The sequence below is a fragment of the Schistocerca piceifrons genome, chromosome 6 (genome assembly GCF_021461385.2).
Source record: "Schistocerca piceifrons isolate TAMUIC-IGC-003096 chromosome 6, iqSchPice1.1, whole genome shotgun sequence".
NCBI lineage: Eukaryota > Metazoa > Arthropoda > Insecta > Orthoptera > Acrididae > Schistocerca > Schistocerca piceifrons.
Window position 1 is genome coordinate 122,617,817 of NC_060143.1, and position 121,896 is coordinate 122,739,712.

General features: G+C 40.2%; 1 protein-coding gene across 1 annotated transcript; it reads right to left on the reverse strand.

The window, feature by feature from the left end:
* Nucleotides 1-11,791: 11,791 nt before the first annotated feature.
* On the reverse strand, nucleotides 11,792-120,121 carry LOC124802495 (WD40 repeat-containing protein SMU1). Its single transcript, XM_047263312.1, has 11 exons — nucleotides 120,032-120,121; nucleotides 119,885-119,951; nucleotides 102,738-102,881; nucleotides 91,210-91,324; nucleotides 69,261-69,449; nucleotides 62,517-62,746; nucleotides 49,225-49,448; nucleotides 39,161-39,262; nucleotides 26,881-27,064; nucleotides 23,682-23,834; nucleotides 11,792-12,956 (listed from the first exon to the last, which is right to left on the reverse strand). The coding sequence occupies exons 1-11, from the start codon at nucleotides 120,055-120,057 to the stop codon at nucleotides 12,858-12,860; spliced, it is 1,533 nt and encodes a 510-aa protein (XP_047119268.1). The 5' UTR covers nucleotides 120,058-120,121; the 3' UTR covers nucleotides 11,792-12,857.
* Nucleotides 120,122-121,896: the final 1,775 nt, after the last annotated feature.

Here is a 121,896-nt window from a genome sequence, read left to right on the forward strand (position 1 = left end):
TTTGGGCAATTCCCCATGCAGTACACGTTTGCACACCACCACTCATCTCCTCCTGCATTGCTGTGGCCACTGCTTCCACTGACATCGAATCAATTCGTTTCCTCCCTCTACTAGGATGCACACCAAAAGAACTCATCTTTTCGAATTTCCGAAACATTTTCTCCAGACCCACGGCAGTCATTGGACCATCGCCTTTTTTCAAACCCTTCAGTGTCCGGAACTTCCGCTGAGCGATGTGTGCACAGTCATCTTTCTTGTAATACAGCTTTAGAAGCAGAGCGCGATCCTGCATTGGGACAGTCATGGCGAACATCGCAGGCGCGAGAGGAGGAAAAGCCAAGTACCCGGCATGTGTACACCAACTTCAAAGAGTCGTGCGCATGACAGGTGTTTTCATTTGCATATTCTGACACATACAGCGACATCTATTGATCAATTCCCACACTATTTTTTTCTTCTGCCATACGTTTTGCCCCTTTTCCAATGATATTCTGTTGCAATTTGACGTCGTTCTGACCAGTGGTGTTATTTCTACAGCGTTTTGAAAGTTTGATTTAATTATAATCACCCTGTATATCTTGACCATGATGTGTATCAGTGGTTAAGATTAGGAATTGCCAGTAAGCCGTTTGCTGCGATGGTAGTGTAGACTGTAGATGATTAAGAAATGTGTAGGGTCTTTCATTAAGAGCAATACTTTTTAATATTATGATTTTCAGTATGTAATACTTTTTGTGTGCCTCCTGGTGCGCAAATATCTAGTACAATTTACAGTTTCATCATGCTGCGACTGACCTTTCCTGAACGTTTAAAAATCATTAAAAAATTTTACCAATGTGGCTGCTCAGTTGTCAGTGCTATCGTTTGTTCAGTAGGGAAATGGGTCGCCATCACTGTTTCACTGTTCACGCTATGCGGCACATTACAGCCAAGTACGAGTGTGATTTAGCTCTACACGACCGTAAGCCATCAAAAAGACAACATAAACCACGAAGCGAGGATAATATTGTACCAGCAGCGGCGAATACTGACAATACATTCAAGACGATCAATACAATTGCAACTCTCTGAGATATCCACTTGACAAATATTGAGACGGGATCTGGGCCTACAGCCACATAATGTTGTGGTGACTCAAGAATTGAAGCCAGGCGATCACACAATGCGTCGTGACTTTGCTGATCGGGCCATATAGCTGTTTGAAGCAGAAAGATCATCTTCTCACACAAGGCGCATTTTTGTCTCACTGGCTTCGTCAATACGCAGAACTGTTGTTATTAGAGTGAAAATAAGCCATAAGTGGTCCATGAAGTGCCACTTCATTGAGAAAAAGCTCACTATGTTTTACGGTTTACGGTGTGACAGCATCATTGGACCTCATTTGTTTCGAGATAATGAGAGATGAAACATTACCATCAATGGTAACCACTATAGATCCATGTTACGTGAATTTCTGTGCCTGTAAGCTGAGTCCACAGATACTTAAAACATGTGGTACCAGCAGGACGACGCTACATGCCACACAGCTGATGCTACGCTCGATTTGCTGAGGGGAATTTTGGCGACCGGATCATCACAAGACGTGGATCTGTGAAGTGGTTGCCACAGCCTTGTGATGTAACACCCATGGATTTTTTCTTTGGAGAATTTAGCACAAAAAACACTCAATGCCATGAGTGTACTGTCTCTTCGGATAGCCCACCGAGAACTTCAGCTCAAAAACGAAATGCTTTTCAGTAACAGGACACTTATTGCATGTCAGAAGGTATTTTTTATCTTTAAAAGACAGGAGGAAAGCTTTAAGACAGTATCATCTTGCTACATACAAGTGTAGCAAGTACAGGGTGACAATTATTGAGCTATATGAGATAAAATCGTCATAACTTCTGAACGGTCCGCGTTAGGACGTTCAAACTGCACGGTTGGCTATGGGGCATGACGGGAATTAGTGTGCACACACGCACACTACTTGTTGTTGTTGGCCATTTTCACATGAAAATGTCACGGTACAGCGTGCCTGAGCTTATGGCGCTTGTGAAGGCTACTATGCGAACAGTAACAGCCCAGTTGTGGCTCAAAGGAAGTTTGCGACCGAGTTCAAGCTGAATTTGATTCGCAAGTATTAGAGAACAGATAGCGTTTATGATGACACTGTTAGCAATGTCGGTCGTCCAAAGAGGATGAAAACGCTTGAAAACATCAAGAAGACACGTGTACTGTGTTTCAAACCAGCCCCAGGAAATCTATCAGAGGAGCTATACAACAGATGGGAATCAACCGGGAGACACTGCGGCAAACTGAAGACCTGCATCTCTTCCCATATAAAATTCAAACCCATCAGCCATTAAGACACAGGGCCATGGAACAGCAGTAGTGTTTCGCCAACACTATTTCCCACGGAATTGATGAAGTGGACTTTGATGTGAATATGGTTTGGTTTAGCGACAAAGCCCACTTTCATATGGATGGTTTCGTCAATAAGCAAAACTGGCGCATGTGGGGGACTGGGAATCCGCATTTTGCAATTGAGAAGTATCTTCCCCATCAACGGATCACTGTGTGGTGTGCAGGGCCTGTCACAGAACAATTGGTGCAATATTCCTTGATGACATGGTGACTTCCAAACAGTACGGGAAGGCTTTGGAAGGTTATTTCATCCCCATTATCCAGAGTGACTCTGATTTCGACAAGGTGTGGTTCATGCAAGACAGAGCTCGATCCCTTCGAAGCAGGACGTGTTTCATGTCCTGGAAGAGCATTTTGTGGACTGCATTCTGGCTCTGGTGTACCCAGAGGCCACTGGCAAGGGCCTCAATTGGCCGCCATATTCTCCGGATCTGAAAACGTGCAATTCCTTTTTGAGGGGCTATATTAAAGACAAGGTGTACAGCAATAACCCCAAAATCAACGCTGATCTGAAAACAACCATTCAGGAAGTCATCGACAACATCGATGTTCCAACACTTCAGCAGGTCATGCATAATTTCGCTATTCGTCTGCACCACATCATTGCCAATGATGATAGACAGGCATGTCGAACATGTCATAACCTAGATAAGAATATCTGTAGTGCCATTTACATGTTGAATGGAGCGTGTGACCGCCATAGTTTGTAAATAATTTGTGATTTTTTCATACAGTTCAGTAACTGTCAACCTGTATATCAGAATCTGTTAAGCATTTGAGGATTGGCACACTACTACTGTGAACTGCTACTACAATCTGAATAATTACAAAAAGCAGAGGCTTTGGGAAATTCGCTATTGTTTCTGAATTATACAACACCAGCAATTCTTCAAAAGGTTTGCAACATGCAACGACCTACTGAATTTAGATGCAGAGGGACTGAAGGAAATGTCGGTAGATGTTGGTGCGACAAATGTCAAAATTAAATGAAGCGAGTGAACGGTGAATTAGAAAAGATGGCTACATTTAAACTGACCTTCAGTCCTCCATTGTTGTGTATGTTCTGTGAATGAGTGATTCTTGGTCAGCTGAAGTTCCTACCCTCCCAGCAGCTGGTGCCAGCTATGGTGTTGCATTCCTGCCAGAGGAAAATGCGCCCATTAGTGCAAAACTGAAGAGCACAGAGCCATTCTGACGCTAGGAATGGCGTGAGGTGACAGCACAGAGAGAGTAGGTGTTGGAACAGGGAAGCTGCGTCAACTTGAGTCAGTTCTGGGGGCTGTGGGCAGCTGGACGGTAAGACTTTAGATATGGTGCTGGGCCACAGTTGACACGCCATCCGGTGTTGTTTGCATCTCAGCATGGCTAATGAGCAGTGGTAACTGGGAGGCACTTCGCTGCTGGCAGCCAGTGATAATGGCCCCTGTGTTTGGAGGATGGGGCGGCAATTGTCATCAAGATGACAGGAAGAGCATCAATAGAGACGCAACAGTATGAACGGGGTCAGCACTACAGGAAGCATGTATCTGAGAAAGCACCTATCTGGGCATGGCAGAGCAAGAAGACTGCATAACAAAGCAGTGGAGGCAACCTGGTTGGATTCTTGGGTGTGGGCTTTGGTGACTTCTCGTCAACACAGAGCATCAAATTTTGTTCGGACGAAAGGATGCTGCTCGAGTCTGGGGTCCAGCAGAGGCAGTGCTGACAAGAGACAAGATGATTTTAGCCAATGTTTGTGCTTGGTAGTGACAGTGTTAAATGAGATTTTGCTGGTTGTGTTCAGCGCAAAACTTTGGTTGTGCGGACATCTGCGTCTGGCTGGGTTCCAGTTTAAGTTGTGCAAGTTATCACATTGTCATAATGGCGAGGTCATTGCATGGTCCTAGTGTGTTAAGCACTACTGAATCTGTATTTTACTTTTAACTGGACTCAAAGAATTTTTTGTTCTAGTTTTTATTGCTGGGGTTGGTTGAATTATTGATCCCATTTACTGTAGTCAGCAATGGGTAGCCTGGTTCTGCATATTTTTAGGGTCTGTTTACTATTTTTCTTGTTAATTACTTGAATTACTATTAGTTTGAATACAATATTGACGTGGCTGTGTTGTTCAGAAGTACGATGGAATGTTTGAAGGAACAGGCACTGCAGCAACTAGTCATTATGAAATATATGAAAGGTATTTGCAGTTGTGAATAAGGACAGCCATCAGCTGTATATTGGAATGATAATGAGAGTTTTTGCAGGCTGGGACTTGAACCTGGATTTCCTGCTTTACACAACTGCTTGCCTTAACTGCTTTGGCTATCAGTGCACGATTCATGGCTGGGCTCTAATTTCCTTGTCACCAACCCTACATCACATCCTGTACTCCTACACACATACAAGGGCTGGAACGTAAATAGTGGCAACTACCTATTCACAACCGATACAAAAGAGTTACATGTTTGCACCTGTTCCTGTCCTTCAAAGTAGTCACCAGTATTGTGTAGAACCCATTGCCAGCGATGTGAAAGGCGTAGTATGTCGTTAGCAGAGCCTGCTCTGTTGATGGTGAGAATGGAGCGGTCTAAAGTTATGGTGATTGTTGTGTATGACTGTGATGTGTGTTATTCTAAAACATTAAGTTCTTCCATGGCATACCGTCAATGCACAGTATTAATGTTCATTTTTGGAATAACACCAGCAATCAGTATTGTGAAAGAAGTGGTGACACTTTCTGCACAACCCACCCGTCATTTTACACGACAATGCGCAGGCGCATACAGTGCAAGCTGTGGCTGCTCTATTCAGTCGATGGGACTGGGAAGTACTGTACCATCCACCATACTCCCCGCACTTATGTCCTTGTGACTGATTTGATTCCGAAGATGAAGGAACCACTTCGTGGTATTTGCTTCAGAACTGTTCCAGAGATTCGACAGGCAGAAGACCCCTCCATTCGCACCATCAACAGAACAGGCACTGCTAACAGTATACTATGCCTTCCACATTGCTCACAACAGGTTCTACACAACGTTGGTGACTACTTTGAAGGACAGTAACAGGTGCAAACATGGAACTCTTGTGTGTTGTGAATAGATAACTGCCACTATTTAAGTTCCAACCCTCGTATTATGTAATTCCTGTACAGGGGATGACATTTAATGTATTTGTTAACAGCAGCAGTCGCTGCAGTGCCTGTTCCTTTGAACATGCATACATGTCTGAAGGAACATTTCATCATTCTTCTGAACAACACAGGCACCGCAATATCATATTTACCTGCTGACACCGGACAAGCGACTTTCAAATAAAATGTCTCCCCTGTATGGAAACATACATAATGGATGTATGAGTACAGGTTAAGGAAGTTTGGGTCTGGCCATGAGTCATGGCTCAGAGTGCCTAATGGTAAGGTGAATGGTAACAATAAGTAGGATATCTGGGTTCGAGTTCCAGTCTGGCACAAATTTTCATTGTTACTCCATTATATAGCTGATTGTTGTCCACATTCGCAACTTTGAATGCATTTCACTTATTAGTTTGGGGCTTTGGTGGTCAGCTTCTGTTGGGGTGTTCTTTGGATATTATGTCCTGAGCGGACATGTCCAAAAGAACAGACACCATGCGTTCATATAATTAATTCACCTAGATGGGCAATAGATCCACCTTCTTCAGTTTGGATGCACAGGTACATCCTACCTACTGCAGGAATCTCAGAGTTGCGAGCATGGAGGAAATGTACAGGGGCTGTGGAATAGGTGGCACTCGGTGGTTGTGTGGATTGGCCATGAGGCATGCTGAGATAGTCTGCACAGTTGCGATAACAATGTGTCCTGGATGGAGCAGTGGTTAACGCACCTAGCTGGTTAGCAGATCCCGAGTTCAAATCCCAGTCCAGTACGCAGTTTCACTCGTCGCCCCTGATTCTGTGTAATGTTCCAATGCAGCTGACATCAGTTATCCCTTCCCTTCCCTTTCCTTCCCTTCCCTTCCCTTTCCTTTCCCCCCACTCTATCTTCAACTCATATATATTTTATAATATTGTTGTACATTATTTCATAAACACTTATTATTGTGAAGCTAAAGGTATTTTAAGGAGCAAAGGACTTTACTGTTTGTTATGTTGCACTAGATATTACATTTTGCAATTTGTGAATTGAGGGCATACTGTTTTACTTGTGTTTGATATTATTTATGAGTTCTGTTTTGTTGAATTTTATTGTCGATAATTCTATTTAAAACTTGTTAATTATTTACACCCACACAACCCCAGTCACCTTCCACTCTGATAGTTCCCTGCACCATAATTGGTAGCTGAGCATGTTCGCGCATTTTGCTGGCACGCTGTTAGTACATAAGGTATTGGTGATATTTCCTGTATGCTTGCACTGTTTTGCAATCATATTGCAAAAACAGTAATTAGAGTGTTCCCTGGATTGAATTGGCTCAACAAGGATGAGTTAGCCCCTAAATCTGCTATTCGCACAGAGGTCCCTCGAAGGTAGTGTGTCCAAGTTGACATAGAAGCTTCATCCGGTAGTGAGGGAGCAGAGGTGGTTAGCATCAGGAAAGCAGCTGTGCGTAAATAGTGTAAGTTCTACAATACAGTTAACCCCAACTGAAATTGTATTGTTAATCAAGTTTTCAGAAGGTGAAATGTGCTCCCAGTCACAATTAAAGAGTTATAGGCCTGGGTAACACAATATTTGGTTCGACTGAATGAATTAACAATTTTCACTAAAGATGGTGTAAACATTGATGCACTAGAGGGACTGCACACAAAGGGTGCGCACATAAAATTGACATTAAAATGTAGGCTGGCACTACTTTTGTGCAAGGTAGTATGGTTAATTTAAATGTGGTGCAGGAAGATGACAGTTGTCAAGTGCAGGAGTTAGCAGCTCCAGGTGTGGAAGTGGTGCACTGAAATAAACAGTTCTCTAGCTTATACCACGCTCTCATAGGGAAGTTGAAAGAACAAGTATTTTTAGTGGATTCTAGCCAGGGTATTGTACTATTTATTGTCACCTGATGAGGAGAAAGAAGTGTTTGGTTTAAGGGATATTGAAATTTTACACATGTTGAATTCAAAACATCCACATTCTAAGTGAAGTTTTCTCAGTGGGTGACTAGGGCAATAATATCATGACAATCGGTAAGAAATGACTTTTCAGGCTTTCCCAGTGGATCTGTTGCAAATACACTTCCCAGGTTTGCTGCCAGATGGTATTGTGTGAATCCCGCAATATTTCACTGATGCAACTGCTTGACATCTTCAGGTGGTGGTCTTCAGATAGTGCCGTTGTCACTACTGCAAGACATGACTGACGATAATCACGTGACAGAATCTAAATTTATCATGCCAGTAACAGGCAATACACGTGTGCACGAAGACGCTTACAGTTGGAGGAAAGTGGCATGTGTGTGTGTGTGTGTGTGTGTGTGTGTGTGTGTGTGTGTGTGTGTGGGCGCGCGCACGCAGGTGTGTGTGTGTGTGTGTGTGTGTGTGTGTGTGTGTGTGTGTGTGTGTGTGTGTGGGCGTGCGCGCAGGTGTGCATGTGCGTGTGCGCAGGTGCGGGTGTGTGTGCGCACGGGTGCATGTGGGTGCGCGCGCGCACGCTTGTGCACTCAATGCAAAGTTACCAGTGCCCTTACAAAAATTGGTAGAAATGAATGAGGATAAAAAGTCTAAAATATTATAGAACAAATAAAGAGTCATTCTCTCACAAAATTATGCTCACTCTCTCCAAATCTCTCACAGTCCCCTATGATAACAGTATCTTATATCGTTTAAGACAATGTAAATTTGATTAAACACTAAAAATGTCAATTAAAACACAAGTAATACAAGAGAAAAGCTAAAATAATTACACAGTGATATATGGCTGGCTACTCACTTACAAAAAACATCGATGATCCAGCTAACATAATGAAAACAAGTTGGGTATTTCACAGAACCCTAAGAATTGTACCACATACATATAACTGACTTTTAAAACAGGTGACAAAACTGTAGGTAAATTAGCTGTTGTTCTCTTGTACAAATTAACACAAAGTCAACAAAAATGCAGCACACACTTATCTGTGTGCCACAAGCGCCACACACTGAAGGGTCATTTGCCTGGAGCTAGAAGCCATATCACCACAAGGCTGTTCCTATGTGGAAACAACTGAGAAAAAACACATTCTGTCTGGCTGGCTGGAAGGATGTATGCCACAGCCGAGCTGTCCAGTTTACTAGGTGCAGTTTAATGTCTGTCACTTCCAGACACTCTTCTTCTAGTCTTGCAAGGGCTCATTTATATTTTAAGTTAGCTTGTTGTGGTGTACAGCTCGGAGTAGTCTTCAAACTCCCAACTTGTTAAATATTCTTCTTGTTTGTAGAATAATTTAATTTTTACTAAAAACCAGGATTTTGCACAATTCTGATCTTTTAAGGCGTTTACAGCACTTTTATATACAACACGTATTAGATGGTAAGTATCTTGTTACAAGAGACCTTCTGAGTAGTGAACAAGTGGTTTTTCAATACACAGATATATAAATTATTGATATAAACTTCTGGCCATTGGTAACCTTTGACAGTGTGACTGGCACAGAAGGCTTTTTACCACCTTTAACTACTTTGCCTATCAAGACTCCAAGTACGTCTCCAATTCTATTGGAAAGGACCAGCTACCAGGTGGAATACCTCATGCAAATAATAAAATACACAAAACAGGACTTGTCCCCTAATAAATCTTCTTACATGATAATTAAAACTTTTTATTCTGAACAATTATTCTCGATAATAAAAATGCATATAATTCTAATAATAAAGCTTGTTAATTTATATTCAAAATTACTATGAGATTTCACTTTCAATCAACGAAGCAGCAGAATGCGGATCCTGGCGGACAGTGGCAGCAGTCATTGCAAAATGGAACAACTGATGCTGGTATAGGTAAACAACTGCATTTACCAGAAATCATCCTGCTGGCTTCCCACACTTTTGTTGAAAAAGTGCAGTGGTCGATAGAGTCCAGAAACACTTGCCATGAACCTTTCTTGTTCCCATTGATTATTCGTCGAGCTTTAGCTATTGCTACTTGACAAGCTGTTTGGTTTCCTGCTGTTGGTAAACCCTTAAACCGTTGCACAAATGCACACCTCACATGAATTGCTGAGGGGCACTCTATGTCTACCAAGGTACAGGCTGCCTTCTAAGACGAACTGAGGACTCTGGCATACATAAGTTTCTTTTTGAGAAACACTATTGAGAAAATTTAGTGAACTGGCATTTGAAGCTGACTGCCGAACAATTTTACTACCACCAACATACATCGCGTGTAAGGAACACGTAGATAAGATACAAAAAAATAGGGCTCATACGGAGGCGTACAGACATTCGCTTTTCTCTCACTCCATTTGCGAGTGGAACAGGAGGGGAAATGACAAGTAGTGGTATAGGGTACCTTCCACCACGCACCTTTCGGTGCCCTGCGGATTGTCTAGGTAGATTTAGATGTAGATGGTGGATTACATGTGATCCATCCATTACTGGACGCTGCCTTGGTGTTCAAACACAGCCAGCTGGCTGAACAGCATCCATCTTGGCAGCTTCCTTTCAAGGACTGCTCCATCTGGTAGTGGGCCCACAGTTGGAAGTTGGAAGTGGTCATTGGAATGAAGGTCATCAGCAAGTCCCCACTGAGCAGAATCCGCAAAGGCTGGAGAGCAGAAACAGAGGTCTATGGCTGAGGATGACCCACCGGCAGCAACGAAATGAGTGGGATGGCCCATGATGAGGCCAACACAGCTGCTGAGACATCATAAAACTCTCTAAAACTCAACGTGTGAGGTAGGTAGGGCATGAGTCTCTTAATACATTACGGTTATTCATACCTCCCACTGGAAAGAATGATCAAGGACTTGTTCTGTAAGATCTGTGAGAGCCTTAGAATATTATCATATTACTGAAAAAATTAGAGACAATTCTTCATCAATACTAAATACTTTGAACAATATTATGAAAAGGGAAAGTTGCTACTCACTATATTATGGAGATGCTGAGTCGCAGATAGGCACAAATAAAGCTTTCGGCCATGAAGGCCTTTGTCAACAATAGAACACACACACACACACACACACACACACACACACGACTGCAGTTTCAGGCATCTGAAAACACATTGCAAGCAGCAGGACCAGTGCATGATGGGAGTGTTGACTGGTTGGGGGTAAGGGCGGTGAGGGAGAGGGATAGTATGGTGGGGATGGCAGACAGTGAAGTACTGCAGGTTAGATGGAGGGCAGGGGAGAGGTGGGTAGGTGGGGGGGGGGGGGGGGGGGCGAAGTAGTGGAAAAGGAGAAAATAAAAAGACTGGGCGTGATGGTGGAATGATGGCTGTGGAGTGCTGGAATGGGAACAGGGAAGGGGCTGGAAGGACGAGGACAGTGCCTAATGAAGATTGAGGCCAGGAGGGTTGCAGGGAAAGTTCCCACCTGTGCAGTTCAGAAAAGCTGGTGTTGGTGGGGAGGATTCATATGGCACAGCCCACCCAGTCGCCACTCCCATCATGCACTGGTGCTGCTGCTCGCAGTGTGGTTTCAGCTGCCTGGGACTGCAGTCGCGCGTGTGTGTGTGTATTGTTGACAAAGGCCTTAATGGCCGAAAGCTTTATTTGTGACAGTCTTTTTATGTGTCCATCTGCGACTCAGCATCTCCGCTATATGGTAAGTAGCAACTTTCCTTTTCATAATATTGTTTCATTCCATCCTGGATTTTCCATTCCTAGATACTTCGAAATCGCATCCATTACTGTACAACCAAGAAACTCATCAGTCATATCATTCTATACATTCTCAACAAAATCAATTACAGCCTCACAAATTTCCTTGAAGAAACTGAGTGCCTCAAAGACAACAACACAGATGTTCTCAAGCAAAATGAATCACAAAGATCATTGAATCCCTCTTATGTTAACACAAAAAAGTTGCTAAAACCTTCATCTTCATTTGGAGAAAAAAAGAGAGAAGAAAATTACCACAATTAAATAATGACTGCCGCATTACATCAAACTCTTTCAAAATAATTAGAGCAATTTGGCACCAAATGGATTACATACGTCCTGAAATGTGCACTACTTAAGTCATTTCTAAAAAAACAGATGCGATACCAAAGCTGCTATAATCATTCTGTGAATAAACATATTCTGAAAATAGGCATCAGATAGCAGTGTACAAGTGAAGTGTAATCTGTAGCCATTTCTTATACAGATAAGGAAACATTTAAAGTGTCAAACAATGTCTCCATATGAAAAACTATTTAAGCAATTATACTTCAACTACAATGGAACTTAAATTTTGTTTTCAAAATAAGATAAAAAAATTTGAAGTGAATACAAAAGTAATTTACACCAAATATCTTAAAACATTTTTATTATATACATATCACACATCATCTTCAAATTACTGGCATTTTCTTAAAAATACCCACATCGACAAATGATAATGTTTGTTTTTACTCCACCACTGGTCACCATCGTCAAAGTACAAGACGTCAAACAAAGAATCCAGTAACAGTAGCAGATCTCCAGAAACATTAAAATCTGTCAATTATGTAAGCCAACAGTATGTCAATTTGATGTTCAGATAGACACTGGTGTCACAATCATAATCACAAACACATTCACAAGAGGCACTTGTTGTATTGCCCTAGTATAACATGTTCATCATACAAACATAAATCAAAATGAAAACAGAATGTAAGAGTGGAATTTATTGTTGCTAAACATTATTTCAAATTTTCTGAACAAATATGCCTCATGTTCCACAGTAACCTCTTGCGATTACGAAAAATAAAGAACATCTTTTCAAGGAACCAAAAATGTTACAAAACCGAGGCAATTTCAATGCAAACTGCAGAAAACATTTGTGTATCAATAATTTTTATGGATAATTACTACTAAGCAATTTGAGAAGAAAGGAAAACCACATGTACAAAAATCCTGATACATACGCAATTTGTCCACAGATCGAATAAATCACAGAAACAAAATATTAACATATATTGACATAGACAACCACTTCAGGACTGATGAGTGTCTCACCAACATCAGTTTATTTCAAACAAACACAAATTCATATTCATTAATAAAATAATTCTGAAATAATTAAATTATAACTTGAAACATTCGGCAATTGTGACGACCTTCAAGGAAATCACAGTATGTATGATAACTGAGTCTTAGTTGCTGTGATCAGGCACTGCTGGAATGATCCAAAGAAGCAAACTTTCCTCAACAGACATGCAGAAAAAAAAAGTTATTAAGACACCAAGACACCTCATTTTAGATGCCACAAACAATGTGCTGTATAACTAACTTCTCACTTTTATCAAAGTGTCCACGACACTTCCAGGTCTATTTATTACACTGCATGTTTCCGTATCATTTTTAGAGGCATCTTCTAAACTGATATATGAGGCCTTAAGGCTTCCACAGCCTCAGAAGTCCATCTTCACTGTATGTGCACAGTAGGTTTTGATGGGGATGATGGGCAATTCCAATGACATCTTTCTCATGTACCTGGACAAAATAATTACAGAAAAATTATTTTCATTTCTCCAACAAAATATGACAGAAAAACAGCATGAACACTAAGTAAAATAAAATACATGGCTGCAGTTGAAATATTAAGATGTAATTTCACAGACAAACTACAAATGTATTTACCAGAAAAACCACAACAAAAATCTTTTTTTGAACCAATAAGAGAGCATGTATATATCTAACTAGAAAGTCAGAGGTTTCTTGAATGACTTAGGATTCCTCCTATTCATCACATTAATAAACACACACAAGTGTTATGCTGCCAGAGAAGGTCTGGTAAGGCAACAGGAACATTAAGGAAATTCTATTTACTTATCAATTCCTCTACCTCACACTTATTCCAGTGAATACACAAAGACTGGATCGTTAATTCACATACTATTTGAGTATAATTTTGTGAAATTTTTTAATTTATATCTTTGGCTCCAGCTTTACTACCTAGGTCAGTTGGTCCCAATATTTATGAGTCAACTAAGACCATGCGCACATCTATCTGTGTCATATTAAAAGTTTGAAACCAATATCTGAGTCATGTGACAGAAGGTAAAAAGTTGAGTTCCCATCATTACACATTATGCGAACTGTAGCCTATATTTACAGTTTTTCTCATTTATCGCTGAAATCAAGAACGGATTTTTACAACTGATCAACTTCTTGTATTAGTGTTACATATTTAGTGGAACACTTAATCTAATTTTTTGGAAATTCTCCATCTTAATGCACTGGTTATAATTTCTTTACTTTGCTGGGTGAAAGGGTTAAAAACAGTATGAAGCATTCTCATGTTTGTTGCACTGAGAATCAGTTCGTTCACCACTTTCACAGGAGTATAAGACAAAATACTGGTCTGGCAGGAAGAATTTAGTTTTCTCAACAATAAGTGAGAAATATTTTATTGTTTTTTTTTTTTTTTTAAATTGCACTGTTCATATCCAACTAACTAGATAATGTCCAGCTTTTACAACAAATAAATGTTTATGTTTTATGGCTTTTGCTTCATCCAGTACAGATACTGAAACAATATCAAATATGAAACGAAATGCTATCACATCAAAACAACAATCACATCCACATCTGAAGGCACAGTCGTCAATGTAGTACAACACTTAGACCTGCAAGCACATTTATTACCAACACCAAAGTACAGCCAAAACAAAACTAACCTCCTTGATGAAGAGTGCTCCTATCAATAGAAACACTGAATATTCCAGATCGTTGGTATTTATGCAAACATCACATATTTAAGAATGTATATTTCAAAAACCTTCCAGAAATGATAAATTCTAAACTACAAACACTTGTCAGTGGTGGATTTGAACTCGTGACCCACAGCGCACCAGCCAGAATGCTTACCACTATGCCACACTACACGCACCACAGCTCACAGCAGCATATTAGAAAACATTGATTTAGAGACACCTTTGTAGTGAGTTAGATATTAATATTCTATCTTATCACAATCTAAATCATTCATTGTGTTTCAGATCTGACAACCAACATATTTTTACAAGATAGATATACAATGACTCTTATTAATAAACTCATATTATTTAGACACAAATAGATAATCTCAAACAGAAGACTCTCTCATCTGCTTGGTAAAGAAATCACTCCTTAGCTTCACCCAGTAAGTCACTGACTTAATCTGGGAAAATATGTTCACAATACTTTTTATGTGTTTGTAAGACACCATTACCTGTAGAATGAAATAGTACTTCATTTCACAAATCCTTCACCACACTTAAATGCTGCAAGAGATTTCACTTTTGTAACAAAGAAATCTTTACTGAAAATACTTCAAGTATGTTAAACTGAAGAGTATTCCAGATATTGCTTGCAAATGGATGCCACCAATAGTTGTTTCAACATAATGTTGTAATGGTCTGACTACATCAGCCATACACTCCTCCCCCCCCCCCCCCCCCCCCCCCCCCCCCCACCTAGGTAAATGCCATAAGATGTTTGCTGAGTGATGGAATTAGGGCTGCAAATTGGGGGTAACCATTGTATTAACAGTTTTGGAAAACTGTTTTATGCTGAGTAACGAGCCACCACAAAGTATCTCAACCTGCCAGGAGATAGAGGATTCAGTTGAAGGAGGCACGAGTGGCGACAGCAATACAACAACAACAACTTGGGCAACACAGAACTTGCAGATGCTGTCAAGGAGAATAATGAATACTCTGTAATAATTTTGTCAATGCCAGTCACGCTAGTTATCACCTTATATTTGTATCAGATACACATAATACTTTTAGGTGCACCATGCAAGAATAATTGACTGAATCAATCTTAACCAACTTTGATTCTGTAAGGAAATGCTGTGCACAGCGACCATACACTACAAGGAAGGAGAGGCACATAGCAATCAAGTCATCATCCCACTAGTTTATTACTCTTGCATATCTAGATTTCAGTTATTAATTGCCATTTTCAGTGCATTTGAATTCCAGTCCAAGAAACTCGTGGCAGTGCATGTCACTTCTTACTGGTGAATAGACGTAAGGTATCTTCTGCCTACAAGTAAGATTGCTTGGTGACATGTACTACCATGAGTTTGTTGGATTGCAAGTGAAATGCAACGAAGATTGCTATTTATAAACAAAACCTAGATATGCGAGAGTAATAAAAACAAGTGGATTGCAACTGATTGGTGAGTGCCTCTCTTCCTGTATTCAATCTTGATCAAATCTCTTAATGAAAGTATGGTAAGCTATTACAAGGCATACTGAGTGCAGTTTGTGGTTTCAGAATACACTGGAAAGCTTAGTGTTCAGCAATCTACTGTTTTTCTTTTACAAGTCAAGAGAACTGAGAGAATAAATGGTGATTTAATTTTGAATTTGTTACATCACAGTTCAAAATACTTTTCATTTAAGCATGAAATGTGTTATAGTGAGAGATAAATTATTCTTTAAATGTGCTGTTTATTCCTTGAAATAAATATTCACGTAGAACACCAGAATTTTTTCTATTGTAGGAATTGTGTTACCTTATGCAATCAGATGCAAATTTAGGCACCCAAGAAGATAATCAGTTGTGCATAATCAGAAATTTTTATGTTATGCTCTTTTTCAATGGGCAGCTCACCCAAGCCAAAACTGTAAGATTTATATTGCTACAGAACTTTAGTCCTCAGGGATGAGAGGCTGGGAAAGTTATTAGTTAAAACAAACTTTTCAGGCCATTAAATAAGAGAACTGTGACACTGTCACATGCAGTCTATATCAGCTTCCAACTGCATCAAGAGGTTTAAAATACATAAGCTATTGACCGAGTACTCCTGGGTCATTGTCAAGTGGGGAGTGACCTTCAGTTGCTGCTGCCATCCTTGTAAACCAGTGCATCCTTGTAAACCAGTGCTATCACCTGTGACATCACTGATACCCATTCCAGGACCAAATAAGGTAACATTTTAGTCATGCGCATCAACCTTCCAATGGCCAAGTCTCATCTTGTGCTTAACTGCAACCTGCTGTCTTTATTAAGGGTGGTTTCAGAAATTTTTATCTTGCTCGCTTTTTTTATGACACTATCCCAGAAACCATCTATCTTTTTAATAACAAATGCTACATCAAGTGCAATTTGGTGTCCTTTTCCACACCAAGTTGTGCTCCTACTAGTTTCTTAGGATATCACAACACAGGCACAAACATCTCTCATGCTGTATATTGTGCTGTTCAATAATGCACATAGTCTGCCCAACATACAACTGTCCACAACCACATGGTATTCTGTATATTCCACGCATTCTGAGTCTTACATCATCTTTCACAGGTCTAAAGAGTTGTCGAATTCATCTGGAGGCATGGAGACTGAATCAATTCTGTGCCTCTTTAGGACCCAGATAATCATTCCTGTTACTGAATCACAGAATGGCAAAAACATAAGCACCTTCATGTCATCCTGAGAAGGTTTCTGATTACGGGTCTTCAGCAAAATGGATTCTGAAATTTATTGGTTGCTGTAGCCATCTTTAAAAAAAAGTTCTGCAAGTTGCTTGGTCCTTTCGGTAGGTTTTCAGCATCTCAAACGCCTTCTCCTCAATGTACCAAGACTCTCCGAATAAGTAAATCTCAGGTATTTTTGGGAGCATTTTATAATACCTAGAGACAGTAAGCCATTAGACTGGTGGTACTGCTCTTTTCTAATATCCCCCCCTCTCTCTATCTATCTACTTATCCACCTATATTTGTTCAACGTACATTGTAAGTAATGCTTTAAGTTCATTTCATGTCTCATTTTCGTTTTCATGACTACTACATTGTACAGTCCAATTTAACATCTGCTTCATGCTTTTTCTGATAATAATGGATGCTCACCACCAACCTTTCACTAAAACGTTACTGTTTCTGTGCTATGAAAGCCTATTTTCAGTGTGGTGTCCTCGCGGGACCTAAGAAATCTTGCTTTGTATCGAATTTCGCTTTCTGAAAATATTCATTCACTCATTTATTCTTAGACAATGGGCCTAGTATACATGCATTTATTCTAGAGTTTCCAAATCAGGAAAACAGATGCTAATACAAAGCAGTACAAATGACAAGTACAGGCTACGAGGACTGGATGCACAGCAAATGAAATAAATGTAAGAGTAAACCTGGTGAGGTGTGGTTCTGGCATACTACATAAAAAAAGATTCCATTTTGTCTGAAACAGTAAATATATAAACAGTATGCATTACCAGTTCTGAATTATGGTAGTGGGACTTTGAATATTAATGTGAAAAGCAGCAAGCATTTGAGAGATGTAAGTTGGCAGGAAAAAAAAAATAAAAAAGAAAAGAAAAGAATAAAATGGGGGATCAAGGAACACAATGGAGTGAAAGATGTAATTATGACCAATGAAAATAAAGTGCCGGTATGTGGTACGTGTGAGAATGGATGGCAGATAAATGATATAAGGTCTTTGCTGAATTGCAGAAAGATGTGAAAAGACAGAGATTTACCTAATCTGCGGCACAGGGGCTGACAGATAACAGAAATATATGTAGAAGTAGCTAGGCCATGTATACATTAAGACTTCAGCCTGTGGAAAGGTGTGGTGGGAGCCTTTACCCAGCAGTGGATGGCCAATGAGCTAATAAATATTAGAGCCATATGAATGAGTGTTTATGGATGTTACTTTTAAGGAAGAAGCAACTGAAATCACTTAATAAAAGCAAATCTTTCAGTCTAGAATACACAACAGCCGGGTTCCTTGTAGAGTATACATTTTTAGCAATCATAAACAACTGCTTGCTTGAAAAAAGATCCATACCTAAAGACTGCAAAATTACACAGCTGTCACCAGCACACAATAATGTAATCTGTTGACTAGTAAATGTATATCACTGACATCCATCTGCCATAGGATTTTGTAACATGCACTGTAATCAAACACTGTGAAATAATTTGGAGCAAATGATCTACTGACAGTGACAGCATGGTTTCAAAAAATCTCATTCTTGAGAAACATGCATGGCTCTTCATTCACACAAAGTAATGAGTTCTATTGACAGAAGATATCAAATTAATTCCATGTATCTGGAGTTCCATGTTCTGGACACCGTTTTCATGCCTATGGAGTACTATTGCAGTTGTCCAACTGGATTCAAGATTTTCTGTCAAAAAAGTCACAGATCATACCAAATGACATAAACTGAAATGTAACTGATATCTGGAATTCCCCAAGGAAGTGCTATAGGCCCTCTGCTGCTCCAAAATCCAAGCAGCTCTCTCAGATTGTTTATAGATGATGCTGTTGTTTATCATTAAGTAAACATATGATAAGATCAAAACAAATTGCAAAATTATCTAAATAAGACATCTATATGGTGCAAAAAATGGCAATTAAATCTAAACAATAAAACATGTGAGGTTCTCCATATGACTGCTAAAAAATTGTGTTAAATTTTGGTTGAATAATAAATAACACAAATTTAAGCATTGTAAATCCAACGAAACACCTAGTAATTAAAATAACAAATTTTTAGAAGATACAGGAAAAACCTACTGAAGTGGCAGCATATACTACACTTGTCCAACCCCTTCTGGCACATTACTGTGTGGTACGGAATTCTTACCAGAGATAGCATTGATGTAAGACTTCAAAAAAGTTCAAAAAGCGGACAGCTCATTTTTGTTATTGCAAAGTAGGGGAGAGTGTACCACAGATATGATAAGTGAGTTGGGATAGCAGTCACTAAAGCAAAGGGGTTTTACATTGTGGTGAAATCTTTACACGAAATTTCAATCACAAACTTTCTTCTTTGAATGCCAAAATATTTTGTCAACTCCCACCTACCTAGGAAGAAATGACCGTCATCAAAAATAAGATAAATGAGAGCTCACAAAGAAAGATTTGGGAATTCATTTTCCTCGTGTGCTATTCGAGACTGGAATGGTAGAGATATAGTCTAAGAGTGGTTCTACAAACACTCAAGTGTTAATGACAGAGTAATCATGTTACGCAAATGTACAATAAATCACAATTACATCCCTTCTGTTTTTACCTCTTCGAAAATAATACCACTGCCACCTTGCCACTGTCCGCTCCTCTGGGGGAGCTTCTGCTGGAGATGAATTTTGTGAAGGTCGACCCCAATCAGTTGCGCCAAGAAAACATTGATGCTATGTGCAACACGACTGAAGAGAGTCAGCATACAACTTACCATTATAGAGAGCGGCATCCTTACGCATACTGAAGACTGCAGTACATTCGTTTCTGTGTCAACAATTAGCTGTGCTAAAAATGTGTACCCAATGGATTCTGCACAATTTAATCAAAATTCAGAAACATGCTTGTGCCAAAAGATATAACAAAATGCTAAAAAAAATTAACACTGTAATAGGAAATGAAACTTTAACAGATTTGTATGATCTTGCATTACAAAACAAACCAAAACCAACGCAAATGGTTTGCAGGCAGAGCACTTCCAAGAGAATGATCTCTCATTACTGTGGTTACACTGGCCATGTCATAACCATTACTTTAGTGGATCAAAAAACAGTTAATACATGTATTTGATTGCTATAGGTCATTGAGAAAAATTAAGAAAAACAAACAAAATTAATATATTACAATTTGGTAATTTACTTTTACTCTGTCCATCTCAGTTGCATTAACATAAAATTCAGCCCAGAAATGAACAGCTGTGAACCAATCATCCCATGGCAGCACGTCTCAAATAAGCAAATAAATGAAAAGCTCAATACTGTGTATGTTCTATAGAATCCTGTAGGACACACACACTATTGTGTTTTTCATTTATTGTTCATTCCCTTATGGGAAATTTTTTTTTAATGTAGACACTGATTTTCACATCAAGAAGCTGCCAAATCTTTTCAAAAGGTTGTCTTTAAGGTACAAATATCAGACTGGAAAAAATGATATCTGAACTGTGTAAATTTTAAAGATGAGTATTTCGAGGAACAATAAGATAATTTCTACCAAAATACATTCTTTTTTAATTGATTCTGTAAAAATGTAAAAGGCAGCCCTTATATCTTATTTCAACCAACTTTGTTCCTACTCTGCTTACATCTCCCTATAAATTTTTTATCACAGTCTTCTATTTTGCTCTTTCCTCAGTCAACATTCATTTCTATTATTTTCTGAGTCAGGTCTTATACTGGTATAAGATGTCCCTGAATATAAGACGATCCCCCATTTTTTAAGGGGGTCCTTGAGAAAAATAGATTTTTAATGTGTTCTAACTAATCAAAACTGATTCACTGTCTTAAAGTATCTACCAAAAAGTTAACATTATGCCTATTATAAACTAATGCCATTGTCTACATTTTGATAATACTAGGAGAAATAAAATAAACAAAAAGAAATGCTTTACATTAATCTTTGGACCATTTTCTTTTCTATCTTTCTTGCTTAGTAACCCTGTAGTCCGTGATGTTACTATTTTTAATCATAATCATCATCATCATGATCATCACCATCCTAACAGCAAAGCGCAGATTTCGCTTCTTTACTGACATGAAAATGTTACAACAATTCCAAACAAATCGCCACCCACTGCTCTCTCATTGGCTGTGTACAAACAGCTGAAATGCCCCCTTTCATTCCCGTCATGTCACGGCAAGCATCAACAACACTGTAGCAAGAAATGCTTCAGTATGCCACCGGCCCCATCTAGACTTTTACCATCTCCTGCAGAAATGAATACTATTGTTGAGTATTTGTCCAATTTTTAAGTCAGTTTGATTCTGACTACAAGTGGATTCAGGCAAACTGCAGTTTAAACATGGTCGATGTTCATAAAAAGCCAAAGTATGTAGTACATATGCCCATGGTTGGCAACACAACGACATTTGCTGCTCGCTCACTGCTCAGCTCCCCGCAATCGTGCTTGCTCTCAGCCAAGCTCATGTGTCCGTTCCACTTCCAACCCTTTCTTATTGCTGAGCCTGAATAACTGTGAAAAACAGACTGCAACTGTGAAAAACAGACTGCAATATCTTCTAGTGTGCAGGTCATATGTAACAACACCAACTAATGCATATGTAAAAGATCGCAAGTATGATTCCGTCCCATTCTTGAGCTTTCCCTTGTCCCACAATCTAGTGACATTTGTTGGTACTATCTCCACAACAGGTCTAGCCACTGCAATTTATTCTTGCGAAAACAATTACAGTCAGTTTACTATGATCTACTTACTTTGTTAGACATTTCATTCTGGATTAATTTTCCTTCTTATTCGAGACTACATGTCACCATCATGTTTAACGCTGATTAAAAGCTGGTAACATTTTTACCTTGTGTTCTAATTCATGAACAGCGACCGAATTTCTCATCTGCCATCCACTTTGTAAATCATTACAGCCTCTCATAACCAAATAAAATATAGGCCTGGGTTATGAATCAACTAATGGAGGACAACATTTATGTTTTTGAATGCTACCTTTACTTAAAAAGCTGCATTAATGTTTGTATACAGTATCCATAGATGTACGAGAATGTTTATCACAAACTTGTTTTGTAAGATGATAAAATTTAATGCTATTTCCTCCCGTGTTTCACAAAATTGTCAAATTTTAACCACTGCTATAAGACTGTTGTAGTGGTTAGTTCATTGTGAGTATCATTTGCCAAGCCCTTCCCTTCCGAATTCTTCAAATACATCTGCACGATCTCAATAGCCAAAGCTTCATCTCTAAATGTAAGATGACCCCTATAAATGTAAGACTACTTCATTACTAAACAATGTAAAAATGTTGACATCACTACCATTAGTTTAATCCGCGTTAAGACAATCCTAGAGTTCTCAAATTATGACTTTGGAAAAAAACCTTATAATCGGTACTTTCACCCATCTGATTTTGATTCCTATTTCATTTTTTCTTTTTTGATCTCCATGTCTCCAATAGCTTTCCTTCCAAAATCCTCTGTCGGTTGATCCTGGTTTTTGTTTGTAATTTTTGAGGCACTCTATTTAGCAGTGTTGTTCTTACTGCAGGGTCCTACCCAAGTATCCACCTGGCCTTAAAACATTTGTCACACACGCCCTTTCTTTCATCATATTTAAAGACCAAGAGAGCTCATATAAATGTTCTAGAGTTGTTCTCGATTTATATATCACGACTAGATCTTAATTCAGTTTAAGATATAAAACTGCTAATATTTTTGATAATGTTTTTTTGCTGTCCAATTAATATAAAAAATCTAAATGTCTGCTACATTTATGCTACAGTTTCCCAGTTGTGAATATTTCTCATTTTCCCTGTTATTTTATTGTATGCCTTTTTTCTATTTTTTTTTTTTATTTGCTTCTTATCGCAAAATTGGTTGTGTTTGAGTCACAATTCATTTCTACTGCCTTTCTAAACACTAAGTTTTCATGCAGTAAGTGCAAACCTTTATCATCACTATCTAATCAAAGTTTAAATCAAACATAGGAAACTCCGGGCTGGAATATAAACAACATTAGGAAATGGATAGAATTCTACTCACCATGAAGATGACATATTGAGCTGCAGACAGGTGCAACAAAACACAGTTACATATTTAACTTTCAGCCAAAGCCTTCATTAGAATAGAAAACACACACACATCCACACAAGCAAGTAAATCACACACATGACCACCGTTTCCAGCAGCTCTGACCAGAATGCAACTGTCATGCTGAATGAAGCAAGCAATCTGGAGAGGGGCTGGGAAGAGTATCAGTTACTTCTCCGTCCCACTCCAAATTGCTGCTTTCATTCACCATGACAGTTGCACTCCGATCTGAGCTGCCAGAGATGGCAATCATGTGTGTGTAAGGTGTGATTGTTTGTGTTAGAGAGAGAGAGAGAGAGAGAGAGAGAGAGAGAGAGAGAGAGAGAGAGAGAGAGAGAGAGAAGGCCTTTGTCGAAAACTAAATGTGTAACAGTGTTTTCATTTTGCCTGTCTGTAACTCAACGAGTGACAATCTATCCTTTTCCAAATACTGTTAATCAAAATTTAATCCATGTGTGTCACATTTCAGTGGACAAAATAAGAACAAGGCAACCACTCAACTATAGCAGAGTATGGGTGTGGACCATAGCAAGACATAACGGAAAATATTATTCACACTGGCTTTGAAGTCTCTGCTCTTTTTTTCTGGTAAACGTACACACATTCACATATGCAACCACACAGAAATCATATTTTGGTGCATAGTTTAAGACAGAACACCATATTACTAAACAAATAAGTGATCCAAACAGGAGACGTAACACTCACATTTAGAGTTCTTTCCAGTTTACCAGAGGCTGTTGAGAAACAATAAAGCACAAGATCTTCACCAACACAATATATCCATTCACCACGTGGCGAGAGAGTAGCACACACAAAATCACCACCTTCACGCTTACCGCTGGAGAATGAACGTACAATCTGAAATAAAATTAACAACATGAACAGAGTATACCCATTAGGAAGGCTATACATACAAAGTAACCAATAAGACTCACTTAATACAGGGTAAGCAAAAATAAAAAGAAGTAAAATACACATTGAAATCACAATACAGCAACTGCATGCATGGGTAAGGTGAGTAGATCTCAGCCTGGTAGTGAAAAACTGATTAAAATGATTCATTCTTTTGCACAATTATATGAAATTTCAAATGGAATCTGGTTTCTGCAATCATCCACAGTCTTCAGCTCATTTAACTGACAGTCTAGTTTTTGGAAAGTGCTTGTGAATGAGCTCCTACTTCCTCTTATGATCTGAAGGTGGTGAGAAATTGTCAAACTGGTAATTTCCATGTGGAATTTTATACAATTGTGCCTAACAAACTATTTTAAAAAGAATTTTATCAAACACAGCTGTCTACAACATGACAGAAATGTGATTTTTCCCCATAAACACAAAGACTGAGTCATTTAGGTAACAAATGCATCTATTTTTTTTATGTTGTCACCTGTTAGGTCAATCCACTTTTGAGCAGATTCCATTCTGAATGTAGGTCACGAAGTTCTGCAACATACGCACTTCCAGCTATCATAACCCATCATTGGACTCAAAAATTTGTGTAAATCACAAATTCTTTTAGCCCATTTAGGGAGAAAAGGTAACAACTCATTGAATAGTTGAGGTGATGAGTCATCAATACTACATCGTGCCAGCAGTGCACTTTACTGGTGAGAGGGGTTGAGTCACTCCACTTCCAATTACCAAATTTCTTTGGTTGTGAGAGGTGGAAGTCACTGTTTGTATTTTCCCAACAACTGATACTGCAAATTCCTTAGTTTTGTTATAATTCTATCTTTCTACACAATAAGACAGATCCCTTTTGCATGTCAGAAAAAATTGACTATAATCTTTACAGCACTTAAAACACATTCCATTTTAGTGTAAGACCATCAACCTCCAATCCACATGTTTGTTGTTTTGTTTCTGGCATGAAGCAACAGAAACACACCATTCACAATGACAAATCAATGCATCACGCCATTTAATACTTTTTAATGGTCCAAACATGCTTATAAATTGTTTTCACACTTGTTTTTGTTCAGCACTAAATAAATATGGCATTCTTATTTCACCTATCTTTCCGATTGGTAATCATTCCATTTAAAATATACTGTGCTTTTCTTCTGACGTGTCTCTGATGTAAGCTATTCCATAAACTTTAATAGCCAATTTTCCAGTGCCATAGTATGGACTTCCTTTTTTTCATTTTTTTACCTGCTGTTGCAATTTTGGGATATCATTCATACAGATAACCTTCAAAATAATTACCACATTTATGTTTAAAAACAACTATCCATGTTCTAAGTGTTAAAAAATCAATGTGAAGAACATTTACAATATTCTTTAGCTGTGGACAATTTTCCACTGTCCTAAATACGAAAATTTATGAATGCACAGTACTACAGTATATTTAGACAAAACATAAAAAACTAATTTTAACAAGCACATAAAAACTATATATTTGGAGATCAAGTTGAAACTTCGCTTAAATTATTGTGCAACATTTACCAACATTTACCAACAAAAATACAACAAATTTTCATTGATATCAATGCCACCTCTGTACCATGTCAAGTACCTTACACCTCACCCTTTTATTCATAGCTGCTCATAATCTTAAATGTATTTGTGCTACATATTTTTCTTTCACCTGCTTTCTTCAGTTTTAACAGGTGAGTTAACAATGACAATTTACAACACGATTTAATGGCCTTCTCAATTTGTTCTGGAAATGGTCCCCTTAAGTACATGACTTATATCAACAACATACAAGGAGCTGTGGGTCCAAGACCTACATGTAATATATTAATCCGGTCAATTTAAAAAAGGAAGGGAACTAAAGGTTCAATGTCACACTGTTGACAGACATTACAGACAATATGTGCTGAACTGAGAAAGGAAATTGGTCACATCCTTTTCAAACATACATTTTTGGGATTCTACTAAAGAGATTTAGGGAAACCGCATAAAATCTAATATATACAACTGAACAAGGATTTGAACCATTATGTGAGGTATTGGTGAGAGTGGAATAAATACTGAACAGTGTTGTACTTGTACTGAGGCAATCTATATGTTGATCTTTCAGAAAGAAAAATAACCATTCACATGCCACAGTTACACTAAAAATTATTATCTTGAAACTGGTTCTTTATCACAAAATGAATACAAGCACATAAACGTTTTCCTACTGCACTAAACCTAACAATCATTTCAACTTCTGACAACAATAGCATTTGCTATGACCGTTAGTCATGAGAATAATGTGCCAACTACATGTGCTCCACACCTCAAAAAACTGAAGAGCAATTAAGGCACAGATACCTTACATATGAGGGTCCAGCGTTTTGTCAGCATAACACACTACTAAAATGTCACTGATAATTATGTTGAAGGATCTAAGATATACTAAAAAGAAGTTGGTTATTCACCATACAGTTCTGCACATTTAATGAATCATAAAACATAACATTTGATACATTTACATAAAGTAAAAAAGTCATAATAATGTATGTAGAAATTAAAAGTTATCGGCTCACTGGCTACCTTTTCAAAGAAATAGCACCTTCAAGACATTACAATAACTGTAAAAAGAGCTTATGTTTGCCTTAAAACATAGCAATCATAACACATACATCCTTAAAAGTGGTTGTTCACCAGTAAACTGCCTAGACTTCACAAAAATCAGTCCCTATTTAAAATATATACATTCTGAATAATTAGCAACAATGAAGTGTCATGCCTTTTCATAAACATACCATCAAGTGGGAATAAAAGGATTATAAGCTATTATGTCTAATTAATCTGGCTAAGTGTTCCAACAGCAATTTGTACATTCATCTGCAGTAGCCTAGGTCATTATATCAATACAGCCATTTCTGTGATTGTTACTATTAAGAGTCAGACTGTAGTTTCAGCAAACAAAAGAGCAACCTATGATAGAGGAAATCTTATAACTTCATACCTGTCCTTGCATGTTCATGATGACAACAGTATTTGATCGATTACATACAACAAAATGTTCAGGGTTTTTGGGTAAAAGGTGTATGCTGTTAACTGTTATGTCAGCTGCTCCCAGTGATTTAAAGGTTGCTGTGCACTCAGTTGATTTTGTGCTCCATACCTTCACTGTACCATCAGATGATGCACTATAATATATAAACAAAACAACTGTTTAAGAAACACTGCAGCATTTTTTTAAAGTCTGTAACAAGCAATCCATATTAATGCAGAAATATACACTTCATGAGTAATTCATACATTGTGAAAACAACACTGAGAATAATACATAGAATTTTCACAAAAACTGCTAATTATTTTTCTGCAAAGGCAGTACCACTTAATATAGAGAAAATGAGTAAATAAAACACTACGTGATACAGGACATAACATTAAAGAATGGTTAAGGTGAATCAGTTAGTTCAAATTCTCTATTATATATGGCAATAACAGCTAGAAACATTTTAGATTGCTTTCAATTCTCAATTTCAAAAACTCTCACTCTGTACATTATTGAAAATGAAACTGCCTGAAAACTTACTCTGTGTATTTCCATTCATCAGTATCATAGAAGATAAAATTTTGTGGAAGTTCTTCACTTACACACTAAGTAACTGGAAACAAATGTTCTACAATAATGTTGGTAACAACTACAACTGAACAGCAACATGCATAAATATACAAAGTCAGACAAATCAAAATGAAAATCAAGTGCCAATAACAGGTACATTCTACCAGGGGAGCAAGCTGACCGCTGACACCACTAAAGGAATGACAATGGCATAGGCTACTTGACCCACATGTGTACGAAGGGACCTACTTCCCAAAACAGGCATGAAAAGCTACTACAGTGGGACAAAGAAGCCATAAGAGTAGATAAATATATTAAAAATAACACTACAGAAGTTTAAAAGTTGTAAAACACTGTTAGTAACATGGTAAGCCAAATTTTACACAAATAGGCCAGTCCATTTTCTGTGTCTAAGTAACTGGCAATAAAGTGCAAATTAAATAAAATTTGCATGCATAAGGGAACACACAAGAGAGAAAAACAAAGATTACACACACAGCGAAAGGTGTAATCAAGAATCCTGAATATAACAAATTGCAATTTATAACTGATGAAGGTGTTCCACAGAGCGACAATCAGAATAGGACAACAACAAGTCATATACGTAACAGTATGTATGAACAAAGCAATACTAACATGGGCAACAATAACTGGATGCTGAACAGCCTCTATTGCCAGTGAAGAAAATCTTTCAGCACATAATCTCATCCACATCTTAATACACATACAGCTGATGACATACCTCAGAACTCCAATATAAGTCACGGATCAGTATATATGTTACAATCCTCAACCAGTTGCAGTACTGTAAAGTGCGCAAAGTCGGAGACAAAATACTTCAAACAAGAGCAGAAATAGAGATTCTGTTCATATTGCAAATATTTTCTTATATAGTAGAATGTCAATGGGTGAAACGTGATACAAGCCCAATGAACCATATGATCAAAAAATGGAAAATCCAGAATGAAATAACAGGATGAATATTAAGATAGACTACTACTATTAAACATGTCTTTCTGCTATCCAATGCCTCCTCTAATGGTGACTAGCAATCTATCCTGGTTTCATACAGAACCATATAATCAGTAAAAAAATGTATTACTTTTATAAACTAAATGATATACTCCACATTATTGCAATATATTGTGAACATGATCTATAGAACACCCTAAAAACAGTCACTCAAGTCACAGCAGACTTCTTGTTATGTCTCAAACACAATGGTCTTCATTCACTCCCCCTGAGTCATCAATATCATAATTCAGTGTAGTCATAACAAAATACCTATCACTTCTTGTTATATAAGGCTGTACTAAAAAGATGCACTTAGCAAAACAATGCTACACTTACTGATGTAGCATCTAACACCTGAAAATTAACTTCGATATTACATACAGACAAGAAAACAAAATTTATGACAGCCAACAGTATACCTACATTTGTTTACATCCTCTACTAGAAATCGGGTATGGGATGTATAGCAAATACAAACTGCAGATGTTTACAGACAAGCAACGAAACAAGATCAAAAAGAAACAAGATGGAAAAATCCAATTTATTAAAAAAGTAGATGACATATGATTGCAAGGTGGTGGTGTTGGTGGTGGTGGTGGTGGTGGTGGTGGTGGTGGTGGTGGTGGGAGAGGGGAGCAGGCAATGCTTGCCACATCTGTGGCTAACCACATGTGCCACTTTGATTATGTCAAATATCAAGCTCCACAGAAATCTCTGTCTCCATTGTCCCAGTACAGATTTCACGATTCTATGTTTTCCAATCTGGGGTTGGCGAGTACTGCCAATACTCTGTAACTGCAGGTTATGTGCAAACTTCAGCAATTATAGTGTGGCACGGTAGTGGAATGTTGTGTGTCATACTGCCTGAGTACCATGATGGTACAAACTTCTGTTAGACTAAACACTACACATCATGGTATGCAATGTGGTGATGGGGTGGCTGGCTGCTGAGACAGAATGGAAGTTAGCAGGCAACCTCTGGGGAACCTGTCCCATGCCATTTGTATAACGCTTACCCAGCCAATGAAGGCTCTGTCTGGGTGGACACTGGAGGCTCTGTCTGGATGTATTCCTTGTTCTCATACCTGCTCACGGGATGTTCATGGATCCCATTACACACAATAAAAACACTTCCTGCCGCTTGAGTGGACCGTTAGGTACTACTTAATACCCAATTCGTTAAGAGAAGTCATGAGTTTAGCCCACCTGAAAACACACTGTGTAAGATGTAAGATGATGATAAAGGGACAACTCAACTGCTATGATGTGTTTTGCTAATTATAAAGTGAAGAGGGTACACTGGAAAGCTTGACATCTTTCTACATTTAGAAGCCTTTATATTCCTTATCAGGAAACCTCAAGGAAGTGAAATGCCTCTAAAGTGGGATACTGATAGTAGAGACTACTACTTAACATCAAGCAACACTGCTGCAAACTGCAAAACAACTTGATGAGTACCAAGTCATGAAGGGGCTAAGTAACACCTTACATTTTAGCACAGATTCCCTGACTTGTAGCAGTATAATAGACTTATGACACTAATAAATTAAAAGAAAAATGGGAGATCGAGGCAGTGAAATGTGTACATGTCATCATGGGAAAAAAAATCAATGGTGTAACTGCAGAGAACAGATACATTTGTTATTTTGACTTTAAATATGTCTTTTCTTTCTGAAGGGTTTATCTGCTTCAGAGTCCAGCCCTAGACAGCAAACACATTATGAAGTTAAAAGACATTTTGAAGTTTTCCTCCTAAGCTATTGTTGACAGGTATTCACTTTATTACACCTTGCACGACTGGCTAATTCTGGCCTTACAGGTCATTACCACGAGCAGTGGATGTCAATGTATTATTTAATTACCTGTTATTGTTCAACATATTGAAATCTACTGTACTTGAAAATGCCCTTTAAGACTAAATTTGGCCAATCATGTAAACTGTAATAAAGTAAACACTTGTCAACAACAGCCTATGAGGAAAATTTCAAAATATCTTCTAACAAAGATACGGCTGTGGTACACCCCATGAGGAAATGATCATTTCAGGTGTTCAATATACCAACATTTTGGATTCACTACGCCATTATGTAAAGATTGGGCAACTTGCAAAACATGGACCAAAGCTGCCCATGACCTTGGCATCACATGCATGTCTCTGCTGTCATGTGTTATAATTTTGACAGAAGCCTTGCTCTTTGAAGGTGAGATTGTCCTATTTACTTTGGAAAGAAATCTCAGCACATCAATGTAAACAAACTAATGATGTACAGCAAAGTAAAAAAGATGTTTAAGGCAACAGCCACCTATTTTTAATTCCCAGTACATAAATTTAATGTGTGTGTCTGCCTGTGGCATCGTAGCTCCCAAATGAAAGGTCCGATTGTAATCCAGTTTTTTTATTTTTTATTTTTTTTTTTTTTTTTAAGCTGGTTCAATCACGATGGTTCTTAGCTATGTTCCATGAAAGTTTGTACAGTCAATCAAACTTCATAAGCTGAATTAAGTACAAATGTTTTCCACCAGCGAGCCCTTTTAATATATGCTACATTAACACATAAGAGCAACATCATCAAGTTATGTAGTACCAGATTATAGAGTTCAGAAAGATCTAAAGAAAAGTCCATGGGAACATATGTTCATCTTCATGACTGATCATCAATGATGATTTTTGCCTTTTGAAATTGCCCACTTCAGCAGCTACAAAGCAGAAAAAGGTAGGTTGTAACTCAAAATAAAATATAAACATATGCTCTTGCAGATGTTTCTGTAATTTTTTTTAAGGTCTACAATTCAGTACTATGTCAAATGATTTTGCCCTAATAGTTAAGGCAGCCTATTGCACGAGATCGCATGGCAGCTGACTTTCTTCCAACTTGATTTAGAATAATCACCATTGCTTATTGCTTACGTTATTTAAATTAGCTAAATATATACTAAATTAATATCTGTGTGAATTAATAAAACAAACATCACATAAGTTACAATGGTAAAATATAATTATAATTTTATGTTTAATGTGTTTTAATTATTAATAGTAGCTGCAAATGAGAATTGCAAAAGTATTCTAAATATAAAAATATTTTTAAATAATGAAGTACGGTACTCAGTACAAAATTAGAGTACTAAAGAACTGTTTCTCAGTCTTTGCAACTCTGCTAAAACCAATCTGTTAGATGGATTATTAAACAGTTTCCTTTGATTGAATTTACAAATAGCAACACCCTACAAGCTTTGTAAACAACTAAAGGTCACATAATTTTGCCCTTCTACAAAAGTACTTTTGCTTAAATAAATGACAGCTTTTTCCACAGTGGTCCCTTGCAACTTAAGGACAGTAACAGACCCAACTTACAATTATCAGAAACATTATTTGTTTTATGTTGCCATACTCTCTAAGACCTTGAAATGTCAGACTTCGGTGCCTTTCTGGAATCTATCCATTTTTGTCTTTAAAGTTCTCCCTAATCAATTTGTCATTGAATTCCATAAATATCTTTTTCACAAATTCCTCTTGTTCTAATTGATCTCTGTGAAGTCCATTCCAATCCAGTTAAATAAAAAGTTCAAAAAGCATAAAATAAAACTTAAATTAAAAATTTAAAAAAGGACAAGAAACCCTAGAATTAAAAAATAATATGTGTTGCAACTATATGTTTAATGTAAGTAGTAATATTTTCATGCAGGTGGGACCACTTCAGTAGACTGATAAGTAAATAAAATAATAACAGAATACATCTAAAAATAATAAAATATGAAATTTAAATACCAGTAAGCTACTTAGGCAATGCAGGTAAACATCAAAACAACATCAAAATGTTACTCTGAGAAATTTGCAATATAGACACAATCATTAACAAAGCCTGTGCTCATAAGACAGCCCATTTGGGGCACAGCACATGGCCAAACCCCAGGTGCCACATACCACGCACTGCACAACTTGTGCTCGCGATTTAATTAAGTGTGATTTATATGCTATCATCAAACCACTGCAAGGCATAGGCCTCGTAAGCTAATGTGTGAAACTAATCTCACTTGTGTAACTAGGTAAAAATATGGTATAAAATAAATAGGTTACTCTATTCTTTAACAATGTTAGGCTACTAAGAGATGGATTGGTTTTGATATTTTATATAACAAGTAATTATAACTTCACTCTCTATTTTGAGGTGTGGATGTGTGACATATAGGACCAGTAGAGACGACGTCAAACAGAAGAGGCTTATACCAAGCAATAATGAAAGAATGCATTCTAGAAAGCATAGCTGCTGTTAACTTCTTTTTTTATTTACAGGTTTTTGTGTTTTTTGTTTAAGTTTTCAACATTATCATTTGTATCTGCTGCAAAAAAGATGATGCCAAATTACAGATATCAGTGATGAGAAAGAAAACATGGGTCTGCCAACACACTTGCAGTGGCACAATAGCTACAAAGCAGCCTAACTCCTCTAAGCAGCTAAAAAAAGACCACAGCTACAAAATAACACACAGCAAACCACAACAACCTGACCACCCTGTTGCTGAGCATGCCACCCATCATGACATTCTCCATTTCAACGACTGCTTCAAAGCCTGTGCCATCTGGATCCTCCCCACCAACACCAGCTTTTCCAAATTGCACAGGTGGGAACTCTCCCCGCAATGTATCCTACGTACCCATAACCCTCCTGGCCTCAACCTACATTAGTCATTGTCCTTGCCCACCTGGTCCCTTTCCTGTTCCCATTCCAGCACAACACAGCCCTCTATTCCACCAACACACCCAGTCTTTTTACTTCTCTCCTTTTCCGCTACCCCTCGTCCTCTCTCTGTTGCCTTTCATCTAACCTTCTGACCACCTAGCTGCCCTACCCTCCACTTCATCCCTGCATGCTCCCAGCAGCACTTTACTGTCCCCCACCCCTAACCTGATATCACTATATCACTATCCTTCCCCCTCCTCACCCCAGCCTCCTCCTTACCCCCACCCGGTTGCCTCTCCCATAATGCGCTGCTGCTCACAGTCTAGCTCCAGCTGCCAGGGACTGTGGTCATGTGTGTGTGTGTGTGTGTGTGTGTGTGTGTGTGTGTGTGTGTGTGTGTGTGTGTGTGTTTGTTTGTTTGTGTGTGTGTGTGTGTGTGTGTGCGCGCGCGTGGTGTCAATTTTTGACAAAGGCCCTGTTGGCTGAAAGCTATCTTTCCAACAGTCTTTTTTGTGTCTTTCTGCGACTCAGCATCTCTGCTATATGGTGAGTAGCAACTATCCTTTTCATAATATTGTTACATTCCATCCTGGATTTTCCTTTGTTTGTAACTATCAATGACTTACACACTATGTTGTATGAGGGACAACTGCAGCCACAAGTAGACATGTAGAATAATAACTGCTTGGCTGCTCTTGTAAATAATTTCTTAACAACCAGTTTTGTAACCTAACAGCCACATCATCAGGTTCGATGTGTTAAATCAGAAAAAGTGTTACCTACAATTGTTGTGAAATTATAATTACAGTCAACAGTGTGATACAGGGCAAGTAATTAACATGTTGAATTTTAACACGAAAGTTGCAATATGGATGTTCTAGCCCATTATTAGTCTTTTTTTCGCATTAGAATGGGAGGTGACGTCTTGACAGTTCTGCGGTTCTGATGGCAAAAAAAGGAGAGGGAGAGGGGGGGGGGGGGGGGGAGAGAGAGAGAGAGAGAGAGAGAGAGAGAGAGAGAGAGAGGGAGGGAGAGAGAGAGAGAGAGAGAGAGGGAGAGAGGGAGGGACGGAGAGAGAGAGAGAGAGAGAGAGAGAGAGAGAGAGAGAGAGAGAGAGAGAGAGAGAGGGAGAGGGAGAGAGAGAGAGAGAGAGAGAGAGAAGAGAAAAAGGCACATTTCAGGAACTGTGGATCTATACTTTCTGCTTACATGATGACCCACTAACTGTACCGAGCGGGGTGGCATAGTGGTTAGCACACTGGACTCGCATTCGGGAGGATGACGGTTCAATCCAACGTGCGGCCATCCTGATTTAGGTTTTCCGTGATTTCCCTAAATCGCTCCAGGCAAATGCTGGGATGGTTCCTTTGAAAGGGCATGGCCGACTTCCTTCCCTGTCCTTCCCTAATCCGATGAGACCGATGACCTCGCTGTCTGGTCTCCTCCCCCACAACAACCCAACCCCACTAACTGCATTATTTATTCATAGACAAGGAAAGTTCAGTTCTGTCCATGTTGCAACTTTAATGTCATGATTCACCATGTAAGTAGTTTTCTCTATTCCTCACTATTGATTGCAGGTATAATTCGACCACAATTGTAGTGAACACTCTTTGGTTGGTTGGTTTTGCAGAAGGAGACCAGACAGCGTGGTCATCGGTCTCATCGGATTATGAAAGGATGGGGAAGGAAGTCGGCCGTGCCCTTTCAGAGGAACCATCCCGGCATTTGCCTGGAGTGATTTAGGGAAATCACAGAAAACCTAAATTAGGATGGCCGGACGCGGGATTGAACCGTCGTCCTCCCGAACACTCTTTGTATTTAGCATATCTAACCTTATGATGTGCCTTCTACACTACAAAGCTGGCCATTAACTAAATTATTTACAAGAGCAGCCACGCCGTTTTATTCCACGTGTGTATGAATTCTTTTATACCATTTATCAAATACTATAAAAACATTCAACTCTCAACTAGGAAGAATTATGGCTGTTATCAGATATGTTTATCATTACACCACCTAAAATACCAATTGTTTTAGCACAGTAATGTAGTGAAAACAAACAGTTTTCCTTTTGACAAGTTAACAATTATGAAAGCACCAAATTTACGTCTAATATTAAATTTTGCAGTAAGAGAGTTAGAGTTTAAGTTTCTTAGCCAAACTTAAAATTTCAACATTTAAAACTCCAGCTTCTTACTTTGCCTTTTCTTTAATTATCCTTTTTTATCTTGGAGCTCTTATTTCTTGGACTGTTCTCTCTTTAAGACTGATCATGTTGTTTTCATTTTCACCCGATTTCTTCTTTTTTAAGGCTTGTATTCTTTTTGATGAAGCATTCTTCACAGCTAGTATCAATGATTTTCTAATGTCTACATTCAGCTGTTTCTCATTATTAAATAAACTGCTTAATTGCAAACATTTCTTGTAATGTCCACATTCAGCTGTTTCTCATTATTAAATAAACTGCTTAATTGCAAACATTTCTTTCTGCAACAATTGTTCTACTTCTCTGATTTCAACAACATATCTTTGTCAACAGAAAAGCCTTTTCAACTGCAGCATTTCCACGAAACATGCATAACACCATCTGTACGAACCTGATGTCATCGTTTGCACTTTACAGTAAATTCACCAGACAGTGATTAAGTTCGCCCTTCTTAGGACTGTACTGTTTCATTTGTATTTCAGAGTATCCAAAAAATTTAAAATATTTGCTCTTCACTGCCCCTGTTTCTTGACACACATTCTTCCAATGCAACTGTCACTCGAAAATTTCTTTAAATGAAAATCCTCATAACTTCAGGAATAAACACGAGCCACCTTTGACAAACTTTAATTTCAAAGGACTCTCCTCAGCAATTTTTAGATACACACTTTGCAAAACATCTGTGCAGTCATTTCTGAAAATTTTCAATGTAGCTCTTGCTAGCAGCAATAGCACCAAATCCAATACCTACATTATGACTTGTTTTATGACTATGTGCTTTGGTAAAATCAACAAGTAACATGCTAGAACTTCTTGTCATTTCCTTAACAGTTTTCTTTATGAACTGAGAAACAACACTTTACATTAGCTGAACAAATCTGAGGGAGGGAGGGAGCGAGTCATTTCACTGACACTTAGTTACAAACTCCTATAGTTTAACTGATAATGATATAAGAAACTCAAGTTTTGGACAAAGGACTGTCTTCTAAATGACATTACAATACTTTTACGTGAGTTGTTAAAAAAGCCTTTCTGACAAAGATGCAAATTAAAGAAATGTAAGTAGAAGAGGAAGCAAACAGACCTAAAGAAACAGCTCCACTAACTGATATGCCTCCAGCAACAGAGCAAAGCTACAGTTTACACATCATTTCACTAGTTGTATATACCTCATATACTCATAGATATGTGTTAACAATGCTAGACTTCCAAATTTCTCCTCTGCACCTGCCCCTTAAGGTTCGAAACTCCTGGAGGCAGAGGTAATGTTAACATGGCTTACACAGATGGATGGACATATGAGGTCCCTCCAGATAGCAAAGACTTTATAAGAGTTCTGACAAATCTTTATAAAATATATATTATTGTTTATTAAATGGGCTGCTGGATACAACATTTTTGGTGGTACTGTTACTTTGCTATTCCCTAGGAACTGCACCTCAATGACACACAAAACAAATTTCATGACCGCTCAATTAATTTCATTACTTTCAAAATCATGTTATCATTTTCATTACTTTTTCACAATGTTGACAACCAGTAGAAACCCTGACCCCAGATTTCTCTGACCACCTTAGGAAGCAGTCAGCACATTAGTAGAGTGACAAGTGCCACTCAGCAGACAAGGTCAGGCATGTAGCTCTACAACCATTTATATACCAACCAATGACAAAAACTTCACAGCCATTCGATAAGTTAGGACTAAATCTTGACAAATAATATAAGAGAGCAAAGAAAAGATTCAGGGTCAATGGTCCTTTGATTTCCATCAAATACAGCCAGCCAAATAGCAGTGCTGCTGAGGCAGGAGTGTCTCAAAACAATGGCACAATCCTGCAACTGCAACTATGGAGAGGAGTGGAAGACATAACTATCCCTTCTCCTGATGGGTGCTGGAACTAACACTGCCTGAGGCTCATGATACTGCACCCAGTCGCAAATAATTCCAATACAGTATACCGCAACGCTTGCAAAAGGTGCAAAAGCAATCAATGGAAATCCTGCTTCAAACTATGAATGGACCAAATGTGTCCCAGTTGTTACAGACACATCACCTTAATGAGCTGTGTATGAAAGATCCTGAAGCAACTGTCATTTGGTTTGAACATAAAAGAACAAGCAACTTCTTAGCTAGTCTCAGTGCATATTCAGAAAGTGTCAAATAAAGTTGTTAACCTGATACAGATGGCTGCAACTATACAGCAGGTTTTTTTTATGTAAACATCATCGTACAGCAAAATTTTTTGACATAAGTAAGGCATAAGACACTAGTTGGAGACGGAAAGTTTTAGGATAATTTCACCAACAGGGCTTTTGTGGCCACCTGCGCATATTCACGTAGTGCTTCCAATCACAATGCTTTTTTACATACTGAGTTGTCAAAGCACTGACCAACAGTTTTGAACAAAAGAATGGTGCCCCTGAAGGGGAGAAACAGGAAACATCTGCTTTTGTGAGGCATCAACTAGATTATGGGACTTAAGATCACTGCCACTATACACCATGAGGTAATTAGGCTGGCCACAGGTGGTTACAGTGACATACCCATACCCATTCTCTGTACTGATGCTGCAGATCTGCCATGTACCATCTGGTGGCAACTGTTGTTCATCCTTTTACAGAACAAATTTCCTTATATTGGCTGTGAACTATGACAGTGAACTCAAAGTGTGGGGAAACTATCAATCCAAACACAGAGCTGGAAGACAGTGTCGTCCTTGTTACAGAAGAGGGCAAGAGCAAGTGAAATACAGGAGAAACTGCTCTTCTGCCTATGTTTATAATCCAATGTTTTATTAAATTTTTAATTCACAGCTGGGTCTAAGCAGTCCGCTTAACTGCTTTGTGGTTTGCACTGATTATGATGCAGAAAACTCGATGCCTTGGAAGAGAGGATGGGTGTTTGGAGTGTAAAATTCGTCATCTACTCAGTCTCCCTGCATATCCTTCGCCCTATAAATTCTTTTACTTGGCAGATAAAGTAGTCCAGAATACCCTTCTCTGCCTACAAAGCCTGGGAAAGGACATGTCGTTCCACTGGGTACCAGGCTATATGGGAGTTCAGAGAAATGTATTAACAGATGTAGCAACCAATGAGGCATACAGTGCTAATCAGATAGTTCAGTGAACCACTCCCCTGGATACTACCATCTCACCATTGAGGTATGGAGTCATGGTATGAAAAACAGCTGAAAATGATTATAAGCCATAGCTAGTAAAGTCAACAATGCAGCCAAGACAAGGTCCTCCTCACTACTCTACACAGAGGACACAGTGCCCTGCCCCCCCCCCCCCCCCCCCCCGCCACACACACAGCATATGGGTTCATACACACAGAACACTATTAAGATCTATTTCGCAGGTTTCGTGCTATAATGATCTATTTAGCTGTATCAACATTTCACGTGCAAAATTTCTTTCCCTTGTTTATATTAGGCAACCTATAAGAAAACACTACCATAATTTTCTCATCGACATAGATTAATACTAATGTAGGGGAATTTACTGGAGTAACAGTGTTAACTGTCATAGATAAAAAATTTGTCAAATTCTAAAAAGCTCTAATTTATTATGAAGGATTAATATCTCCACAAAATAAATAGCATTACTTCAATTTAAAGAGTTTAGTTGAATAAATCATTAAAGGTCAAAATGCAGCAAGAATCATTTAAACAAACACTATGACTCTACAGCTTCTTAAACAAGCAAATATTTTTAAGGCCTATCTGCAGATAAAAATGCTGTGGCATTAAGAATCAAAATAAAAACAAACCTCAAAACATTATGTCCATCTAGTGTAAAGGCTACTTCATTCACAAAGGAGCTGTGGCCCCGGAATTCCTTGAGTGTCTTACCAGATTTCAAACCATGAATCCTGAAACATAGGAAGTTAACATCACAACAATATCTAAATATCACAAATGTGCAGTGACAATTACAACCTTAACAATACAAAGGCTAATTTACAGAAAAAATATTTAAAATTTATTTACATGAGCTACAAATATTTTTGAATACAAATTTAGGATAAACTGATAGGTCGAGAATCTCTAACTGTTTCCAGATCATACTATTTCCAAATGAGACTTTCAAAGTTTTTTACATCCTTCAAAGCCAATGCCATAAACTTTATCACTCCCTGTGATTAACATGTCATCACATTATTATGCATTTAATATAATAACTCACTCCACAATACCTACAAGTAAAACACAAATTGCAATCTCTTGTGTGTGTGTGTGTGTGTGTGTGTGTGTGTGTGTGTGTGTGAGTGAGAGAGAGAGAGAGAGAGAGAGAGAGAGAGAGAGAGCCCTTTTTCTTTCTGTTTACTTCTTTACCAAGCTCCTGAAGGTGGATTATGTAATAGCTTTCATAGAGGCCACACATTTTTCACTGTAGTTAACTAACCAGATCGCCTAATCTGCATCTGGAACTATCTATGCCGTTTGCAAATCTGTTGATTTTAGAAGGAAATGAAATTGAGATAAAATTCATTGAAGATAATCGTGATGATAAATAAAACAGACCAATCTCAAGACTAAACTGCAGACTGACTTCATGGTATTGAGGTCCTATCATAGCACAGGTGGGAAATGAAGGAGAGATATTATTTGATGACAGTAAAAGAAAGGCTATGAAACTGTGAAAAAGACAGGCAAATAAGAATTTTTTTACCAGACCCTGAGCTTCATAACTTGTACCCATAAATGTCACAGGAGGATTACTTTCTAACTGTAACTAGTAATGGTGAAACTGTCAGTATCTGAAACAGATAAGCATCTAATTTGTAAACGTAGGAACCAGAACATTTGATGCGAGGATTCTGAATAAAAGAAAAGGCATACACTGCCTCTTTAATAATACAATGTTTGAAACAGTTCCTCCTTTAGAAGAAAGGGAAAACCATAAAACACAGTACCAAAAAAAAAAAAAAAAAAAAAAAAAAAAAATGGTACGATACAGGGTAGACTCAAATTACAAGAAAAACAATGTTTACTTTCAACAGATGATAGCTTACATAAATTACAATGTAACAGTGACAAGCACCCACTCATCCACAAAAATATAAGTTCTTCACTCAAAAACAAATTACCATGTACAAATGGATATGACACTGCCAAATGGGCATGAAAAGGAAAAGAATGGGACCAAGTGAAGAAAATGTATCAAAAAGAAAATGTAATTGAAAGGAAACAGATATTAATATACTTAGAGAACATAGAATGTACACTGAATAGAATACAAAGAAAGGATGTGAAGTGAATGAAGAAGAGGAAAGAAAGAAAGATTTTGTAGAAATAACATTAAACTGTTGGTGAGAGCCAAGATTATCCATTCATCAGGTTCTCCATATCCCATCAAGAGTTTATCTTTCAGTGTCAGTTCCCACCTCCTTCATTTGGCACGCTGGTGCAAATTATCCTAACCATGAAACCAGAACACAGCTTTCTGCTGCTGCTGCTGCTGCCGCCGCCGTCGTCGTCGTAGTATCAGTCCAGACACTGGTTTGATGCAGCTCTCCACACTCCTCTATCCTGTGCAAGGCTCTTCATCTTTGTCCAACTACTGCAAATAATATACATTTGAAAATACTTACTGCATTCATCCCATGGTCTCCCTCTACAAGTTTTTCCCTCCACATTTCTATCAGTTACCAAACTGATGATTCTTTGCTGCCTCAGAATATCCTACCAACAAATCCCTTCTTTTAGCCAAATTCTGTCATAAGTACCTTTCCCCCCATACACAATTAAGTACGTCTTCATTTGTTATATTGTCTACCCATCTAAATTTCAGTATTCTTCTGCAGCACTACATTTCAGAACTTTCTATTCTCTGCTTATCTGAACTGTTTATGGCCCACATTTCACTTTCATACAAAGCTGCATGCAAGACTAATACCTTCAGAACAGTCTTCCTAACACTTAATTTATATTCACTGTTAATAAATTCCTCTTTTTTGGAAAACACTTTTCTTGTTATAGCCAGTGTGCATCTTATATCTTCTCTACTTGACCCATAATCGGTTTTTTGCTGTCCAAATAGGAAATCTCATCTACTACTTTTAAGTGTCTCATTTTCTAATCTAATTCCTTCCTCATCACCTGATTTAATTTAAGCGCATACCATTACTCATTTTACTTTTGTTTATTCTCATCTTATAGTCTCTTTTCAAGACACTATCCATTCCATTCAACTGTTCATCCAAAACATTTGTCACCTTTGGCAGAATTACAGTGTCACTTGCAAATTTTTAAGTTGTTCAAGAACTGCATTATGCAATACACTCCTGTGTCAATATATTTTATCAGAGACAATTGATTTCAGTCTAGGATCAGACCATGATAAGGTCCAAAAACCATCTCAGCTGTGGGGAGGGGGGGGGGGGGGGTGAAAGATGCCAAAAAGAGTGAAGAAAAGGGTAGTTACTGTGAAGAAATGCTGAGACAGAAAACAACCACTGAGGTCACAACTGTCATTCTGTACAGCACATTCTGCAGAAGGATATTGCATGTTCCAGTATACACCCCTGCTTATGCCCATTCCTCCTAACTGATAATTTGGCAGTAGTCATGCCGATGTAAAAGGAAAAACACTGTTTACATAACATGTGTCCTTTCGCAGATGGCTCTCCCTTTCATAGTATATGTTTTGCCACTTACAGAGCTTGTATAGATGATGATTGGAGGGTGCATAGGGCAAGTCTTACAGTGGGAATGGTCACAGGGGTAGGAGCCATACGCTACCGAAATGAGTGCAGAAGGAGCATAGGGTCCGACAAGAAATTGTGGAGATTGGGAAGGTGACGAAAAGCTATTCTAGCTGTGGTGGGCAAGATCTCAGACATAATGGATCTCATTTCAGAGCATGATTTTAGGAAGTCATGGACTTGTCAAAGTAGCTGATTAATAAATTCCAGACCAGGATAAACTGAGTGACTGGTGGTGTGCTCTTAAGACGCTTTTTGGAGGGATCAGCAATATCAGGATTGAATGTGATGGCCCAGGAAATCTGTTTTGAACTAGGCTGGTGGGGTAATTACGTCCAGTGAAGGCTGAGGTGAGAATGGTGGTGTATTGCTATAAAGAGTCTGCAGTTGAACAAATATGTTTGCCTCAAATGCCAAGGCCGTATGGGAGGGAACATCTGACATGGAATGGATAGCAACTGTCAAAATGTAAGTACTGTTGTTGGTTAGTAGGTTTAATGTGGACAGACTGAATGCGTGTAGCTGACCTTCGGTGAGGATGGGATCAGCATGAGATTCAGAATAGGACCATGTGAAATTTAATTGAGAGAAGGTATTCAGAGATTCCAGGAATTTTAACAGGTCAGCCTCACCATGACTCCAGATGACAAAGATAACATCTATGTATCTAAACCAAACCGGGGGCTGAAGACTTATGGATCCCAGGAAAGCCCCCTCCAAGCGGCCCATGAAAATGTTGCCATAGGAAGGAGTCATCTTGGTTCCCATGGCCCTACCCCTGAATTGTTTGTATGTCTGCCACTCAAAGGTGAAGTAGTTGCTGGTAGGCATAAAGTTGATTAAGGTGAGGTAAAAGGATGTCATGGGTTCGGAATCAGGTAGGCACTGACTGAGGAAATGTTCAGCAGCACAGACCATGTAGGTGGGGGATGTTTGTATAGAGGGAGGTGGCATCAATGATGACATGCAAAGTGTGTGGTGGAAGTGGGATGGGCACGGATTTCATACAATCTAATAAATGGTTGGTATCCTTGATATAGGAGGGATGTCTTTGTACTATGGGTTGCAGGTGCTGATCAATTGAGGCAGATTTACATTTGGTGGGTGTTTTGAAGCCAGCAACTATAGGACGACAGGATGATTGGGTTTGTGGATCTTTGGAAGGAGGTAAAAGGTGAAGGTGCGTGGTTTGGGAGAGATGAGATTTTCTATGGATTGAGGTGTTAGCCCTTGCAAGGTGGCTGTGGTTTTAAGGAGGGACTACTGGTCAGTTTAAATCACAGGGATGGGATCTTGATGGCAGATACTGTATGTAAAGGTACAGTGCACTTAGCTTTTCACTTTTATTAACTCTTGCACAATGTTTAAGCAGTAATCTATGTCTTGCATATTACCCTGTCTTCCACCTTCAATCTTTCAGATTTTAAAACCTCGTCCGATTCAGTCCCCAACTATCAGTCCTTCCTTCACATCCCATCCGGTAAGCCTGCTGACCAATGACTCTGGGTGAGTTTCCCAACATCTACCCCTTTTCGTAGACTTCTCCACTCCTTTTCCTTCATACCTCTTCCTTCCCCTTCAACGCTTCTGCCTGAAGGAGCCACTGGCTCCAACAGCCTGCCTAATTACAACCTTCTTTTATGTATGTGTTCTGCTGCCACTTCATAAGTAGATTTTTTATCTATTCAATTATATTATTTTGTCAAAAATTGTTTGTTTTTGTTGTTATATTAACCCACGTGGCCACCATTCCTTCTTATGTAACACTCTTCTCAGTCTTCTTTGTCATCCATCTGATTCAAACTGTTTCTGTTTTCTACCTTATGTGCTAATCTGTTCATTTATTTATCTGTATCACCAATATTAATCAACACTTTGCACCTACATATCTTCTAGTAAAGATTTCTGTGCACGTAGATGGGTCCATTTTTATTTGCATACAACAATTATATTGTTATTAAATTAAATTATGAGGTTAAATGGACATGTATATTACATATATACAGCTATTATTAGCAATGGAACAATGTACATCTGATAACTGTTATTCCAATTATGCAAATGTATAGCTAAGATGGTTTGACCCAGGGGTGGTCTGATTCTAGACTAAAACTGGTCATCTCTAATAAAATATACTGACACAGCAGTGTATTGCATAATGCATTCCTTAAAATTCGTTAAAGCTGTGCAATATTTCTTACAGTTTTTATCTTCTTTCTATGAACTTTAAGCCTGTTTCCAAATTTCTTGTCATTTCCTTTACTGCTTACTCAGTGTACAGATTGAATAACACCAGGGACAGGCTACAACACTGTCTCACTATCTTCTCAACCAACTCTACTTTCATTCCTTCAACTTATAACTGCAGCCTGGTTTCTGTACAGGTTGTAAATAACCTTTCACTTCTGTATTTCATCCCAGCTACCTTCAGAATTTCAATGAGTGTCCATTCAACAATATCAAAGAATTTCTCTATATCTACAAATATTATAAACGTAAGCTTGCCTTTCTTCAGTCTACTTACTGAGATAAGTCACAGGGTTGACTGAGATTCCACATTACATTATAACTAACTCCTTAAATTATCTTAGAAAATGAAATCAATGGCATGAACAGTGACACAGTAAAATTAGAAATCCTCTGTTGTGGTGAGATTCTCATATTGAAATGTTAACATCTACCACTAACACCACAAATTTGTTTAATGTTATTACAAAATTGTTTAATGTTATTAAAGTGTGTGAATTATTTCATCCGTCACGGAAGCATATTTGATACCTTATGCGTCGCAATGCCAGACATGCAATAGCAATCACTGTACCCCAGGAACACAAAAAGTTTCTCTTGTTATTTTACAAATACACAAATTGAAATAACTTAGATCTACAAGTCAACAAATGCTGAAAAATCCTGGCCCACCATGTTTTTTTATATAAAGGCATGGTGGTGGTACAGATACACTATCAGACTGTAGTTCACAAGTTTAATAATTACAATATCATTCTTACAATATCATGAAAAGAAAAGTTGCTACTGACCATATAGTGGAGATGCTGATTCACAGATAGGCACAACGAAAAGACTGTCACAAATAAAGCTTTCGTGTGTGAGTTGCGTTTGTGTGAGTGTGTGGTGTGTGTGTCTGTCATCTATTATAGAAGAAGTCCTTACTGGCTGAAAGCTTTATTTGTGACAGTCTTTTTGTTGTGTCTATCTGCAACTCAGAATCTCCACTATATGTTGAGTAGCAACTTTTCTTTTCATAATATTGTTACATTCTATCCTGGATTTTCCATTGTTTAATATCAGTCTTAATAATTTAACCAATATCTTTCTTGGCACTTCACATTGTTGAGTTTTGTAAGTGGAATCTGTGTACAAATTCAGGTTACTATTTCTTACACCCTTAAATTCTGTATGGATATCACCTGAATTATTATCTAGCTATGCCATGCCATTCTCTTGATGGATGACTACTTCTCTCCCACAACTACATCTGTGCTGAAAATCTGAAAGTGCTTATGTAATTTTTGACGTGCTACTAAATTAATGGAAATCGCTCCTTTTCATATGTGATTATACTGAACCATCAATTACAGTACTTAAAAACCTCACATAATGTTCATATACATATGTGTTACGATATTAGATGTGCTCAGTACAACTTGAATGACAGTAATCTTTAGAGCAACAGCCTCGCCTTGCAGAAGCAATGTCTCCAACTGCACCAGAAATCATACACAAACAAGATACAGTATACCAGTGTAAATCACTATTCGAAGTAAAAACTGTTTTCATGGTGATGAGCATCATTCATTGGTAATTTACCAAAGTGATATCTTACACCATAACATCTATTGAAATATTAGTGGGTTGTGAGCTGTAGTCCACTTTATGATCTCTCTCAATGAGAACATCATGTCTCACTCAATGAGAACGCATCACGCCAGTTCTAATATCCAGAAATTGATAATGAAATGGCAAATAATGTAACAATGATCAGAACTTCAAGTTTTAATCTCAGGCTGCTTTGATTGTACATACAGGGTGTTTCAAAAATGACCGGTATATTTGAAACGGCAATAAAAACTAAACGAGCAGCGATAGAAATACACCGTTTGTTGCAATATGCTTGGGACAACAGTACATTTTCAGGCAGACAAACTTTCGAAATTACAGTAGTTACAATTTTCAACAACAGATTGCGCTGCAGTCTGGGAAACTCTATAGTACGATATTTTCCACATATCCACCATGCGTAGCAATAATATGGCGTAGTCTCTGAATGAAATTACCCGAAACCTTTGACAACGTGTCTGGCGGAATCGCTTCACATGCAGATGAGATGTACTGCTTCAGCTGTTCAATTGTTTCTGGATTCTGGCGGTACACCTGGTCTTTCAAGTGTCCCCACAGAAAGAAGTCACAGGGGTTCATGTCTGGCGAATAGGGAGGCCAATCCACGCCGCCTCCTGTATGTTTCGGACAGCCCAAAGCAATCACACGATCATCGAAATATTCATTCAAGAAATTAAAGACGTCGGCCGTGCGATGTGGCCGGGCACCATCTTGCATAAACCACGAGGTGTTCGCAGTGTCGTCTAAGGCAGTTTGTACCGCCACAAATTCACGAAGAATGTCCAGATAGCGTGATGCAGTAACGTTTCGGATCTGAAAAATGGGCCAATGATTCCTTTGGAAGAAATGGCGGCCCAGACCAGTACTTTTTGAGGATGCAGGGACGATGGGACTGCGACATGGGGCTTTTCGGTTCCCCATATGCGCCAGTTCTGTTTATTGACGAAGCCGTCCAGGTAAAAATAAGCTTCGTCAGTAAACCAAATGCTGCCCACATGCATATCGCCGTCATCAATCCTGTGCACTATATCGTTAGCAAATGTCTCTCGTACAGCAATGGTAGCGGCGCTGAGGGGTTGCCGCATTTGAATTTTGTATGGATAGAGGTGTAAACTCTGGCGCATGAGACGATGCGTGGACGTTGGCGTCATTTGGACCGCAGCTGCAACACGGCGAACGGAAACCCGAGGCCGCTGTTGGATCATCTGCTGCACTAGCTGCGCATTGCCCTCTGTGGTTGCTGTACGCGGTCGCCCTACCTTTCCAGCACGTTCATCCGTCACGTTCCCAGTCCGTTGAAATTTTTCAGACAGATCCTTTATTGTATCGCTTTTCGGTCCTTTGGTTACATTAAACCTCCGTTGAAAACTTCGTCTTGTTGCAACAACACTGTGTTCTAGGCGGTGGAATTCCAACACCAGAAAAATCCTCTGTTCTAAGGAATAAACCATGTTGTCTACAGCACACTTGCACGTTGTGAACAGCACACGCTTACAGCAGAAAGACGACGTACAGAATGGCGCACCCACAGACTGCGTTGTCTTCTATATCTTTCACATCGCTTGCAGCGCCATCTGTTGTTGAAAATTGTAACTACTGTAATTTCGAAAGTTTGTCCGCCTGAAAATGTACTGTTGTCCCAAGCATATTGCAACAAACGGTGTATTTCTATCGCTGCTCGTTTAGTTTTTATTGCCGTTTCAAATATACCGGTCATTTTTGAAACACCCTGTATCACATGCATCAATGGAAAAATTCAATTGATAAAACTGTTTAAATTACAAAGTGACAGAATAATGTGCCAATATTTACCTTCATGGGGCAAAATGTACTTTGAAAATATATATATATATATATATATATATAATGGAAGGAAACATTCCACGTGGGAAAAATATGTCTGCTTGTGTCTGTATGTGTGGATGGATATGTGCGTGTGTGCGAGTGTATACCTGTCCTTTTTTCCCCCTAAGGTAAGTCTTTCCGCTCCCGGGATTGGAATGACTCCTTACCCTCTCCCTTAAAACCCACTTCCTTTCGTCTTCCCCTCTCCTTCCCTCTTTCCTGATGAGGCAACAGTTTGTTGCGAAAGCTTGAATTTTGTGTGTATGTTTGTGTTTGTTTGTGTGTCTATCGACCTGCCAGCGCTTTTGTTCGGTAAGTCACCTCATCTTTGTTTTTATATATATATATATATATATATATATATATATATATATAAAAAGAAAGATGATGAAACTTACCAAACAAAAGCGCTGGCAGGTCGATAGACGGATGGATATGTGTGTGTGTGCGAGTGTATACCTGTCCTTTTTTCCCCCTAAGGTAAGTCTTTCCGCTCCCGGGATTGGAATGACTCCTTACCCTCTCCCTTAAAACCCATATCCTTTTGTCTTTCCTTCTCCTTCCCTCTTTCCTGACGAGGCAACCATTGGTTGCGAAAGCTAGAATTTTGTGTGTATGTTTGTGTTTGTTTGTGTGTCTATCGACCTGCCAGCGCTTTTGTTTGGTAAGTTTCATCATCTTTCTTTTTAGATATATTTTTCCCACGTGGAATGTTTCCCTCTATTTTATATATATATATATATATATATATATATATATATATATATAAAAAACAAAGATGAGGTGACTTACCGAACAAAAGCGCTGGCAGGTCGATAGACACACAAACAAACACAAACACACACACAAAATTCAAGCTTTCGCAACAAACTGTTGCCTCATCAGGAAAGAGGGAAGGAGAGGGGAAGACGAAAGGAAGTGGGTTTTAAGGGAGAGGGTAAGGAGTCATTCCAATCCCGGGAGCGGAAAGACTTACCTTAGGGGGAAAAAAGGACAGGTATACACTCGCACACACACACATATCCATCCACACATACAGACACAAGCAGACATATTGAAATATGCAGAAAATACTAATTCCATCTTTCAGAACTTGCACATTCTTTCTTCTCTCTGACTGGTTGGGAAGGGTGGAAAAAGAAGAAAAATTGGGAGGGGGGAGGGGGGCACTGGAAGGGAGATTGCTCAGAGCCTAGATGGGAGTGTGTCTCCCCCCCCCCCCCATTTCCAACCTTACCAATCTCAAGAGAGAACATGCAAGTTTTGAAAGTTGGGACTGATATTTTCTACTGTATGCACTTCCATTAGCAGTCCTAGGAATTATTCATCCTGAGGGCAAATACTGGCAAGTCATTCCATCTTCCTGTAAACATAAGACATGCAATGAAGAAGAAAAATCACAATAAATTTGAATATTTCCCCACCTGATAGTTGTATCAAAAGATGCACTCAGGACTTGACTGTTATCTCTGGAAAACTGGAGACATGTAACCCCCTTTGAATGAGCTTTCTCGAATCGCCGAAGACATTGCCCAGTCTGCACACGCCATACCTTGATTTTGCCCTGTTGGGATCCTGATACTAACATTTCTGAATCACGGCTGAATGACATACACAGAACTGCTTCTTCCATCATCATGAAATTATCCTGCAATTTAAAAAATAATGAATGTTTTATTCTCTCCTTTTCAATGACAAGTGACTTATTATAAAATCAGAAACAAAATACACAACAATTACTTAAATTTAAAAATAAAGTACATCTCGCCCCTGCTCTTGAGACACACACACACTGTGACATTTGCCTGCTTTATTTCTTCATTGACAGTCCTCGGTGTCAATGTACTGCTTTGTTATACTGGCTGAAAAATAGGGGGTGGAAGATCAACACTGACTACTTTAAATAATGTAGTCGACAGTTGCACAGTTGTGTATCATAGTTCTTTACTTTCACTGTTCACAACCCCCCCTCCCCCCCCCCCCCCAATATACACAATTAGTATGGCCAGTGCACTATTGGTTAACTTTTGATAAGCCTTATTAATAGTTTGCAGGCATACATCAGCATTCTGCTACAATAGTTTACTGTTGAACATCTAAGAGCAGTAAAAACCTGATCACACAGTTCACAGTTCTTGCAGAATAACATGGTACATACTGAACAGATACCGTCACTGTTTTAACAAATGGCCCAATTGTGTTACACTTATTTCATGGATGCATTGTTGTTGATCTAACCAATATGGGTTTCTCGTTGAAAATAGGCCGTGGACTGACTGTCTCGGGACCAAAAATCGGGCCCTTATACATCCTCACAATACTAGGCACTGAAACTATACATTGTTCGATATGTAATTTACAGAAATTAAAATTGAAACTCATTCAATTAACTGCATATATCGAAAAATTGGTTCTTTTTAACAGTTTCTTCTCGCACGAGAGTTAGGCTGAACTATTTGTTTAAATGATGAAATTAACAGATATAGTTATGCAAAAAATACTTTGGACAAAACTGGTCATTCCTTTGGAATTAATTAAGAGCTGGCTTTGCTAACGTGTTTTCGAATAGAGCCAAATAAATACTTTAAGGATGCTATCAGTTGGTCCTCCAAATGTTTATAATTAGTACAGAATTTATATTTGTCAACAATGGAATTTAAGTTACGAAACAATTACTGATTTCACCCTATAATAAAAGACATTAACTAGTAATAGTCAAAATAAATTAAAAATCAATTACATACATGGGTCGCTCAGAGGAAGCCTTCTTGGTTACCCAGGCCTGCCAACCCAAAGTTTGGTACAGATTTATTGATGGCATCTTCATGATCTGGACTCACAGTGGAGAAGAACTCCAGAATTTCCTCTCCAACCTCAACTCCTTTGGTTCCATCAGATTCACCTGGTCCTACTCCAAATCCCATGCCACTTTCCTTGACGTTGACCTCCACCTGTCCAATGGCCAGCTTCACACGTCGGTCCACATCAAACCCACCAACAAGCAACAGTACCTCCATTATGACAGCTGCCACCCATTCCACATCAAACAGTCCCTTCCCTACAGCCTAGGTCTTCGTGGCAAACGAATCTGCTCCAGTCCGGAATCCCTGAACCATTACACCAACAACCTGACAACAGCTTTCGCATCCCGCAACTACCCTCCCGACCTGGTACAGAAGCAAGTAACCAGAGCCACTTCCTCATCCCCTCAAACCCAGAATCCCCCACAGAAGAACCACAAAAGTGCCCCACTTGTGACAGGATACTTTCCGGGACTGGACCAGACTCTGAATGTGGCTCTCCAGCAGGGATACGACTTCCTCAAATCCTGCCCTGAAATGAGATCCATCCTTCATGAAATCCTCCCCACTCCACCAAGAGTGTCTTTCCGCCGTCCACCTAACCTTCGTAACCTGTTAGTTCAACCCCATAAAATCCCCAAACCACCTTCTCTACCCTCTGGCTTCTATCCTTGTAATCGCCCCCGGTGTAAAACCTGTCCCATGCACCCTCCCACCACCACCTACTCCAGTCCTGTAACCTGGAAGGTGTACACGATCAAAGGCAGAGCCACATGTGAAAGCACCCACGTGATTTACCAACTGACCTGCCTACACTGTGATGCATTCTATGTGGGAATGACCAGCAACAAACTGTCCATTCGCATGAATGGACACAGGCAGACAGTGTTTGTTGGTAATGAGGATCACCCTGTGACTAAACATGCCTTGGTGCACGGCCAGCACATCTTGGCACAGTGTTACACCGTCCGGGTTATCTGGATACTTCCCACCAACACCAACCTATCCGAACTCCGGAGATAGGAACTTGCTCTTCAATATATCCTCTCTTCCCGTTACCCACCAGGCCTCAATCTCCGCTAATTTCAAGTTGCCGCCACTCATACCTCACCTGTCATTCAACATCATCTTTGCCTCTGCACTTCCGCCTCGACTGACATCTCTGCCCAAACTCTTTGTCTTTAAATATGTCTGCTTGGGTCTGTATATGTGTGGATGGATATGTGTGTGTGTGCGAGTGTATACCCGTCCTTTTTTCCCCCTAAGGTAAGTCTTTCCGCTCCCGGGATTGGAATGACTCCTTACCCTCTCCCTTAAAACCCACTTCCTTTTGTCTTCCCCTCTCCTTCCCTCTTTCCTGATGAGGCAACAGTTTGTTGCGAAAGCTTGAATTTTGTGTGTATGTTTGTGTTTGTTTGTGTGTCTATCGACCTGCCAGCGCTTTCGTTCGGTAAGTCACCTCACCTTTGTTTTTATATATAATTTTTCCCACGTGGAATGTTTCCTTCTATTATAATGATATATATATATATATATATATATATATATATATATGAAAGCGCTGGCAGGTCGATAGAAACAGACAAATATATTTTTCCCACGTGGAATGTTTCCCTCTATTAATTCATGTATATATATAAACAAAGATGATGAGACTTACCAAACAAAAGCTCCGGCAGGTCGATACACACACAAACATACACACAAAATTCAAGCTTTCGCAACCAACGGTTGCTTCATCAGGAAAGAGGGAAGGAGAGGGAAAGACGAAAGGATGTGGGTTTTAAGGGAGAGGGTAAGAAGTCATTCCAATCCCGGGAGCGGAAAGACTTACCTTAGGTGGAAAAAAGGACAGGTATACACTCATACACACACGTACACATATCCATCCGCACATATACAGACACAAGCAGACATTTTTCATATGTAAGTCTTTCCACTCCTGGGATTGGAATGACTCCTTGCCCTCTCCCTCAAAACCCACATCCTTTCGTCTTTCCCTCTCCTTCCCTCTTTCCTGATGAGGCAACAGTTTGTTGCAAAAGCTTGAATTTTGTGCGTATGTATGTGTTCGTTTGTTTTTCTATCGACCTGCCAGCACTTTCGTATGGTAAGTCACATCATCTTTGTTTTATATATATATATTTCTCAAAACTAATGTGATGTAAATGATAGGTTAGGTTATATTCTGATAGATTTACACATCCTAATAAGGGCGTTAGGTGAATGTGTGTGTTCTAAAATATGTGGAGAGTCAATTAGTATACAGGAAGACAGTGAGGTATCAAATTGCCTAGCCAGAAAACTTATCATTAATTGTGCCAGTTGTAAATATACTCATTCATTTTAGAATTCTGATAAGTGTAAAGATAATTATTTTGAAGTAAATGTTAGGTGGTTTTATGGATTGAGAGCTATTGGCAAAGGACTCACTGCAGCAGAAACAATGTGTACTGTGATGAATATGCCATGTCCACCTTGTAAAATCGACAAGTATGCAGGATATATTGGAGCTGCTGTGGAATCTGTTGCATGTGAGTCAATGAAGGGTGCTCCAAACAAAACTGTTGAAATAAATGATGGTATGACTGACATACCAGTAGCTTCTGATGGCACTTGGCAGAACTGAGGCTACCGCTCTAAGAATTCTGTTGCTACGGTCACCAGTGTGAGTACTGGAAAGGTAATAGATTTCCAGATTTTAACCAAACATTGTTATAAGTGTAAATCAGGGAATGAAGAAGGACATATCTGTGACAGAAATTATGAAGGAACAAATGGTGGTATGGAGACCTTTACAGCTATTGAAATTTTTAGTCGATCCTTGAACAAAAGGGGAGTGTGTTACACTAACTTTTTAGGTGATAGTGACTCAAAAGCATATAACAGTGTAGTAGCCACTCAGCCTTATGGTGAGAAGATTATCACAAAACTGGAATGTGCTGGTCATGTCACAGCAGTATTATGGGATGGCCATTAGAAATAATACTGAGGATTTGTTGAAAATGAAGCAGGCAGTATGGGCTACCTTCTTCCAGACTGTGAACTGATGAAAAACCAGTACACCACCTTTGCCCTCCTGGACCTTATTCATGGTGCAATTACCGCAATACACAGAACTCAAATAGTCCATACAGCCATAAACATTCCATCCCAGCAGCAGTCACGGATATGATAAAACCTACTTACAGAGACCTGGCAAATACTGAATCACTGAAGAAGTGTCTGCATGGTCAGACTGAAAATCCCAGTGAGTCGTTCAATAATCTTATATGGACTCACCTACCAAAAAATGTTTCTGTTGGAATAAAGACACTAAAGTGGGGGGTCAGTATTGCTTTTAATGATGGCTACATTGGTAGGGTGAAAGGGCTACAGCATAACGGAATTAATCCTGGAGCAAACTGCATCAGAGAACTTTAATGGCTGTACAAGGTTCCGGAATCCAGAAAGAAGAAAAGAAGAAAAAAGTTGGAAACAGATCAAGAGGATGATATACAGTATTGTGCAGGGTGCTTCTGAGTGACTAAAAACAAAAAATTAAGCATATATTAAGTGAGTTACAGTCTTTTGAAACTTTAGAAGCCGTTCCTGAAAATTTATATTTTCTGTTGCATTTTTCCCTGACTCTCAAAAACGACTTTGAATAGAGTATTCATTTCAGGGAGTAATGACATACATATCCTGAGTCTACTGAACTAAAAGAAGAACATAATGTTATCTATAATTAAAATTCCTTAGGATAACATACAAAAAAGTACATGAAATTTTAACCGTGCAATTAAAAAATTGTGTTTCCGAAAGCAGTGGTTGAAATGCAAATATTGTACTTCAGTAGACTCAGAACATACAAGTTTCATGTCAATGGCTACAATGGTTACTGAAATACAGGGAAGTCAAGTCACTAAATTTAACATTGTCGGGATAGGGCATTCCAACTCCCCTTAATAAATTATTTTTTATTTACTTGCTAAAAATGACTACAACTTACATTTCATGTTTCCTGCAGTAATATTTTTCTATTATGCTTTTGACAGATGATGAATGCAATGTAAGTAAAAAGGGAAAAACATATTTCCTTCTCATCCTGTCCGGTAAGTCTCCACTGACTTGTGGTTCTGTGTGACTTTTCTGAACTGTAGCCCTTTCCTTAAACCTCTCCAGTCCTTTCCTTCACCCCTCTTCCTTCCCCTTCAGCTCTTCTGCCAGAAGAAGGAGCAGTAGGCTTGTAAAAGTTAAATCCTTTAGTGTGTGTCTTACCCTGCCACTGCTTGGTGAGTAGATTTTGTATCTATCCATTTACATTAAAAGTAAATTTTGTGTTATATAATTACAACTAAACAATATTATGAAAAGGAAAGTTGCCACTCTCCATATAGCGGAGATGCTGAGCCGCAGATAGGCACAACAAAAGGACTGTCACCAACAAGCATTTGCCCAGAGAGGCCTTTATCAAAAATAACCACCACACACACACACACACACACACACACACACACACACACACACACACACAACTCTATCTGCAACTCAGCAATCTCCACTATATGGTGAGTGGCAACTTTCCTTTTCATAATATTGTTACATTCCTTCCTGGATTTCCCATTGTTTGGCAATTACAATTTAATAATTTTCAGATTTTTTTCTTTACTTGTACTGTGATACCTTGCTTCTTGCCAAAATTTCACAATTTCAGGTCAACAGGTTTCAATGAGAATGTTTGCAAATATCAAAATATGTGACCTAAATGGCCATATCTTTTGATTACAGTGACTTGGACATGTACATCTACTATACTGCCAAGAGACCTTGAACATTAATATGTGACATAAATGTCAAATTAATATCAGGCATTCTAGCATATGTAGAGCTCAGCTGAGCAGTTCTGGCTGGTAAAAGAACACGTCTGGGGACAACTAACTGCATCAAACACCTGTGGCATTTATTGGAATAGTTACCTACACATCTTCCAAACACAGTTCTAGCACCCACATTTTCCAGTGGTCTGATTCATGACGAGTGTCATTCTGACAGTTAACGAAGATGAATAGTAGGCCATCTGAATACGGTGCTGTGAGGTGAATGGAATTGTGGGAGTGTCACCAAGGTCGTAGTGTGACTGACAGAATGGCCAGGAAATACTTTTTTGATAAATTAAGCTAACCTATGACTACCAAATGCATTGTTACTCCTGATGATAAGACTAATTTATTAACTGGGCAAATGTGGACTTAATGATTTGGTTGAGCCCTAGAAGACGTGAATAAAAAGTTTTGATTCCTACAAAAATCTGCAATTAAGTGTTTATAATTTATACACTACAATTAGTGTCATACATGTTTATTGTATCAAAAACAATATGCTATGCAAAGTTGCTCTGAATGAAATTATCTTAAAAGTGTTGTCTGAAAACTATACACAATAAAAAAGAAGCAGAAAAATCATTATGTCAATTATGCAATATAGTAAGTTTTAATTTTCGATGAAAATGCAGCACATATTAGATCACAACAGCAAAACTAAAATAAAATAACTAAATTTTTTGATACCTTGGTAACCAAACCCAAAATATATAAGATATCCACCTTATATGGTTTCGCATCACCCTCATACTTTGCATTTTATTTATTTATCAGATTAATCTTTTTCAATACTCTTTCCAATACAGGAAATCACTACATAGGCGGTAAAAGTAAACCAGCATTCTCTATGTAGGTCAGTGCAGCTTGCTGTGGCTCCGATTGTGAACAGGGCAATACAGATTGTGTATGCACTGTTCCGTCTGGCAACGCGTCTCAGAGTGTCACTATATGGCGAAACGGGTTCTCAGTTCACAAAGTTGCCAACCAAATCAGCATACAATTTAGCAACCCCATTCAAGCATTTGACCACTATTGTGAGGCACAAAATTTTAAGATCTAGCCCATTGTGGTTTCCAGCGGCCAACGACGTCAACTGACGACCACTGCCTACAAGTAACAACTCACAGTAGTCTGAGAAGAATGCAAAACAGCTTCACACTGTCTTTTGGAGACAACAAGGAGGGTTGTGATGACCGAGTCAGTTAGCAACTCTCTCTACATGATCAGTTTGGTCTTAGGAACCCATTACAAAGAACAATACAAACCTCTTTGTACCGTGACGCATAAAGGTGGGCAAGGGAATATGTTGAATCAAACCTGGGTCAATACTGTCAGATTTCTTCATCAGTGAGTGCATGATTTGTCTGATAACCTGACAATCACTTTACAGGATTGTGGAGGCAGCCAAATACCAAGGCACATCTCACCCTCGCAGTCATATGCATTCAGCAGGGAGATGGGTAAGCCATGTTTTGGGCTAGTATCATATATGGTCATCAGACATCTCTTGCTGCTACAGAGAGTGATTTGATGACTGTGCAATAGTGGGACAGGATCCTCCAAACTACTGTTCAGCCCTGCAGTCAACATTCCAGTGATGTACAGGCACACCAAACCCACTTGGTGAAATCTTTCTATAGACGGCAGGTACCATCATCTCAGTTAGGATACCTGGGGCCAGTTGAAACTCATAGAACTTCACTGCAGTAGCCTTCCTCACACACTGTGTGACCATAGGTAAGCGACAGTCAATGTAATGGACAGATCTGAGCAGCAATGTCTGGATTACTTTGGCACGATGTGCCAACAAGGATCCAAGCGTGTTGCGCTGCATAAAATGGAACAACAAGGTATTCAAAGTTATCCACCAGCTGGTGATTTCAAACCAACTGACTTTGTCCTTTAGTTTTAATTTCACAGTAAGTGTTTTTATATAAGGCTTACTTTTTCATTTTCTTCTCTGGTTGAATTCTACACCCACACACTTTCAGAAACATACAGGTTGTACTTTTTTGTTGAGCTATTTGATATGTTCAAGGACTGGTAACATACTCAAAAACTGCAGCACAAAGGTTTCTTTTTGTTACTGATAATTTATCCTGAAACTAACAATGTAAGATCTACACCTGAATCTACAGGGTGAAAAATATTTAAACCGAAAAACCCTGGGAGGTTGTATGGGACATCAAAACAAATATTTTTCCCTAGAGTCATTTTTTCCTATGAGGAGTATTTAAACCGGTAGAGGAAGATTTCTCTGGCAGCAAATTAATTAAACCAACAAACACTTTTCCATGTTTTTATGACCAAGAGACAACACATTAACACAACCCAATTTCAATTACAGTATATTTTCAAACATGCCTCCATTGACACGTACACAAATGTTACACTGTCGGATCATGTTCTGTCTGACACGGGCAAAAACCCCAGGAGTATCCTGAATTGTTCCTGCTACTGCTACTATCCGGGCAGCCAGATCCTCTTCTGATGCAACAGAAGTTGCGTAAACAAGGTTGCGCATCTCTCCCCCTCACACAAAGTCCAGAGGGAACATATCTGGGTATCGAGCAGGACCACATCTGCCAATCCACGGTCCAGGAATCGACACACACGGTGACTGAAATGTGCCAGTGCCCCGTCATGTTGGAACCACATGCGTTGTCTTGTAGGGAGCGAATTGTGCATGTTGAGGACTCCATAACGCCCGAATGTTGCTTCATCGGTAAGCAACACAGAGGATGGAAATGTAGGATGCATTTCACACTGTTCCAGGCTGTGGACACACTGTAAGTGAAATGGATGTAACAATTGCTCTTGAACGATTATTCTTACATTCGTCTGATTCGTCCCCACGTTACGTGCAATTGCACGATTGCTGATTGAAGGATTCCGCTCCACATGCTGCATGACAGCTTCCTCAAATTTCAGCGTTCTTACCGTGCGATGGCGTCCCTGTCCAGGCAATCCGCTAAATGACCCGGTCTCACACAGACGTTGGTACACAGCAGCAAAGGTGTATGATGCAGGATACAGTGATTAGGATATTATTGTTGATAAACCCACTGTGCAGCTCATCCGTTGTGGTGCACTACATAGTACGCACCAACCATATCAATGTACTCACTCCAGGTGTATCGCCCCATTAGTAAACAGAGACAATGCACTACTACACTGGTGGACAGCAGGTGCCTACAACTCAAGATCGTAATACGCCCTCTAACAACTGAAGATCGTAATACGGCCTCTAACAACTGAAGAGCGTAATATGACCTCCACCAGTTTAAATAATCCTCATAGGAAAAAATGACATTAGGGAAAAATATTTCTTTCGATATCCCCTACAACCTCCAAGAGTTTGTCGGTTTAAATACTTTTCACCCTGTATATTACACAAACCATCTTGTGCTGTAGAGCAAAGGGTACTTCTAGAACCAATATTTTTCCCCCTCCTTTCTTGTTCCATTTGCAAATGGCGAACAGAAGGAATGACTGTTGATAAATCTCTGTTTCAGCTCCAATTACTCTGATTTTTTCATCACTGTCATTTTACAAGACTAATGCTATAGGAAATAACATGAGGCTCTACTCTTTTGGAAGACACACTCTTGTAATTTCAGCAGTAAACCTCTCTGTGAAACATCTTCTCTCTTACAGCATACGTTACTGGAGTTTGTTGAGCATCTTCGTAAGCTTCCTGTGCATGGTGAAAAATCCTGTGATTACATGTGTCAACTTCGTTGGCTCTTCTCTCTGTCTTATTAATCCAGCCTGATAAGAGCCCAGCCTTGTAAAGCTCCTCCTGTCTCTGGTTTACTTTAGATTAATTTTTGCGGCTATCAGAATCATGTATGGAGGCTTTACATAGAGAACATACTTTGTTATAAAATAAACCTGACCACGTGCCTAATACGAACACGTCTCTTATACTTCTCCAATATTAAAGTTATCCAGCTGAAAATGAAAAATGTCACTTGAATTAATAACAGTACAAGTCAAACTACTATATTTTATTGCCCCTTTACCCTGCAACCAACTTCCCCAACAATGCCAAACTCATCTACCAGCCTTTTGTTAACAATTAAGCTCATTTCATGTTCACTCTGAAGTAACCATTGCTAAGTTGCATTTCCACATTAAATAAATAGGTAAGCACTGATCATGGCAGTGTCACAGGCTTGCAAGCATGCTCACACAGGGCACCGAAACACTTGCAGCAACCACTGACTTAACCTTGTCGGAAACCTGTAATCATTTCAAAACAGCTTGTCAAATCGCACTGAAGCTGTTGACACTATCTTAATGGTAGGTGCAGCGGCAGCTGCTGTGTAAGAGTACAGGAGCATGTGAACACCCTAACTTTCAACATCTAGCAGAGTTTTTGGTTATTTTTCTTTGAATGATGTTGAACATGACAGAGATGCTGCAATCTGAAAATCTTAAATCTACCGGCAACAGGGTCACGAGCACACCTTGTGCACGTTTCAAGGAGCTTTTGTGAATGCACAACTCGTGTGATATATTGCCAATTAGATCAGTCACCAGTATATGTTAAAGTTGTGCTAACAGTAAACCTATTTTGTGGGTTTCTGAAAGAGTTCTACTATATTAAGTTATGAATTTTATCATACAGCATCCATCTGAGGCACTGACAAGGGAAACTCCCCGCCACACCCCCCTCAAATTTGGTGATAAGAGGCCCAGTGGACAGGATGTCAAAACCTGATCACAGATCAAGCATGAAAACGGGAATGTGTACTGAACTGTAAACAAAAAAAGCAAAATAAATGCAGTGAACGGTCCAAGGAAAAGAAGTGCAATCTAGAGCAAGCTGAAAGAGTGATAGCGTCGTGGTTAAGTGGTCACAGAGTTGGACTACCAAGCAGGAGACTTGTGATCAAATCCCCCAGTGCCATTTTTTTTTCCACTGTTCTTTGCATTCAAATGTGTGTCTGTGTCATAGTATAATGTCTGTTTGCAAAAGCGAGGTGTAAGGAAGTGACCTATAATGACAGTACATTCTGCACAACTATTGTATTAGCAGGCAAAAGGAAGTGGCTTTCACATGGGAACTGCAAACATCTGATGACAAAGCAACAAGTTGACCGAATCCTCCACTGGTAATCACATCTGGTGTGTCAAATGGTTCAAATGGCTCTGAGCACTATGGGACTTAACATCTATGGTCATCAGTCCCCTAGAACTTAGAACTACTTAAACCTAACCAACCTAAGGACAGCACACAACACCCAGTCATCACGAGGCAGAGAAAATCCCTGACCCCGCCGGGAATCGAACCCGGGGACCCGGGCGCAGGAAGCGAGAACGCTACCGCACATCTGGTGTGTCACACACGGCATTAGTGACAGTATGTGTGTCATATGATAGGTACCTCACGTGTGTCATATGATAGGTACCTCTTACCGACGCAACTAATTTGTACGCCTGGTAAGTGAATGAGATATGCCTCCTTGTCCGATTTAGGAGTTCATATGAATGTGAATGCGATCACCCCCAAGGAAATGATGAAAATACAATAGGTTGTCACGTAAGCTACAAAAATTGAATGCAACTGTTTCACAATCAGACAGTTTCTCTGAGCTCTGTCAAAACATATGTTTTTAACGTTTTTGAAGATGTGTTCCATTTTGGAAGTTCTGGCTATTGAATTCCATTGTTGTAACATAGTTCACACCCGTTTATTTGTTGTTTTCATTTCTGTGAGATGTCTATGTCGGGTCTCACCTGCTATCACTAGTCATCACATTTTCTTGTGACTCATATTCTGTACCAATGAATAGTACGTATTCTGTATCAACGAACAGTATCACGGCTGCCAAGACTACAGAAAGAGAATGGACAGTTCATAATGTTGTGAAAAAAAAAAACACACACACACACACACACACATGGTACGAAAGAGTTTTGAACACTCCTTGTCCGCTTTACAGTACAACACCGTGACCACTTAGCTGCGATGTCACGCCTCTTAATGTGCGCTTAATATTGCACTTGTTAAGCTTGAGCCCTTCACTTTTTTGACGGGCTACTCACTGGGCCATTTTACCACTAAATCTGAAGGGGATGCAATGGGGAGTTTGCTCTGTGAGAGTCATAGGGGCCCAACACACATCACCGTATATTGTGAGCTTATAAGATTTGTTCCTGCTGCTGAAATCTGTTGATCTTATGGTGGGTCAGGTTTATCTTTGCTGTAGCCCCACATTTTGTATATGAAAACTCAAGAAATGCTGTCTCACTGGTTTCTGTGATATTCATTTAAATGTGGGATTGACAGCGTGTGCTTTAGGTCCTTATGGATGTCAGTGTCTAATTTGTATTTTAGTCAAGTGATCATGTTGGTATACATTAAAATTTGAATTTAATCATTTCCACAAGTAGCACTTTGCGTTTGGATTTGGAGTTCAAGTCTCAGTCCAGCACACAGCTTTAATCTGCCAAGAAGTTGCATATCAGCGTACACTATGATGCTGAGAACAGATCCTTTGATTGAGAGAGTGACGAAATCAAATAAAGTTGTCTACCAACAAACATTTAACAAGGAAGTGTACAGTTAGCACAAGTTGTTGTGTAGGTGCAGTGTAAGAATATCAGATTTTTCAGGCTGGAAGTAAATTCGTGAACTAATACATCTCTTAGGAATCTTGTACACTAGTCTGAAAAAATGGAAAAATGTGAAAACTCCCACTTACACAAAAATGCGAAATGGAGAGTTGTGAAAGCTTACATATTATTTCAGTATTGCCTTAAACTGTACTTAATTATGTACAAATAACAAAATTCCACAAAAACAATTCTTTCATTTGTCAGTTAAGTTACACATCTTAATAACTGTTACACAGCAGATGCTGTTAATTTCACACACTCAAATTTTTCTGAATCTAAAAATTTGTGAACACCCAGAATGTATACTCGTGAGCCACCACTGGGTAGATGACAATGCAAATCCAAAAAACCATTCTGAGGAATTGTAATTAAAATGGATTAAGCACATGAAAAAAGAAATAAAACTTCATGAAATGTTTTATTAACCTGTGCTTGGTATTTAAGATCTTTTCTTATTTTTCCTGTGGTGAAATTCCAGACCTCAATGAAACCATCCACGGATCCTGTTACGAGGTACTGACCATCAGGTGAAAATCGAGCACACTCTACGTGTGACTTCTGTCCAAATTTTATCTGCTTTGATAGTTGTGTAGGATATTTCTCTTCTTCCTGGTCACGTATAGCGGCCTTACCACGGAACAGATCAATTGTTGTTCCTGAAAAAAAAATTAAAAAAAAACATTCATTTTATATACGACAAATAAATGAAGCACTTATAAACAAAAACAACTACAAATCAACATTTTTCCCCACAACAATCAGCCTAGGAGATGTATTACATGAACTGCCATAATAAAAAAAGGCTGATGGGTTGTGGATAGAAATTGCACCCTCAAAACTTTATAGTTTAAATTTATTATCTGATGATGCTGAATGTTAACAGTTAATCACCTTGTTTTACACTTTTCACTTTCAAAATATTGGTAAAAGAAGGAGAATTAGACTGCTAACAGCTGCAGTGTCGGGAGGCCGTTGGGCAAGGAGGTTGGGAGAGGAGGGGGGATGGAGAGAGGGGGGGAGAGAGAGTGCAAAAAAGGAGAGGAGTGGGGGAAAGATGGGCAGGTGCGTTGACACACAAACAGGGTGGAAGACAAGAATAGAGAAGAGGTGATAGGACAGAGGGGGTGGAAACTGTTGAGTGGAGGGTTGAAGGCCCTGGTGGGACCCTCAGCTGGGATACTGAGCAGGGATTTCTTGCCACTGCAGATATGCCATCCCTGGGAGGCCACACTGTACGGCAAGGATTTTTTTGTGTGTGGAAGGGATGGCAGCAGTCAAAATGCAGGTACTGTTGGTGGTTGGTGGGTTTATTGTGGGCAGAAGTGTGGAGGGAGCCATCAGAGAGGAGGAGAGCAATGTCCAGGAACGTGGCATAGTGGGTTGAGGAGGACTAGTTGATGAAGATGGGGGAGAAGAGGTTATGAAAGAATGATGATAAGGCTTCTTGGCCATGAGTCCAGATCATGACAATATCATCAATGAATCTGAGCCAGACTAGGGGTTTAGCATTTTGGAAGGCTAGGGAAGTCTCCTCTACATGGCCCATAAACAGGTTGCCTTGGAAGGGTGTCATGTGGGTGCCCATGGCTGTGCCATGGATCTGTTCATGTGCCTTCCCTTCAAAGCAGTTGTGAGTTGGGATAAAGTTAGTAATGTGTATAAGGGATGAGGCAGTGGGTTAGGAGTCTGAAGAACATTGGAAAAGTTAGTGTTCAGTAGCAGTAAGACCATGGGAATGAGGGATGTTGGGGTATAGAGAGGTGGAATCAACAGCAACAAGTAGGGATCCAGGATTTTAAGGGGTGGAGATGATGGAGAGTCAGTGAAGGAAGTGGTTGGTGTATGTGACATGTGAGGCTAGATTACGGACAATTGGTTGGTGGTGTTGATCAATGAAGGCCGATTTCCTTTCAGTGGGGACACAATAACCAGCACAATGAAGCACCCAAGATTGTTGAGTTTGTGGACTTTGGGGTGCATGTAGAATATAGGTGTGCAAGGTGTCATAGGGGTGAGGAGGGAAATGGATTCAGGGGAGAGGTTCTGGGAAGGGCCTAAGGTTTTAAGCAGGGATTGGAGTTTATGCTGGACTTCTGGAATGGGATCACACTGGCAGAGTTTATAGGTGGTGGAATCAGATAATTGCCAGAGGCTTTGTGCCAGTAGTCACTGTGATTCATAAGAACAGTGCTGCAACCTTTGTCTGCGAGTAGGATAACTATGTCAGGATTTGTTTTGAGGTTGTGTATGGCTGTCCTTTCTCCTGCTGAAAGGTTGGTGTTCTGAGAAAAGAACCTGAGCAATGATGGTTAGGCCAAGCTGGAGGTAAGAAATTCCCAGAAGGTAACCAGTGGATGGTTAGGTGGGAGGGGGCAGTGAATCATGCTTGGATGATGGTGTGAACTGGGAGAGGCAGGGTTCAATGTTGAGATCAGGTTGGCTTTGGTTGGATTTGGGGGGGGGGGGGGGGCTGTAGTGCTAAAGGTGAGGGCTTTGTATAAGGATGAAACTGCTGTGGGGCTGATGGTTTTTGTGGACAGGATAACAACAGTGTAATGGAAATGTTTTGGCTCTGGATCTGGTGGAGCAATGGTAGGGAGTTTTGGGGGACGAGGCAACTTGAAAATGTCAGCTAGGCTGTGTTTGGGCGCAATGAGGTGTTAATGAGGAGAAACATTCTGGGTAGGATAGGGGTTGGATAGTTGTCCCTGGATTGGTAGCAGGATGTCAGCAGGTCAGATAACTTATGGAAGTGGTGTTGGAATGCTCCTCCAGGTGCTGCAGAGCTTTGTGTTTTGATTACCTATCATCATGCCCTGACATAAGGGACATCCTACCCAATATTCTTCTCACTCCTCTTAAAGCAGTGTTCCATCGCCCATCAAATGTCCACAACATCCTAGCCCACCCCTATCCCAATCCCAACCCCTTGCCACAAGGATCGTATCTCCGTGGATGACCCAGCTGCTATGTCTGCCCAACCCGGCCAGCCCTAACTTCCTATTCCAGCCCTGTCACAGGTGTACCTACGCCACAGAGGCTGAGCCACCTGTTGAAGTAGTAATGCCTTAACCAGCTCTGATTGTTGCACAGATGACAAAATGGTAGATATCGAAATAGACGACAGAGCGATAGCGAAACAATTAAAATCGCTCAAAAGAGGAAAGGCCGCTGGACCTGATGGGATACCAGTTCGCTTTTACACTGAGTATGCGAAGGAACTTGCCCCCTCCCCCATTTCACGCAACGGTGTACCGTAGGCCTCTAGAAGAGCGTAGCATTCCAAAGGATTGGAAAAGGGCACAGGTCATCCCCGTTTTCAAGAAAGGACGTCGAACAGATGTGCAGAACTATAGACCTATATCTCTAACGTCAATCAGTTGTAGAATTTTGGAGCACGTATTATGTTCGAGTATAATGACTTTTCTGGAGACTAGAAATCTACTTTGTAGGAATCAGCATGGGTTTCGAAAAAGACGATTGTGTGAAACCCAGCTCGCGCTATTCGTCCATGAGACTCAGGGCCATAGACATGGGTTCCCAGGTAGATGCCGTATTTCTTGACTTCCGCAAGGCGTTCAGTACAGTTTCCCACAGTCTTTTAATGAACAAAGTAAGAACATATGGACTATCAGAACAATTGTGTGATTGGATTGAAGAGTTCCTAGATAACAGAACGCAGCATGTCATTCTCAATGGAGAGAAGACTTCCAAAGTAAGAGAGATTTCAGGTGTGCCGCAGGGGAGTGTCGTAGGACCATTGCTATTCACAATATACATAAATGACATTGTGAATAACATCAGAAGTTCACTGAGGCTTTTTGCGGATGATGCTGTAGTATATTGAGAGGTTGTAACAATGGAAAATTGTACTGAAATGCACGAGGATCTGCAACAAATTGACACATGGTGCAGGGAATGGCAATTGAGTCTCAATGTAGACAAGTGTAATTTGCTGCAAATACATAGAAAGAAAGATCCTTTATCATTTAGCTACAATATAGCAGGTCAGCAACTGGAAACAGTTAATTCCATAAATTATCTGGGAGTAGGCAATAGGAGCGATTTAAAATGGAATGATCATATAAAGTTGATCGTCGTTAAAGCAGATGTCAGACTGAGATTCATTGGAAGAATCCTAAGGAAACGCAATCCGAAAACAAAGGAAGTAGATTACAGTATACCTGTTCGCCCACTGCTTGAATATTGCTCACCAGTGTGGGATCCGTACCAAGTAGGGTTGATAGAAGAGATAGAGAAGATCCAACAGAGAGCAGTGCACTTCGTTACAGGATCATTTAGTAATCGCGAAAGCGTTACGGAAATGATAGATAAACTCCAGTGGAAGACTCTGCAGGAGAGACGCTCAGTAGCTCGGTACGGGCTTTTGGTGAAGTTTCGAGAACATACCTCACCGAGGAGCCAAACAGTATATTGCTCCCTCCTACGCATATCTCGCGAAGAGACCATGAGGATAAAATCAGAGAGATTAGAGCCCACACAGAGGCATACCGACAATCTTTCTTTCCACAAACAATATGAGACTGGAATAGAAGGGAGAACCGATAGAGGTACTCAAAGTACCCTCCGCCACACACCGTCAGGTGGCTTGCGGAGTATGGATGTAGATGTAGATGCTGCAATCATTGTACACCTTTTTATATTGGTATAACTACCAACCAGCTATCTACCAGGATAAACAGCCACTATCAAACTGTAGCCAAGAGCAAAATAGGCCACCATGTGGCACAACATGCAGCAGAACATAATATGCTTGATTTCAATGGCTGCCTCACTACTCCTGCCATCTGGATCCTCCCTCCCACCATCAGCTTTTCTGAACTGTGCAGATGGGAATTATTCTTACAACACATTTCCCACTCCCAAAATTATTCCACCCTCATCTTACACTTACATATTGTCCCCAAACCCTCCACCCAACAGTTTGTATCCCCTCTGTCCTGTTAACTCCTCCCGATTCTTATCTCCCACCTTCTTTGCATGCCGTCCTCTGCCAATGCAACTGCCCATCTTTTTCACTATATTCCCCCCCCCCCCTCTTCCTCTCCCCATCTCCTTGCCCCAAAAGCTCCTGGCACTGCATTGTTGGCAGTCTACACCCTGCATGCTCTACCAGACATTGGTGCTGTTCTCTCCCACCACTTGTTTCCCCACCACCCGTATATGGCCATCAATTTCCCTTCCCCGACCCCTCAAGACTTCTGCTTCCATTCCATGTGATAGGTGCATTCTAGTCCGAGCTGAAAGAGATAGCGGTCATGTGTGCGTGAGGCATGCTTCATTGAACAAATAAGTGTGTGTGTGTGTGTGTGTGTGTGTGTGTGTGTGTGTGTTTCTCTTTCTTTTTCTGACAAAGGCAGTGGCCAAAAGATTGCGTGTAAGTGTCTTTTAATTGCACCTCTCTGCAACTCCATATGTCATCTTTACATTATGTAGCAACCTACTTTTTTTCCCTACATTGCTGAAATATTATACAAAACATTTACTAAAACAAATACACTGCAATACAGTAAAGCAGTTCTATGGATAATGAAGTTAACAAATCTCTGAATGAACATACACACATTTTAATTAAATATTTTTTCAACTGGCCCTTAAAAAGACATCTACAGAGTTGCTTATATTATTTGGTAACCTATTATAGAAGCAAGCAAAATGTGATATGTAACTCTTTCATTGCTGGGAAACTTGTGATAATTCTAGTTCATGTATTGTAACTGTGAATGTCACTTTTCATTATGCTTATTTCATTATTCTCTTTTACAAACTGAATTACCTTGAGGACGTACAAAGAATAAAAAGTTAGTTAGTAAATTAGTTAGTAAGTTAGTTAGTAAATTATATTTGATGAAGTAATCCCTGTAGGACTGGTGTCTGTTTATAATAGCAGTTTCCTAACTGGTCTCTTCTGAATCCTGAATATCCCACTCATGTAGACTGTGGGTGCTCCCACCCCAAATTTCAATCCCATATTGGAAATGCAAGTGGATTAGTCGACAGAATATTAATACAATGGAAATTTAACTTTTATTTACTTGATAACTAGTTTCGGGCTGGGGCCCATTTTCAAACAATCCAGATAGTCAAAATGGTATTTTCCAAAATATAAGAACCATGTCAAGATTGTATTCTCTGTAACTGTTCATTTGAAGTAAATAAAAGACAAATTTGCAAATTTGGTTATTTTTCCATTGTATTTATTAACACAAGTCGGTGTCCTGCAGTTATTCCAGCAGGCTGGAAGTTTGCACAGAATATTAGTTTAAGGGCAAGAGAGCTTACTATTTTAAAGTGAGAGTTTTAGTAAGTAAATATCACAGCTAATCTTTTTACAGATGTAGCTGATATGCTGTTTCCATGTTAAGATGTTCATCAAACAAAACGCCAAAAAACTTACATTTATAAGATGTTTCAGGTGTAGGCAGTGATTCAATATTTATGTCCACTTGAGACTGGTTACAAACTAATAAGAATTTCATTACAAATTGTCCTCAATCAGTGTAAGTTTATTCATGAATAGACCCTGTGATCAGTTCAAAGTTACCTTTGTTGTTTTGGAATACTCTGGATGGCCCCAGACAATAAGTGATGAATCATCAGCATAGTTCACTACCTCAGCACTCAAATAACTTCAGCACAAAATGTGAAAGTATGGACTTACTTGACAATATGTATAATTTCTGTCACACCCAATTACCTGCCACCCACCATCTCTCCCTCCAACGTTACACACATACGCATAATTAATCTTTTCACAACTCAGTAATTATGCATAAGCTGCAGCTTGGATGTAGCAACCAGAAAGGATTGAAAAATCATGAATCATTACCTGAAAATGAGCATTCCTGACTAAAGAAATGGCACTAAAATTAAAAACAAACCAGATGGCCTCAAGTGTGAGCTCACCATCTCCCACACCCATAGGAAATGTACAGTTAAAATTAATAAAACCACAAACTATGAACATCATGACTACACATTTCCTCTTTTCCCTTCTTTTTTTTAAACTTTTATATTTTTTAATACACCAGTAATTAAGACTCAACATATTTACATCATCTTTGTGAACAAAATAATTAAAACTACAGCACATTTTTTTATATTTGTAATCACAGCTGTATGAAATATAATAGAATTCACTCAACCCACCTGGTGGCAATAAGCCTTGATGCTGCTGCCATTTCAGTGACTGACCAAGCAAAGCGAGCAGACGTGACGAAGGCACGACAGACACCTCGCCTGACAGGGCTTGTGCTATTGCCGCACGACGCTTCTCCTTGCTGCTGCCATCAGGATACGCCTCCCTCGGATCAAAATATGACCTTGCTAACAAATTTTCTGAAAATAATGAAAACATATATAAATTATATATTCAGGCAGCTTAGGAACAAGAAAAACAATGAACAGGTTAAATTCAATGTATTTCATTAAAATATTTGAAAAAAAATAACAACTGAATAGTACAATGAAGTCAAAACATTTGGCAAAAAGTACTAAAAGGAATAAATTTTATCAATTGTTTGATGTAATTAATGAATAGATACAAAGATTAACAGATACATTTTCAGACCACAGATGATGATGATGATGATGATGTCCCATACTCTGAGGAGAGTAGGGAACAATGTGGGAGACCACAGAAATACAATGTTAAGGTAAGAGAATAAAGGGAAACTGTGCACATGGATATGGTATAATTTATACACAATGAAGCAAAGGAAATAAATGTTGACTAGAATTCAATCGCAATCGAGATCTTGAGTGTAGATGTTAGGACGTTGAATGTAAAAGTTAGGAATGAAACGAGTATATGTTTTATGGAATGATGTTTCCAGTCCTCGATTTGGGGTGTGATAGAACTGCAAGGTGGTATTTCAACAGCTAGTTTTAAGTATCTAGTGAGAGAACAAGAGGATGGCACATTCTCTAGCAATGTTTTTGCCCTAACTACTCATGATCTAAACATCTTGTTTAGGTGCTGGTCAACAGCATGTAAGAATTTTACAAAATGCATTACACTGTGCTGTCTGTGATAATGATATTTATTCTGCTAGCAGTTTCAGTCTTAAACCATCTTCAATTGCAGAAAACTTATCGCATGCTATGCATGTTATCCTTTTGTGAGTGAGCCTTCATATTATATTCTTGCTACGATTTTCCATTTATATTGGCAATTATCATTTTCAGAATTAACACATGCCAAACCATGTGTGACACGTGAAATCTGTGATAAGTTTTCTGCTGTTGAAGATGATTTAAGAATGAAACCGACACCAGAATAAATATCATTATCACAGACAGCACAGTGTAATGCATTTTGTAAAACATTCACTATCTACACTAGCAATAATAAAACGGGTATCAAGAATGTATAGCAATACAGCAATTTAAGCCAAATTTCATGTCTCTTCCTAACCACAATGTTTACCATATAGAGGAGGTGCTTAAAACTAGCTGCTGAAATACCACCTTGCAGTTCTGTCATACCCCAAATTACGGGCTGGCAACATCATTCCATAGAACATATAGCCATTTCCTTCCTAACTTTTACAACATACTTTTGCATTCCGCCTTGGATTTTCCACTGTTTGATTTAACCACAATAAGTACCTGCACAGTCAACATATCTGAATAACTAGTGGTTAGCGTATTGTGTAGTTACTGTATAACTGTTCCTAGTTTTTCTCACACTGATTAAATGAAAGCTGCACTGCCCAAACATGAGCAGTATAGTGAAAGCAACGTAAACTGGAATGATTTTAAGTTTAATTTTACACACAGAAATTTCTAGTCTGAATGTTCGAGGTAGATGTGTTACAGAGAGAACATTGATGGCCAACACTTGTGTATTTCTGATGCTTTCCTGTTCTTGGTTTGCAGTAATAAGTTTTGGCCAAAACAATTGTTGCGGCCACACTTAGTAAGCGTTGCTTCACACAGTAAAGAATGGCAAAACAGAGGCAGCTGGCGATCATGGCATTGCGAAGTAGGCGTGGCGCAGATAGCCTTGCTGACAGTTGCAGTCTACCAACCGGCTGACGCAAGGACGCACGCAGACCGAGTGCCGAGCGAAGCCTGGAGAGTGCTGAGTAAGGGAAGTGAGGCCAGCACGCTAAGTTACGCTGCAATATACTGCGGGAGCAATAACAGGAAGCTGCCACCGAGGGTAAAAAACGTCCTCCTGCCGGATATAAATAGTGGAGCACAGGCAGCAACGGACAGAAGCCATTAGGAAGCAGTTCGGATCTGAGGACGGACGTGGTCCGTGTCCAGATGTTCAATCTTCATAGATGATGATTCCGGAAGTCTGTTCCAGCTCGCAGGAGTCATCCGTTTGCCGCCAGACATCTACTTCAGCTCTGGGGGTCGGCCCGAGTCTGGTCGGCACCATGGCTGACTAACTACAGCGAGAACTTCCAGCACGACCGGCCGCAGCGCGATCTTGGGCACAGGCGCCGCCGGGGACTGATGCCCGGACTCCACAGCAACCCAGCCCCACGGCGCGTGGTCCGTCCATGACGGGCGCTTGTGGACATCGCGACTGACGGCTTCCCAGCCGCCGGTGCAGCAGGCCGCGGCAGCTGACCTTACTGTGACGCGGCTCCGTGGGGGTGCCATACTGGGCTGCCGAGCGGTGACGAGTTCATCTCAACCACAGGGCATCCTGACTTCAGCGGAGCACTGGTAGCGCGATGCGCGCATTGTCAGAAAATCTACTCAGCAGCACCCGGGCGGAAGGATCCGCAGGGCTGGGCAGCGCCGATGAGTGAGAAATTGTAAAGAAAGCTCAATAAATAACTGTAAAACTCCACACCATCTCAGTCTCTGGCGCAGCCACTGTGCCTGCTGCTAACAAGTACTGCAGAAGTCGTAACAAGTAGCAAAAACGGCCCTAACAAGTACTGCAGGTGGCCATCTGACATAACAGGTGGTGTCAGGCGCATCCACGCCATGACTTTGACTAGCACCGTGTGGAGCAACCGAGAAACACCGAATGGGGTTAGTCCAGCAACTGCCTTCTCTCTATGTTTTCTGCGTAGCTAGACATGTCGAGGGTAACCTTAAGGGATGTGAGAGTGTCATTTGAAAGGCCTAGCAGCCCTGTAGACTTATTGCAGTTTCATGGGAATGTTAGTCACGTTAACTTAGTACCATCTAAATGTGTAGTGTGTGGATTAACAGGTCACGTCGCTCCTTGCAATAAATTTATACCAAGCACTTGTGATGTGTGTGGCTTCTATGGTCATGTAATGGGGTAATGTGGTAAGTCTGGACGGCTTGCCATTAGACGTGCTAGGAATTAACTTGCTTGTGGGTAATACAATTTTGTATTTGTGAGGTGAGGTATACCACACGGAAAATGCCAGACACACGTGCAACCGGGACAAGTGACGTCGTAGTTGCATTGACAGAGCAAGTTAAGAAACTGATCATAGAAAATAAGTTGCAAAAGCAGCACATGCAGAAGTTGGAGCAACAATTGTTGCAAAATACTCAATTAGGCTCGGGAAGTGATAGTGTAGAATGCAAGAGTACTGTCTTTTCCGGTGTGGCAGATTGTTCAGCGGCTAATTTGATACCTTCCTTCTCGGGTAAAACATCAGAGGATGGGAATGTTTTCATTGGTGACGTACGTAGTACGGCTACACTGTGTGGCTGGTCGGATGAAATGTTTTTGCAAATGGCGAGGTTACAGTTAGTAGGTGACACAAAAACTTATGTGGCATACCACGAAGGGTTAAAGGATGCTACTACGTTCACAGAGTTGGCTGAGGAATTATTGCAAAGATTTAGGAAACAAAACAGTGCCAGATTTTTTAGAGAAAAATTGGGGAGAATGATGCAAAAAACGGGTGAAACGGTAGAAGAATTTTCAGACGCAATTAGGAGAATGAATGCGCACATGTACGAGTTAACGCAAGATGCAAGTGCAAATGAAGTTCTATTGAAAGAAGCAGATAATAGAGCTTTAGACGCATTTTTGCAAGGGGTCTCGCCGGATTTTTTACGCCGAATATGGATGGAAAATCCAAGTGATTTAGCAGCAGCATTGCGCGTAGCTACACATTTGCAGAAAGTGGATAGCTCCACTAGACGTCACAATGACAAGAAAATTTTTTCATCTTCCCAAGAGTGTTACCGTTGTGGGAAGCAAGGTCATTTTAAGGGACAATGTCGGAACCGCAATGTTTCAATTGTCAGAAAATAGGGCATAAGGCACGGCAGTGTAAAGCCAAGAAACGGGTTAATGATACAGCAGGTAAAAAACTGTTAAACAAAGAAGGGAGTGTTCCTGTCGTCGGGAGGCATTCCCAGTAAAAAGAGGTACTCAGAGAGTGCACGAAGAGGAGGATCGTATTTTGATGGTTTGGATAAAAGATAAGTGGCGAAGAGTTTTAGTGGATACTGGAGCGCATGTATCAGTTGTCAGAGTGGACCTCGTGGGCAAGAAAGGATTGGAAGCTCCGAGACGCAGATTGCGCGCAGTAGGTGATAAAAAATTAGATGCACTAGGGACAGCACAGCTCAAGTTTAAGATACAGAATGTGTGGTTCCAGGAGCAAATGGAGGTGTTGTCAACTGTGGGACAGGGATTTTCAGTGATACTTGGGTTGGACTTTCTGATTAAACATCACGTCAAAATTGACCATTCGCAACATACGCTGGAACTCAATGGGAACTTGTTCTCAATGGGTACAGCCGTTGCAAATGTTTCAGAGTCGCAAGGTACACCAATAGCTAAGGTGATACCAACTAAACTGCGTACAAGTGCATTAAAGGTGATTTCGTGTGACAAAGTACAAACAGGTACAGGGAAGTTGATCTGGGTACTGGTGGATGTCAATGTGCCACAGCAGGGGTTATTCTTGGTAGAGCCACTACCGAGTAATGAGGATTTAGACGAAAAGCAGACGAAAAGCATTGCTTTATTCGTAGGAGTGCATCACGGGTAACGGACATAAACAAGCAGTTTATGGTTCCGGTGAGTTTAGATAACTTCGGGCGCGTTGAAGTCGATCTACCGAAGGGATTAGTAATAGCCACAGTAGAGTTAATGGATGAAGAGGACATCGATAGTTCGGGGCTAGACTATGATGTAAAGCAAACCATCAGCACGTCTGCACTTCGCGACAAGGTAAATCATTTGAGAGGAAATGATCGTTCGGGTATAGAAGCATTATTACTAAAGTATAAAGCACTGTTTGAAGCACAGGGTACGTTACCTGCTAGACCGATAACACAGCATCGTAAGCCGACAGGGAATCACGCTCCAGTGTATCAAAAGCCATACAGACTACCGAAACAACTACAACCAGTAGTAGAGCATTAATAGAGCAACAACTGGAAGATGGGATAATCCAGCACAGTAATAGTCCTTAGTCTAGTAGCGTGGTCCTAGTTCCGAAGAAGACACCGGATGGGTCGAAAAAATTTTGCTTTTGTTGCGATTACAGACATCTGAATGAACGGACAGTGGCGGACGTATATCCGATTCCAAATATCACAGAAACATTAGACAACCTAGGGCAGTGTAAATTTTTCTCCACTATGGATTTGCGAAGCGGTTATCACCAGATTGAAGTATGTCCAGAGGACAGGCCAAAAACAGCATTTACGACACATTGTGGTCACTTCGAGTGGAAAATAATGCCGTTTGGACTAAAAAAATGCTCCAGCAACATTTCAGAGGTTGTTGGACGGAGTCCTTCACGGGTTGAAACCAAAAAAATGCATGGTGTATCTGGATGACATTATAGTTTTTTCAAGAGATATAGAGCAGCATGTGGAACGGTTAGAGGAGGTGTTTAAAATATTAGAGGCAGCACGGCTAACATTAAGTTTGGACAAATGCCATTTTGCGCAAGCACAAGTAAATTATCTTGGGCATGTTATCAGTCAGGACGGGGTACGAACAGACCCTCGTCTCACTTCTGCAGTACGAGATTTTCCGGTTCCGCAAACGGTTAAACAATTGCAATCGTATACTGGTCATGCGAGCTATTATCGAAAATTCGTACAGGGGTTCGCAGAAATAGCGAGGCCACTTACTAAGTTGCTAAGAAAAGGTGCTACCTTCCAGTGGACGTAAGAGTGCGAGAAAGCATTTCAAGAGTTGAAACGGATACTGACATCAGATCCAGTTTTGTAGTTTCCAGACTTTTCGAAGGAGTTTATACTACAATGTGACGCGCATAGTCACACTCTTGGGATTGTACTTGGGCAAGAAATTGATGGCAAAGAACATCCGATTGCATTTACGTCTCGTCAACTTAACAAGGCGGAAAAAAATTACTCCACGATGGAGAAGGAATTGGTAGCGGTGATATACAGAATTTCGTACTTTCGATGTTATCTGTACGGTACAAGGTTTAAGGTTGTGACAGATCATTCAGCTCTGAAATGGTTATTAGGTCTGAAAGACCCAGCAAGTAGGCTAGTGAGATGGATGCTGAAACTCAGTGAGTTCGATTATGAAGTAATACACAAGCCAGGTGTGAAACTTGCCAATGCTGACGCATTGAGCAGGAAAGTGGCAGTATTACAAGTAACAGGGGTGACTGAAGATGAGTGGAAAAGGGCACAAGCCATGGATAGTGATTGCCAATTGTTCAGCAAGCAACCACAGTACCTAGTACGGGATGGGTTACTTTGCAGGTCGACGAAATGCGGCCCGAGCGTCGTCGTACCACCAGCGTTAAGATCTGAAGTTTTACAACAGGCGCATGACCATTTTCTTTCACGACAAGGCGGGAGAAGAGCTACGGATAGGCGGATAGCGGAGAAGTTTTGATGGAGGACACGACGTCAAGACGTGGACGAGTATGTCAGGAATTGTGTGCCACGCGCCAGCGTGCGGACTTGAACCATCAAAAGATTCAGCTTCAAAGATTACCAGAGGCAGACAGACCTTTCCAACAAATCGTAATTGATGTATTAGGTCCATTAAATAGGAGTACAGTAGGGAATAAGTATGTGTTAACAGTGATTGACCACTTTTCTAGGTATTTAGTCATGGTCACGTTACCAGATCAGAAGGCAAGTACGATGGCACAAGCTTTAGTTAATAATCGGTTACTCAGGTATGGGATACCACACTCCTTAATCTCGGATCAAGGTACTAATTTCAAATCTGATCTGATGAAGCAACTGTGTAAATTACTGAAGGTAAAGAAATTACGGACTAGTCCATTCCATCCGCAAGCAAACGGACGAACGGAGAGAGCGCATCGTACGATCGCTAAGATGTTGAGTCACTATGTAAATAGTCAACACACCGACTGGGATGTGTACTTGCAATTCGTAACCAGTGCATATAACAGTAAGGTACATACATCGACAGGATTGTCGCCATACGAAGTGGTGCATGGGCGGAAGATGCCATCACCTTTTGACATGCTTCGTCCAAGGCTGGGAGTGGAGGGCGAGCAGGTAAGGCAATTTGCGAAAACTATTAAGGAAGCATGGCAGAGAGTTAGACGAGCTAACACGAAAGTGTTGGAACGACAAGAACAGATGAGAGGTACAACGAGGAAGTTGCCACAGTACAGAGTAGGCCAATGGGTGCTACTAGCTAATCTGTATGTTCCAAAAGGGAGAACCAAGAAGTTCACAAACAAGTTCCAGGGACCATACCAGGCAGTGGAAATGACATCACCTGTCAATGTAAAATTACAATTGCCTACCAAGACAACGGCGGTTCACGTTAGTAGAGTTAACCCGTTCCAGGGGGTAGCAGATCCTTGTATATGTACTTCTCCTTCTGGCAGAAAGCGAAAAGAAGTGCCAGAAGCAGACAGTAAACTGGGTATTAAGTATAAGTTGCATTCGAGGCATGTGTAGTTAGCAGTAATTATCATGTGTGTATCATTTTTGTGTATGGACTAGGGTTACTTTATTGGTATTAAGGGGTAGTGATGGGAGTTTTTTCCTTCTCTCTCCATTCTGTAGGTGAAGCAGGATGGGGTGCAAGTGGACAGTATAGGGCGTAGTCCTCTGGCAGTTGACACAAGCTGGCCAGGTACAGGATATGCCATTGCGAAGTGGAATGTTGTTCGAGAAACAACTGGATGTGGTCCTCACGAGTCACGAGTGGACGCTTCGGCTGGTACTCAACATCCTGCAGGTAAGGAATGAGATGCGGCAGCTACAGGAGGTGGTATCGAGTGTGGAAACAGTTGCATCTAAGTACGGAATATTACGAGACGTACAAAGGCTTTGGATAGGTCATGTAAGGAAATAAGGGAACAACTGCGCCAAGTCGTGAGCATGATTCCAGGGAGGAGAAAGAGACTAAAGAGAGGTTGGTTGAATGCAGGTGGGAAGTTGCGGAAAACAATTTTTGGAACAGCAGATAAGAGATGATATCGAGACTTTGAACAATTCTTTAACAGTTATTCGCGACAGGTAGGAAAGCATAGGGAAGTTAGTGGAAATACACACAACAGAGATACGGGGATTAGGTACAGAGTTGTTGACACGCGTGGTGCGTGGGATGGCTACGGGATTACAAGCATATATAGAACAAACACAGAAATTATTGAAACGGGTCTGGAACAGGTACAAATGCGATTGGATATAGTGGAAAGGAAGCTGGAAATGGCTACATTGCTGCAGGAACTGGTTAACAGCATTGGTGATGCACGAGTGAGGATGGATGAATTGCAAGAGGCAGTACATCACGCATTGCGCAGGTGAGTGTGACGTTGATGTCACCAAAAAAATTCAGACGGAGTCTGAAGCAGGCTGAGGGAGAGTTTCCAGAGGGGGTAGAGCACGTAGTGCCGATAATTGAAGTGAGTGTGTCACTTTTTTATCATATGTCTAAGATTAAGGTAACAACGAATCTAGTTAAGATGTATATAGAGATTAGATTTCCAGTAACTAGTGTGGGGAGGAAGTATCACTGTTACACAGTGCATCCTTATCCGGTCAGATGGGAGCGCATGGGGAAGGGCGTACAGTTCAGGACACAAGAGGTTTTATTAATTTCTAAGGAGTGAGATACTCGTGCTACTATGTCGAGTTTAGAGTTGAGTAGATGTCTAACGGAGTCAGTTTCCATTTGTCCATCACGGATTGTTTTCACGGGCAAGGGGTCATGTGAGATCCAGTTATTTAGGGCAGAAGCAGAAGCTTCAGAGTGTCAAAGAATAATAGTGAAGCCTACACCACATTTTCAGCAAGTTGGGAGGCATTGGTTGTATTCTGTATTCGCTACAGAGAGGATATCAGCCAAGTGTTATGACAATGGGAATTGGACAGCAACCACGGAGATGGAATTATGGGACAGTGGTCTGCTAATCAACGGAACAAATTGTGAAATAGTAGGGGATCGTTTCAGCTTACCACCGACAGCCACGGGAGTCACCAAGGTTACAGATACTCATCTGACGTTGTACTGGCCAGATGCGTCATTCAGCAACGCTCCAGGAGAAAATTTGACGTATATTAACAACACCTTGGATGCTACACTATTGCAAACAATAGATAAACTAGTAGATTCGGAGAAAGGTCACATTTCAATGCAGCAATTATTAAGGCTTGTGGAGGAGTACGATACCAGTCGGAAACATAGCATAGTGACCATTGGTATTTCAACCAGTACTATTATCGTGTTGATTGTATTTATTGGTGTGATGCATGTCCTATTAAAATGGAGGATTCACCATGTTAATGCAAGACCGCTCAATGAGATTCCTGTAGAATGGATTACCACTAGGGCATGAGTCAGGTCAACCTGGATGTATATAGGGAAGAAATAGAATATAGGTATATAGGGAAGAAGTAGAATATAGGATAGAACTAGAGTTAACGTATAGGGTAAATTCCGGGACGAATTTAATTTTTAGGAGGAGGCAGTGTTGCGGCCACATGTAGTAAGCGTTGCTTCACGCAGTGGAGAATGGCAAAACAGAGGCAGCCGGCGATCGTGGCATTGCGAAGTAGGCACGGCACAGATAGTCTTGCTGACAGTTGCAGTCTACCAACTGGTTGACACAAGGATGCACGCAGACTGAGCGCTGAGCGAAGCCTGGAGAGTGCTGAGTAAGAGAAGTGAGGCCAGCACACTAAGTTACACTGCAATATACTGCGGGAGTAATAACAAGAAGCTGCCACCGAGGGTAAAACACGTCCTCCTGCCGGATATAAATAGTGGAGCGCAGGCAGCAACGGACAGAAGCCATTAGGAAGCAATTCGGATCTGAGGACGGACGTGGTCCGTGTCCGAATGTTCAATCTTTGTAGGTGACGATTCCGGAAGTCCGTTCCAGCTCGCAGGAGGCATCTGTTCGCCATCAGATGTCTACTGCAGCTCTGGAGATCGGCCCGAGTCAGGTCGGCACCATGGCTGACTGACTACAGTGAGAACTTCCAGCAGGACCGGCCGCAGCACAGTCTTGGGCACAGGTGCCGCCGGGGACTGACGCCCGGACTCCACGGCAACCTGGCCCCATAGCGCGTGGCCCGTCCATGACAGGAGCTCGTGGACATCGCGACTGACGGCTTCCCAGCTGCCGGTGCAGCAGGCGGCGGCAGCTGACCCCATGGCGACGCGGCTCCGTGGGGGTGCCATACTGGGCTGCCGAGCGGTGACGAGTTCGTCTCAACCACAGGGCATCCTGACTTCAGCAGAGCACTGATGGCGTGCGTTGCACGCATTGTCAGAGAATCTACACAGCAGCACCCAGGCGGAAGGATCCGCAGGGCTGGGCAGCGACGACGAGGGAGAAATTGTAAAGAAAGCTCAATAAATAATTGTAAAACTCCACGCTGTCTCAGTCTTTGGCACAGCCACTGTGTCTGCTGCTAACAAGTACTACAGAAGTCGTAACAAGTAGGAAACGGTCATAACAAGTACTGCAGAAGTCATAATAGGTGGCCATCTGACATAGCACAATTAATACAAGCAGCCTGAAAAGAAAGTGAAGAATATGTGGACAATACATATATCCCTTACCATAAAATCCTTTACAAAAAGAAGAAGAAAATCAGAATTTAAAAAAAACAAAGATATATCAACAAAACTAAGAGACAGGTACAGACCTATGAAAATAGCACTGAATGAGTTGTATGAATAAAAAGAAAACCTTCTTCGGAGAAGATTCTCAGACTAAAAGAACATTCTCTGAGGAAGTTCTAAATTTTTTATGAATAAAATATTTGAAGCATATTCCATGATGAGGGAGTTCTTTCTCACTACCTCCCTCCATCTTGAGAAGTGTCTCAGTGTGTGTCGTCTGCCGCATCCAGCACAGAACACACACTTAATCTTACATTTCATTCGCCTCACTCAAAGATGGAAACTATTTAATGTACAAATATGGAACTGGCATAAATGTGTTCTAGAAGAGTCGCACAATGTTTCAATTTTAAGTTTATGTGCGACAACAAATTATTCAGATGAATACAAACTGTTCGCATTTTATGAAGAAGTTATCAAATTTTCGACCTGTGGGAAATTTTTTGCAAACAAAATCTTAGGAATACATCACATTTTTATCTACTCTGAAACTGAGCTCTGTTAAGAGTTTTCTGACATGAAATACTTTTGTAATAATATTATGAAAAGGATAATCGCTACTCTCCATATAGCGGTTACGCTGAGTCGTGGAAGCCACAACAAAAAAAGACTGTTGAAAGTGAGTTTTTGACCAACAAGGCCTTCTTCAAAAATAGACAAAACACACACACACACACACACACACACACACACACAAAGTGCGCACACGTGCGAAACAGAAACTAAGACTTGCTGGCCAAACGCTCACTTTCCGACAGTCATTTTGTTGTGCCTATCTGCGACTCAGCACCTCCGCTATATGGTGAGTATCAATTATCCTTTTCATAATATTGGTACATTCAACTGTCTGATGAGATATGATGCATAATGGCCAGTGACAAGTCCTTAAACCATCACCTGTGTGGTTTCATTATGAGAGTCACTCAATTTGTAATAAACCAGTTATTAATTTTTCAGTTCTGCCTATTTATTTCTAACATAACAGAATATAAGGTTTACGCTGTGAGAAAACAAGATGAAGAACATCTGAAAATTTCAGTGACACAGCTGTCTAGCGTATACCCAAGCCTTTCCCTACACCAAAACCGGGGTCTGCTAAATAGCATAAAAATGCTTCATTTTCCCTCCTTGATTTGACAGGTCACTGCCCACTTCTTTCAAGTTATTCAGGACAGGAGTTCATTGGAAAAAAAAGGTTTTTTTAAACCTGTATAAATTATACAGTTTCTCTCTTCAATATTTCTTCATATTACACATATCTTTGTTTGCCTTCTGTGCAACACAAATTCTGGAATTTAGCCAAAAAACTGGGTAAAACTTAACCTCGAAAAAACTTACTCCGCTCAAAGTATGCTGTAGAGCGCACTTCAGAAAATGGAAAATGTCCTTCACTTGTCAGAAATTTCACTAGTTTTATTCATACTGAATCAGAGGGGGAGTGTTCACTGCAGTTGACAAAATTATTGTCTCCACTGAGGTAAAAGTTGAGTGTGACATTGAAGTTATCTGCTTGCATACGACGTGTGTAGGTGAAACCACGTTAATTGCTGGATGTTTTTACCAGCCACTTGATGCCACTGTGACAGTTCTAGAGTCATTCACAGAAAGTCTATGGTCAGTTGTGCGTAAATACCCACATCACGCAATACTAGTTGGAGACAACTTTAACCTCCCAAGTACAGACTGGGATGTCTATGGATTCATTGCAGGAGATACAGACAAAGTCATGCGAAATACTTTTGAACGTGTTTTCTGAAAACTGTCTTCAGCAGCTAGATTGGCAGCCTATAAGCAATGGAAATATTTTAGACCTTGTAGCTACAAATAGGACAGACCTTATTGACAATTCCAATATAGAATCAGCGATTAGTGATCATGATGTCATCATAGCAAATATGATTACTAAAGTTAATGAATGAGTCAAGAAGACTAGGAGAGTGTTTCTGCTAGATACAGCACGCGAGCAGTTGTCAGCCTCTCATTTAGACAGTGAACTGACATCACTTAGTTCCAATACGATAGATGCAGAGGAATTATGGGAAAAGTTTAAGCAGACTGTAAATCATGGTCTGAAGAGTTATGTACCTAGTCAGTGAATAAGGATGGAAAAGACCCACCAAGGTTTAATAACAAAATTCAGAAGATGCTGAGGAAGCAGAGGCTGTTGCACTCTCAGTTCAATAGAGAATGCATAAATGACTGCAAGTGAAGGTTAATACAGATTCGAACATCTGTGACAAGATTTATGCATGAAGTATACAACTACCACCATCACATCTCAGCAAAAAATCTGAAAGAGAACTCAAGATAGTTCTGGTCCTATGTAAAACTGTGAAACTTCCATCCTCTCCAGGGGACACCACCTCAAAGTAGCACAGTCCGTGCGGGTGGAGAGGCTTGTGTGTTCGCGTGAAGCTGAGGGCTTGCCGGCTGTAGGAACCCATGGTCAGTAAGGTCTTGGCCCATGGGCCAGACTAAGTGCGTCCCACAACGACCTGTCACCCCACATCCATTCCTTGTCCTTTCCCAACTCCTTAATACCCAACCCAAAGTGTGTTGCGATCCATGCTGAGAAGTGCATGGCACATGGGAAGATGTGTTGTGAATGGAGCCTCAGGGATACCAGGCGACCTTCCTGAGTAAGTAGCCTTGCACAGCATGAGGTTTCCGTGGTGTGGACCGATTAGATACACAACTCTTGTGGGACCAAAATGAACATGAAAGAAAACAGAAATACTTCTCAAAACCCGAAAGTCTTGAAAGAGGATTGGAAAGTAATCAACTGGAAGGTTGCTCCAAACAGTCAAATCCTTGTGGTAGAAGGCAATGTGGGAACAGGACCTGAGACTATACTTTGGGTTCTAGCAGGTTGCCGTCAGGGTAATCATCTCATCCGTCTTTCCTTCTCATTCCGTACGGTAAGTCTCCCCTGATCCATAGTTCTGGGTGACTTCCCCGAAATCTACCCCTTTTCTTAGAACTCTCCAGTCCTTTTCCTTCACCCTTCTTCCTTCCCCTTCAACCCTTCTGTCTGAATAAAGAGCCACTGGCTCCGTAAGCTTGCCAATTACAACAGTCTTTTATGTATGTGTTCTGCCGCTGCTTGGTGAGTAGATTTTTTATCTATCCAATTAAATAAGATTACATACCAGGTGTCTCAGGAGAATTTTCTCTAGTGTTCCGGCAGATATTTCCAATTTTGTTTTTTGGATATGTAGTTGGAGTCAGCTCATACAACCAGTGATGATGGAGAGCATCAGATTGTTTCTCATTAGAAACGAAATTATTTTTAAAGAGGTAGGATGTCCCAAATTGGTCTACTGTGATATTCGTTTTAGTGAAACTTATCAACAGAGACAGTGAAACATGAAGAACCTGTCCCATCTCACTCAAGTACAACCCTTCCCAGCATTGTCTGCTGTCATCAACAGCACCACTCAGTCACTGCTAGATTACTGTTTATTCTTCCATTTTTACTGTCCCTGTCACTGCATATGACTAAAATGAATACAGAACAAGACTAATCTGGGACTACTGAATCGAATAGAAATAAACCGATGTTTTCCACTGAGAAGGGGTGTTGCACAAAAGACACTATGAGCAGTAATTGTTTTGAGTCGACTCCAGTCCCACACTGCAAAAATGAAATTGTAGATACCTGCATAAACAATAGAGCGAGCGAGAGAGAGAGAGAGAGAGAGAGAGAGAGAGAGAGTGAGTGACAGTCACTATACACTATCTATTGGTAATGATCACATGTTCGACTCGTGGGAAAGTTTGTCTTCCTGTGATAAGTCTACAATACTAACAGACCCATTCTTATGTAATGTTCACACAATATAACCTCTTAGGGAAATTCCTAAGCATAAACTGACATGCTTCACTTAATTTGTGCCAGTAGTGAAAATGTCTTCAGCTTAGGCTGTGATTTCTGCTGAACCATCTGTATGCTATACAATATATAACATTTTCTAGCAGTGCATATAGCTGAATGTTTGCAGGAACACAACGCAGCACCTGCGAAGGTTGAGATTGACAGAAGGGAGGAGCAAGGGAGGTGGGAGAATGGGGAAGAGGGGGGAGGGGGGGGAGGTCGTGTCACGGGCTGAACACTGAAACACCGAGATCATCACTCCCTCATTCAAGTGATTGTCCATGTGGAGTTTGTGATATCAGCCAGAAATTTGAATGACTTTAGTGATGTAAGTAATTTGTGATGAATTGCAGCTTGCTCACAATGAGTGAAAATAAAAGATAATGACAATGAGTAGGAAAAGCATTAATGTGTGATCACAGTATTGGCAGTATGCTGCTTAATCATTTGCACTCCATAATGCAGAAACAGGGTGTCTCAGTGCACTCTTATTAAAATCTTCACCACCTGGACAGCAAATGTGCCACAGGGGATTGTGCAAGTCTCTTTGTGGAAATAATGAGGCCACTGACAAACAATTACAGTATACATTAAAACAAAAAGTGTGCTTTCACTGAAATATATTTATGTAATCATTGCAATACAAAAGCATTCATTGTATGATATTTATTGAAACCCTTGATTGTTTAAAACGAATCACTGTCATCATCAAAATCATCCTTATATTTGTTTGCACACAGACATTCCTCTAAAAGCTTTACCATCTCTTCCTCAGAAAAGACTGGGCGCAAAGACCTAGCCATTTTACACCTACTAACTTGAACATAATAATTACGAACTTTCTCTCAACACAACTGTTACAGTGTGGCACTGGGTTAACACAGGCTTCCCGTAATAGTAGCACTATGCAGCACTGATGCCTAGTACAGACAGATGTGAGAATGGTGCAATGGAGAGCTATGAAAAATCGTGTTGACTGAGGTTCAACACAGGAGGGGAAAACAAAATTTGCAATGTCAAGTGCGATTCGCTGTTGGGAGTGAAAAGGGTTAACACAGTCATATTGGTTAAATATGTAGGTGAAATGTTGCAAAGATGAGCATGTAAGGTCAATGTACAGAAGGAGAAAGGTTGACTTCAGTTTACTGTGAGAATTACAGGGAAGTTTAGCTCATCTATAAATGAAACAGCATATAGATTACCTGTGTGACCCCTTCCTGAGTACTATTCAAGTGTCAGATAAGCGAGTCAGGGCTCCTACAGAAGCATACAATCATTTTTCCCTTGCTCCATTTTTGAACAGAACAAGAAAGGGAATGGGTGCAAACCAGGATGTGAGGTGAACAAGTTTCTGCAGTTTCTTGGTTCTGCATTCCTTCCATGGAATGGTGAAGGAGGGAAAGTTCTTCGGCTCGTAATGATGTGCAGTGAAGTATTTGATTTTAGAGGTGAAGTCTGAGAAAAGATTTAGTCAAAGAGTAAGATTGCAGCACAGGATAAGGACCAAAAAGTCCTGCAATGGCTCAGTGTCCGACACTTCCCACATACGTACTCACAAAAGAGCAGTGAGTCCCCAAGGGAGTCATCTGCCGAGGAACTATTCAGTCAGAAATCTTAAGGAGAAAAATAAGAAGTGCTATTTCTAAAGCTGACCACCTCTCTCTAGTATCTGTGTGTGGAGGATCTTTTAACAAAACGTACTCCACTGTGGCTCCTAAATACTTGCAACATTTAATACTGTGCAAAGAAGCTACCCTAATCCACTACTTACTTTACTTTATGTGATCAGCCCCAGATGATCATGCACAGTCACAGTTAAAGCTCTCTATCTGCTTCTGTCTTCTGCCATCTGTCCCGAGTTCTCCATGGCTGCCAGTCTACTATATCCTTCCATCTCTTCATAGGTCTACTGCTCTGCCACCTGATAGCATGTAGTCCCTAGCAATTTTGGGCCATCTCCTTTCTGCCATACTTGTTATGTGTTTATTCCACTGGAGTCTTTTGCTTTCCATCACTCCAAAGATAATAGGTTCCTTGTATAGTTAGTTATTCTAGTTCTACATTGTGATGCCTTCTCCGTTCACCGAAAGTTTGTCACAGACAGGTACATATATTTTCTTGAGGACCTTCCTTTCAAATGCCAGCAATAGTTGTGATACACTTCTAGATCATAATTCTGGATTTAGAGAATAATACCATGTGTTTCCTGCCAGCAGTCTTGCCTTAATCTCTGCTTCAGTTAACATTACTTCAATTAAAATCAATCCAATATATTTGAATTCTTTCACAGATTTGTACCTGGTACAGCTCATTGTTGATTTTGGGACTTGCAAGCCTATCTTCATTTGATCATGTACTCTGTCTTTCCAGTGTCAGATTGGAAAGGACAGGTGATAATCCATCTCTTTATCTTAATACTGTGTATGATGCCACTGATTTCAGGGTCGAAATACTTCTTTCCAGTTCTTCTTGTGTGCATGCTATTAGGATAATAAGCTGCATATGGCAGATAGGTTATATTTTAGTTGTTGATTTGAACAACCATAAAAATTACTTTGTTGAACTCTTGCTTTTCAAGTGCCAAATTGGAAAGGACAGGTGATAATCCATCTCCTAATCTTAATACTGTGTATGCTTGGAAACTTTCTGTCATTTCATTGCCAATTTTAACTTTGTATTTTGTGTCATTTAAGCACATCTCTGTAAATCTCACCAATTTATTTAATATGCCAAATTCTGTTATGGTTTTAATCAGATTTGGTCTATGGATACTATTATAAGCCTTCTTGAAGACTTGACATATAATGAAAAGAAATTTAGTTACATATCGAGTGAAGGTATAAAGACTGTAAGATGTGGAAAAATCTAATTTTTTCATCTAACAGCTTTTGAAAAATTGGACGATTAGTATTTCATATTGGCTGGAATGCCATCTCTTCAGCACAGGCAACATAATTAGCCCTGAAGCAGCAAAAGGGTTAATTCACTTTGGAATTACTTCTTGGGCTACTTCTTCAATTACATGTGCAATTACCTTCCGATTCTGATCTATCTCAACATTTCCGTCATCTTCATTCTCCAATCCTTCAAAACCATTGGTCAATTTGATCTCTAAAGTGCTGCGTGTCTTTGTTCAGGCTTTCCTGATCATATCGAGTTATGTTTTGTATTTCTTTGCATTTTCTGGGTCACCACATTGCCTTCTTCACTGTTCTACAAGCAAGTGGTCCGATCCACATTCAGCACCTATTGTGCCTTGACATTTTGTATCCCTTCTTCATTCTTGTCTATACCAGTACAGAATTCACTGTCTTTCCATCTGGAGATACCCAAGTTGCTTTACAATAATGTTCTGAAAAGGAAAGTTGCTACTCACCATATAGCGGAGATGCTGAGTCGCAGACAGACACAACAAAAAGATTTTCACAATTAAAGCTTTCAGCCTATGGCCTTTGTCAACAATAGACGCACATATGTATGCAAACACACACACACACACACACACACACACACACACACACACACACACACGCGCGCGCGCAAATGCAACTCACACACACAACTGCAGTCTCAGGCAACTGAAACCACACTGCGAGCAGCAGAAATAGAGAGAAACAAATAAGAAAATTAAATAAAATACAATAAATAAAAGACTGGGTGTGGTGGTGGAATGACGGCTGTCTAGTGCTGGAATGGGAGCATGGAAGAGGCTGAACAGGTGAGGACAGCGACTAATGAAGGTTGAGGCCAGGAGGGTTACGGGAACAAAGGATGTATTGCAGGAAAAGTTCCCACCTGCGCAATTCAGAAAAGCTGGTGTTGCTGGGAATGATCCATAAGGTACAGGCTGTGACGCAGTCACTGAAATTAAGGATATCATGTTTGGCAGTGTGCTCAGCAACCGGGTGGTCGACTTGTTTTTTTGGCCACAGTTTTTCGGTGGCCATTCAGGCGGATAGACAGCTTGTTGGTTGTCATGCCTACATAGAATGCAGCACAGTGGTTGCAGCTTAGCATGTAGACCACATGACTGGTTTCACAGGTAGTCCTGCTTTGATGGGATAGGTGATGTTAGTGACCGGACTGGAGTAGGTGGTGATGGGAGGTTGTATGGGACATACAACATGAATATAACATAGATATAAGCAAAATTCTTTAAAACTGGAACCATAACCCACTTGATTAAATCTGATTACCAGTTCTCTATGGACCAATGAACAAGTATTATTCCCTTTTATGAGAGCATGTGAACTTGAGCCAATCAAAGCTTTATTTCCTATTCTGCCTAAAACTTCTTCATTAATTCACTGCATTTCTTCTTCCTTTCCTCTGCCCATTTTTTCTCCCTTGGTGTTTCTTTTGTTGAGATTTGTCCAATTTTCTCGTTTCTGATCTTTCTTCTGAACTGTTTTCTGGTCTCAATTCCTTCTTCTGAAATTTTCTATTTCTGGAGGTCTTCTTGTGTTCCTTTCATCCACCTGGTCTTTCATTTGCTTGCTTTAACAAAGCTAATTTTCTTTTAGTGTGTGTGTTTTCATCCATCTATCTACATAGATGTCCACAGAAGTGTATGCATCTTTATCCTAAATTCACGTGTGATGTCTGGGTGTTCTTAGAGTTGCTTTGTAGGTTGTGACACAAATGCCATCTCCGAGAACAGTGCTATAGATTTTTCTGAGTATTTTTCGTTCTTGATTCCTATGTGATAAGTTTTTGTCATCCGTTTTTGTCACCCTGTGTGAACTTCAAGTGAGTTTGAGATTTCTTCCACAAATTTCATTTTTAAAGAGTTTCCTGATAAGGTTATGTGGATGATGGCCCTGGTCTGTTTATCAACTCTTGTTTCTTCTGCATGCAAGGCTTTTGGTAAGACAACCATATTGTAGTGAAGTAGTCTTGCATTATGAGTTGTCTTTTGTTGTTGTGACTCCATGTCAGTTTGGTTTTTGCAATTTGAATATTCTTTCTGTGTTGGAGACTGTGTTCAGTCCTTTGGGTTGGATGGATTCTCCTCTGATTTGGTGTCCTTATACTGAATTTTTTCATAGGAAATTTGGAGTCCAGTTTTGCAGAAGATTTGATATAGTTTATCAAGTGCTAGTTTCACTTCATCTTTGTTGTTAGTTGACATAGCCAGGTAATCTGCAAGGGCCAAGCATTTCACAGAGACTCTTTTCCTCTCTTTTTTTCCAATTAGGATACCTTTGATGTGCTTCTCCCATTCCTGATTATTTTTCCAAAACAATGTTGAACAAGAGTGGCAATAAGCCATCACCTTGTTGGACTCCTGTGTGAGCTTCAAGTGAGTTTGAGATTTCTTCCACAAATTTCATTTTTAAAGAGTTTCCTGATAAGGTTACGTGGATGATGGACCTGGTCTGTTTATCAACTCTTGATGCTTCTGGGCTATTAAACAACTTTTGCTTGTCAAGCTTTTTGAAATCCTACCAAATGTGACTGTAGTGTTCCGACTAGAGATAACGTTATATGTTACTGGCAGAAATTTATATATGCAATCCTATATACCGGATTTATCAGATAGTTGTGAAAAGGTCATCCTTAAGCGAAATTTGTCCAAAACAAATAACATGCACAAGAAATATGTAACTGCAAGACAAATTATGTTGAATGACACTGGTGAAAAAAATTTTAACAAATATGTTTATATGAGACAGTTAATTAGTACCCAAGGAAACTTAAAATTTGAAATTTTTCACCGAAACAATCTATGTTGGAGGGTTCATGAAAGAAACACAAATCTAATATGCCAACAAATCAAAAAAGGTTGTTTACAAAAAGTGTGATTATCCTGTACTAATGTATGGTTGTCGAGCTTAGATTTTAAACAAGTTTTTCAAAAGAAACCTCCTAACAGCTCGGAGATCTATGGGAAGGTTACTCCTATGTCTCACTGAGAAGGATGGGAGGAAGAAAGGAAGAAAGGAAGGACAATCAGTGTTTAACGTCCTGTCGACATCAAGGTCATTAGAGATGAGAATACATGCTCTGAATGTTTCAAGGATGAGGAAGGAAATCGTCTGTGCCTTTTCAAAGGAGTCATCCCATCATTTGTCTAGAGTGATTTAGGGAAATTATGTCTCACAAAGAAGAAAAGAAGTGATGGCATAAGAACACCAGCAGGAGTTCAGGATGCTGTGGAGAGGGAAGGGCTCTAAAATGGAAATGGGCAGGACATATTGCATGAAGAAGTGATAAACAACACATATAGGCAGTACTAAACTGGAGGCCCACAGAAAGATCATGAGGTGGACCACCTGACCATTGAGATAATGATTAAAAAAAAAATAAACTGAAGAACTGACAGAGAATATCAGGAGATAAAGAGGCATGGACACAGTGATTGAAATTTTGTTTGTTAGTTTAAAAGTCTATTAAAAGTGTGCCGTTGTAGCTCCACTTTCACTGTCTGGTCATCAGCTGCATAATGTACCTCCACTGGATGCAAATAAAATTAGGTGACACACTAAACCAAACTAAATTAAACTCTGCCTGAACAGGCCATGAAGGTCCAATGGTACCGACTGGCTGCCATGTCATCCTCAGCCCATAGGCATCACTGGATGCAGATATGGAGGCACATGTGGTCAGCACACTGCTCTCCCGGCCATATGTTAGTTTATGAGACCTGAGCCACTACTTTTCAATCAAGTAGCTCTTCTGTTTGCCTCACTAGGGTTGAGTGCACCCCACTTGCCAACAGCGCTCAGCAGACCGGATGGTCATCCATCTAAGTGCTAGCCCAGCCAGACAGTGCTTAACTTCAATGATATGACGGGAACCAGTGTTACCACAGTGGCAAGGTCATTGGCGAAGCAACACCCTATCCTTCATAAATCCATCAACGTGTGCATAGATTTGACATTTACTTCAACACGAGCATACTATGCCATTTTCCAAGTCAATGTCAAGCTGACACGTAATGTTGATTAAATATAATGTACACTCAAAACTTCAGTTATAGCAATGCCTGTCACCATTTCAGCCAACATGTGAGGAAGGGTTAATTTGCAGTCTGCTAGTCTCCAGTTATAGAAGTTCTTATAAACCACAATACTCATGAACAAAATGACACATCCACAAAGAATAACAACTCAAAATTATTAATTATTTCACACATAAAGTTATTGTCTGCAAATAAAGGCATTTTCAAACTAAAAAAAAAATCATTTCATGTAACCAACCTAGATGAATATATCTCTCCGGTTCCTGCTGCTTCATCATAATCATTGGATCTGTCTGTCTAAGAAGTGATCGAGCTGCACCCAGTTCACGTAGTTCAATCAGTTCTAACACAACCTGAAAAGAAGAACAAACATTACGCATTGCCAATACCTGGTCGCTTTTCCTAAAAAGGGCAATGAACAGGGCAAGAAAAATACAATGACAATGATAGGATAACAACAAAGATACATCATTAGGCTGACTTGACATTTAAGAGTTCTCTACAGTCTGATTTAAACTAGTGGTCACTTTACAGTTCACAGCCTGCACGGCTCCTACCACAAACATACCAACAGGGCCTGTCACCATCAGCTCCCACAGCACTGCCATTTCCACTGCACTGCCCTGCCTAAGGCATTGTGCCAGAAAGTCCTCACGAAGCCGTTGTAGTGAGAGGTTTGGGTGACATTTATCTTCATGTGCCTTACAATGTGTGACGAAAGTAGTTGAAAGATGGGCAGGCCAAGGCTGTACACACCTAGGAAACTTTCAAAGAAGTTAGGCAAACATGCCCTTCAGTTGGCAAATCCGACTCTAGATGAAGTCCTACCCATTGCTCACTCTTTTGTAATTTCTCGCGCCGCTGGAGCACAAATAGAGGCATGGGGCGACGTCGGGGAAATACAACCTCTGTGCGATGTTGACGAAGTGTGTGGCGTGTCCCCGCCAGCCGACGTGGCCGCAGTACGCTCCCTAGTGCAGCCTCGGCCTAACCGCAAACAAATCTCTAAGAAACTGCAGCAAAACCCACAGCAACTTCCTTCATGTCCGCGGTATTTTATGAAACATGCACGAGAAGATTGTCCACAACATTGGGCTGTGTGTCACAAATACAAAAAAAAAGGGGGTCATGTGTCATCCGTTTGCAAATTCGACCGCATACATGATGTTCACGAACATGACGCTGATTCTGATTCTGTTTTCTGTCAATTCTACTTCTTCCCTTTCAGGGAAGTTATTCCTCACTGTCCAAATACTTGGTCGAGATGTTCGCATGCAGGTGGATACTGGTTCTGCTGCCACTATCATCAATTCTCAGACGTATCTTCAGTTGGGCTCTCCAATCCTGTCACCTGTCACTAGGCAATTACGGACTTACAATAAACAGAAGATTTCTCTCTTGGGACAATTTGATGCTAAGGTATCTTACAAATCTGTAGTTCGCACTGATCCCATATTTGTGGTCGGGCATAGTAACGCGGAGAATCTTTTTGGTTTCAATGCCGTTCGCGTTTTTGGGTTCTCCATAGATGACTCAGTCAATATCGTCTCTGATGCTATTCTTTATGCTCAATTGGATTCCTTGTCGACGACATTTTCGTCCCTTTTTTCTCCTGGGTTACGCCATGCAAACAACTTTGAAGCTCATATAACTCTCAAACCCACAGCTCGGCCTAAGTTTTTTCGGGCTCGGCCCATTCCTGTGGCCTTTCATGATCAGGTCAAACGCGAGCTTGATCGTCTCACTGCTTCAGGGGTCTTGCTTCCTGTCACTTCCAGTGAGTGGTCCTCTCCTGTCATAGTCGTAGCTAACCCAAAGGGTGTCATTCGTCTCTGTGGCGATTTCAAAGCCACTGTAAATGCTCAATGCCTTATCGACACTTACCCTATGCCTCGACCTGAAAAATTGTTCACTAAACTTGCTGGAGGCCAGTATTTTTCTACACTTGACCTGTCAGAAGCTTATCATCAACTTCCTCTCAACACTGCTTCCTGGCAGTTTCTGGTCCTTAACACGCCTTTCGGCCTCTATCAATACCAACAATTGCCATTCAGGGTTCCCAGCACCCCTGCTCTATTTCAGCGATTCTTGGAACAATTATTGCTAACTGTCCCTGAGTGTCTAAATTACCAGGACGACATTGTTGTCACTGGCTCCACCACTGACGAACATCTTCAAAATCTCCACACACTTTTTCATGTCTTACATACTGCCGGTCTTAAGTGTAATCTTCAGAAATCAAAATTTTTTCAGGCATCTATCACGTACTTGGGGTTTGGTATTCGTCCACTTCAGCAAACTGTCGCTTCGATCGATGCCCTTCCTCGCCCTACATCTGTTAAGGAACTGCAGGCCTTCTTGGGGAAAATAGCATACTATCACAAGTTTTTACCGTCTGCTGCTTCGGTGGCTCAGCCGTTGCATCGCCTGTTGCATAAAAACATGCCTTTTCACTGGTCCGCGTCATGCGATGCGGCTTTCCAGAAATTGAAGACTATGCTGAAACAGGCCCCGTGCCTGGCTACTTATCAACCTGGCCAACATCTTGTTCTTGCCACGGACGCCTCTCAATATGGGGTCGGTGCAGTCCTTGCGCACCGGTTTTCTGGTGGTTCTGAACAACCCATTGCTTATGCCTAAAAAACGCTCATGGATGCCCAACAAAAGTATTCTCAAATTGAAAAAGAAGCTTTGGCCATTATTTATGCATTTCATAAGTTTGGTGTTTTTCTCTATGGATCCAAATTTCATCTTGTTACGGATCACAAGCCACTTGTTTCCTCGTTTCATCTATCAATGTCACTTTCTGACAAGGCTGCACACCGCCTCCAGAATTGGGCTCTTTACTTGTCTCGTTTCAATTATGAGACTCATTTCTGGCTGACGCCTCAACATGTGAATGCTGATGCACTGTCTCATCTTCCCATGGGTCCTGATCTGGCATTCGATAGGGACGAACTTTTGTGTTTCCACCTGGATGTTGCCAAGCAGTGGGTTGTGGACAGGTTTTACGCTGTATTCAGAAGGGTTGGCCAGATCGTCCATCCGCTAAGACTTCTGATCCATTGCGGAACTACTACACTTTGCGTTACCGCCTCATGGCTAGGGATGGTGTTATCCTCCTTTCCACCGAAAATGCTTTGCCGTGTGTTGTGGTACCGGCGTCTTTGCGTGCTTTGGTCTTGCGTCTCCTTCACCACGGGCACTGGGGTGTCTCTCGCACAAAATCTCTGGCACGCCGTCATGTGTACTGGCCCGGCATCGACTCTGAAATCACACACATGGTCGCTGCCTGTGGCCCTTGTGCGTCACAGGCCACCGCCCCGAAGTCATCTTCATCACCGTGGCCTTCGCCTGAGAAGCTCTGGGAGCGTATTCATGCCGACTTCGGGGGACCTATTTTAGGTACTTACTGGCTTCTCATTATTGACGCCTACTCTAACTTTCCTTTCATTGTCTGTTGCACATCGCCTACCACCACGGCAACCACCAATGCTCTAGCTCGCATTTTCTCTTTGGAAGGCCTTCCCTCTACTCTTGTTACTGATAATGGTCCGCAATTTGCCTCTTCCGATTTTGCGGATTTTTGTGCCAGTCCTGGTGTCATGCATGTCACGGCCCCTCCATTCCATCCACAGTCAAACGGTGAGGCTGAACGACTGGTCCGCACATTTAAGGCTCAGATAAGGAAACTCCTGACTTCTTCTGCTGCTGACGACGTGCTTCTCCAATTTCTGGCTTCTTACCGTTGCACCCCCATGGGTGACCACAGCCTGGCTGAGCTCTTACATGGCCGACAGCCCCACACACTACTTCATCTTCTGTTGCCTTCCACCTCACAGCCACAGGTGCCTTCGCTTGGCCAGTTCACCAACGACGACCTTGTATGGGTACGGGGATATGGCAGGTGCCCAAAATGGAGTCCTGGCCACATCTTACGATACCGTGGCCAACGCCTGTGTGAAATCCAGATGGACACGGGTGTTGCAGTGCGTCATTCGGACCAGCTTCAGCCTCGTGTGCTGGCAATGCCTGTTCCGGATGCCGCTACACCACCTTCGGCTCTACCTGACACTCGGGATATTGGAATCTCTCATTACCCACAACGCAGTCCTCTCGAACTGATGCCACCAGGAGACGTGCCCATGCAGGAACCAGGTGACCATCATCTGTCGGAGCAACTCTACTTGCCCCCTTCTCCTACGGACGCGGACACATCACCCATGTCTCCTGTTATAACAACTGGACTTGCTGCAACAGGCAGATTGGTGCACAGGGCCCCAGCACATTCGACACCCACGTCTCCTGTCATCTCAAGCCGTTATCATCAGAGACACTTCCGTCCATATCGGAAGCCTCCTCCTCGAGACTTTACGGCCAGTCAAACAACACCTATGGACGTTAGCAATCTACAGGCCACCTCCATCAAGACCTGTGCAAAAACTTCAAAGGGGGAAAAGTGTTGTGACTCACCGATCTTTCAAAGTGCCACCGCGCAATTTCGCGTGTCCTCTACATGCGGCACTGTCTGCCAGCCATGCAGCAGCAGCAGCACCACCACCTAAGCGGCTAGCCAGCCAGCGGCCGCTAGACTCAAGACTCAGTTATGATTTGACTGTTAAAGTGTACACACGTCTTACTCTGTTTACTTGACCTGTGACTTTCATGTATTGCGTCTTCCTTGAAATATATTTGTTCAACCTGAAGTTATAACAAAGAAGTACCTCGAGAAGGGGGTCACAAATCTGAACTGTTTTCAGGAAGATGCAATTCACTGTAAATATATGCATATTATTCAAAGAAGGAGTATCCGACACAAGAAGCGACATGCTACCCATGTAGCAATGGTCCTATCTCAGGGCAGTAAATCATCCTTGCTATGAGTTGTGAAAAAGTTACAATTCCGCTATAAATCCATTTCTGGCCACAAGTTATTATTGTAACACCACGAAATTGCAGCCTGGTGATGCTGCTTTCTTAAAGAATACATAGGGACAAATTTTTACTATATCATTTGGCTTGATGAAACATGGGTGGCTGCAAGACACAGTTTGAAAAATGGCTGGATAGACAATACTGTCAGCAACAGTATGGCAGCTCCGATAGGCAGAGGAAAAGGAATAATTGTAGCAAGTGCTGCAAATTCGAAGCTTTCATTGTCTGCTGTTATTCAGTTCAAACAGTACTTCAGAGTACCATGAGGAGATGAATCACAATACCTTTGTGCATGGTCAGAACATAATGAAAAACTCTGTAATTATTATGGATAACACTACATATCATTTGATTGAACAAAATAAAATGCCCACAAAAGTTATGAAGAAAAATGACATCGTTTGCTGGCGAGACAGGTATAGTATGGCCTGGCAGTACCGGTAATTTGACAAGGGCACAATTATTAGAACTTTTATCACACCACAAGCCAGAGAATCCAGTTTACATTGTGGGTGAAACAGCAAAAAATTACAGGCATTAAGAGCTCAGACTGCCTCCCTACTACTGCCACTTCCACGCAATAGAGCTGATTAGGGGCACACATTAAATTTCATATTGCTGCAGAAAACAAAAAAATTACATTCACCGAAGTGGAATGCCTTTTGGAGGAGGCAGCTGAAAAAGCAACATCAGAAGACTTGCTTACCCAGCCAGAATGTTTTACCCAACAGATAAGCTTGCAAAATGGTTGGTACAAATTTTTGTCACTCACAATCTTCCAGCAGCCAAGGTTGTCTTTGTAGATTCACATACAAACCACAAGCAGGCGAATTCGTCAGGAACATACCCCATTCCTTATTCATTCAGTGCCACAATGTTTAGAGGTACTGACTCTAGTGGCTTCACACCATGCTTAATACTCCATATGGAATCATATACATATATCCAACTGCTGTGTACTTAACTCATGGAAAAGTTAATTTCATTCACACATACCATTCCTGCAGTTTTATTTTAACAACATTCTTAACAATTTTACACACTGCAAAATATTCCCTGTATTATTTTGACACAGCATGCAATTTCAAGGAGTGCACATCTGAAAAGTTTACACTAGTGTATCCTCAGCTACTTCTGGCAAACTATAAGTGATACACGTAACATTGTTTTATCCTTTTGCAGCTAAAGATCTTAGCGAACTGCCATTGCTATATGTTTGAAGACAACTGTCTTGTTATCCCTGCCCACAAGAGGTGGCAGAGTTCATGCATGTAAACTGATAAGATCACATAATTACAATGTTATTTTTAAAATTATTTAATTGGGTAGATAACAAATCTACTTACCAAGCAGCCGCAGAACCCACACATAAAATACTGTTGTAATTGGCAAGCTTTTGGAGCCAGTGGCTCCTTCTTCAAGCAGAAGGGTTGAAGGGGAAGGAAGAAGGGTGAAGGAAAAGGACTGGAGAGGTCTTGGAAAGGGGGTAGATTTTGGGAAGGTCACTCAGAACCGTGGGTCACGGGCGACTTAACATACGGGATGAGAAGGAAAGACTCAAAATTGATTTTAAATTCTTTCAAACCATACAGATGATCTTACACGCCAAATTTAATGGAACCCTTTGAACCAAGATGGCCGCCGAGTAAGTGACGCCAGAAACCATTTCCAGAAAGTTAAGTGATTTAGACAGGAATATAATTTAGTTTAACGCTGACAACAAATTAAATACGTGCATCAGTGTATCGTTTAGTCTTGCCGTTAAAGGTTTGACTTTTATTTGCTTAAATTTTGTAAACGTGTTTGTTTCTTGTTTCAAGGTAATTTAACTAGTTTCTCGGTAACAAATAAGTAAACAACCGTAAATAGCGTATAACTTCATTGTTTTAATACAGATTTCAGAAAAACAGCGTAACTTTATATCAGAAACTTGCCTATATACATTTGTTTATAGGCCTATTCTCGTAACGTTTTTGGAGAATCAAAGTTAAAGTATCTCGTTTAATTGCCCTTTTTTCATTCCATCGAGTGAAATATATAATAAATAGCGTATACCTTCGTTGTTTTAATACAGATCTCAGAAAACCAGCGGAATTTTAAATCAGAAACTTGCTTATATACATTTGTGAATAGGCTTAATTCTTGTAACGTCTTTTTTGATTTTCGGTAATTTAATTGATTTATTCTAGCTAAAGTATTATTTTTGCCATGAGTGAGAAGTGCCTGACTTGCCGTAGAATTGTTAGTTCCGGGGTTTGGTGTGATGGATGCAGTAGTTTTTTTCACTGGGGGGACTGCAGTGGCGTGGGTGTTGGGAAAGTGGATCAGGCTCATCAGTGGTTATGTAGGATTTGCAGCAGAGATAGGAAGATAGTGGAACAGGAGGGGAAAATTGCTGCCCTTCAGGCTGAGCTAGATCAGGCTAGGGAAGATCTGGACAGGTTAAGGAGGGAGAAGGGCAAAGAGAGGTGGGAAGTGGCAACAGGTAGCAGAAGGAACAGGCCTAGAACTAAGTCTGACAGTTTTGTGGTGAATGTCAAAAATAAGTTTGACCTGTTGCTTCAGTTAGAAACTGATGAGCCTCAAGCAGAGGTAGGTGTAGACAGGACACAACAAACTTTCAATAGGAAATTGAAAAAGAATGTAGGAAAGTCATCGAAAAGGAAGAAAGTTTTGTTGTTAGGCAGTTCTCATGCCAGAGGTGTAGGCCAACTTCTGCAGGAGGAATTAGGACCAGAATACCAGGTCACAAATTTTTTCAAACCAAGTGCTAGTCTGGATCAGGTGACAGAGGATTTAGGTTCACTCTGTAAAGGATTTACCAGGGAAGACACCGTGGTTATTGTGGGAGGGCCAGGGAACAGCATCGACAGAGATCCTGGGTACAGTATAGAGTGTGACCTGGTAAAGATTGCGTCGGCATCGAAACACACCAATGTTGAATTTGTATCTGTCCTGAGACGCCATGACCGGCCTCATTTGAACTCTTCTGTTGGGAGAGTTAATTTGGAGTTGGAACGGCTGCTTGTGTCGGGTGCGGGGGCTCATATTGGTGTGGTTCCTGTTGATTATCTCAGTAGGTGGGACTATACCAGGCACGGCCTACATCTCAACAGGAAAGGGAAGGGGAAATTGGCTGGGGTAATAGCAGGAAATTTAAGGGGGGGAGGCACTGCCATGAATGGTAAAATACCAGTGGTTACAGGTGTTGGAGCAGCACCTTTTTTAGGATAGGTAAGACAGAAAGATGTCAAGTTCTACGAGAGGTCAGGATTGAAATAAATCTTCAGTTTAGGAAAGAAATTCAACAGCACAGTTCTAGCACATTGGATCACCAATCACAGCTATCAATTATAAATTTTCACCAATCACCAGAAATTTTATCTCCACCAAGTTGTATCTCAGTCCTAGGTAATTGCATTGATGAACCAAAGTCACCCAACCCAATTGACATAATCTGCCTCTCTGAACACCATGTGACCACTGGTATAGGAACTAGGCCTAAGCACAGTGAGAAACTCAGACAGGAGAGTACTGCAAATGTTAGAATAAGGAAAGGTTCTCATAAAAGTATAATTAAAAATAATGTAAGTATATTTCATCAAAATATTGGGAGTTTAAAGAATAAAGTAGATGAGCTTCTGGTTTGTTTGGAAGATTTAGAAGCTGAGAATGAAATAGATATACTATGCCTGTCTGAGCATCACATTGTTACGGATATGGATAAGGTAAATGTAAGTGGCTATAAGCTCTCTGCACATGTAATGAGAGAAAATATGGAGAAAGGAGGAGTTGCCATATATGTCAAAAGTTATCATTGTGCAAAAAGTATAGAAACAAAAAAGTTTTGTGTAGAGAAACATATAGAAGCATGTGCCTGTGAGCTTAAATTAAATAAAGGCACATTTATAATTGTAACTGTATATAGGTCCCCATCAGGAAATTTTCATCTATTTCTGAAAAATTTGGACTCCTTGTTGTGCTATCTGTCAGACAGGGGGAAGCAAATTATTATTTGTGGGGACTTCAATGTAGATTCTCTGAAAGAGGGTAATAGGAAAAATGACCTTGAAGTATTACTCGGTTCTTTCAATTTGACACCCGTTATTGATTTTCCTACTCGGGTGATAGCAGCTCACTGATAGATAACTTCTTTATAGACCAAGATAAGTTTAACCAGATAAATGCTCAGCCTGTTGAGAATGGTCTTTCTGATCATGGTGCACAGCTAGTTACAATATATGACATAGCTCCATTCAGCAATACTAAACAGTCCTCCAAAGTAGTACGTTCAGTCAACAATTTAACAATTGCAAATTTCAGGGAAAGCCTACAGCAGTTAGACTGGGATGAGGTATACCGTGAACCTGATGCCAATTTAAAATATAATTTATTTCATGACATTTTTGTAAATGCATTTGAAAACTGCTTCCCCAAGAAAATAGTTAAATATACTCGTAAGAAACCTTGTAACAAACCATGGCTTACTAAGGGTATAAAAATATCTTGTAACCGGAAAAGGGAAATGTATCTGACAGCAAGAAAGAGTAGTGACCCAGAAACCATCAAAAATTATAAAAACTACTGTGTTATATTAAGAAAAGTTATTAAAAAATCCAGGAGTATGTGTATCATGTCTGAAATCAGCAACTCTGATAATAAAATTAAAACAATTTGGAATATTATTAAAAGAGAAACAGGTCAACCAAGAGCAGAGGAAGACAGTATTACCATCAAATTGAATGAAAACATTACGAACAAAAAGTCAGAAGTTGAAAATATTTTTAATAATCATTTTCTAAATGTTGTGGATATAGTAGGATCCAGGTGTTCATTAGAAGATGCTAGGCTGTTAATGGAAGAGGCCATACCTATGCAATTTGATACAATTGAAATCTCACCCACTTCTCCCTCTGAAATTAGGAAAATAATAAACTTGCTTAAAAGCAAAAACTCACATGGAATTGATGGCATTTCCAGCAAAATACTAAAAGCTTGTTCTCAACAGATAAGTAAGATTCTCAGCCACCTGTGTAATAGCTCTCTGGAACAGGGCATTTTCCCTGATAGACTGAAATATGCTATTGTTATACCTTTGCATAAAAAGGGGGATAGATCTGATGTCAACAATTACTGTCCAATCTCCCTTCTAACAGCTTTATCCAAAATTTTTGAGAAAGTAATGTATTCAAGAGTAGCTTCACATATCTGTAAAAATGAAGTACTAACAAAATGTCAGTTTGGTTTCCAGAAAGGTTTTTCAACAGAAAATGCCATATATGCTTTCACCAGTCAAATTTTGAATGATCTGAATAACCGAACACCACCCATTCGGATTTTTTGTGATCTCTCAAAGGCTTTTGATTGTGTAAATCATGAAATTCTGCTAGACAAGCTCAAGTATTGCGGCATGAGTGGGACAGTGCACAAATGGTTTAATTCGTACCTAACTGGAAGAGTGCAGAAAGTTGAAATAAGTAGTTCTCGTAACATGCAAAGATCAGCACATTCCTCAAACTGGGGAACTATCAAGAATGGGGTTCCACAAGGGTCAGTCTTGGGTCCTTTGTTGTTCTTATTATATATTAATGACTTGCCATTCTATATTCATGAAGAGGCAAAGTTAGTTCTCTTCGCGGATGATACAAGTATAGTAATCACACCTGAGAAACAAGAATTAACTGATGAAATTGTCAATACTGTCTTTCAGAAAATTACTAAGTGGTTCCTTGTAAATGGACTCTCACTGAATATTGATAAGACACAGTACATACAGTTCCGTACAGTGAATGGTATGACGCCATTAATAAATATAGACCTTAATCAGAAGCATATAGCTAAGGTAGAATATTCCAAATTTTTAGGTATGTCCATTGATGAGAGATTAAATTGGAAGAAACACATTGATGATCTGCTGAAACGTTTGAGTTCAGCTACTTATGCAATAAGGGTCATTGCAAATTTTGGTGATAAACATCTTAGTAAATTAGCTTACTACGCCTATTTTCACTCATTGCTTTCATATGGCATCATATTTTGGGGTAATTCATCACTGAGGAATAAAGTATTTATTGCACAAAAGCGTGTAATCAGAATAATAGCTGGAGTCCACCCAAGATCATCCTGCAGACATTTATTTAAGGATCTAGGGATATTCACAGTAGCTTCTCAGTATATATACTCTCTTATGAAATTTGTTATTAACAACCAAACCCAATTCAAAAGTAATAGCAGTGTGCATAACTACAATACTAGGAGAAAGGACGATCTTCACTATTCAAGATTAAATCTAACTTTGGCACAGAAAGGGGTGAATTATACTGGCACTAAAGTCTTTGGTCACTTACCAAATAGTATCAAAAGTCTGACAGTTAACCAACAAGTATTTAAGAAGAAATTAAAAGAATTTCTGAATGACAACTCCTTCTACTCCATAGAGGAATTTTTAGATATAAATTAAGGGAAAAAAAACAAAAATATTTAAAAAAAATAAAAAAATAAAATAAAAAATAAAAAATAAAGAAAAACAAAAAAACACAAAAAAATAAAGTTGTTATATTAACTTAAGTATGTTGTTAAATTAACCTAATTATGTCATGTATTGGAAAATTCGACTCGTTCCACATCATTACGAAATATCGTATTCATGATCCATGGAACTAGTATTAATCTAATCTAATCTAATCTAATACACTGAATGAATCACTACCGTAATTCACAGAAAGCGGATTAAAAAAATGATGAAACAAGGGATTTGTATAAAATACACTAATAACTGACAATGCAGTAAAAGACTCTAATCTACAGTGATGAGCTGCTGTAGAAGTTCACCTGCTCATAGAGATCAATAAGCTTCTTGTCTGGAAGTTTAAGTGACTGAATTGCTTTAAGCACTGTATCCCAATGGCCATTATTGATGTCAGCCACAAAACCTTCAACACTGTCCACAGTGTTAAGGGAAACACCAGTCTCATCCTAGAACATAAACAACAAAACCTTTAGCACTGCACACTATATGATCTATAAATACACATTTTATCTCAAAACAGTGAGTAGTAACCTATAGAAAATACAGCACAGGGTTATCATTTGCTGTCAAAATCATTAGGTTAATATGAATATAAATCTACAGAATAAAAAAACAATCATTCAAATTCTTACAGATCTCTGCACATACATAAATGATTTCAGGAAGAAAATATGAGAGATTACAATTCAACAGCCCATCTACTACAAAGTCTCAGAGGTGGGGCACAAGCTCGGATTGTTTTAAGGATGGAAGAAGGAAATCGGCTATGCCCTTTCAAAGGAACCATGTCAGCATTTGCCTGGAGCGATTTAGGGAAATCGAGGGAATCTAAACCAGAATGGTCAGAAACAGATTTCGTCATCCCCCCAAATGCAAGTTTGGTGTGCTAACTACTGAGCCACATTGCTCGATTTGGCATCAGGGTTTACTAACTTTATGCAACATTATCACAAACTTGTGTCTCCCCACTGTGTCAGCAGATTGTAAATTTTTTTTTTAATGTGATATGCACTACAAAAATTTTCCTTCCTGCAATTTCATAGTTGTCATAAGCAAAATCTTCAAGTATTAATAATCTCTAACAACTTCACTGAACAGTAAGCATGCTTTTATGGTAATGGTGTCACCAAGTTACTCAAAAAATGTGTACTGTATCAGACAATTCAAAGTGAGGAGAAAAGCCAAAAAGCATTGGCAATTTAATAGACAAATACTTTGTCCATCATTTCAATGAAACAACATAATATTTACATTCAAATTCAGAAAGCAACCACAAAATATATGTTACAAGGTACTTTCAACGAGTATTAGTTACTTAATTCCACTACAAAATTTTGAAAGAAAATGGTTCCCTTTCTACTGAAGCCATACCATATACACCTAAAACTTATAGAATTAGTCTGCAATCTTGCAAAAAGTAAGACCTGTAGCTGTGATATATCAATCATCTCACACTCGAACCTGAAAAATAACTGTTCACACTTATACTGCTAATAAATAAATGTCGTACATTACCTCACCTGGCACACGCCTTCTGACCAACAACACTTCAGCAACTCGTGCCTCAACTTTGATGATTTCACTTTCAAGTGGTGTTTCAGTCAGCCTCACAAGGCTCAGTGAACCTCCTTACAGATCTTTCCACCAGAGAAAAATATGAGGTGGCCAACAGGAATCAAATCTGAGACCTCAACTTTACTAGCAAAAAATGCTAACCGCTGGACCAGATGGTCAATTTGCTTCTGCTGCTTTGACATTAGTTTTCGTTGTTGCACCATTGGAAGGTTAGAAAGGCTATGTATCATTCCAAATCAGTGTATTGACTACTGGAGGGCAGATACTCTTACAGACAAAGAAGCTGAAAATCTAATAAAATCAGTTGCCATGGATTTGAATAAAGAGTCAGCATCATCATCTGCACCTGAAACAGCTGACAGTGGATCAACACAAAGTTGTGGACAACAGCAACATCATCAGGGAAGGAAACTTTCACATAATGCCAGCAAAGCATCATGAACAGCCAAAATGAGGTATATTGTATGTCCTATTTCTGTTCTTATTCTACATAAGCACTTCATTCAGACAAGTAGTGCTTGACAGTGCTACATTTGTAAGAGTACTGGAGTGTGTGTTATTGCTACATCTCCCTCAAATTTCTCAGGCATATACACAACGGTGATTCCACCCTAGCCAGGTATTCAGTTTGATTTGAGGGGTAATAACAAATACTATAATATAATGATCACTTGTTTATAGACATGGAACATCTGGATATTCAACAGATATCACATATTATTAAGAGCAATAATGGTTCAAAGTTGACACAAAGACCTGCAAACAGTACACAGAGGCAGCACAGGCCAATTTCTTCATCGCTTATGGATCACTTTACGGAGTCACGTATTTTACTTTTCAGTTTAACCATGTTTACTCATTTTATCTTCATCTATTTATTGGAATCCAAATATTTTTGAAAATGTTTCTTTCATTGTAGCAGAGCTTCATCTGTGTATTTTTTAAAGTAATATGCATGAAAAACAACATCTATGACATAACCTTTGTTACTTGAAAACTATGTGATACATACAGCCAATTTTAATTTTAGACAGAGAAAGTGTAATGTTTGAATTGCCATTATTATTTTTAGATTTATTCCCAAAATTTTAAAGCTTTCCATAGATGGGCTACAAGAGATTAATGGGTTGCTTCTTTATCTATTAACATTAATTACATCATAGAGTTTGAACTATTTTCTTCACAGATATTTCCCATAGGTAAAATTCTATTATTGACCTGAAAAAGTCCTGTTCTTGTAGTGTACTATCTAAAACAGGATAAATTCCGAAGCTAACAGAAGATAAACTTACAGTGTATTGTGACTAACTTTAAAGATATGCAGATACTTTAATGAACAGCATATTTTAGCCCGGGGCCAGCAGTCTCAACGCAGATGCAGACACATAGAGTTAAAAAATGTGTGTACACCTGACATTCCAGCTTTGGGTGCTGTTAAGGAAACAGATCATTATGCCAGCATGAATGAAGGCTGACAATTTTAGAGGTTGAAAGACTTATTTTTCATGTTAACAACTAAACAAGTTGAATACAGGCCATGAAATACAATAAAACTTTGATAATATGTTTGGCCGAAACTTTGTAAATAATATCTTTGTGTGGTTAGGTAAACTAGTTGTTTTTATTGTGTATCACTATAAAAAGTTACTCACATTACAAAATTAAGTTAATGGAGTTCAAATTGTGAACCTGCTCACTCTGCTTGGATAGTACTTCTTGCATTTTACCTGGGTTTTTGTATTCTCATGACAAATGAGTGTCTGAAATATGAAATTTCTGAAGTATGTCACACCATTAGACAAAACAAAAAACTTTATTTTATTATTTATTTAAAATGTTTACAAGTTACTTACAACATAAAAATTCAGAGGAATCTTGATTCATCATGAGTCTGAATACATGAACCCATCAGCTTCAGTACCCTGTCATGTAATCTGCTGGACAATGAATATTTTATAGGAAGAATAACCCCCAGGAAAAAAATTCAAGAAAACAGCAATAAAAAATTTAAATGTCCAGACTGATATGAAAATGATGACAATGATGATGTTTGGTTTGTGGGGTGCTCAACTGCGCCGTTATCAGCGTCCATACAAATTCCCAACCTTTGCTCAGTCCAATCGCGCCACTTTCAGGAATGATGATGAAATGATGAGGACTACACAAACACCCAGTCATCTCGAGGCAGGTGAAAATCCCTGACCCCGCCGCGAATCGAACCCAGGACTCCATGCTCGGGAAGTGAGAACGCGACCGCGAGACCACGAGCTGCGGACTGATATGAAAAGCCTCTTGGTTTGTGTGTGGGGCTGTCAGAAGCAATAATCTTCTTATCTGCTCTCTCCCTCTGTCTTCTTTCATTATCTTTCTTCTGCAAAACTTCTCTTGTTGCTCACGTGATACAACTGTGATCCCACAACACTGAAAGTCTTCTTGTAGAATCTAAAAGTGTTACTTGCCTCAAACCTTATAAGTAACTTTTATGGATGCAACCCAAATGACCCATGTTACATCTACATGTTGTTCAGTGGAGGGATTCATTCACTTTATGCATTTCACCTTTAGTACATCTTTCCACTAGTGCATCAGAAGTCAGTTTCAATTCCATGGGCAGCACTGTTGCCATACTGTTTCAGACATCTTTACCTTCCTTAAAGTGTGGGTGTTTACACATCCCTCTACAATTTGCTTGTTGGCTCAGCACCAAGAATTCCCATATTCTGGACATGTTGCATACTGGTTTGTTTTGTTTTAGGGCACAAAAACAAATTCGTCAAACACACCCATGTTAGAACTGTAGATAACTCATACAGCAAAACACAAATTAGAAAATAAGTGGTAAAAAAAAAAGTGCATTTGGTCAGGAAATGGCAAACCATCAAAGTTGATGGCAATGAACACAATGATCACCACTTAACAAATGATAATGACTGATACAACAGTGCCCAATAAGCAACCTAGCTAAAATTATCTCCTTGCAGCGAGCGGGCTGAGGAGGAAATCGGCCAAGCTGCTGGGAGAGGTTTAATTTCCCGGAAGTTGTTCCCATGAAGGGAAGATGAGTGGTGATGGCAAAGGGACAGCACCTGCCGACAGACAGCAACACAGAGATAATTCGAGGGAATGGAAGAACTAGCGGGCCGATGTAGGAGGACTGCAGCCTTGGCAGCAGTATGAGCAGCCTCATTTCCCATCAGAGAGACATGACCAGGGATCCACAACATCACAGTGTCTCCATCAAGAGTGTGCAAGTGAAAGCTTTCCTGGAGCCAATGTACTTAGGGACAGGCTGTGTATAGCACACAGAGGCTCTGAAGTGTTCCAGAAGCCAATACCAAAACTCGTTAGTGACAATAACAAAGGCACACCTGACACCACAGTCAATCCGAGAGCCATCAGTGTACAAAAAGGTACTATCGCGAAGTTTTTTGCGAAGCTCGAGAAACTTATGGGGATAGAGTGAGCCTGGAATAGTGTCCTCAGGAAGCAAATTAATTCCAAGGTGAACAATAGCTGTCGCACGAAGCCAAGATGGTGCTCAGGGTTCACACCCATTGAGAAAGAGGCAGGTAGTGTGAAGTTAAGCTGCCACAGCAATAGCCAAAAGCAAACTCCAGGAGGTAACAGAGAAGAGGGATGTGCCCCATACTGGCAGCTAAAGGAGTCATCAAAGGAGGCGGCATAGGATGAGTGGCCACACATGGTAGACAAACGGCATGCACATCCGCTGAGGAGAAAGTCACAGCGGTAGGACAGCGGTAGTACAGCAGCTTTTGCAAACAGACTCTCAACCAGCCTCGCGTAAAATGCCAGTGGCCACACGGATGCCACAATGCTGGATTATATTGAGATGGCATAAGATGGACGGACTTGCAGATGCATAAACGAAACACCCATAGTCTAGTTTCGAATGGGCACGGGATTGGTACAAACAGAGGGACGTGGTCTGATCCACTCCCCACGAAGTACTGCTGAGGACACTTAGTACACTGAGGGACCAGGTACAGAAGGTGGCCAGGTAAGACACATGGGAGGACTATGAATGTTTGCTATCAAGCATGATCCCCAGGAATTTTACAGTTTCAGCGAATGGAAGAGCAACAGACCCACAATGTAAGGACAGTGGAAGAAAGCCACTGCACCACCAGAAATTCATACAAACAATTTTGTCAGTAGAAAAGCAAAAGCCATTGTCGATGCTCCACAAGTAAAGTTGATCGAGACATCACCGGAGACACCGTTCCAGGAGACAAGAATGTGGAGAGCTGCAAGAGATCGCAAAATCGTTAATGAAAAGGGTGTCGAAGGTGCCCAGTGGGAAACAGACCATAATGGGGTTTATGGCAACAGCAAAGATGACAATTTCTCAGGACAGAACCCTGAAGCACACCGTTTTCCTGAATAAAGGTGTCCAACAAGACAGAAGCCACACGTACCTCAAAAGCCCAGTCTTTTACAAATTACTTAAGGAAACGGGGCAGGCGGCCTCAGAAGCCCCACGTATAGAGAATACAGAGGATAACAGTCCTCAGGGCAGGTGTCGAAATCTTTCTCCAAATAAAAAAACACAGCCAGTGTCTGGTATTTCTGCAGAAAAACATTCATCACATGGATGGACAAAGTGAGAATATGGTCAACTGCAGGACACCATGCTCAAAATCCACATTGTGCAGTGATTAATAAATTTTGAGATTCGAGCCACCGTACCAGGCGGGCATGAACCATACGTTCCATCACCTTGCAAACACAGCTGCAGAGAGAATTGGCGCAGTTGGTAGAAGGAAGGTGTTAGTCCTTATTGGGCTCAGGTACGAATGTGACTGTGGTTTCAGGCCAGTGACTGGGAAACGTGCCCTCTGCCCAAATGCGATTGTATGTATGAAGGAGAAAGTGCTTGCCCACAGGAGAATGGTGCTGCAGCATCCAGCTCTGGGGCAGAGGATTAGGATGAAGTGAGAGCATGATCTAACTCTCTCATAGTAAAGGCAGCATTGTAGCACTCACGATTCTGAGAAGAGAAGGCTATCACCGGAACCTCCTCCACTCATTTGGTAAGGAGGAAAGCTGTATGATAATGGGTGGAGCTCGAAATCTCCACAAAATAGAGACCTGAGGTGTTGGAGATAGCAACCAGGTCCACTACGACATCATCTGCCATGGTCAGGCCAGAAATTGGGGAATGGACCTTGGTCCCACAGAGCTATTGGAGGTCGGCCCACACAATGGACGAGGAAGTGGAACTCTTAAAAGAACTAGTGAAGGAAATCCAGCTAACTTTTCTGCTATCTCAAAGAACACAACAACACTGCACATGCATCTGGTTACTAAAAATACAGTTCACCATATTAGGATGACTGTTAAAAACACAAAATTCGTTGCGGCACACCTCAGTCCCCCGAGGGACCAGGATATGGCACAGTAAAGATGAAGTGCGAGGAATGGAACATTCCGCGGCAGTAAGGATAACGTCTGCAGGGTATTCTACCTCGTCATCACAATTGGGAAAAGGTCTTCAGCAAGGAGAAAAGGTCGGCCTTAGAAAGCTGCCATTTGGGTTTGCACATAGTTGGGGTAGGATTCAGCAAACGGATAGCACATAGGAAATGGTTGCTCGCCTACATGTCAGAGTGAATGGACCACTTGGGGTGATGGGCAAGCTGGCAGTGCAGAATGAAAGGTCCAAGGAACGTGGGTGCTCCAGTGTTAAGACAGATGAGGTTGAGTTTATTGAGAAGGTCAGCCAAGACAGCATCTCTTGGACAGGTTCTGGGAGAGCCCCAAAGGGAAAGGTGCACTTTAAAGTCACCGAGCAGCAAAATGGGATCATGGAGTTGTCCAGTAAACTGGGGGAAGTCTGCCCTAGTGGCACCCAAATGACAGAGGGACATAGACGGTACAAAATCAAAAGCTAAAGCGAGGAAGGAAAATGCAAACTACAATAGATTGTAGCCGGGAGTTGAGTGAGATGGTTTGACTGTGAATGTCATCCCAATGAGCAGCATGACTCCCCCACGAGATGGAATGCCGTCCTCAGGGGGAAGGTTAAAGCAGGTGGAAACTAATTCAAGAGGTCAAAGTGTTCGCGAGGACGCAATTTTGTTTCCTGGAGCCAAGGAACAAGTGGACGCTGCGATTCCAAGAGCAACTGTAATTCCTCCTTGTTGGATGTAAGGCTACAAACGTCCCATTGGAGGAGAGTCGTGATGGGGAAAGGGGATGAGGGAAAAAATGAAGGGGTGTCACCTCAGCAACTGCCGAGTGCCAGCCTTCGAAGACTCTCAGCTACAAGGCGCAGATGGTGGAGGATCCTGTTCTATGAGATCTACAGAGGTGTTGACTTTCTTCCTCAGTCAATCTGCAGTTTCCAGTGTGACACGAAGGCCGGCTGGCTGAGGCTATAACATGGCGAAAACATTGAAGAGGATCTCCAAGTCAGCGAAGAACATCATTTGCCTTTGTTTGATTTCTCACAGCCTTTGCAGTTGGCAGATGAAGATTCAGATGTTTGTTGGCTGGAGGGACATAAAAATTCTTTGTGAGAGTGTTCTTTCCATCCTGTCTGACCTGCTGGTAGTGTAGCAGGTGATTTCACTGTGTGAGGCAAAAATTTGGTGGCTTGTTGTACAGCTGTAGGAGAAGAAGACAGGGATGCTCGGTGACACTGGGTGAATTTACAACCACAGTGCTGAATTTGATGTCGCAAATCTGTGTGATCATATCCTTCTTGGAGTGAGATGTAGCAAGAACTGTACTGTAAGTGCTGGATGGTAAAATGCAGGGCCTCCGACAACCCAGCAACTTGCCAGTGACAGGGTAAGGCACTTTCCTTCACCCAGATCTCCTGGATGATACACTAATCGAGATACACGGGACATCCTCATGGCCGCCATTGCAATTGATACAGTGGGGCGAAGGGGCGGGCAATTGCAGTCGTGAGCATACCACTTGTAACACATTTGACCAGGTGTCAACAAGACATTTAAGTGTGGTTGTAACGATGACACTGGTAGCAGCGCATCAGGTTCAAAATGTATGGTTGGACTGTGATGACTTCATAGCTTGCTTTGATCTTTGATGGAATCACTACTCTATCAAAGTGAGAAAAGGAGTGAGTGTGGACACTAAAGATGTATCTACCTTTTCCATCATCCAGTGGACTGCAGTGATGCATGTATGACCACTGTCTCTGGCTGCCTCGGCAACCAGAGACAGTGGTTTTTGTGTGTGTGTGTGTGTGTGTGTGTGTGTGTGTTTTTTTGTCTAATTCTGATGAAGGTCTATTTGTTTGACAGTCTTTTGATTGTACCTACCTGCGACTCAGCATCTCCAAGGGAGTAGCAACGCATCCTTTCAGAATATTGTCATTATTCCGTCCTGGATTTCCCAAGATTATTTATAGGTAAAAGACACTGGGAATCACTTAAAATGAATCTCACACACACACACACACACACACACACAATTGTTTCACATGCCGAGTGGTATCCCTCCACAACCAAACTGACAACTCCTTGAAGCCGCAGAGTATGTTCTATCAACCAATACCTTGTTTTACTCAAGTTGTGCCAAACATTTCTTTTCTGCCCAATTCAACTTGTGACATTCGCCTACTTTATTTCTTCATTGATAGTCCTCAGTGTTGATGTACTGCATTGTTATACTCGCTTAAAAATGGGGGGTTGGAAGTTCAACACTGACTACTGTAAACGATGTGGCTGACAGTTGTGTTTCACAACTGTTTTCTTTCACTGCTCACAACCTTAAATCACACAGTTATATGACCTGTTCACTATTGATAAGCCTCACTAATAGTTGCAGGTAAACATCAGCATACTGCTACGGTAGTTTGCTGTTGAACATCTATGAGCAGTAAAAACCCAACCACACAGTTCAAGCATAATAAGACAGTAAGTGTGACACTATTTCTCAAACAAATTGAACAGACACTGTCATTGTTTTAACACATGGCCTACGTATGTTACACTAATTCCACTGTTAAGTTACTGCATTCTTGTTGCTCTAACTGATACAGACTTCCCATCTGAAAATCGGCTGTAGACTGACTGTCTCGAGACTAAAAATCAGGTCTTTATATATCCTCACAATAGTAAGTACCGAAACTGTACATTGTTCGATGTTTAATTTACAGAATTTTGGAATTAAATATGGGCTGGCTTTTCTAACATGTTTTTGAATAGAGCCAAATAAATACTTTAAGAATCCTTGTAGTTCTTCTTCCAAATGTTTATAATTATTACAGAATTTATATTTGCTTGTAAGTCAACAATAGAATCTAAGTCATGAAACAATTACTGATTTCACCCTATAACAAAAGATATTAACTAGGAATAATCAAAATAAATCAGGAAATTAATTACATACACAAAACTAAGCATAAAATTAGTTCTGGTGCCATATTTGTTAAGACTGAGGGCCAACCTTTCCCTTATATGGCAGATTATACTCATGTATGTTAATGGTAACTAGTCAAAAATGAAAAAAATGAATTTAAGGAGGCAGATGGCAAAACAAGAGAGGAAGTAAAGAGAACCCAAATTGCTTCTTCACGAATTCACTACTTCCTTATTAGCTATTCTATCTTCCCTTCTTATCTTCAACATTCTTGTGTAGCACCACATATCAAAAGCTTCTATTCTCTTCTTCTCTGAACTGCTTGTCACTCAAGTATCACTTCTGTACAAGGATACACTCCAGCAAATACCTTCCTATCATTTGCATTTTTGTATTTGATCTAATTAAATTTTTCTTTTTCGGAAATGCTTTTCTTGCTACTGTTAGTCTATATTTTATATCCTAGAACTTCAGCCACCACCAGTTATTTTTGTGCCCAAATAACAAAACTCATCTACTACCTATAGCATCATTCCATCTAAAGTGGTCTAGAGGTTCCCACACGGCCACCACGCATTTTGATGAAATTTTGTATGAACATTTGCATATATCCCCAATAAACATTGGTAAAGTTTTAAAATAACTAATCCAATATTCTGGGGATATAATCATTTGTCTGATCCCGCAGCACAGCTGTCAAAAGGGCATCCGCGAATTTTTGGCAAGTTTGAGACACAAAATCTCTGGCAATATCTTGAAAGAAACAAAACTAGGCCATCTTGTACAACTTTTTTTGCACTCTCTCAAATGAAATAATAAGAAAAGAGTTTCTGAACAATTTTCTTACAGTGCTACTTTGTGTGTTCCAACATTTCTCTCAAACCCAAACTGCTTCCTCTAGTTTGGTTTCTACCAGTTGTTTCATTCTTCTGTAAATAACTCGTGTTACTACTTTGCAAAGATAACTTATTAAAGTGATGGTTTAAATATTTAAAAAATTGGATAAACGAAAAGTGGTTTACCCAGTCATTCATCAGAAATTAGCCTAAAATCATTCTCTGAAAGCAGCTGCTGAACTATCCAAAAGACAAATACATAAGCAAGTTTTTCCATTCTTCCACAACTAATATGTGGTAGTACTTTATGATCATGACTTATTAAACTGATAGTCCAGTTTCATTTTCAGCCATCAGCTATGGTCTTATTTGAAACTTTAATTATTATAATGAATACAGATCTATTAAAGTAATATCATAAATTGTGTGAAGAACACACAAGAAGCAAACAGGTATCACATCCCAGGATAAACAAAAAGTGGTTTATTCAGCAGCTCATCAGAAATGAGCCTAAAATCATTCTCCGGAAGCAAGCACTGAACCACTCAAATGACAAATAAATTTATCAGTCTGTATAACGAGAAATTTGGCCTGATCAGAACCTCACCATGTGATAGTTGTCACAACAAAGCAAGGATCAGCTAAGCATACCAGAACAGCCATCATTCATCACTGAATACCCGAAACACTTTCAAGGATTGCTGGAATTTGGATCTTCTGAGAAATAAAAACAGGTCTAATATTCTGGATGCATGATGCAGGGTTGGAGGGAATACACAGCCTTGCACAAGAAGAATAATGTTGCAGACATCTTCGTGTCTTCGCACCACATGATGGGTTACTTCCTTGTGCTGGCAACCATCTTGCTGTTGGGTCATGTGCTCGAGCCTGTGCTAAGGGCTGCCCAGCTACACCATTGCTGTTCACCGGTCCTTTTGGGCATTCATTGTTGCCAATCAAAGCACAATGCAGGCATATGCCTTCAACTTTGGACATCCTAGGTTCTAGGCTTAACACCGTCTGTTTCTGTGTGTTGTCCCTGCAGCCAGGGCCTTCCCTCATGAACACAATGGTGCTTGGTCTCCACGGCAGCATAGTCATCAGCAGTGACAACTACTGCACATGTTGCCTGCCAGGCCAGTGAAGTGCTGAAGCTGGCATGCTGCAGCGTCCTATGTCACCGACAACAATAACCTAACATCCAGATGACTCCATCCTTGTAATTGAAATGAACAAAGCATTATGATAACCAGGAGAGTTTTACTGAACATTTGTCGTACAAATACAGGCACCACCACACAGCAGCCCACGTCCAGGTAGGAAGATGTCATGCATTCTGGGTTGCCATCAACCATTTCACTTGTTGCTGTAGTAGCCACACCCTGCCTCAACATTCCAGCGTCAAAAGTGTTCGCTGCTATGTTGACAGCCGCTATCAATCGAGAGCACACTCCAGCTGCCACATCACCACCATTCCAGTTTACAGCTTCAACAGTACGAGTGTGGTGATTGAACTTGTGCTCTATGTACAAACATAGACATCAGCAGGTGTGGTTTGTGAAAGCACAAAGACCTGCATATATGTCTCAGTTTAAAGGTAAAATTAAGGAATACTATTCACAGCGAGTAAGATGTAAGCAGAATAATTTGCAGGGCCACAAGCAGCCTGTCACATGTAGAACGCGCTGACGCTATGCGCAAGGCGCACATCAGTGTTCAAAGTTGGGACAGCTCACAATTCATTGCAGAAGTTGAGATAATTTCCTGATCTTATGTATTAGTACTTGTAGTAGCTACCTTTGTTTCCTTAAATTTTTGTATACTTTACATGTATTGTATGCAGAATGAGGAAAGTAAACTGAAGATACTGTTTTGAGAATATGTGATAGTTTGTGCCATTTGGAACAGGCAATGTGTTCTGTGCTGAGGAAAGCTATGGCTTATTTTTTTAAGTATGTATAGTTTTAGTAATGTTCAGCCATTCAGGAAGAAATAGTACGCTACAATAAGAAGATTATCTTAATTTAAGCATTCCCATCAACATTCTGTTTTCTTCTCTTGTTTTCTTTGTGTAATCACTGCAGGGTAAGCCACATTGTCTTTGATACTGCGGGGAGCCACCGTGGATGAAACAGTGCCAGTTTTAGCAGTCCAAGTAGCACACTTGTGAGCAAACAGTGCAGATATGTCTAAGCCAAATAAAGGCTGCGGGATGAGGTCAGGTAGTTATAGCAGAGAAAATGAAGGTTGTGAGAGAGAATGTAGCATTCCACCATAGAATTACTTCAGAGGTAGTGGAGAAAATGCAGAAAATTGGTGTGTTAGAAATAGGCAGCTGTGTGGTCATCTACCAATAATTCATGATATGTTTGTGCAAAGTATTACGAGATTAAAATAGAAAACTGTTCATGCGGGAGCAGAAAGCAAGAAGAAAGAAGTCAGAAGTGTAGGTTTAAGTGATGTGTAAAGTACTAATATTGCAGAAGTTAAGGAGAGTAAGGTAGAATTATCAGCTCCAATACGTTGTGATAGTGCGGTGTCTGAGTCATCTGTAGTACCAGACAAAGTGAATGTATGCTGTACTGAAGTAACTGAGTGTGTGAGCAGCAAGATGGCTGATATTTATTTAGGTGCAGTAAGGTCTACCCTATTGGGTGCTATGTAGAGAACACTGAAACTGGACTGTACGAACAGGCAATTACATGTGCCAATGATTTTTGTGTCACACAAAGTGGAACTAGCCTACAGGTGATAACTTTGTTGTAGACACTGGATGCACAGAAAGCTACTGGTGATGTCAGCTGTGCTGCAACTGTAGTGGATGAGGAAGTATTTCCGAAGGATGTAAGCCTAGTTAGGTTGCCACCTGTGGTGTTGCCATCTCCTCAGAGGAGTGAAGAAGGAACAAAACAAAGAGGGGACATGCTTGTATGGCTGATGATTGTGCCAACAAAACAGAATCCCTTCAGGAAAGGGCACATACAGGAGGTTTGTAAAGTCGATGGTATTTGCAATGTTATGTGTACTGAGGGTAATAATAAAAAAAAAAAAAAAAAAAAAAAACACTGTGTAATCATTCTTTGGCAGCAATGCACTGCCAAACTCAGGGAGATATTGTTTCAGCAGGAGCAGACAGTTGCAAATAATATACTGTCCCGTGGTTGTATCAACATGAGGAGAGCATCAGCTAAACAACGCACAAAATCATTAAGATTCATGTAATAAAAGCGCTGCAGGACACAGGGAAGTTGTTTTGGATGAGCAAAGGTACATGGATGAGTGACAGTCAATCTTTAATTAGCTTTAACGTAATGGAAATAGGTGGAACTACTAGACAGTATATTGTTTACGTGGTTATTGTGTGAACATAGTTTTAAAAATGTGTTTGATGTGAAAATTTAAGGGGAACTTTAGTTGCATTGAAGGCAAAGTTACAGATGATTTGTCAAAACAGTGAATTAAGAGATGTAATGCCAAACATGAGAAATTAATTGCATGGAACCATTTGCAATTAAACGATTGCTAAGAAATCCATTAAGAACAGACTCTCATAATTTTATTTTGGCAGTTTGTTGTGTGATAATTCAAAATAGCATTCAGATTAATATAGAGCCAATGAATCATGTGGTTTATACTAAATCTCTATTCACAACAAGGAGAAATGGAGGCTGTTTATTTGTTTTTATTATGCCAAATTGTGAAATGTGTTAAGATTATTTTGTCTGATAATGTAAACAGATCACAATCCAGAGACAGGATTCTTCAAAAGAGGGTGGAATGTTGCACCGTGGTTTCGCAGAGGGGAATTTACTGTTCCGGTGACACTCAGTGGAATGACATCATGAAGGAGGAAGTAGTCGTCAGCTTGAAGCCCACATGCCGTTTCACAAGAAAGTGTATTCAGGAGAGAGAGAGAGAGAGAGAGAGAGAGAGAGAGAGAATGCACATACAGGACACTGGCAATGTAAGAAGTGGCTAGCAGCACCTCTGAAAGGTAAAGTGGATGACAAATCTTAGAAGACTCTGGGGGAGCTGACAAAACAAGAAAACCTGAGCGAATCAAATCATTGCCACCCAAAGGCAACGCCCTTTTGCCCGGAGATCTGGGGTAGAAATGCAAGCATTGGAGAGAAACTCATTAACTGGTTCATGTATACACCCCTCCAAATCAGACACTCACTCACTTATGCAGTATCCACATGTGAGTTTGATGCTGAACAATAGTGTCTCACCAAGCACTAACTACAAGAGCAAGAAGCTGCAATGCCAGATGAAGCAGCAGCCACATTCCAAAGACTTCTGACTCCAGCAGCTGCAGGCACTAGCCGGAGCTAGAGTTTGTATGCAGAAAACTTGTCATCTTGACATTGCTCAATGACTCTCTCCTCCTGGTGACCACACCTCCAAAGTGTATCGGGTGTTTGAGCCTGGACTAGGTTCTGCCCGGATATGCTGTTGTTATCCAACAGTCCTTGGCAGCCATTAAGTTGCTGATCACTGACCGGTACAGACATAGGCCTTCAACTATGGACGTGCTTGAAGATACGGCTCAATACAATCTATTCCAGTGTTTCCACTGTGGTCATAGCCTCCCCTCAATGCCGGCACATCACTCGCATGAGGGCTCCAAGACGGCTCTTATATCAGCAATCGCAGCTTCTGCATGTATTTCCTATCTGGCAGGTGAAATACTGATGTCAATATGAAGTGCGCTCACAGTGTCCTACATCACCAAGGCAAATAATCCACCCTCCAAGCTTGCAATGCAGTAAGCATGTATAAAATTAATCAAGGCTGTTTTAATGGGAGATCACTTTATAAGTACAATCATCATCACTTCTGTAGTCCACGTCCAAACCTTCCTGGGTATCCATCAGCTGCTTATGCAGTGGTCACACACCGACCCCCACAATACAGAGCTACAGTACATACACTAAAACACATGAATGTCACTCAGCGCTCATTTAGATATGCATCAGTGTGTTATGAATTGTAAATCTGTAGTGAACTAAAGTGACAGTGAAACTGACAAATATTCATATACTGGAGACAAATATGCATTTAAGAATGAAATAATTAAGACTGGAAAAGAATTTGTATCTGCCAAAGATAAGCATAGTACCATGAATATTTCAGTACAGTTGTTGTACAGTGGTCCAAAACAGCTGCAGATCCCTCTCCCCCGCCCACCATTTAACCTTGAATTGTCGTAGGATCCCATGCAATAAACCATCACATAAAATTAATAATGTTCTGAAGTAGACAAATGAAATGTCAGTAGCAACCAAATGGAGACTGATAGAAACCATTAATAAACATTTAGGATCAACTGAATCTACAAATTCTGTATGTTAACTTCCCCTCAAGACGTAATGGTGTTGTGACATCATACATGCACAAACTGGAAGAGAACATAACACGAATTTGGAATGCAGGTGTGGTAGTAAGACTGCTCCGTAGCACACCCCAAAATATAGGCTACAATGAAACATGACAATCTGAAATAGTTGATGAAGTCAATGAATGTGAATACAAAATCTTAACTGTGGTGGCATACTGATTAGTAGTAAAGGATACATATTGGACTCACTCACATTTTTCAATATAACATGGATGTAAACATCAGTCTTAGCTGCAAGTCAATTTGTTACCACAACCAGATTTTCTGCTTTCACATTTATTGGCATCGGCAACACTCAACTAAATTGTCACCTTCTAACCTAACCTAGACGTCACTCTGTGCTACAGATCAGTCTGCCACCACTTCAAAGATTTCAGGAACAGTTCAATACATAACTTCAGCTCTGGAAGATCTGGTTTAGGATGAAGATGACTAAGTTGGCGAAGTGGTACCAAGGCTTTCAGTTAAACCAACAGTTACAAAGTGTACAGTAAAGTAGATGGGACGAATTCATATTAAGATTGTAACGCACTGTCAACAACCATGTCATCAGAGACGGAGCACAAACTTCGATTACTATAGGATGGATTTGGAAATAGGACGTGCCCTTTCAAAGGATTCCCTTCATTTGCCTTTAGCAATTTAGGGAAATCATGGAAAACATAAATCTGGATGGTTGGAGATGGATTTTGAACCGCAGTCCTTCCGAATGCAAGTCCAGCTCTTTAGAAACTAAACTGATTGTTACACTTAGTCTGACACACTGAATGCTATGTTTTTTGTCATCTGTAGCAACTTCTGTGAACAAAAGTCATACTGTGTCAAAAGTTTCTTAAGTTGCAAATATGTTCGTAACGACATAGAACCTGTAATTCAACAGGCACAACCATGAATATCAAAATTACTTTTTGTAGTTATTAAGTTACTTTCGCTCCATGTCATCACAATAATTCAGCTGCCCGAATGGTACTTATGTGTGAAATATTGACACCTGGTTAAAGCATTATTTTATTAGGAAGAATATGCTTAGTTTTTCCTAATTCTTAACAGGGAACACGGCATCTAAACTCCTTTATGTCAATTCTAGTTAGCAGTGATTAACCCAATCAAGAGCAAAGATGAAATCTAAACAACTCCCAACACTTCGTACACTCCCTGAAGGTGAGCGCCAATAATGAGTAACGCGGGTACAGTAAACGCCAACGTAGTGATGCCAGCAAAAAAGTCTGTCGATATAAGGTGAAGATTTTTTTTTTTCGTATTCACAAAAAAAAAATTGTTTTACCTGCAACGTCTGTAGAGTTCTCAGTAGGTTGGATTCTTTCAGGTACTGCTGAATTAGACGGACAACGCTACAAAAAGAAAATGTGTCACGATATTTCACAACAAGAAATATATAAATGTACAGCGTTAACACGCTCCTTTTACTCACTCCGCAGACTCGATTTCTATAGACATCTCCAACAATATTATTATCCACTCTCTCAGAAACAACAACAATCCAATGAATTCTATAGTCGAAGACATATACATCTTTTCATATCGAGTATTTGGAAGCACAGAACATCAAAATTCGATATAATTACTTGAATCTCGATTCTGAGTCCCTTCAATTCCATATTGAATGATAATCATCACCTATCACATTTATCTTACTGATTCCCAGGAAGATACGACTTCTACAGAAAAAAATTAGGAAATAACAAGGTATTATGTAATGATTCAAATAAAAGGAAAGGAACACGAAATACTGTAAAATCAGAAAAAGGTAAAAATAAGCAAATACCAAACAACCTTAGGATTAAGGACGTGACTGAGCTAACGAATGATTCACACAGTAAACGTTGTGAAGCAGAGATTTAACAGTATATTAGCAAAATTCCAAAAACCTTCATAAATGTTGCCCATGAGAATCTATATCTCCACTAATGTATGGACTCTTTGCCGATGTATCTATGAACGTTTTTTAATGTTACTTACATGTTTTGTGTTCTATAAGAGTAACAAAATAATTTATGTGTTGTTTCAAATCATCACCACTTTCCAGCACAAATTAAAGTTATATGGGCCCAGTAAATGAGGTTTGCTGAAAATTACACTGAATTCAGCGATCTGTTGGAAGCATGAAAAAGATTTTGATTTCTGGAAGAAGTGAAATACCACTTTGTGAAGTAACACCCATTTGTCAAGTTGTCAGGGATTGTACTCCGAAAACATTCGAAGTGGCACAGCAAGCAGCAGGGCAGACCCGAGGTGGCAGGCGGCAGGAAGAGATCCGTCGATCAAAACTCCCGGAGTAGTGACGAAGGAGTGCGGTGATTTGAGTGGCAGAAAAGGGTGTGCATGTCAAAGACACTCAAAATGTACTTCTTATGAGAAGGCTATATGGGTTAACAGAAACCTCCGATCTTACTCGTCTGCTTTGACCCGTGACGTAAGCGTGTTGTGGTGTGTGACGTCATTACGGCGCGGAGTTTAGTCTTGTTTTTGTTTGTGGTGCTCTCTGGTGGTGTGTTCATGGCTTTCGTTTGTTTTAATTTAATGCTCATTGCTGTATGTCGGGTGAGTTTGTTATTGAGTGTATTTGGTTGTGGTTTTTTGTTTAGGAATGGATATGAAAGACCGCCTTAATAGTGTTCGGTTGAGGGCGATGATGGGCGAGACAGCGTTAGAACTTATCAAGTTCTTACAACTATTCGGTTTAATCGCCGAAGTTGTTAAGTGTTCTCTTTGCCTTGAGGGGATGAAATTGGTTAAAGTTCCGGCCTCTCGGACCAGCGACGGATACATGTGGTGTTGCCGGAAAGATGGCGTATGGCGTTCTATAAGGCGTGGTACCTGGTTCGGGAAGTCTAGATTGGGCATGCGTGAGATTGTGCTTATTACATATCATTTTTGTTATAGATGCCCACAGAGTTTTTGCGCGTTTGAGACTGGTGTGAGTGAGAGGACTGTTTTAGACTGGTATTCCTTTTGTCGTGAAGTGTGTTCGGAATTTATTAAGTACAGGGGTAAGTTGGGTGGGCATGGGGTGCTTGTGGAGGTGGACGAGTCGCAGTTTGGTAAAAGGAAGTATGGGAGGGGGAAGTCTGTGGCTGGTCTTTGGGTGTGGGGGGCTGTTGTTCACGGGGGTGGGGGTACTGAATGTGTTTTTAGGGTTGTGGAGGGGAGGTCGAAGGCTGAATTAGTGGGGTTAATTGAGGAGTATGTAGAGCCTGGGTCCACAATAGTTTCTGATGCTTTTTCTTCTTATAGGGGGTTGGGTGACAGGGGATTTAATCATTTAGTAGTGAACCA

Coding starts and splice junctions, on each gene's coding strand:
- LOC124802495 (XM_047263312.1), bottom strand. CDS start 120,057: ATGTCTATAGAAATCGAGTCTGCGGA. Junction 102,882..119,884: donor GAACTCTACAGACGTTGCAG/GTAAAACAATTT, acceptor TTTATGTTCTAG/GATGAGACTGGTGTTTCCCT. Junction 62,747..69,260: donor TCAAGGCTTATTGCCACCAG/GTGGGTTGAGTG, acceptor TTTTTTTTTCAG/GAACAACAATTGATCTGTTC.